The 138,600-nt window shown below is 39.6% G+C and overlaps 9 protein-coding genes across 19 annotated transcripts; 4 read left to right on the top strand and 5 right to left on the bottom strand.

Moving 5' to 3' along the window:
- Positions 1 to 1,124: 1,124 nt before the first annotated feature.
- Positions 1,125 to 7,009, top strand: LOC141784499 (uncharacterized). The gene is made up of 3 exons (XM_074662340.1): positions 1,125 to 1,128; positions 4,593 to 5,420; positions 6,412 to 7,009. Exons 1-3 carry the CDS (start codon positions 1,125 to 1,127, stop codon positions 6,447 to 6,449), a joined length of 870 nt encoding a protein of 289 aa, XP_074518441.1. The 3' UTR covers positions 6,450 to 7,009.
- Positions 7,010 to 7,044: 35 nt separating this feature from the next.
- elf2b (E74-like factor 2b (ets domain transcription factor)) lies at positions 7,045 to 31,557 on the top strand. Of its 5 annotated transcripts, none has more exons than XM_074697831.1 (10): positions 7,045 to 7,325; positions 19,952 to 20,107; positions 20,197 to 20,455; positions 26,631 to 26,744; positions 26,981 to 27,169; positions 27,593 to 27,679; positions 27,794 to 27,986; positions 28,082 to 28,459; positions 28,567 to 28,741; positions 29,901 to 31,557. In XM_074697831.1, the coding sequence occupies exons 2-10, from the start codon at positions 20,033 to 20,035 to the stop codon at positions 30,507 to 30,509; spliced, it is 2,079 nt and encodes a 692-aa protein (XP_074553932.1). In that variant the 5' UTR covers positions 7,045 to 7,325; positions 19,952 to 20,032; the 3' UTR covers positions 30,510 to 31,557. The 5 variants fall into 5 exon arrangements, with proteins under 5 accessions (XP_074553932.1, XP_074553913.1, XP_074553923.1 ...); XM_074697812.1 differs by having other exon boundaries at positions 27,791 to 27,986; XM_074697822.1 differs by lacking the exon at positions 7,045 to 7,325 and adding an exon at positions 10,120 to 10,380 and having other exon boundaries at positions 27,791 to 27,986.
- LOC141784965 (E3 SUMO-protein ligase ZBED1-like) lies at positions 13,289 to 16,048 on the top strand. The gene is made up of 3 exons (XM_074662984.1): positions 13,289 to 13,483; positions 13,603 to 13,861; positions 14,206 to 16,048. The coding sequence occupies exons 1-3, from the start codon at positions 13,299 to 13,301 to the stop codon at positions 15,607 to 15,609; spliced, it is 1,848 nt and encodes a 615-aa protein (XP_074519085.1). The 5' UTR covers positions 13,289 to 13,298; the 3' UTR covers positions 15,610 to 16,048.
- A 1,804-nt stretch (positions 31,558 to 33,361) lies between the features above and the next one.
- On the bottom strand, positions 33,362 to 66,280 carry LOC141810537 (nocturnin-like). Of its 2 annotated transcripts, XM_074698201.1 has the most exons (6): positions 66,188 to 66,280; positions 60,082 to 60,361; positions 39,709 to 39,851; positions 39,446 to 39,620; positions 34,827 to 35,158; positions 33,363 to 34,739 (listed from the first exon to the last, which is right to left on the bottom strand). In XM_074698201.1, the coding sequence occupies exons 3-6, from the start codon at positions 39,841 to 39,843 to the stop codon at positions 34,218 to 34,220; spliced, it is 1,164 nt and encodes a 387-aa protein (XP_074554302.1). In that variant the 5' UTR covers positions 39,844 to 39,851; positions 60,082 to 60,361; positions 66,188 to 66,280; the 3' UTR covers positions 33,363 to 34,217. The 2 variants fall into 2 exon arrangements, with proteins under 2 accessions (XP_074554293.1, XP_074554302.1); XM_074698192.1 differs by lacking the exons at positions 60,082 to 60,361; positions 66,188 to 66,280 and adding an exon at positions 43,357 to 43,541 and having other exon boundaries at positions 33,362 to 34,739.
- Positions 63,311 to 66,081, bottom strand: ccdc175 (coiled-coil domain containing 175). The gene has a single exon (XM_074698180.1). The coding sequence runs from the start codon at positions 65,744 to 65,746 to the stop codon at positions 63,530 to 63,532; it is 2,217 nt and encodes a 738-aa protein (XP_074554281.1). The 5' UTR covers positions 65,747 to 66,081; the 3' UTR covers positions 63,311 to 63,529.
- Positions 66,281 to 67,778: 1,498 nt separating the features above from the next.
- On the top strand, positions 67,779 to 93,693 carry LOC141802402 (uncharacterized). Of its 6 annotated transcripts, XM_074685977.1 has the most exons (9): positions 75,486 to 75,573; positions 76,479 to 77,604; positions 77,698 to 77,795; positions 78,214 to 78,545; positions 78,665 to 78,729; positions 81,072 to 81,229; positions 81,334 to 81,831; positions 86,603 to 88,086; positions 91,936 to 93,693. In XM_074685977.1, the coding sequence occupies exons 2-9, from the start codon at positions 76,517 to 76,519 to the stop codon at positions 92,614 to 92,616; spliced, it is 4,404 nt and encodes a 1,467-aa protein (XP_074542078.1). In that variant the 5' UTR covers positions 75,486 to 75,573; positions 76,479 to 76,516; the 3' UTR covers positions 92,617 to 93,693. The 6 variants fall into 6 exon arrangements, with proteins under 6 accessions (XP_074542063.1, XP_074542056.1, XP_074542086.1 ...); XM_074685962.1 differs by lacking the exons at positions 75,486 to 75,573; positions 76,479 to 77,604; positions 77,698 to 77,795 and adding exons at positions 67,779 to 67,988; positions 68,144 to 69,480; XM_074685969.1 differs by lacking the exon at positions 75,486 to 75,573 and having other exon boundaries at positions 75,884 to 77,604.
- Positions 93,694 to 93,712: 19 nt separating this feature from the next.
- Positions 93,713 to 113,830, bottom strand: LOC141802439 (equilibrative nucleobase transporter 1-like). The gene is made up of 13 exons (XM_074686006.1): positions 113,702 to 113,830; positions 112,255 to 112,556; positions 108,704 to 108,833; positions 106,797 to 106,843; positions 102,683 to 102,759; positions 102,483 to 102,575; positions 102,011 to 102,150; positions 101,771 to 101,913; positions 98,609 to 98,752; positions 98,347 to 98,454; positions 98,073 to 98,259; positions 96,477 to 96,600; positions 93,713 to 94,252 (listed from the first exon to the last, which is right to left on the bottom strand). Exons 2-13 carry the CDS (start codon positions 112,430 to 112,432, stop codon positions 94,103 to 94,105), a joined length of 1,521 nt encoding a protein of 506 aa, XP_074542107.1. The 5' UTR covers positions 112,433 to 112,556; positions 113,702 to 113,830; the 3' UTR covers positions 93,713 to 94,102.
- A 1,072-nt stretch (positions 113,831 to 114,902) lies between these two features.
- LOC141809078 (uncharacterized) lies at positions 114,903 to 118,171 on the bottom strand. Its single transcript, XM_074695903.1, has 4 exons — positions 117,872 to 118,171; positions 117,379 to 117,452; positions 116,289 to 116,373; positions 114,903 to 116,213 (listed from the first exon to the last, which is right to left on the bottom strand). Exons 1-4 carry the CDS (start codon positions 118,059 to 118,061, stop codon positions 115,459 to 115,461), a joined length of 1,104 nt encoding a protein of 367 aa, XP_074552004.1. The 5' UTR covers positions 118,062 to 118,171; the 3' UTR covers positions 114,903 to 115,458.
- A 3,714-nt stretch (positions 118,172 to 121,885) lies between these two features.
- LOC141784387 (equilibrative nucleobase transporter 1-like) lies at positions 121,886 to 134,524 on the bottom strand. Its single transcript, XM_074662217.1, has 13 exons — positions 134,335 to 134,524; positions 130,350 to 130,388; positions 130,073 to 130,208; positions 125,919 to 125,965; positions 125,728 to 125,804; positions 125,523 to 125,615; positions 125,300 to 125,439; positions 125,079 to 125,167; positions 124,774 to 124,917; positions 122,719 to 122,826; positions 122,385 to 122,571; positions 122,125 to 122,248; positions 121,886 to 122,020 (listed from the first exon to the last, which is right to left on the bottom strand). The coding sequence occupies exons 1-13, from the start codon at positions 134,522 to 134,524 to the stop codon at positions 121,886 to 121,888; spliced, it is 1,509 nt and encodes a 502-aa protein (XP_074518318.1).
- Between the last annotated feature and the right edge of the window lie 4,076 nt (positions 134,525 to 138,600).

The raw sequence follows: 138,600 nt of genomic DNA, 5'->3' as shown, positions 1-138,600 counted from the left end.
TAAGTTTCATGTTGTACCTGCAAGACTTGTCTGTTTTCTATAGGAGCAGCCTCCAAGGCAGGCACTAAAACATTTCTAGCCCACTACACCCCGGGGGGATTCAAGTGGAAGTCAGTTTTTCTTTTTAACAATCCTCTTTTGGTCAGATATTGAGGAAAATACTTCCAGCTCTCAGTCTATGAAGTCCTGCCTAAGTGCATATATTTTTGATGTGACCTTTGATTATTTTTATAGCTATTTTCAGGCTTTTCAAACCTGAGCAGGGCTGGGATTGAGCAGAAAATGGGTTGAAAGTGAAGAGTGACATGCAGGAAATAGGCCACAGGTTGGATTTGAACCTGGCTCAACCACTAAAGGGTTCCCCCCAAGGTGATGGTACCTATACCGCCACTCATTTTCAGTGGTTATCTCCAGGTCAGTTTTCAGATAAACCTCTTTGGACTATCTATGCAGCAGAAACCCCACTTAAAGCCTCCACATTACATTTATTGACAGGAACAAATCAACTCAGAGTTCTCTGTTGCTTTTGTCTTTCAGTCGCCTACCTTCTCACAGGTGTCCATAACTCTAAGTTTATATATTTAGTCTAAAAATACCTGCAAATGTTGTCACGTTGCATACAATCAAACAACCCTGCAGGCTCCACTGGTGACATGCAGTCAGTTTTAGTTGTTGGTCCTGCTCAACAAGTTAAAGAAAATGACTTGTTTCAGAAGAAAAACTAACCGACAGCTGAACCGTCCGTCCTCAAGGTTTATCCCGATTTAATTGTTAATCCACTGATTTGTTTTTGCCTCTGATTTGTAGTCTTAATTGTTACAAGTGCAGTCTTAAGCAGTCGATCAGACGGTTAAGACTAATCCTAGATTACAATGCTTGTTTTAGGATGCTCTTGTTGCTTGCCAGGATCAGGTGACAGACAGGTTAATGAGACAATGTTTGAGGTAATCCCAGGATTTCCAACAATGGGGAAAGTGCCATGAGGATAAAATCCTTGAGCATTGTGCAATAAGATCTTTTTTTCCATTAAAGAAAATCTAAAACACAGATCAAACTCAGTCCTATCAGAGATTTAAAGGACACACATGTTCTTTTTCAAGCGCTGCATTTCACATCACACCCACATGGGTAACATGGAGTAGAGAGGAGCTGGAGGAGCATGAACTAAGCACTTAGTCCTTTAGAGTTTTTCCTGAACTTGTGGTGACTCTAAACATCCAGTAATTGACCATCTCTCAAGGTAAGTATGAAAAAAACAGCTTTTTATATTAGGCTTTAAACATGGTTCAGTTATTAGCTATCCTGCTGGTATTTAATTTTGAATTTTATTAAAAAAAAAATGATGCAAATAAATAATAATAACTTAAACTGTCAAGAAGTTTTCATAAGGGATATGCGTATTTGGTCAACTTCAATGGACTGTGTTATAAACCTGTATAGTCTCTATGACATCATCAACGTATAAGTTTAATAACCACTAAATTGACAAGTTATGAAAATACTCACCTCCCTACAGTGAGCACTGATAAAGAAATTAGTTACTCATCACCCTTTTTTATCTAGGCTGTTAACTTGTTTATTTTAGCTGTAAAATTCTGCTATTTGAAGTTGGTGAGTCAGATGTGGTTTTTGGTGTTTCTACAAGCAGCCTCAAGTGGACTCTTAATGAACTGCATCATCTTCACAAAGGCTTCATGGTTTCAGACCAGTGTTACCCAACCCTGGTCCTGGGGCCCCCCTGCCCTGCATGTTTTAGATGTTGCCCGACTCCAACACACCTGATTCAAATGATCAGCTCGTTATCAAGCTCTGCTCCAGCCTGATAACGAGCCATTCATTTGAATCAGGTGTGCTGGAGTGGCAGGGGTCCTCCAGGACCAGGGTTTGGTAACACTGTTTAAGACCAAAGGTTTCTGCTTGGGTTTAGCGGTGCTGTAGATCCTGCAACTGGCAATAATGCAAACGTTTTTAACCCTAGAACACTATCACTAAAATCAGTAACACCATCCCTATGCTGGGTAATGTTTTCAACTGTGCTATGTCTAACAAAATCAAAAATAAGAGCATGAGAGGACTATATAAAAGTGCTCAAAAAATACTGAAAAATTAGAAATTTGAGAACAAAAATTTCTAAAAGAAGAAAAATAAAGAAAGAAATTGGAAACTTGGTCTTAAGTCCACCCATTCCAGGGGCATTTGAGACGTCCCTGGTGAAGGCACAGTCTCCTCGACACAAGATCTGCTGCAGGAGAGAGAAACAAAATATGGGATATTTTGGGCTTCAGGTGTGGCAGAGACAGCATCAGGCGTGGCAGGGGAAGTAGGATGGGCAGTAGACATAGAGGCAGGTCCTGGGATGGCAATTTCTCTGGTGGTCGGTCTACCAGAATCCTGATGTTGCTTCTTTTTTCTGTGACGACTTGAAGTGCCAGGCTCAAGGCCGTCACTTTCGCTCTCATCATCCTCACCCAGTTTTGAAATGTAGTCTATGTCACTGTCAAACATCTCTTCTGCTTCCACATGATCAACATCTTCATCACTGCTTTCCCTGAACAGAATCTCTTCTATTTCCCTTTCTAATAAGTACTTCACTGGTTTTCTTTTAGGCATGTTTTTTTTCTTCTGTAAGACTGCTGGAACTTCACCTGATAGCAATCTTGCTAGATAATGTAACTCTTAGCTGAAAAAGAATGTGCACAGTTGATTAGCTAGTTAGCTAGCTAGCTATATAATGTAGCTTAAAGCAAAAAAAAAAAAAAAAAAAAACTAGGCAGCTAACAATTGCTATGTTAAATGAACCTTAGCTATTTGTTACTAGCTAGGATGCCAGAGACACCAATCCTGTAACAGGATGAGGCAAAGAAGGGACAGTAAATATAGGCTAGCAGTCCTGAGTGTTGTCACCCTTGAAATGTGGCAGAATTGCCTGATTTTACACGCTAACACAATCACCGGGTGGAATCCACCCAAAACTTGCTTTACCCCCTGTCACTGTTGCCGGGTGAAAATCACCACAACATGCCCCTGTAGGAAAAAGCACATTTTGGATAAGAGAAACACCCATGCCTTCAAAGATGTCAAAGAAGATGCTAAAGCTACCCAGGGACCCATTACACTCAGAAAAACGCATCATAATGAAAATAACGTAAACATGTTTGCCCGGGTGAAAATCACCCGGTGATAAAGTTGCATGGTTAACTACCTTGATGCAAACAAGCGCAGGCTGTCAATCGTACCTGGTCTCCTGGTTCACTTTAGTTGAAGTTTTTTTTTTTTTTTTTTTTTTTTGAAATCTGGGACAAAATTGTTCATAGCTGTGTATGATTTTATGGAAGTAAACTGCTGCCACACCACAAAAAATTAAAACTTAAAAAAACAACACATTGGTTTCTCGTTATTACAATTCAGTCAATTGTCAAGTTACAAGAAGATTACCCATATTGCTAAACTCATGTTTGATGGGGAAACACTACAGAGAACTGGATGAAATTTCCTCACAGAGATGATTTGATTAAATTCTACTTCATGCTCTGTTTAAGACATGAGGAGAGTCTGTTGTTATTGAGCACTGTGGAAAGTAGAAAGAAATGCAACGGCTCCATAGACGGTAGACTCAGCCTGACTATCCAGAGGTGACTTTAAATATCATGGATAAACTGTAGGGACATGGGCAGCTCCAGTTTAACACCACCCAAAATGTATCACTAACTTGAGACTTATCATTTGATATATGATACTGATATGTTTGTCTTTCTCCTCTGATGTGGCATTATCGACTGCAGTGATGCATAAACAAAGCAGATTTTCTTTTTCACATTAGTCTTCGTAGAGGACTGGAGGCTGGTGTTGCTAGCTTTGCTAATGTTAACCTGTAGACTCTGTGATCCTGTATTAAACTAAATCAGCTCACTTTTGACTGTGGTCTGAATGTTTTCACCATGGGCTGTATGATACATGGACGTAGTCTCTGTGATGTCACCAATCTGTTGATAAACAGCAGTTTTTGCACTTCTGCATCAGCTTCATTTTTTACAGGTGGAAATTGTTGCTTGGTTTTACTCTTAGTCTTTTGAGCAGAGGTCAAATTTACTTTGGGACAACAAGAAATTTATCTGAGACATCTCCAGTTTTGAGAAGAGAGTGTGATATACGCTTTTCACAACAGTCCAAAACTCTGAAGTCATTTTATTTAATAACTAAAACACACAAAACTGGTCATTTTTCACATCTGAAAAGCTGCAAGTTTATTTTTTCAATTCTTTTTTAGTTAAACTAACTGATCTATTATACAACTTGTCTCAGGCTGATTTCAAGTCTTTCCAAAAGTCCCTAAACTTATCCTTTTAGGATTAAAGGTAAAACACAGAGAAAGGTCAGTCATTTTTCAACACTTAAAGTTGTTCCAAGGAAAATCATAATAGTACAAGTGAAGTCAATTTCATATGTTTTTTTTAAGGCACCATGAGGAGAAGGAACAAATATAACAAAAAATTTACTGCACATGAAGATCCAGAATGTGTGAACTTGTTTTCACAATCGCATTTCTAATCTCTCTGCATCAACTTCCTGTCCTCTCCCTTTCTGTTCTGTAGAGTCAGATCAGCCCTCAGCTGTGCAGGTTTTGGCCGGGTCCACAGCTGAGATTGCAGCAGCTTCTGTTGGTGATGAAAGTTTGGTCGAGGCTGTTCAGCTGATAGAGGCTCAAGAAGCGATCGCAGAGACAGCTGCTGTGAAGGAGGAGGACTTGGAGTCTGTCGAGGCTTCAGCTGAGGAGAAGGTTACAGAGCTTGTGGATGATGTTGAGGCTGAAGATCAGGCCGTGGTCTCTGAAGTAGCTCCAGAAGCTCCTGAAGATGTGGCTCCTGCTGAAGAATCAACACCACCTGAGGAGGAAACCACAACAGCTGATGCTGCTCCAGTGCAGGCAGTTTCTTTCACAGATATCTCTCCTGAAGATTCTGCCCCTGCTGAGGAGGCCACCACTGCTGATTCTGCTTCAGAGGCTGAGTCCTCCACAGAGGCCTCGCCTGAAGATGCTGCATCCACAGAGGAAGTTACTCCAGCTGTGGAGCTGACCGGGGATGAAGCATCAGCTGCTGCAGCTTCAGTGGAGGAGGCTGTGGCTGAAGCTCCGTCAGATGAGGCTGTGGAGGCACACGGTGAAGCTGCAGAGGTCGTGGTCACGGTTCAGCTGGCAGCAGCCTCCTCTGGCTCAGACCTGGAGGTCCTTCCAGCAGCCGAACCAGAATCTCCATGTGATGCTCCAGAGCATGAGGCCAAACACTGCCACTCCTGCCACTCTGCTCCGTCATTAGAAGAGGAGGTGGCGCCACCTGCTGCTTTTGGAGGGCAGCTGTCGAGTGACGGGGCTGAGGATATGATGAATGAGGCGAAGGAAGAAGCATCGCTGGAAGGACAGAGTAAGACATCCTGTTTTATATTCAAAACAAAGCTTTTAAATAACCAGAGCAACTAAAGCTTCTTAAATGTTATTAACGGCTGTCGGTTTGGAGTCCATGTGAAATATTAGTTCACAGTAAAAACAAGTTGAGTTATGTATAAAGTTTAGTTTACAGAACAAAAACTAATCAGTAACATTAGTAACTCAGAGGTTTTTCTTAGGGATCAGGCTTTAAAATCAAAAAAAACAAATTTATTTTTGGGCTTTGAAAGACATTTGGAGATTTTTTTAATTATCATCATTTTTTCATCATTTTCATTCATTGCTTTTGCTTTATTTCTGATTCTAAATATTTCCAAAACGTTGATCTCAGTTTTACTACTTTAACTTCTTTAACATTTTAAGTTTGTTGCGTACTTTTTGACTTTAACACATTTTTGCTCAATTCACAAAAACTGTATTTGGAATTAATATTTAAATTCAACAATACTCTGCACTTTACTTCATTTTCTATCATTTCCAAGGTTGTTTTGAGCATTTGGACTCATTCTTTGTCTGCCTTTTGGTCTTAAAAGTCTCATTTCTCGACATGCTACTAATGACATATTAACTTTTATTTTTATCTAAACTTGATGAACAACACTTTTCCCCCAACAGCTGAAGTTTATTTTTACATTTGCTCTTCATTTTCAACATCTGAACTGATTGCCAACACAGCTGTTCCAGATTTGGCTCTGCATATATCCTCTATTTATTTACCTTTATTATTTTATTATTATTATTATTATCATATTTATCTATATTATTTACCTGGGCCAACAGTGAAAATTTAATCACTTGGAAATGCTGCTCAGTTATAGACCCAGCTGACAGAGTAAAACAAGAGGCCCTGATCACAACACTCTATTCCCAACCCCGCAACTCAGACTTTTTTATTTTTTATAGATTGGTTTGTAGTAATACACTTACTCTTGTCTTATCCTAACTGATGTCCTGATTGTCTGTTGCAGCCTCAGAGAGTATGGTGATGGTGACCGCCCACTCATGACATGACAGAGTGCCTTCCACAACCTTTATCCATCAACCAAACCAGGACGACCAATGAGAACGTGGGAAGAACCAGCAGCAGATTTCACTGGCTGATGTGTCATTTGATCAAAATGTAATGAGAACTTTTCAATGTGTCTTTCGTGTTACTGCTCAGCATAGCACTTGTGATGTAATATCCATTATGCTTGTTGTCCACTAGATGATGCTGTTACCAAACTTGTTGTGACCAGGATGCTTCGTCTTATTTGAAATAGTTTGTTTCTGAAGTTTGACTATTGCTCATGCATTGTTGCTTATAGTTTTTCTCTAGTGAGATAGCATCTATATGTGTTCTTAAAGCTGCTAAAAGTCAGAATAATTTGCCACCCATATTATCTGACATGATAAATTAAGAGCTATGCATTTTGGTCATGTGTGTCACAGCACAAAATCACTTGCAGACATGACTGTCTTAAAAGTATGTGAATGTTTTTAAGACTATCATTAAAGGCACAAAGTGATGCATTTACAAAGTACAGGAGGAAACAGCACAGATGTTGTAAACGACCCCTGGTCTACAACAAATATCACAATTTAAGGAACTTACTTACTTTTTTCATTCACTGTCCTGTGTTTAAGAATGAGGATTAGACTCCCATCAGTCCAGAGGCAGCTTCGGTTCTCGCTATGAGTTTAGAAAACCAACGTTAGCGAGCGTTCCCGTTAGCAGCGGGACTCCTCCGCCTGACAGCAGCAGCAGCAGCAGCAGAGCGGAGGAGAGGTTACTGTGTGACACTTCAGCCAACTGTCATTAGCCCGCCTGCTAACGTCAAACTGCAGCCTGGAAACCAAATTGGTGACAAACAAGGAGCGAAAAGAAGAATTGAAACGAGAGGTGAGCTGACTCCCTATGAGCCAACATTAGGCACATGGTTTGTTCTGTTTCTTTCCTCAGAGCTTGTTTGCCTCGCAATGCTAACTTGGCTAGCTAACGAGCGCTAAGTTAATGTCAGTTTCTGTTCCTGTTCACTCGTCTTCTTATGAGAGATGAAGCCCTCTTAAATGCATCTGACAGCATAATGTTCCTCGGGGTGCTCGGCATACTTTTCCTATACACCCATGTATGTAAATGATACCAGAGCTGGCTGATAATTCATTGATAAGGTTAGCAGCACTGAAGAGCAAAGGTATCATTGCAACAGAGAATTCCCCCTCTGACTCTGTCTCTGTTAGCCTGACACAGTTTGTAGCATTGTAAACAGCAAACTGAGTGATGAAGGAGGTGGTTTGTATTGTTGTAACTCATTGAATCGAATGTTAGATCATAAAAGTTTATGAGCTAACTTCACATTTATAAATATCCCAATCAGAAACATAGTGGGATGACACTTCAACTTCATTGACTTTGCAAGTCGAGAAATTGTGTCCTTATAATGACTGTACCAGGGGCGTATTTAGGGGTTTGGGGGCCCAAGGCAGACCCAGTCAATGGGGCCCTCCATGTCCTTGTAACTCATCTTCCTCAGAGCTAGACTGGCCTTCCCTGGGTCTACTGTCTCTTTCTGAGAATCAAAGCATGAGACAGTGCTAATCTTGTGGTAACTTAACGCAACTTAATGCATTTCCTCAAGTTCTGTACTTAAGTTTGATTTTGGAAAAAAGTGAATACATGATATAGGTATATAGGTAAATATTGAAAAAAAATAATTCAGTAAAGAAATGTAAATATCAAGCACAACATAAAACTGGAAAAAAATCTACTGAAAGAATTTATATTTACAGTTACCATACTTTTTGGTACTATTATTTTAAAGTTAATGTATTTTTATTTGACCCCCTGTCCAGTGAGTTATGTATCCAAAAAAGAGATTTTGTACAATAATGTTTATCACCAACCCAAAAAGTTTGATTTTGAGAAAATGATCCTGTTTCCTGGGCTAGATTAAGTCCTTAAAATCCTAAAAGTCTTAAATGCTTATCTGAGATCTCAGAACAACATTGTTTTTATTTCCGACTTGGTTGAAAATAAGAAAAAATGGGAAAAAAAGTGTTTTTTACCACTTTCTTCCTGAATCAAATTTTCAGATGTGTTGTAACATGGAATAGCCCATTGAATAAGAAGGGAGGGGGATGACCCAAAACCATCATTAAAGATTAAGCCTTTTGATGTATTTTGAAGCATGTGAAGTAAGATTTAGAAAAAAGAAATGCTTTCAATTGAAGAGAACTTCAAAAATCAGTTTTTAAGAGATGCTTGGGGGCCCCTGGGAATCTTGGGGCCCCAGGCAACTGCCTGTGTTTGCCTAATTATAGCTACGCCCCTGGACTGTACAAATGTAAGGTATAAGCAGTTTAATTGTAATTTTTTCATAACCGCTGATTTTAAGATCTCTGTGAATCCTTTTTGGATTCACAAGGTTTATTTTTTCACTGCTAAATATCAAGATGCTGCTAACTATTTAAAATGAGAAATGTTTGAAAAATAAAAAAAAGCTCATGAAATTGCTCATAAAGTCTGAATGATACAGACATGATGTAAAGAAAGCTTTCTGTGTTTTAAGATTTGACATTTATTATGGTTATTTGGCTAATTTAACTAGAATGGTACACAGTAGCTTTATGTTGGACTCTAAAATTTACATTCAGTCAGCAAATAAAAAAGTCACTTAACATTTATTACTACTCTTTTGAATTTCAGCAAAAACAGGGATAAAAACACCAAATTATCTCTAACGCTGTAATGAGGCACAGAATCATTTCACTAACACTGATCAGCTGTTTGCTGCAGTGATGACTGTAATCTGCAGTTGTTGTGACTGTAAAAAGACTGAAGAGGAGTTAACAGAGGCCAGAGGACTGCAGCAGCTGCCTTCAGTGGGCGAGTTAATGAAGTGCCCATGCTTTGAGCTGGTAAATGATTGACCAGCCTGCCTTTGACCCACACGTGCATCTCGCTGTCTGAGTTAACACTTGAGTCGTTTTCTAAAAGTCTGCGCTGTTGTGACTGAATGTCCTGTGGCTTTCTACAGACGCAGAGATCAGCACCAGAGGGTTAGGTGAAGAAAATGATGGGCTTGGATCTGACTGTGTGAGGCTCTCAGTTTGTGCATGCTGTTCCTTGTTGGAGGCAGATAGTCACAGGCGCTCTTCTGCAAGACTAAATGAGACTTTCTGATATAATTTGTGGTTCAGTTTTGGATTCCAGGGCTGCCTCGATTTGATCACCATACACTTCAAATAGCTACATTCATCTCAGGTAGATTAGATTAGATGATAAAGGAGGTTTTTATGAAATGTAAAAAAAAAAATCTAACAAACAAAATCATTTGGTCTCCTTTTGAAAAAAACATGTCAAGTTAATCCTTGTGTGTGTATGTGTGTGTGTGTGTGTGTGTGTATTTATTGGTATAGGGCAGGACACAAGACAGGGCGTTGTATCTGTACCAACAGCCCCAGTAACTTGGAACAAAAGCCCTGTTGTTGAAAGATCATGTGACTCTGTGTGTAAGTGTGTGTGTGTGTGTGTGTGTGTGTGTGTGTGTGTGTGTGTGTGTGTGTGTGTGTGTGTGTGTGTGTGTGTGTCTCTGTTCCACCCTTGTCATGTGATCTGAGCTCAGGGCAGGGTCTGAGAAGTGCTGAGTCGCTGTGTGAGGTTCCTTCCACCCAGGGAACAGGCAGACAGTGATCATGCAGGCAGAGAGAGGAGATGGAGGGCCAGATGGATGGATGGATGGATGTCGAGCAGAGAAGAGGAGGAGGAGGAGGAGGAAGAGGAAGAGGAGAGTCAGAGACAGGCAGAGAGAGAGTAGGACAACAGAAATGTCCTGATGCTTTTTCTGACCATGACAAGAAAGCATCACACTCATCCAACCGTGTATCAGCTCGTCTCTTGAATGGATTCGAAACGGCAGCTGAGCTGAGATGAATGAAATCAACTTTTCTGGGATGAGGCAAGTTCACCATCTTTTCCCCTTTACTCTGATGTGCTCATCGGGATCTCGTGGTTATGAAGTTGGCCTGTCAGGGTGACTTGGCAGGAGCTTGTTAAGTCTACTGACTCACCACAAACTAGGACACCATTACTGCATGCTTGTATTCAGAAGTCAAAAGTGAACTAACCTTTGAGGCATTTAGAGTGAGGCATGTAGCTGTCGCTCTAAAATAGAATCAATTTATTGCACCATATGTGTTTTCAAATCTTAAAATGCCTTTATGACGTCCAGATAGTGTTGTAAAAGTACACTTAGAGAGGGTAACTCTCTTCAAGGTGAAAAAACTTTACACTGTTCCTTAGTTGACATGTAAAGCAGTTTTTTGGAGTTAAATTGTTTCTTGAAACTAGAACATTAAAGTCTTTTTGTATGTACTTCAGCTGGAGCAACAACGCAGCCACGTGTTTGAAGCTGACCAGCAGTTCCTGTTAAACTTGTTTGAGTCAATGCAACCTGCAAGCTCTGCTTGAAAGCTGACTGGTCTTTTGTGTGCATGTGATTAACCTGAATTGAAAGTCAGCCTGAAGCATCAGTGTTGACATCCAAGATCTGTATTTGTCTTCCTGAAGGGCTGTTCTCTCGCTGGCTTATCTTCAGACACATAAAAGAAGAAACAAAGAGAACTGTGTCGAAGGCTGAATGGACAAACACACCTTGGCAGTGAGAGGTTATAGCCCACGCTCGTTGATCTAATCTATGTATGCGTTTGTGGTCCAAGTTCCAGATCATTTTATTGACCAGCTGAAAAAAGACAGACACAACCAACAGTTCATTGATCCTCTCTGCCAGCCAGTCTGTTTCTGATTGTTTTTATGAACAGATTTTGACGGGTTGGATGGATGATGAAACGCCTCTGTGTCACAAGCTCCAACTCCATGAACTTGCATAATAACTGCTGTCAGTTTAACAGTGAAACAAGAGCACAAAGCTCAACACACGGACACAAGTTTGTTTGGTTTCTTTACCAGAGAGGCTGGTATTCAATTATTATTATTATTATTATTATTATTATTGCTACTATTGAGCTGGATCTACTTCTTAGCCTGGCTGGTAATAAAAAGTGGTTATTACCTCCATACGAATTCTTCATAGTTCAGGAGCAGCACATGGCATTTAAATCTCCTTCTTTGGATGCGTCATGTGGTCATTAAATCATTGCCTTGCATACATACTGCCAGTCTGTATTAACCACGCACAAGACGGGCTCACACAAGTATAAGATCCCAGTTCAAGAGGATAATTTCACTCATTAATACATGGATAATATACACAACAGATTTTTGCAAGATGATAAAAACAGGTGATTTTTACAAGGACTGTGCCCTGATTTTTATACAGTAGAAATACTAAAAAGGCCCACATATTTTGCTGTATTTATCAAATATTATAATTATCTACCAATGATAGTGTGTACTTTGTGCTCAGCTCTGAGCTTCCTTTAAATCTAATGCAAACAGCGCTTGGAGTATTGTAAACTGTGAAGACTGAGCATGCTCTGCAGAACAAGCCACGGTTTTTAGATTACTCTAAATGTTGTTTTTGTCTGTTCTTCAAGATAAAATCATCTCTGGTAGGGATGTGTATTTAAAACAAAAGAGCTAGACTATTTTGGGTGATGAAGCCAAACACTGACTGTTGAATTGCGGACAGCGCCGCACTTTCTGTTGCACGCCTCTCACATGGCTGAGCAGTAGTTGACGACTTGTGATGTGTTAGACTAACCTTGCAGAGTTTGCACTGTACCTTGTTTTCTTTCATTTTTTCAAAGGAGTCCCCGCGCTTTCCAATCCATACACCTCCTCTGACTGTTCTTGTTTTGGCCGTAAATCCACCAGCCTGCTCAGTCCTGGTCTGGCTCCGTTCATTATGTCAGTTTGTTGCTGGGGTCAAGTTAAATATGATCTGGTTCAGATGTGGTTTGTTTTTATTTTGAAAGTCACTTGGGCATTTTACTTGGTTTCCTTGCACAACTTCCTGTCCCACTTATCTGCTTTTGGTGAAATTGGTGTGTAACAGTTCCGGGATCATGCATGAAACTGCGATGAAAATCATTGCCCATCCCTACTTGAAAGTGGGTGCATTGTTATTTTACATATTTTGAACATGATTATCAAGTCTCAATGCTGGATGACCAGACTAACAAATGCAATTTTTTTTTTTGCTAAATATTCATGTTGTAGGAATTAGAGCCCGACCGATATGGGATTCTGGGGCCAATGCCGATACCGATACTGGGGGCAAATAAAACCCGATATCCGATATATCGGCCGATATCCGATATATCGGCCGATATCTGATATATTGGCCGATATATATATAATAAATTCATTGATATACACAGGATATATACTGTATATAATCACAAATCATTATAATACCTGTATGATTCAAGACAGAGACAGAACACTATTAAATGAAAACAAGGAACTTAAGTTATAAAACTATCAACATAAGAACTGTAGTGTCAACCAATGATAAATAAGAACAAGCTGTAAACACAATAATAAATAAATAAGTCAAACTTTAAACACAGTAAGTATAGAAAAAAAAGGAAAAATGTAAACACACAATAAGCAACTTACACGACGTTAAAATGCTATATAGTCTTACATTAGATATTGGTGGACGTGTGAATTAACAGTAGGGCTGCCACGATTAGTCGACTAGTCACGACGACGTCGACGATCAAAATCGTCGACGACTTATTTAATGATCGACGTCGTCGTTTTAAGATATTTTCAAACCTTATTTTCCCCTCAAAACTGCCGCTGTACTTTCGGCTATCTTGTCTGCCGTTCTATCCTTCACGCACATGCGCAGACGTGGTATCCGAGGTCACCCGTGATGTCACCGAAAGTGTTATGCCCAGCAGCATCATGGCAAGCCGGCAACGGAGCTCGAAAGTTTGGGAGCATTTTTCCAAAGTAAAGGAGAAAAGTGTGCAATGCAAAATCTGCAAAGCAGAAATGGCCTTCCATGGCAGCACGACGGCGATGCATGAGCATCTGAAAAGAAAGCACGTCGTGGCGGATTTATTTTCGGACGAAGAAGGACCATCTCGGTAAGCTAATTGGCTAGTTAGCTGCTAACATTAGCGTCAACAGTGAGCTACCTACTTTATAGCGATGTGTTTGAATAGAAAATGTGATGACGTTAATGTTTCATAACGCTACGTTACAGCGCCAAAAAAACGTGTTCCTCTTCAATGGACAACTTTGTGACAAAGCCAACAACATGCACACCTCGGCAAGCAAATGTCCTGACTGAAGCAATCCTGAACATGTTGGTGACAGACATGAGACCCCTGTCCATGGTTGGTGATTCAGGTTTCAAAGATATGATCAAGCAGTTCAATCCAGAATACCATGACAACTACCTACCAGGCCGATCACACTTCACCGCAATGATGGAAGAGAAATATGTTAAAACATTTGAGAAGGTCAGTTTTTTTTCTCTCTCTCTGTTTCTCTCAGCACAAAACAGCATTTTGTATTACAATTTAACACATTACATGATGAAATGATGAAGAATTTGCTGACTTAGCAATTAATTAATTAATCTTTGTTAAAGCATAAAACAAAAGTGATGTAATGCAATTTTTTTTACTGATATGTTGAATGTTTATTGTTACTGTATTTGATTTGATGTGACAACTGAATTGCTGAATTTTTAAATACATTTAAATCTTGATGCATAAACTGACAAATATTGTTAAAAAATAATATATGTACATAAAATTTTCCTCCTAATGCTAACTATTCCAAATCATCTCATATCTTTAAGGTAAAGCAGACCCTTCGAGGAGTCCAAAGTTTCCTCACCCTGACTGCTGATGTGTGGACCAGTCGTGCAACAGAGGCGTACCTTGGTGTGTCTTGTCATTTTATGGGTGAAGATTGGAAGATGAAGAGCTTCAACCTTGCCACCATGCCTCTTGAGGAAAGGCATACTGGTGCAAATATAATGACATGGATGGAAGAGGTGTTAGCAAAATTTGACATCTTGCCCACCACAATAAAGGCAGTAGTTCACGACAGTGGGTCAAATATGGTGGCAGCAATGCGACTCCTTGAAGAAAAACATGGATGGGCTTCTATCCGCTGTGCTGGACACACTCTCCAGCTCATAGTCAACACCGCTCTCAAAGAAACCACCATCAGCAGAGCACTAGGTGCTGCTAGGCAGCTAGTGGAGCACTTTAAGAGAAGTGAGCTGGCTAGCACAAAGCTAAAGATGAAACAGGAGCAAATGAATGTGAAGAAAAATGCTCTGATCCAAGATGTCAGTACAAGATGGAACAGTACATTTCACATGATTGAGAGACTCCTGGAACAGCGCTGGCCTCTCACTGCCACTCTTTCAGATCCTGAGGTAACTTCAAGGGGGAAGCATTACTTTGACTTGAAGCCAGAGCAGTGGGCTCTGCTTGAAGAACTGGAGCAAGGGTTGGCGCCTTTTGAGACAGCTACTGTTTACCTTAGTGGACAGCAGTACACAATCATTTCAGGTCTTCCACAGGTGATCAAGGGACTGTCTCGGTCTGTACACCAAAGACAGTTTGAGACAAGCTCAGGAAAGTCTTTCATTGCCACTGCGGAAAAAGGGATAACACAGAGATGGGAGAGTATTTTCGCTATCTCAGCGGAGAAAGAAAACCCAGTTATTCTCTCAGCTGCACTGGACCCCAGATACAGAAAGCTGAAGTTTCTGGCTCCCGCCGATGGCATCAGAGTGCAGGGTACTATCGAAGTGCTTGCTGTCAAAGAGGCAAATGCTGGGACACGTGAGTGTGCACAACAGCAGAGGGTCACTGGTTCAGGTAGAGTTGAAAAGACTGCTTTGGACTCCCTTCTTCAGTCTGACACAGACAGTCAGAGTGAAAATGATGAAGAAACCGACCAGGAGGACCAAAAAGTCCAAGTTGTGAGAAGTGAAGTTCAGCTGTACTTTGCAGAGGCCACACTCTCTAAAAAGGATGATCCTCTCAAATGGTGGAGTGAAAATGAGGGACGCTTCCCCACGCTATCAAAGCTAGCTAAATCTTTTCTGTGCATCCCTGCAACCTCCACCCCGTCAGAGCGCATCTTCTCCACAGCAGGGAACATCTGCTCTCAAAAGAGAGCAAGCCTTTCTCCAGAACATGTAGAAATGCGAACTTTCCTGGCTATGAACAAGAGCCTTGTGTAGACTGGGATTATGTAGAGTCAGAGTGTTGTAAAGTTAAAAACAGTTGTGAGCACTGCGCACAAAATGCACTTTTGCTGTACATGGATGAGAGCAAAACTTGTCTTTTTGGATAATTTATTTAGTTTTAGGTGCCTACCTCATTTGATTGTGTCGCACTTTCAGTACTTCAAATGTAGCTATGTCTAATGCCAGGGACAATGAAGCAAAGAAAAACCTATAAACGTTTTTTTTGTTTTGTTTTGTTTACTCTCACCCAGTGCCTTGTTTACCGTCTTTAACTCAGCTGTTTGCACATTTAAAGATTTGTTTGATGTCAGAGAAGAGGGAAATGTGTTTTCAGCTATTTCCTTTTGTTGATATTTTGTGTTCTTACTACTGCATAGTATTCATAGTGTACATACATAGTGCAAAGTTTTGGGTCCATTCTAGACCAGAGTTATGCCTTCATTTTATTTTGCACTATCACATTAAAAGAATGTCAGTACAAGCTGCAAAGTTCATTAAAAGTTGAATGAACTATCATCTTAATTGTCTTTATTTTTAGTACATACCTTAAACACTTGAAGCTGGAAACTAATGAGCTGTATGCTGGTACAATAAGCTGCAATTTATGTATGATCCGATTAGTCGACTAATCGCAAAAAATAATCGGTGACTAGTCGACTATCAAAATAATCGTTTGTGGCAGCCCTAATTAACAGTAGTATTTATCTCTGTTTATCTCTCAAAAAAGCAACTGACACGATGTTAAAACGTCATTCTATAGTCTTACATTAGATAATAGTGGACGGAGGGGGTGGGCACTCGGGCAGTGTGCAGCCCAACACACAGACACACAGGAACAGGAGCGACAGAATCTCCATGGAGCATTTGGCTACAGGCATAATCTTTGGTGACAGGCATAATCGGCCCGATTGATTAAGTGGCCTGACCGATTAATCGGCATGACCGATTAATCGGTCAGGCTCTAGTAGGAATCCCACAAGATGAGATGAAAATTGATCTTCATTAGATTTGCTCAATTGTTGAATTGATCACATAAGGATCTCCAAACTAGTTTGTGGCATGCTACAGGTGTGGGCCTCAAACACTGAGCTCTTAATATAGATCTGTCCCCAGTAGGCCTCCAGAGGACTGACAAATAAAAGGAACAGGGGTTTATTGAGTGGGGAGTCTTAAAGAGACAGCAGCTCAACAGATGCTGAAATAAGAGTTTGCTCAGGCAGCAGTGTGAGAAAACTGTGATTTTGTTTGAGCTGTAAAGCTACTATAGAGGTAGAAATACCAAAGGGACAGTATACAGCCTAAAATATGCACAATACCCTCTCTTTGACAGGCCTCAGTTCAGCTTTAATGCTGTAAACCTGCCCTTGCTTTGGAAACTGTATCATGTGGCCCCGGCAGTTTAGTTTGTGAACATGTAGAGGATTCGGTCTGACCTGGTAGCACTTTGGTCTCAGAGGCAAAGGGAAGACCAGCACAGTGCATTTAATTTATAATACAATACTTAGAGGGATCAAATTTCCTCACACACACACACACACACACACACACACACACACACACACACACACACACACACACACACACACACACACTGTTTAGAGGATGGTGTATGATCTGCAAAATTGAGGTTAAATGAACCATAATCTCGAGCTTAAGCAGCATTAACTTCTGTCTTACAGACTTAAACTCATGTCTGTTTCAAAGCTCAGTAAACTAGGAGTGATAGCACTGTTTTTATCAGCATCATGCGTGCGTGTGTCTTTCTGCCTCTTGTTTTCCTTTTGTCAAATACCTTTTGTCACCGTGCAGAGCAGAGCTGGAGCTGAGGTCTGTTGTTCTTGGCAGCTGCTACCATGGCTCCAGTCTGTCCCGCCTAGTTCTTCCACTGGACACTGTGCGCGTGTTTGTGATACTGACTCTGCTTCCTGTTGGTGCATTACTTCCTGTAATTGCAGAGGCACTTCCTGCCGACTGAAGCCTCAAAGAAAGAGATGAAAAGGATACAGAAATCTTTGCTGTTTATGAGGTTTAGACCTCTGATTTCTTTTCTTTTTTTTTGTGAGAGACTTTCTGCATAAACACAGAGGCATATTACTGTCACACCAGTAAAAAAAGGATCTGTATCATGTTACATTGTGACAAGTTTTGATAAGAACAAGATGCATCTGACATTAGAACAAGATAGTTTCATGTTACAGGATAAAGATGTGCAAATTATTTATTAAACTGGTTTCCTTTGCCAGTAGAGCTACTTGACTTTATCATTTGAGAGAAGGTGTTGCATTTCTCTCTTGCCATCTTTGGTTGAGAGATTGATACCACTCTTGTAATTGTGTGGTAAACATAAGAGTCAGAGATAGCTAACAGTTAGCTTACCCTTTCATAATGCATGAAATCAGTGATTCAGGGCTAGCTTAGCTCTCTCCGTTTTAATCCAAAAAGCTCTCTAAATATTGACAAGAAAGTAGAATCATCACAGAGAAAGGCTGAAACTGGAATCAACAGCCTGTCAAAACTTTACTTTTTATAAAACATTAGGGCTGGGGGTAAACGCTTATTTTTTTAAAATTAATCAGGCGATTATTTTATCGATTAGTCGACTAATCTAACGATTAATTGGACAATTAGTCTAACAATTATTTTTCTTTTGTTCAATTATTTCAAAACCATAATGTATCCCAAATAAATGCCAAAACGATCTCTCTCATAACAGAGCTAATTAAACAACACTGTTTTGCACAGAAAAATGCAAAATACAGAATCAAATTATAAAAAATAAAAAGGCCAGTCTGTTTACTCTTTCCAGTCCAATAGGGCTGCAACTAACAATTATTTTTAAAGTCGACTAATCTATCAATTGTTTTTTCGATTAATCAATTAATCACGGTTATTTTGTGTTTCAACCTAATTTGGCCTTTAAAATGTGCAGACCTTTATAATTCAACCTGTGTGTTGCATTTTCACTGCATTTATCCAGAGTTAGGTTCTCACTTCTGATTGGTCAGCCCTGTGTCATGTTTGTTGGTTTGTTTTTATTTATTTCATTCATGATGACATAAAAAATATCAGTAGTCTACTATACAAAAAAATAAATAAATAAATCTCAAAATGAATGAAGCAGGTAACAGGGAAATGAAGTTGTTGTACGCAGTGTTGGACAGACTGCTTATTACACTGGTTAACAACAAAAAAATTGTCTAATGTTCTAAAGCTGTTTTAAGATCATTTTGGGGTGAAGAATTCAAATATAACATTAGTTTAGGAGAATGATTTGGTGTATTGCTCATACATTGTGGGTCTCCTGCAAAAACTAGGAGTGCCAAAGTACGACCCCTAAGATTGGAGACTGTTCATTGATAGCAGCAAGCGATCGCCAAAATGTGTTCTACTACACAATGGTAACAATAATATAGCATAATAAAGCATTCTTAGATAAGAGTTAGTGGCATAACCCAGCCCTTAAGGTGGGCAAAAACATAGATTTTCAACCAATCTGTACACCTTCAAAGCTTGACCCGATAGAGTAAAACGGAGGTCATTTTCGGAATAAGCGCTGCTCAATCCCCCTAAATCAGTTAAAAAACTCTTGACAATTTTCAAACAAATTGTTTTTGTTACCCAGTGTTATTAGTGACTTTGTTCTTGTTTTCTAACGTTTATTTGCTTATTGGGGTTTGCTTTGCTCTCTGTATGATCCCCTCTGTCTCTCTCCCAGCTCTCCATGACAACGCGTTTAGTTTCGTTTCTCTACATGCGCTATTTTGCTCATGCGCACTCCGCCCCTCCTCCTCCCCCACTGAGTGTTACCGGTGCAGTGTGAGCTTGAGAGTGAGAGCTCCATCAGATAAACGTCCTCTCTTTTCAAAAGTTAGGGGAGTTTTGACACTAGTTTGTGACTCAGATCCTGAAAAACTGTCGGTAACAGAGAGTGAAGGAGACTCTCTAAATCACGTTATGAGACGCTAAACTCCGGGAGCTGTCAGTCTGTCCAAGTCGGAGATGCAGAGCCTCCGTCAGCGCACAGCGCTCTCTGAGAATGGAGATTTTTCCTCATCATTGTTCCTCTCGTAGAACTTAGTGATCTTTTCCCATAAAAGTATCCAATAACAGAGCACCTCATGCTGTGAACTGAAGTTACAAATGAGTATTACCCCATGGTATCTGATTTCCCCATGTGACGACAATAAAAACAATAATACGACGCGTCAACAATTAAAATTTGTGTCGATCAATTTTTATCGTTGACTAGTTGATTATGTCGATTAATATAAAACATGTTTTGCTGATCCATGAACCTAAGTTCAAAGTTTTAACACAATACATCTCCTCTTTCCAGGAGCCTCCATTGGTCGTTGGTGGAGCCTACCAGACAGACGGGCTGTTGCAAAACCTGGCTGACCCCTGAGGAGCATGAGTCATGACCTCAGTGGTGCTGGTTGATACTGGTGGGACAGTGGTGGAGTATGTCACGGCTGAAGAGGACCTCCAGCAGGTATTTTGGACTCAGACACAAACACAAAGGCAACCAGGGGTGGCAGACCAACTTTTGACTGTTCTCTTTTATCCCTGAACCTCCTGCAGGACGGAGAGTGTGAGGCAGACCTGGGCGTTGAAGGAGAGACAGAGGGGGAGTGTGAAGCTGAGGAGGCTGATGAAGAAGTAGTGCAGGAGAGAGGAGAGGAGGCAGAGGACTACCCTGCAGTCATCGTAGAAGAGGTGCCTGGAGCCAGCCTGGCAGGGGAGCAGGGTTACTCTGCGCAGGTGGTGGTGTATGGAGATGAAGCGTACCTGATGCAGGAAGTGGGCGATGAGCAAGAGATTGAAACAGAGGGAGACACAGGTAAGACAAACAATTTCCTGAATGAGCTGTTTTAGTGTGGCCTTTGGGATAGTGGAGAAGTGAACTATAATACTGGTTCTATTGTCAAAAGAAACCTCAGTTTTCTCTTGAATCTTTCATAATAATTCTGAACTCTCGAACATGCTAACACCAACCAGCAATCTGAAACCAGCATGATACTTAAATGAAATGAGCTGTAAGCAATTTCCCTCGTGTTTGAATGCTTTATGATGACTTCTGACCTTGTGTAGCTTTGCTCATATGAAATCTTTAGTTGGACATAGAAATACATGCTGAGTTTGAACACCAACAATCTTTCTTCCATGAAGCATTTTTAGACTCAGACACAACTGAAGGAGGTACTGAAGAATATCTGAAACTATTTATCACGACATCTCTTCTGTCTCGTGTGCGCTGAAGATTTTTCCTGAATAAGTGATTTATTTAGATACCTGCACATCCAGATCTCACTACTACTATCCAGAATATTGCCAGGGTCTGGATCGTACTTTTGCATCTGTCAGAAATTATGGTGACCTTGTCTTGTATTGTTTTGCAAAGCAATCCAACCATTTATGGTGGAGTTAAAGACATGTAAGGTGAAAACAGCCCTACCTTACAATGATAGAGAATCCAGACAGACAAACTCAAACATAAACTCCTTGGTGGAGGTAAATATAAGAGATAGACCGATATGGATTTTTTGGGGCTGATACCGATACTGATTATGAGTAGGCAAGGAGGCCGATAACCGATAATTGAAGCCGATATTCATTTGCAGTCAAAGTGAAAATATTGGCGTAAAAAAATTTGATCAATACAAATCCAACACTTAACTGCAATCAAATGCCTTCAAGCATTTGATTGTCCCAGTCCGATATTGCTATCGGATATTGGTCCGATATCAGCAAAAAAAAACAAGTATCAGTATCGTATCGGAATGCATCTAAAATCTCCGATATAAGCAGTTTCTGTTACCCAGTTTCTGTTAATAATGAATGGATCCGTTTTTCCTCATACCTACTGTTGCTGACTACTGTTCTTTGTTTGAATAATATCACTTAATCAAGCCTTTTCTAACATGACAGACATACTACAAAATAAGTAATAAAAGTATGCATGTTTAATGCTGATATCGTATTGGATTAATATCGGTATCGGCCAATACTCAATGCTGCAGTATCGGTATCGTATCAGAAGTGAAAATGTAATATCGGGACATCCTTGGAGCATATGTTATTAAACAGCTCCCAGGCTTAGTAGCATATATTATAAAGTTAAATGAAAACTTTAAAAAATAAATAAATACCCAAAGTTTTCTACAGTAAATTAAGTTTTCCAAAATTTCAATGTAACTGCAATAAAACTGGTCAGAATTGAGTTTGTGCTGCCTTTTACAGGTATGTAATGCAGTTGAATTAATTTTTTGTTTGGTTTTATTTGACTGGTTTTAAATGACCATCTAGGGATTCCATAGTGTAAACAGGGAGAAATTCTGTGCAGAGAAGCATCAGAGCCAAAACAACACAGTTTTGAATGGGTTTCATATCGGCCGTCAGATAAAAAAAGGTTGATACTGATATGCCCCAAAATGCCAAATATTGGCTCCGATAATCGGCCCGGCCAATAATCCCTAGTAAATATGTCTCATGGATTTCTTCTGGAATGCAAATGAGTAAGGAATATTAAAGACAAATAATTTGTTTTTTTTTAACCACATTCGCAAGTTTTTTTTTTTTTTTTTTTAGCAACTCAGTTTGTAATATTTTGAATGAAGACTTTAACATTCAGGCGTTCTGAACATCCCAGATGAAGTTAGCTCATATTAAGCCTAAAAAGACTATTATTTATACTAAAAGTAAAACAACACACTGACACTTCAGAGTAGCTGATCAGTGTGCCTCTCCTCTCTAGTTGATGTTTGTCTTTAAATAATCTGGATTAGTTCACCCTTGATCTTCACTAAAAACCCCAGCTGTGTTGACAGCAGTAGTGATAGATGAAGCTGATTTTGTTGGAACTAACGAGTAATGGTATCGGATCAGTTCATTTGGCGGTAAACTCAAGGTTACCGTTTTAGGCTGTATTTGATCCTTCTTAAAAATACTGGTATTGCATCAACTCCTGTTGATTGTTTTATTTGTCCTGTATCTGTTGCATCAGCACAGATCCCTTTTCTTGTGATTTTTAGAAAAAGATACCACACTAGTGGATTCTTTTTTTTTTACTGCTATAGTTGGTCGCTGACACAGTAGCCCGTTTGTGTTAATGTGAGAATGTACTTATGCCTGCAGTGTGCTTTTTTTCATTTCATAACACCTATTTTGTCTTTGATATCATTTGTGCTTCTCAAGCTAAATGTAAAAAAAAATGAAGTTTAAGCCTGGATTTAGAAATTGTGTGTTGTCACCTGCATCTTGATTTAAGATGAAGACATCCACCTGCAGTTTAACAATAAGCTAGTCGTGGTTTGAGTTTGACTTGTTGAACATTTTTCATTGCCTGCCATGGGATAGTAAGCAGTGTAGTGTTGTCATCTGTGAGAGGTACTGCGTTTGCGTTTATACTCTGCCACCTTGTGGATATTTGTTGGACAGGAACTACTTCATGTTGAAGAAAGGTGAACATGATTAATTCTTAGCAGAAAGGACTACTGTAATTCAGTGGAGTTTTCCTGACTCAAATAGCAGGGCAGTGTGTTTTTTATTAAAGTCGTATCAGTGTCATCAAGACAACACCTCAAAACTCAAATCTTAAGCTACTAGTGTAATGTGGAAGTATCTGCACACAGGAGCAGTTGTTGGATACATAATTTATTAACACATTTTTGTCCATTAAACCAGTTGGGATGTCACACTTTTCTAAACTTAATTCCCTTGCGTAGTTTGGCATTAAGTTTAGCCAGGGTCTGAAGAAAATTATCCTATCTATAGCTTAAGAAAAAGTGCTTAATGGCACTGAGTATCCACAAACATAAAAGCTTTATCCCCTCTGAAAAAATAAAGAATAAAAGATGTTTTGATATAACAAACAACTGCTTTTTGATAATTTTAATTGCCTCGTGCCTGTTTTGTTTGAGAGCAAAGCGGTAGTAATAAATAAGAAACAATGCAGACATTTCAAGAAAGCGTAAAAAGTCCTCAAATGTTGGTTAAAGGCTGTAGTTTCAGAGCATTTTTAGAAATTAGTGCTATACTGTACATCGAACTAGTCCACTGACCCTGAGCATTAGGTCATATTAAATGATTGGTCTAGAATAACACTCTTTAATGATGCCTCAGACCTGAGCTATTACATTTAGCTTTCACAAGAGAATCTTTTTCTGTTGTCCGTTGATTGTGACATGTACTATAATTTATTGATGAAAAGAGAATATTAAGCAGCACAAAAACTTGACATTAAAAACATTACTGCCACAAGGTTGTCCCAGAGAATAGCTTTGATAGAGGTGTATATACAGCTATTAAAAAACATTTGTGTAAAAACATTTAATCTGATCTGTTATGATCAGGTTATTTAAATAAATCAATTAGAAAAAATAGTGGAGTTGATACTCTATTTGACGTAGACACTACGCAAGTGAGGGAGGGCGAAGCAAGGATTTCCTGTGTCGGTGGCGGAGGGATAAATTTCTGCCGCCGTGAGAGAGCTCAGTGCGAGGAGATTTCCCATTAGCGGCGGAGTGATCTCAGCTAGTAGCTTCCTATACAACCCAGTGAGAAGTCAATGTGAATCTGCAGCAAGGGGAAAACATGGCGACTTCACAGCATGAGGGGCACGCAAATCAGCTCGATCTACTAATCAGAGCCGGTAAGAAAGCTTTATGTAGTTTTCGTCCAGATCATGGCGTGTAAACCGGGCTGTGTTTCCAACCCCGATCGCTGCGTCTGAGTCCGCTGACTGGTGTAGAGAAGTAATGGAGGGCAATCAGGAAGTGATCACCTTGGTAGCAACCTGCATGGCGTTGCTACGCGGCTTACTAAATCTTGTTTTGGGGGTGAAAAGTTTCGTAGGGCTTGCCAATCTGCACAAACAAGTGGTAATTTGCACCGGGTGTGTTTTGCATGTTGCAGTTCTTATTTCTTATCGCAGTGAAATGTAGAATAACGGTCTGCAGATCGGCTCTGCACAACCAGGAAGTGTGAAGATGTTGTCTTTCCTACGTCTTTGCCACGCTGTCTGAGTCGGAAGGACATGCGGATTTATTTTTACTGGAATAAATTTGGAACTAACTATAACACAAACATCCTTCCATTCAAATAGCGTATACACTCGTGTATTTTTAAATTGTGGTTAGATTTTGTTTGTTCCGATTGTGTAAATTTATGTATTGAGAATATTCACATGTCGTCCATGTTGAAAACTCCTATTATTATAAAAGTAAAAACGTTGCTTTTTGGTGGAGGAGACTTCTACAAATGTTGGGTTTTGTGAACATTTTCGGGGTCAAGTTTGTATGTTTTGTGGTTTCCGTTATCGTGTTGAGCAGCCTGTGATTGAAGCGTGGGATGGCCTGGCTCACCCGCTTCTTCCCTACTTATTTAAGTGAAGCTTCAGCCTTCGGCCAGTCCGCCCTGTGTGGACGCGTTTTATTTTGTTTCACAACAACGAAAGATGTTTTTTTTTGTTAATTTTGGACCAATTAAGTACTAAATGCCGTTTTACTTCCGTTTGGTGGCACATTTCAAAGTATTTTTGTTACATCTCGATGGCGGAAGCATTGTGTATAGGAGAGGGCGGGGTCTGCTTTTGATTGACGTGCCCGCTAGTCCAATGACGCGCCCGTCCAATCAGATTCAACCAGGGGCGGGCACTTAATCAGCCAATAGGCCAATAGAAGGCGAGGCGGGTGTTGAGTGACAAGAGGATTTGTGAGCGTCTTCGAAGAGAACTGGAGGGAAAGGATGAGCACTGTAAACACGGAAGTCATCAGAGGCAGCACTACTTTTTGTCGGACTTGCTGCTATTCTTGGCGCCGTTTCATTCTGGTTTAGGTCCAAAATAGACTACTTCCCACCTAAGTAATTGTCACGTTATAACGCACACTTGTTCCAAAAATAACCCATCTTCCACATTTTTCTGATTTCATGGAGATGAATCAAACACCCTGTATTTCATTCTTTAAAATGGTGAAATTATGTACATGTTGCTATGTAGGTCAAGCCAAGCAGTGGCTCAGCCCCAGCACCTTTCACTGGTCTTATTACAGCACAGCTGCCTGGTTTCAAGGGCAGCTCGGCTGGCTATAGGGTATCTGCTGTGATGTCCTGTTTGTTTGTGAGGGGGGCTCAATTAGTTGGCCAATCTAAAGATAGCCTGTGTCTCTCCCCTATGCAGTGCCTGTTGCTTCAGTGAGATAGCCAAACATGGACAGGGCAGAGTGTAACAGGAGCTAATGTCTCCCACCAGTGATTGACACCACCAGCTGGTGTGCTGGGTTCTTTCTCAGGGTCCCAAATGGGAATACGCACCTTTTCTTCACAACAGGCTTTAAGTCTGTTTTGAATTTAACCCTATTGTCTTTTTGATCCATGTCATGGCTTTTTTAAATTTGTGTTTCATATCACTATTAATGTGGCATCAATATGTCTGTAGGTAAACAAGATTTCTACAGGCAGATTTTAGTGGAAAGCTTGGATCAATGAAGGCATTATCACTGTATCACGCTCAGTTTTTTCATAATGCTGCTCTGTAGTATTCAGGGGCAGACATTAAACACAAGACGTTTCAACACAAAGTCTTCAGTGTGCTGAAAATCTTTAAATAAAACTGGGGTTAATTTTAATCTAAAATTAGAGGAACATGACTTACTGCAGTCTGAAAGTCACAGAAAGTTTTTCTGTCTGTCACAGTGAAAGTGCTGCAGGAGTTGCTTTTCTGTGATTTAGAACAAATTTATCTTCCCACTAGGGGGCGTGTTATATTTTTATTTCATGTGCATTGTATGCAGCACTGTTTTGGAAGTGTGATCAATGGGACAAACATTTAGCCATGGTTGTTTTTGTTTTTTTAATTAGTTTTCTATCTGGAAAATTACAAAGCTGTTGTAAGCTGTTTATAGTAATTACTTATCTTGTCACATGAGTGTGAGCATTGTGTTGTTGTGTGTGTATCTCAGGCCCTTTTATTCCCCTTAAACTTCTTAATCAATCATGTTTGCGTGTCTGTGTTTCAGTGGAGGCATCTGTCCATGGAACAAATGTCCATTGCTCTGACAAAACTTTTGAGGCCGCAGAGGCTCTGCTACGAATGGATTCACCTTCCAGTCACAGGGAAGACCGAAGCCCAGGTAACTCACTAAACTCAAGAAATCTCATAAAGCAATTTTCTTATCCTCTCACCACTGATTTAACACTGAGAATAAAAGTTTACCAAGTAGATCTTTTTTTGTGACATTTAATGTGATGTAGGGGACAAAACCATAATGCAGGTTTAAAATAGTTAACTTAGTTTAAACATTTCTTTTTAAAGCTTCACCGTACGGCTTGAAGCATCACCCATACTCTTTGTTTCTTTCTTTTCCAGAGGCTTTTATCCCACCATGCATAGCAACACCAGATTTTCTTCATGCTGCAATGCGTCCAGACATGATCACAGAGACAGAGGTGGAGATATCTACAGAGGACTGCTGTGAGGAGGAGGATGAGGACATTGGCGCCCTGCTTGAGGAGCCAGACCTCGAGCACGACCATGAACCTGTCAGGAAAAAAAAAGGTAATGAGGAAAATCTTTTGAAATGTAGGAGTTCAGATTATTCCTGTGAACTGAAGGAGGTGTAGCAGTAAAGACAAAAATACTGAAAACTTTCTTCATGCAGCTGTCGACTGTGTAGGGCTGAGAGTTCAACTTGAAAAATAGGAGAAAGTATGTTTTGAGCGTTTCTGAGTCCAAGTTTGAAATGTTAAACATCTGGCAGGTCTGTAATAAACCTTCCTGGCTTTTCAAGCCAGGCCACAAACCTCAGACCAAGAACTGTCAATTACAGTTATTGTGTCTGCCCACAAGCACCATCTAGTGGTAGACGGTTACATCCAAATTTAACATAATTTGATATTTCAGGCTAAAAATCTTCTTTATTCAGTGCCGCTGGTTGAATCTAACAAAAAAATGTCATTTTTCTGTTGTTTCATTTCATAGCTGGTCGGAAGCCTAAGACGCATCCGTCATCCATTTCTAACGGCTCTTCAGATCTTGGCATAAAGAAGAAACCAAGAGAAGGGAAAGGTACTTTACTCACAACTTCAACAGATGTTCATTCAACTCTTTGCCAATTTGATTCATAAACTGAGGAAAAAAGTAGTTTTAAGCCTTGCAAAAAATGTGCCTGATTCCCAGCAGGAAGCACAACCTACCTTTGGGAGTTTCTGTTGGATCTTCTCCAGGACAAAAACACCTGTCCCAGGTACATCAAATGGACCCAGAGAGAGAAGGGCATCTTTAAACTGGTAGATTCAAAGGCTGTGTCCAAGCTTTGGGGAAAACACAAGAACAAGCCTGACATGAACTACGAGACCATGGGCAGGGCTCTCAGGTGGGCACTCTTTGACTGCACAGAATGTTTCAGACTGTTCTCTAGTGGCTGTGTTAAAGACGCAGCAAAATAACTGTCGAATATTTTTCCCTCAGATACTACTACCAGCGTGGCATTCTAGCCAAGGTCGAGGGTCAACGGCTGGTTTACCAGTTTAAAGACATGCCAAAAAATATTGTCATCATTGATGATGACAAAGTGGACATGCCCAGCCCAGATGATCTGATCAGTTCAGAGACTGCTACCTATGAGCGAGTGATGCCATCGCCGGACATGCTGTCATCTCCCAAAAAACCAAACATCCTGCGAGGCGGAAGCAGAGCCAATGTGGTTCAAGCTCCGATTGTCCCGGGCGCAAAGGCTGCAGCAGGAGGGGGAGCGGCAGGAGTTCAGAGGATAGTGACTGTTTCAGCAGCACCCGATGGGAGTCAGCAGTCTCAAACTGCTATCATCTCCAGCCCCTCAGGGCCAAGGTGAGAAGGTTTTGTTAGTTTGGGAACAAAAAAATGACTTATTAGCTGTGCTGGTACACATATTTAACAGTACATACTGATGTTTGATTCTTGTATCTCATCAACAGGACGGTGCGCTTAGCTATGCAGGTGCCTGTGATGATGGCAACATCGCTCGGTCAGAAGGTTTCCACTCTCGCTGTTCAGCAGCCTGCTGGTACAACAGGAGCAGCCGGACATACGACCCTCCTCACAAACACTTCTGCTATCAGCGCTGCCAACAACACAAACCCCCAACAGAAGGTGTGTACTGCTGAAAGCACCTTCACTGACTATTTGATACACAAACAATAAGATAATAAGATATCTGCTCTGCTGTTAGCTAAAGCAGCTGGTTAGCTAACCCTAATCTTATGATGAGCTAGTGTTAATAAAGGAAAATGATACAAAAAAAAACTGATGTTAAACGTTAGCGGGGAACATAGACTGTAAAAAATGAGCGTCATCTTGCTGGGCTTGAAGTGAGGTCTCCACAAAAACTGCTTCCCCTGGTGGCTGGCTGCAATAGAGGTAAAAAAAAATCCATCTCCCCAGTCATTCCAGATGTGCTGTGGTCAAACTTTAAAAAATTAATACACCTCGTAGAAATGTTTCTCACGTCTGATTGTTGTGGTGATTTGAAGATATTATTTGGCTGCCTTGTGTTCAGGTCCTATTTTTTCTGAAAAGTTTTGTTTTCATTTGTCATAAGAGGTTAAAAATGAGTATTTATGTCACATTTAACAATGATTGACAACTGATGATTTTTTTTTTTTTTTTTTTTTAATTAAATATATATATATATTTTTGTCACCTGGCTCCACTCAGATTCTTTTTGAGACCCTCATAGCCTCTACTGCGCAGATGCTGGCTGCACAATGGCTGCTGATGGCGGCAGGATTGTTTTGGCTTCAAAACCATACAATGGTACATGGCGAAGCCGCACTTTCAACTTTATGTACAGTCAAAGGCGGGGGCTTAGATAAAAATCACAACAGTTGGCCCTAAAAGAAATTAGCATAGAGAGTTCAAATACGAACACCACAGGTCTATAAGATCAATTGTATGTGAAAGGAATAAAAGTGATTTAAGAGGTAGATCTTAGAAGACAAGTAATGCAAAACAGCAATGAAGTACCATTAAAGTATTGAAACATGATTGAAAAATAAAAAAAAATCAAATTATAAAAGAAAAGAATCAGATTAAAAGGTTTGATACAGTAAGAGTCATGAATTAAATGAAGGGAGGAGGAAATATCTGAAAAGGCAACTGGAAACAGATAAATAGGGCAGCAATGTTCCCATAAAAATGTTAATGTCTATACCAGAGAAATGAAAAGGGGAGAAAACATTGAGTGAATCCTGCAGAACCTGTCTGGACTGTCATGTTGCTTTAGTAACTCTTCCCGTTTTTGATTTTGTAGGTTGTGATTCAGACTATCCCCACCATGGTGCCAGCCACAGCAGAAAACGGAGACAAGATCACGGTTCAGTTGGCAAAGATCATCACAATCCCAGCTCACCAGTTAGCCCAGTGTCAGCTCCAGACCACCGCCGGCACAAACAAGTCCAGCGTCTCCCCGGCTGGCATCAGCCTTCTCGGGAGCCCCCTGACAGTCCGGGCCTTGGCGCCTGTCAACGTTACTCCGGGAACGCAGGTGATGAGACTCACTGTGCCGACGCAGACGCAACCACAGACTCTGGTGGTGTCGCAGCCAGGCAGCGGGGCAGGGGTGGTGACGGTATCAACAGCCAATCAGGCGGTGACAGCACAACCCCGAATCATCAGTGGCGTCTTTAGCGGATCTGAGTTAGTCATGGGAGCACAAGCAGCTGGTGGAGTCGCGCTGGAGAAACTGAAGGCTGCAGGAGTCCAGGTTCAAGCTGTGCAGGTGCCGGTGAAGATGGCAGTCCAGCAGAACCAGGCAAACCCCAAAACTGTCCCCAACACGAAACCAGAGGCCATGGACACTGAGGTGGTTATCAAACTGGAAGCTCCAGATGTGTCAAAGAGAGAGGAGCCCGAGTGTTGAGCACACTTTACCTCGAACCACTCGTCCCCTCTCTGTCAGAGAGCAGGGAGGACTAGTCTGTACATCCTGAGGTCATTTTTACTCTTTTATAGCCAGCAGCAGTCGATGAGACTCAAAAGACTCCTTAAGGCCCGTTTTTAGTCCTTAACCTGTCCTCATATCTTTCCTGATGCTGCCTAAAACTGAGCTTAACCGGTCACCCTCAGAACCACACTGAAACCTCTGCTTGAGTTGTGCATGGGTTCAAACTCTGCTGTGCAACTAAGAAATACACAGAGACTAAAAAAGGGACTTTTTGGGAAAGGGACCAACGTTGTTCACTACATAAAATGCCTTCTAAACGGATCGTTGTCACTGACTCAACCTCGGAAACACAAAGAAAGCTGAAACACTACAAAAAGACAAGTTCTTACAATTAACCAAATGTGAACTATGGAAAAAAAGACAGTGGGGCGTGTAATTAAGTTTTTGTAGAAACCATTTGTTTATAACTTTTCCTCCACTGATGTTAAAACCAGCAACCTTTTGTTTTTTACTGATATCACTGTGTAGATCAAACGTGGGAGGTGCTACATGCGTTCTGAGGAGTGAAAGATGGAAGGAAGGAGAAAGTGAAGCTGAAAGAGGTTCCAAACAAGGAACAATGTCATGTTTGTACATATATACATATATATAAATATCTACTATACAGTTGACGGAGCTAAAGTTAACAGAACAGCCTTAGATTTTCTTTTCTTTGTAACGTCTGAAAGGTAATGATTTTTCTGTTTTGATACTTTGTACCAAGCACAGTATTATTAAAACTAGTGGAACTAATATTTGTACTGTAATTAGTTCCTCTGTCAGGTTGTTGAACGCTCATGTAAATTCACTTTTGCTTCAAAAACGGCAACATGAAGACGAGCAGCCAGGAGGGAGGGTCTGATGGTGTCCCCAAAAACCTTGTCTGGAATTTCAAACTTATTTCACAAAGGGATCTCGACTTATCCTCAGTTTATTGCTCTTATCACAGCCCTGCTTCGTGTGGCTGCATGGATATGCAAAGAAACGTGACTGAGTTGATGCATGTCGTAAAAAAAAAAAAAAAAGAATGTATGTAAATTTACAGATTCAGATTGACAGGGGGATATTATAAGTTTTCAGAGCAGCATTGAAAATGCACGTTTATGCAAAATGTCTGTCAAAGATTTGAACCACTGTGGATCCCAGGTCACTTTACTGAAAGGGTCAATCTGCCAGCGTCGCTCTTTACCCAACGTGCCCCCACCCCTTTATTCATTTTTGAGAAATCTGAAAGGAGGGACGATGGAGCTAAGGACTTTGTGTTCAGACTGAACTGTTTGTATATTCAACATTTGAAGTATATTCTATTTTGCTGTACTCTTGTTTCAAAGTGTATTAGATTTTACTGAAATATAAAAAGACAAGTCAAAACTGTCAGTCTTTGTTTTTCTTCCTGCTGGATTGGAAGTTTCTGTATCGATTCTTCTTAAAAAGTAATTATTTTTTTAGGCTGCCATCAAGGTTAAAATAGTTTTGGATTTGTCATTATACTTTAGTTTTAGTTAGTTTAGAATTTTTTTCCCATTACAGTTTAGTTTTAGTTAGCTTTGAATTTTTTTTCCCATTACAGTTTAGTTTTAATTAGTTTTAGAGCGGGCATTCTAGTTTTTATTAAGTTTTAATTTTTGCAACAAGGCTTAGTTTTAGTTTAGTTTTAGTTTTTTCATACCTTATTAACCAGGTGCAGGATTCAAAAAGGTCAGAGTAAATATTTTGTAATACAGTTTATTTTCCAGTCCAAAATAGTGCTCACTGCTCAGTTAATGCTGATACTGAACCGTTGGCTGCTGCCTTAAACACAAGAAAATAATATAAACTTAATATAAAAACATAAACATAAGTTATATAAAATAATGTTAACATGAATTAAATAAAAGTAATAATAACATAAATTATATAAAACAATATAATATGAGCTTTAATAATTAGAAACTTGGACTCTGTAACAATAAAGTCAGACTCACATGAAATGAAACTATTACAGATGCTCTAATTCATTGCTCCACTGTTTTGTTGCAGCATAGCGCACAGCCAGTCAGTGCAGTAAACAAGCAGGTCCCAGTACGTCGCTGTGATGGTGCCGTACGGCGCTGACAACTGCCGAAAACTGTCGTAAAAATGGTTAAGAAAACGTGTTGGATTAATTTAAATTCTAAAGGCTATTAATATTGTCAAAAACTATAACTATAAGGACATTTTGTCTTTAATTTTAGTTAGTTTCAGTTAGTTTTGTGAACACAAGATACAGTTTTAGTTTACTTTTCGTTTTTGTTTTCTTTTCTAGTTTTTATTAGTTTGAGTAACTGCAACTGCAATGTATTTTAAATTTTAGTTTTCCTTCTTAGTTTCGTTTTAGTGAACTATTACAACCTTGGTTGCCATGCAGTCTGCCATGAGGATGCCATCCATGCAGACTGTTTCTGGCTTTCTTTGCACATTTTTAATCCCAGATCTTAGAGTTTAAAACATTCCAGTTGACTGGATTTAATGCAACGTTCATTGAAAAAAACTTGCTAATATAAGTTTACAATATCTCTTTTTTATGTCTTTCTATCAAAACCATGGTTTAAGGAGAAACTGGAAACATGTTATTATGTGTGTATAATGATTCAGAGACGGCAGCACTCAGCCAAAGAGCAGACTGTTAACCAACTCTACGACAAAAGTGGAGCTGTACTTCCAGGTCAAAGGTCAGCATGTTAGGTTAAATAGACCAGCTCATGAGAAACATTTATTCACTGTGTTTGTTTTTTTTCTTATCAGTAATGTGCAAATATTTGATAGAGTTGAGTAAATCTTTATTTTTCACTGGGGTAAACATTTGTCAGTAAAATGGAAAAATGGAGCAGCACATGTATACTTTAAAAACAGTTTGTGTCATGGTTCGGGCCTCATCACTTTTGTAAGGTTGAGGATGGTTTTTAATGTTTTAAACATGTTTTTAGTCAAGAGGGACTCAAAAACGCCCTCCTGAGCCCAGAGGCAGAAGAAAGGATGGATGGATGATACAACATTAGAAAGTTAGTTTACTTCTACAGTTTTAGTGACTGTACCTGGCAGGAAGAGGGAGGTTATGATGCATTCAACGATAGATTTGTACACTAATTCTAAACTCGGCACTGATAAAACATTAGAATGTAACAAGTGCTTCAACCGTCGATCTGGAAAAATAATCAGGCTTTAAAACCAAACCAGTGGACAGAACAGGATGTCAGTTTTTATTGCAGCAGTTTCCTGAATGGAAAGACACTCTTTGTATCATACAGAGTAATAATACATAAATTATTCATTGCTGTTAAAGCCACATACAAAATAACTTTCGTCTCTAATCAAACTGGACACACTCGACTCCCGTTCGACTGAAAACAGAACGATCTTCATCAGAAGATGAATCTGTCGTTTGTGAACCAGACCCTCCCAAAGCCAGACGAAAAACAAGAGCATCAGAATCAACTTTGTACGACACTTTAAAAGAAACAATCATGAAATATTAACCACACGTTTAGCAAAAACATTTTATTATTAGTCACTCTGAAATAAAATTGGCAGCTTTGAAATCTCTGAGTTCTGACTCAGCACCTTTCATGGAGTGAGGCCCAACAGAGTGATTCTGGTCCAGACACGGTCTTCGTACTTCTTCCATTTTCACTCCTTCTCCTTAAAACTCAAGTCACAAACCAGAGAGAGGTGGTCAGAAGGATAACTGAAAGATGGGAGCCTGTTTGGCCCAATCTGCTCCTCAGTGGGCATGTTCAAAACTGCGTCCACTCTGAGAGAGTCCTGACTGTACCAGATGTAGTCCAGAGTGGTGCAGCACTCCCCTGTAGACCTGATCTTCCACGTGGTGTACTCTGGCTCAGTCAAACCATCCAGGCTGAGTTTCTTGTAGGCTGAGTTCAAACCGAGGGGTGATGTAGCAAAACGTCTGTACACTTCCTCAGATGGGACGGCGTTGAAGTCACCACATATGAGCAGAGGAATGTCAGAGAAAGAGGAGTCCATGGGTCCTGCCGGGTGTTTCTGGACCAGGTTCTGGAGGTGGCGTAAGAGGTCGGAGCCCTGCGCACTGCGGAGCCACTCCCAGCCTGAACGTGCCTTCAGGTGTGTCACAGCCACGCAGAGGTACCTCCCTGTGCTCCGACAGCGAAGGATCGTCACCACAGCAACCTAAAACGAGACAGCGGGATGTTAGAGAGCTCTGTGAGTGGCTTTTTGAGCCCATGTGTGGACATGAATCACAGAGACTCTGCCCACCTGATTTGTCGGGATCCTCATGGCGGAGAGCCGTATGCTCACACTATCCAGGAACTCAAATCTGGACTGATCGAAGAACAGCGCGCAGCCGTCAGGCCCGTTGTTGCCCTCCACATCCAGGCACGGGGACCAGGGCTTGGGGCAGAAGTTGCTGCTGTAGCCCAGGCCGGACAGGACGGGCTGGAAGGTGTCGTAGTAGTGATCCACTTCTTGCAGACACATGATGTGAGGCCGGTGAGTGAGGATCTCCTCCAGGATGAGGTACTTTCTGCGGGACCAGCTGAGGGCCTCCATGGGACACTTCACGAAGCTGTCTAGCCCCTCTCCTAGAGCTGGATGACAGCAAAGACAGAGAGATCCGTTAAAACATGTTCATGTTTTCAATCACACTGACTGAACTGAACCCCATAAAGTGATTGTGAGGCTGTAACTTCTTAAAAACAGTCACTTTAGTTCCTGTGCCTGTCTGGGGTGACAGTAGCTTGAAGGCAGTTAGGAATCTGTAAACTCAACATGAACACACTATCCCTTCTTAATATCAATACAGTGCACACAGTTGGAAACACAGTGACATGACAAAACAATAAAAACCAACATTTGTTTTCAGTTTGAGTCTTTTTTTGCCACCTATGGAGGAGGTTTTGTGCTCATAACCTGTTTTGCCCCACTGCCAACAAATGTTGCTGAAGTGTATCACTGTCATTTTCTACTCACAATAAAAAATCTCAATGTTAGTAATACAACTTTTTCTACTTATATGCTGGTAGACAACTTAAAGATTTTGGTTTATAAAAAAAAGCTTTCAAGTGGTTCCTTTCACATGACATCATCTGCTTCCTGCTTAGTTGAAGACATGGTGGATACAAATTTTCCTGGAAAAAGCCAATTTTTATAAATTTCTTATGATTTTCCCCAAAATAAATTTAAAATAATTTAAACCTTTTAAGTCTCTAGAGTAACCCCCCACCAAAAAATTTGTACCTCGAATCAATATTTTTGTTCATGGGATTTCTGTAAGTAGCCACAAAAGTTGCTGGTGGACACATAGCTAGTCACTAACTAAAGCAGGGGTGGCAAACCTGTGGCTCGCCAGCCGCATGTGGCTCTTTGCCTTTCGGTGTGCGACTCTTCAATCCATTTATAAAAAAAAATATATATATATATATATATATATATATATATATATATATGGTTATGAGTAGTGGTGTGCCGATCAATCTAAACTATATATATATATGGATGCCAACGTTGGGATCAGTTGGGATTGATACTTAAGATTCAGTTTCTCTTCTCTAGTACAAATTTGAACACACAAACACAATAAACCTTGCTTTGAAAATTGGAAATGGATTGACTTTCATTTTATGTCATTTTGTTTATGTGTGAGAGAAAGTGTGACCATGTGTGTGACGTGGCTCTCCGTAGTACCACGGTCACTTTTGTGGCCCTTGGTCCCTGACTAGTTGGTGACCCCTGAACTAAAGGAAAACCCTGCCTGCAGCATTGCTCATAATTAACTTTTTAGGTGCAATTTTCTTGACACACAAGTACTTACAATAGCCATTGCCCTCACCTACCACCCCCTTTTTATTTATTATGACTATATTATTACTATGTTATAACTTCAATATTATTATTACTAATAATAATGAAGAAATAGAAAAAGAAATAGAAAAAATGAAAAAAAAATAGAAATAGTATTTCTATATAATTATTAGGTGACCTAGTGACAAACTGTAAAATGCTATTTCCTCAAAACAAAGTACAAAATGGAAAAAAAATTAAATACATAGTATGATTCAGAGGGACTCGACTGATAACACTATATGCCTTACAACTCTGGAAAAAATCTTGGCATAAATGGGTTGAGGTAACTTCAGATTTTCATTACTACAAAGGACTTTGTCAGAGGAGAAGAGACCTTTGCAGCATTTAGGAAGTTACAGTGACAAAGATAAACTTCCTTAAACAGAGACTTTGAGCAGAATCAGACTCATGTTAGACAGAGATCTGTTGAAACTGAGACTGCGGGATAGAGAGACAACACCAACAGCTGCTGCAGGCAGACGTGCTTACAGTGCCAATAATAATGTAAACGTGTGGCTGCTATTCATAGGAAGAGCCTATATTAGCTCTTACATTAATAGTGTTTGGTTAAAATAAATGTGTAGATTAAAACAGCTGGACTCAAACTGCTCTAAATTTAACCACAGCATTGTGAGACTGATATTCATAGACCAAGCAGCTGGAGTCTGGCAGGTCCACGGCAGCTGGTCGTCTACCACAGTCTGAGCCTATAGCAGCGTTACTTAGAGCTGGTTTAGACCTGATCCAGCTCTAACTAAAGGCTCTATGAAAGTGTTTATGAACAGCTATTAGCAGCCATCTTCATCTCTAACAAAAAAAGATATAATACTGGAGTTCCTGGAGAACAACAAATACAAAATGACAAACAAGAGATCCTTCTATACAGCCCCATAAGCAAGAAATCAGTTGATTAGTCAACTCAGAGTCACCAGGAGCTCTGCTCTCAGCAGCGTGATGTTTTACACAATCAGAGCACCTTGAGATATGAGTGAAGAGTGAAGTAAAAACCAATGTAAATTAACAGCTGTGATATTACTTTCTCCTCCTTCATTACTGAGAGACAGATCTAATAACTCCCTGACAGTTTCACAACTAACATTTGGTGTCTAGCAGAGGAGAAGAAGAGAATGAGACAAATATAAAACCATCAAATACTTTTACACTGGTAAAAAATCTTTAAGGCTCTGGTGTTATTTTTAAACCTATGAGATCAGAAAAGCACTCACATAAGATTCATTAATATGTTCATAAATCATACGATCAGACAGCCTCCTGCTGGCCTCTTTCCTGCCTCCTGCCACAGTCAGCTCATCTCTCGTCCTGAATACATACATTGGAATGTCGCTGGTGCAGGTATAGTAGGTATGAAGAGCTTGAGTCTCATCTTTGGACAGCAGATTAGCGCAAAGCAAAAAGAGGGCAGAGTGGACTTTCCACATAACTGTTTATTATACAAACTTGCCATAAAACTAGATGTTTCCCAGTCCGATATTGATATCGGATATCAGTCTGATATCAGCAAAAAAAAACAAAAACATTGTATCGGAATGCATCTAAAATCTCCGATACAAGCAGTTTCTATTACCCATTGGTTAATAACAAATGGGTCAGTTTTTCCTCAAACCTACTGTTGCTGACTACTGTTCTTTGTTTGAATAATATCACTTAAAATAATAATAATAATATCACTAATAATAATAATAATAAATATATAATATCATTAATAATAATATCAATAATATCACTCCCTGCAGCCATCAGAGTGTACAATTCTTTGCTTGGAAGAGAGCCCAAACAACATGGATTTCCCTTCGGGGATCAATAAAGTATATTTATCTTTTATTTATCTTTTAATCAAGCCTTTTCTAACATGACAGACATACAGAATAAGTAATAAAAGTATGCATGTTTAATGCTGATATTGTATCAGATTAATATCGGTATCGGCCAATACTCAATGCTGAAGTCTCTGAACAGGATATCTTGTATATAACACAAGCCAAAACAGAAAGGTGGAACCACCTAGCAGCACCACACAGAACCGCTAACTGGGTTGTGGATCTATCAGGCTCTACACTGCAGAAAAATGAAATTCTATCAAGTGTTTTTCCCTTATTTTTAGTGAAAAATGTTTTTTTAGACTTAGTATGAGCCTAATCCATCTGACCGGTCCAGAAAAGTATCTGATTTCAAGTTATTTAAAGACAAAAATGAGGTCTGAATGCTTGTAACAAGTAAAACCAAAATCTGCCAGTGAGGTAAGACAAATGTGCTAGTCAGGATTAGAATAATGTCTCAACAAAAGGACATTTTTACTTGTGTGAAATCAGACATTTTTCTGGCCTGGTCAGGTAAATGTGGATCACATTAAGTCTAAAAGACATTTTCACTGATAAAAAGAGAAAAAACACTTGATCACTTTTTTTTTTGCAGTGCAGCTGCCATGACTATAAATACCAGTCTCACAATGCTGTAGTTAAATATAGAACGGATGACACCAACTGCTCCTAAATGCTAATAGAGAGCTGTTGATGGGAACTCCCCAAAATACAAACAGCAGCACCCATACGTTAACCATTATTACTGGGCCTGTAACCGCACTACGTCTGCCTGCAGCACCTGTTGTTGTTGTTGTCTCTATCCCGCTCTCTGAGTCTCAGCAGATGTCTAACATGAGTCTGCTCAAAGTCTCGGTCTGTTAAAGGAAGTTTGTCCTTGTCACTGTAACTGACAGTGGATTAGGATGAGATCAGACAGAGTCCTGCCTGTCAGATGGGAGAGGATTGGATCTGATGTTGGGTCTTTGGTAAAGCATCTTTACAGACATTTGTTGCAGGTCAGAGCCACATGAATAAAGACTGATGGCTCAGCAGAACCTTTAGATCAGTTGTGGATTTAAGATGCTGAATAACGTTTGTTAGACTTGAGAAGAGAGAAATAACAGGAAGAGGAAGTGAATGCTGACATCTGAAACTCTGGTACATGTTGTGTCATCTGGAACATGGTGTTCCTGTGTTGATGAAAGCTTTTACCTTGGGCCAGTATGTTCCATTGCATCACTCTGATTGGGCAGCTGGAGGCGCTGTCTCCATCGCTGAGGTAAGTGAACTTCCTGTGGATTCGTGGAGGTCTGTCTCTGAGGGCCTCCTCACATTGTCGAAGCAGCTCCTCTGGATCGGGGGGGCATAAAGGGGACCCCGTCTGCTCCTGGGACGCAGAGACGACTCGTGTCACTGATTTGTTGCACATGGACTAAAGCTGTGTTAAGTTGATGAGAGAAAACACTAAGAGTCACCTGGCAGAAAACTGGATCCAGGTCGGCGTCTGCGCGTTGGCAGGGGCCCAGATGAGACGGAGGGAGAGGGAGAGAAGAGGTGTTGCTGAGCGTTTGAGTCAGGACGCTGTGCAGCCGGGTGGCCCCTCCACCCATTGGACACACTGATGGGGAGAAAGAGACAAAGAGGGCAGGCGCCAGTTAGAGCCTTCACATGAACAAAGAAAAATATTCAGGAGGTGGTTTTCTTTAAAGTCCAGGGGGTGCATCATTATGAAGTTGTGGTTTGGTTTAGTGGTCAGGATGTGAAGCCCATCCAAAGATGCAGGTCACTGATTTGACCCACAGACAACCTTTACATTAGGCCTGTCACGATAATCAATAAATCAATTAACCGAACGATAAATAAAAACGTCCTCTGTAAGTTTGCCAGCCTCGATTAACTGACACGTGCATGCATGTTTGTTTTCCTCCTCTCTTTCCACCAAAGAGGCTGAATGAGAAGATGGCTCACTACGTCTATCTTTCCTAACATCAGGATGCATAGGTTCTATAGTGGATTTAGCGGATTTATAGCAGAGTGAGCATCTGTCAAAAATGCGATCTTTGGGGTGAGGACGGGGCTGCTTGCGCCTACACAGAGAGCTGAAGCGAGCGTCCTGAGGGGTAAGGAGGAAACACACGCTAATATGAATGATGGCACCAAAGATACGGTTCTTAAGCCGCCTGCCACAGTCCCAGTGAGGGAATATTTTGTTTTTTATCAGAATGAACAAAGTGTGAGCTCATGAACACCAATGAGCTGATATGTCGCATTTGTTTGAAAATAGTGGCGACGAAGAAGAAGAAGAAGGGGAGGTGCAGCGGAGCCTTGTTCTTTGACAATCCGCTCTTACTGAGGCTTTTGGTCTGCAAAGTAAATAGAAATAAAAGCGCCAAATGGTGGGCGCTCAAAGACAGCTACATTGCCAAAGAAATGCAGCCCTTCAATACGGTTGAAAGCCAGAAATGTTCAAAATGTTTGACAGACAGTACAGATTGACTGGGAATAAGTACATGTTACAAATAATTCAGGAACTGTATAAACTCCCTTTTATTTAGGCTATAGTTTTTATTGTTGGTTTTTTTTTTTTTTTTGGAGTTTCATTTTTTCTTTAGAGACAGGGTCTGTGTTTTATTGTTTTTGATTAGTATTAATCATTTTCATTGACATGTATTTTTTTCTAAAAGAGAGTCTATTTCATTTTCATTGTATTTTTTTCTCTTTCTTGTTTGTTAAATTTATTATATTTTTTGTTTAATTTATTTTATTTATAAGATCCTGACCTTTTAATTACAATTAAATACAATTAAAGTTTCTTGTTTTTGATATGGTGTACTCACTTTATTATCCCATTTATCATAATTACATCATTGAAAAAATGGAAAAAAAAACAAAATAATATTGACAATAATATCGTTTATCGACAATAATATTTTGGAAAATTATCATAGAGCAGACAGGCCTACTTTACAACACTACATCACACGTCTCTCTTTACTTCACAAATTCAAAAATACAAATCAGAAAATAAACCTTTTTACTCATCAAAAAACTTCATTCCTACACAATGTCTGCTGTAAACTACAGAGTTAAAGCAGACTGCTGAACACTTTATTTCTGTCTGGGATTTTGCATTGGTAATCCTTATGAATCCAGCACACAAATGAGCATTTATTTGGAGTTGTATTTTTATCCAGCTAATTAATAAAAGTCTATTTTCACTCTTCTCTTAGCTCCATCTTTAGTCCTCATCCACTAATGACAGATTATCTGGCCCCTAGCTGGCCCTCAGCGTTCAGCAGGTATTTGAGAACAGTCTGTTTGCCATATGGGGCTTAACTTGTTGTGAAAAGTGGAAGTTCTAAGTTTGTTACCAGCAGCCAGCTGCGCCTGAGAATTATGATATCAGCAGTGACAAAGCAAAATGTTAAACTGGCAAAACAATAAGAGGATAGAGTCAGAGAGGAGCTGTGTAAGGAGATAAGTCTGTGGTTTATCACTGTAACTGACCCCTTCCACAGCACAGCCGCTCATTCAGATACACAAAGTATCGATCGTCTCAGTTTTTTAAAATAGCACATACAAACTCCTGTCCTGTTGGCTCAACCAGGAAATCTAACCCTGAAAGCAGCATTCAAGGCCGGAAACGTTCATTTTCAGAGTTCACAGAGGTCACACCAGGTCGATACTAGCAAAGCAGGGTCTCTGTGCACGTGCTCAAAGGCGCCATCTGTCTGAGCTTGAAGACTTCACGTGCTGGCTGTTGGTTCGAGGGAAACTTTGCTCTGCAGTGGGTCAAATCAAAGTGGGTCAAATTCATTGGTAGGGCAGCCAAGACGCACCGTGCTTGTTGAGTGACTGCAGGCTTGGACAACAACAACACAACCCTTGACACGTTTGACCTACATGTTAAAAACAGAAACAACTCTCCTTATCTTCTATTCAAGGGTTATCGTAAAGGTAATCCTCAAATATTTGTTGTTTTACAGCATTTGCTTTGGTTTGAAATGACTGAATCTCAGCTAATGTGCAGGGAGTCATCCTCAGATTGACCTGTGCTCAGTTTTGTGTATTTAGGCCAATATGAATATATTTCACTATGAATTCACATAAACAGATGAATTATTTTGTAAATACATAAATAAAAAAATAGGTCTTCAGTTAAAAGGAAGGAAGCACTGACTGAGAGAGGGCACTTAGGCTTATTTTACCCACTTCCACAAACTAAAAGGGAAATGTTTTGCTACGATTCAAAGCAAAAACCACAACCGAATATGTTGGGATGAAAATTTAAAAAACTTTTTATAACTTTTTTTTCTGACAAGAGGGCAAAGCAACTCTCTGTTCCCTTTTTCTGTTCTCCAAACGTGTTTTTAAAAAAGAGAGATTAGGATGCCTCATCTCAACTCAGAGGAATCAGAGACCGACCTCTGCTCCACCAAAGACTAGACTGCAAACAAACTGAAATCAAAGCAAGGGTTTATGTTTCATTTCAAGTACAAAATATGTTTTTAGACTTCATACGAGCCACATTAATCTGACAAGTGCAGAAAAATCTCTTATTTCAAGATATGAAAAGATAAATGTGAAGCCTGAATTGTATTTTTTTCTTAGATTCTTTTCACTCTTTAGTAGAAATCCAAGCATCATTTTTGTTTTTAGCACCTTGAAATAAGACATCTATCTTCACTTACCAGGTAAAAGTGGCCCACATTGAGTCTAACATTTCACTTTCTTTCATTAGAAATAAGATAAAACACTTTTCAGCTTCTGCAGCTTCTTCCAGGATCCTGCCGACCAAAACCATTTGACTAAAAAAGGAGAGATCAGATCCTGTTGGACTCCTGATGTTCAGTCTGTCCAGTTTTATGTGAGAGTGAGGGATAAAGAAGCTGCTGAGTGACCTTCCTGTCCGTATATGACGGAGCCTTGTTCATCAGAGTTTAACATAAACATAAACACAGCTGGATTCACACACACACATACACAGTCATGCTGGATATGGTGATGAAACCTCTTCGCTGCACGATCAACGTCACCGTCAGTTTCATCATTCAGAACAAGAAGAGACGACATCATCAAAACATGATCTCAGTCATAGTAAATAAAGAGATGAACTGTCTTACCCATGGTCTCCATCACCTTCTGCAGCTTTGTCCTCTCTGCACTTCACTAAATAACCTCTAACTCCTCTTATTAACACTTCACTCACACTAACACACACACACTGCACGTTACTGTTGCTGCTCTATGCTTCCTGTTCCCAAAAGGAGACAGTGAGAAATGTGTTAGTCTGTGTGCGAGCGCAGAAATCTGACCTCCCACTCCTCACCGCTGCCTATAAAACCTCAGGGAGAGACGGGGAGGGAGGGAGGGGAGGGGGAGATTAGGAAGTGTGGACGTCATCAGGCCATATGGAGTATTACAGGTCATGTGTGGAGGACGGGGAGAGGGACACAGCACACACAGCTCTTTCTCTCACAGACACACACAGACAGAGTGTGTGATGGAAACGTCTCTAATGAGGCTGATTGTATTGAATTATCCAGTCACACAAAGCACTCAGAGAGATAAATGAGGGGTTAGTCATTTTCAGTGATTCACAGCTTATTAGTTTCTAATTCTCTAACTGCTTCACAGCAACAGAGGCAGCATGAATAAACAATTGTGCTGCACGTGCCAGAGTGCGGCTGAACATTGTGAAATAATTACTTCCTGAGGTTGCGTGTCGCTGCAGCCTTTATGACACTTTGATCATAATTTATCGTCTATAGTTACATCAGTGAGCAGTGTTATTTTCCGTGTGGTAGGCTGTACTTTTACAACAAAACAACAGAGAGGAAACACTAGCAGGAAATAAATCTGCTGAGTGGGACAGTAAAACGACTATAAGAAGACACGATTATGAACCTGAGGTTTGAGAACTATTTAAAGATAAAGCATGTGATATTTCAGAGCTCTCAAACACTCTGATTAGATGGAAATAGGATAAAACTGAATGTACACTTTATTTCTCTACAGTGGAACATTAAAGACAAACTGAAGGCTGTGCATGCACCAGTTGGACAATGAAGCAGAAAGAGAAGTGGTTGTTGTGCACAAAAAAAAATGTTTTGATGAGTTTTTGAGGGTGAAACTTTACAAACTGAGCATCATATGAAGCAGATACTCAGGAGTTTCTTAAAGTGATACTCCGGGATGGATCCTATCACAAGGTTTAGGGCAGAAATTACCCATACAGCAGTGTTTTTGTGGAGCAGAAGCCCAGGGTGCTCACACCAAACATCCCGTCCCTACTTGACCAAAAACACAAATAATCGTGTTGTAAAACGGCGCTACCTCCGCTGCAGAGCCACAGCTGGCTACGAGGCGCTCACCGCTTAGTGTATCAGTCCGCACGCACGGCGTGCCAGATATAAACAAACGCAGGTAGTCTGCCAGGACGAAGAGACACGATGAGAACTAGAGCCTTTTTTAGCGTTTTTTTTTTTGTGTGTGAAAGTAATGCACTGAAAATTCTCTAAATACAGCGTGAATGCAGACTGATATCAGATTTTTCAGTGGGAGTCTGTTTATTTGTGTTTTTGGTCAAGTAAAATATGGCCCCGTCTGAGTGCAGAGGAAACCTGCAGAGGAGCAGGGAGGGGGTGTTTGGTGGGAGCGCTCTGGGCTTCTGCTGCACAAAAACACTGCTGTAGGGGTAATTTCTGCCCTAAACCTTGTGATAGGACCCAACTTGTTCCATCATGGAATATCACTTTGAAGGCCGCTGTTGCTTCTTTAACCTTACAGATACAAGGATGAACAGGGGTGTATTTATTCCTAAATCTGCCTGCTAGATTTCGCAAATAACTCCTTCTCTACACACTGTATAAAAAGTCAAACAGGGTTGTAGGAATTGAGGAAAAAATACACAAAACTCTGCAAAACATGATGGATTAGTGAATGTATGCTGTCGGGCAAAAACAAAATAACTCATAGCACATGCAAAGAATCAAGCTGTAGATGCTTTCACCTTAAAGAGAAAGTATTTACCAGAGATGGGTAACTTTTACATTTGAAACGATACAGTACCGATGCCAGGTACTTGGCAACTGGTACCGGAACTCAACAGTACTAATTTTCAGTACTTTTTGTGTTTATGTGGTGAAAAACATCATTTTGCTTAAAAATCAACTATGTTTATTTTTCAATATAACATACGTATTCTTCAATATATAACCATACAATGTTGTGTTCATGTCCAGCATTGAAAATCGCCTACTCTTCCACTCCCTCACAGTCAGAAGGACGCATTTAGGGACTTTAACATGGTACCTTTTAATGTTATTTGAATCGGTACCTGGTACTGTACCTAATTCGGTACCCATACCTTTATATACTTTCTTAGGTTTCATTTATTCTGTCCCTCTGGTGCCCCCGTAGCAGACAGCTCACTGAAATCCCTATTTTTCCTCACACTGGTGTATTAGAAAATTCTAATATCAGCCCATGTCTGAAACACTTTACCTATTAGCCATTGTTTCTTAAAGGCGCCCTGCTCCACAAACCCCCATCTCTCTGATTGGCAGGCCCTCTGGAGCCCTGTTGAGGGCAGAGCCATGGAGGCTCATGCCTCCAATGTGTAATAAACCAGTGAGGAGATTCTCATGGAGATCTCATGAAAGATTAGGGACAATCACTTGCTATTTATATATCAAAGTGTTTTAATCCGTTTACAGACAGATTCAAGGATTTCTATAAATTTGTAGTTTTTTTATTAATGTGCTTATGAAAGCATGATAATTTACTTAACTGAGGTGTTGAATTCGGCAGACATTTACTCTGAAAATAATCATTTCACAGTAAGACTCCGAACATCTTTCAGCGTGCTCATGTTGAGCTAAAAACCCAGACTCATCCAGCTAAATTAATAATTTTAAACATGCATCAGGAGGTGAGTAGTCATAGGTTAACAGTACAGAAAAAGGTTAAAAATGAACTTTTCAAACTACACCTTGTCTGTTACCAGCCCTTTTAAACTTGTAATAAGTAACTAGTCTAAGGAATCAAAACAATGAATATTGACACCAGCAGTGTGAAGGGACAGGCACAGGTAGAGTCCAGATCAAAGTCTCTAAGAGATCAACGCAAAGTATAAACAACTTTTTTCATCAAGCCAAAACTTATCAGGAACAGGCGTCCTTCTTTTAGCCTGCTGAGCTGTATTGTGTTATTGTCAAAGTGTAATCAAGCTGTGTCTGTGGGTCTTCATCAGCATTCTGCACAGACCTCTATGAAACATCCACCTGTTTGACTTTGTGAATAATGCAGGTCAGAGTCCGACCCTTATGCGCGCTACGTGAGCAGAATTATTCTGTTTTACAGGCAGCGACAAAGCTCTCTAATTCCTCCTAATCCAACTGACTGGAGTCAAGAAACAAATACTTTTATGTTCCCTGTGTTGCTTTGACGTCAGCACACTACCGGCTCTGCGACAAACAACTAACGGTGCCTCTGACATTGATGACTCATGTCTGAGGAAACTGGAGCATTGGCTTTACCATGTTACAGGTCACGACACATCATGAGAGGCACTGGTTTGGTGCTGAAATTCAGGATTTCCACATCATGGGTCTTTCCTTTCAGTAACAGAAGAAAAGTTAGCTTTCACAAGAGCTCAACGAAACAGGCAGGAAAACAAGGTGAATGAACGGTCATTGATAATGTATCTGTGTGTGTGTGTGTGTGTGTGTGTAACAAGCCGTTAAAGCAGAATGAATCATTTCCTCAAGACAACCACTTGTGGATTAAGAGCAGAATAATATCATGTAGAAGGTGGACTGGAACAAAAGAGAGAAAGGTTCTGAATATTCATGTGTATGTGTGCAGTGTGCGCTTGTATGTGGGTGTGTGAGTGCATAAGTGAGATTGAAAGAGCATGTCACAGCTTTTTTATTGGCATCCTGACATTTCCACATTGAAGGCCAGCTGCCTCCTTACATTACAATAAGTGGGTGCAATTGTTGCTGTGTGCGTCACCACAGCTGACGCTCTGTCCCTAAGACGGTTCTATTTGTGATCTGTAAGAACCACTACTATATATAAATACAACTTTTTCTCCCTAATTGAATCATCCAATGTTGTAAAGCTGGTACAGTATCTATCAGGCCTTTCTCCCACAAGTAGCTGTGTGTATTATTTGTATGTGTTTTAAGATCTTACATGGAAATACGAACCCTTCAGACCCTGCGTCCATTTGAATGGACATGACATATTGGTTGCTCTAAACCATTAAAAATAGGGATGCACGATATTGGATTTTTGCCGATATCCGATATGCCGATATATCAAAACCACATTTGGCCGATACCGATACCAATACCGATACCGATACCGATACCGATACCGATACCGATAATCACAAGTTTGTTTGTTTTTTTCATTGTAAAGAAAGCTAAGTCTATCCTGTACTGGAATTTATATGTTACTCTTATTGTGACGGTCTTATTTGTTTAAGAAACACACATAAAACAAGACAAAAAAACATTTGATTTTACCATAAATAAGAAATGTATTATTTTTTCAAACTCAAGACATTCAGTATTGAAATACAGAAAAATAGTTTCTTTAGACCACATGAACTTTAAATGTACAAAGCATTTTCAAACGTAACCAAGTTGCATTTGATTATTTTAGAGCTACTGTAACAACCTGGTGACAGACACAGAGCTCTGCAGTACAAATAAATGAAGTGCTACATTTTATTTAAGGAGCTTATTTTTCAGATGGAAAATGATAATAATCCTAACTGAATAGCACATTATCGGCTGTGTATATCGGCAGAAATTTTCATATCTGCTGATACGTGTTTTTAAGCTTTTATTAGCCAATAGCGATATTGTGCCGATAATTTCGTGCATCCCTACTCTAAACCATTAAAAACACTGACATCCAGTTTTTTAGGTCATACCTGATTTATTTCTATGTACTAAGTTTTCATGTCATATTACACTTTAGTCGTGGCGTCCTTTGTAATGGACATAAAAAAACCCACTAAAAACATGAGTTGTCAAAAAAAAAAAAAATCACTTTGTTTCTATGTTAGAGAGGACTTAAAATCAGTTGGACAAATTATTTTTTGCCCAGCAGAAAAAATGCAGGTCTTCATCTGGGCTTTAATCATGTACCAACTTTTCAAAGCATCATTGAGACTGGCTGCATCACAGCTGATAAACAAAGATGTTTTATGTGAGCTGCAGATGCAGAAAAAAGAAACGCCGCCTTCACGTCCTTATCGCCCGTTTGAAGGATCCCTCAGCTGAATCCCTCTGGGGCCAGCAGATAGTTTATCTTTGCAAATGCCATCAAATTTCCAGCCCCTGAGTCCAAGGACCTTTTTTGTAACATCAGTATTTTGGTCTAACTTTCTAAATATCTCACAAAATCAAAGCAAAGCTAACAATTAACTGCCTTATTTTGATCTACTCACGACCTCTTAATGTAAGTTTACTTCATAAACGGACGCTCATACTGCAGAGATAAGCAGGGGAGGTCTTCTGCACTATAGTTGAGAATGTTAGTGTTTTCTGATCTCTGAGAAATAAATATGAATAAGTAAAATTCAATCTGATTAAAAACTGAATGGTTAGCATGAGTATGAGGATATGACCAGTTATGCACACTCTTAAGTAGCGATGTAGTGAGTTGTACTGAATTGCCTTTTAACCCTTTGACCTTTGAGCCCTCAGGTGAAGCTGAGATCCCCACAGGCATGTTGTATTGGTACAGACGGTGACAGCTTAGTATGGATTGGAAGACAGAAAAATATGAATCTCTATTTACTCTTTACACATCAGAGCATGAGACAGTATTTGGTCTCAGAATAAATGAGAAATAAATGAGAAATAAATAAATGAATCAATAATTAAACACCTCTTCAACGGATGGAATAATAAGTTATAAGAAGAGGGCGTTTTGAAATAATGGCATCGGCTGATTCTTGTCTTCAGGGGGGTTTAACAAGTAAATAGGAGATATCACAGGTGGTAGCTTCTTTTTTTTTCTTGCCTCAATGACAGCCAATCCAAAATAAAACTGTTACTAGCCTGTGTTGTATGTAAATTCTGTCCTAATACCCATACCAGGTATCGGTATAAGGCGGATACCAGCCTTTTTTCAAGGTATCGGTACTCGTGAAGGCTGGAGAGACTAGCAGCAGATACTCTATGCTAAAAACTCTGACATCAAGCGAGTCCACCTCGCCACTGCTAATTTCTGCAGTTTAACACCACGGCAAATGTGCGCCAGGTCCTGTTCAGACAAAATGAATGAACGACGAAGAGTTAACAGTTAAACTTCTTTATTTTGCACTTTAGTTTACTTTGAAAAATACCTTAACTCTGACAGTTGTTAGTTGTATTGTGCACTTTTAATCCATATTCTTTAAATATTTATCAAAAAAGTTCTTAACTCAGAGAGTTGTTTGTGTTTTATTTGGACTTAATGGCATAGTGACTGTGCTTTCTTTGATCAAAATGATCTGTCACTGCTGATTGAAATTTTATGAATAAAAAGTACTCGTAGTATCAGTAGTACTCAAGAAGGAGTACTTGAACTGGTATCGGTCTGCATAAAAAGTGGTATCAAACATCCCTAATAAAATAATATAATATAATTTAGTTTTGCCTCCAACATAAAGTCTGAAATGTACAGTGTTTTTAAAGTAAAGATTTAACTTTTTAATCTAGATTTTAATCCAGAAAACAATTACTTTCATTACTTTTGTTTTATCTTAATTTTTACTTTTTTTTTTTCATTTTACTCTTCTTATGGTACTTATCTAATCTTTTCATATTGATTTCTCTTTCACTTCTCACTGATTTCTATAATTTTTTGCCTCACTGTTCTTTTGTAACAGAACTCCATGCTGCATGTTTGAACAAGTGAAATGAAAATTAAGATGAGTTGGGGCAGAGCACAAGTGTTTTTGAATTCTATGAACTCTATCATCTCAAAATTCCTCTTAAACAAATTACCAATTCAGGACAACCATGTCTCTTTCATTGTAACACACATAGAGTAATTGATGCCATTATTAAATAGCTATATTTTGTCAAATGCAAATAAACAACATCATAACATGTGAATCCGATATCACCCATTGTTGATCTCAGCTTTGGAAGACAAAACATCAGCAGACTACTCTTTAGGAAACAGCCTCCTGATGAACTACTCCTACATGACAACTCTAATGATGCAGTAGTTACTCAAAGTACACGCCGAGACCTGCTAACATATAAAAACACAGAGTATCACATTTTAACGTAGAAGACTTGAGGCTGAAAGTTTGTCTCCAAATAAGCTGAACCACAACCAAAAGAAAAACAGAGAACAAGTCTGCACAGCTCTGAGAGCCACACCAAAGATTTCCACACACCCAGCTGACTTCTGGTCTGCTCTGGTTCAGAGCTCTTCTTCTAATGTTGTGATCTCAGCAGGTGAAGCAGGAGCGTGATGTCTCAGGGAATCATCTCATTCATGCACAGTAAGCCTTTCAGCAGTAACCTCAGTGAGTGTTTGCCAACCCCCGACCCATCTGCGGTCGGTTGCATAACTCACTGTGTCTCTGTCACTGCAGATAAAGTCAAAGTAATCAGAAAGTGTTTTCAAAAGGGTTACAATGCCACGGTCTTATCAAGAGTTTATGCCTTTTAATGACATTCTTTCTCAGAATTGGACACTCCACCTTGAATGCCTTTGAGTCAGCTCGCTCCTGAGTCCACAGAAAGTCTCACCTTTAGTTTGTTTCTCTCAGCCTGTCTGGTCATGAATAACCAATGAGAACAGAACTGTCTGTCCCCAGCTGAGCTGAGCCTTAAAGTTTGAAGGTCTGGGTATGACACGGCAGTCTTCTCGGCGAGCCACAAGTTATCTAACAAGCACTGGCCAGTCTTTGGTAAAAATGTCAAATCAAAGGAGACTCATTTTGTCACTTTAAGCTCAGCACTGGCAAACATCAAACTCTGTGGTAGAGTTTCTTCCCATTCCTGTCAGGGCTGTGGTGAACTGAGGGAATGGATAGTTTAAGTCAAAGACTTGTCAAATGTAGCTTTGTGTCAAAAGAGCTGAATGCTCAGTAACAGATGGTGGGTAGGGCATGCACTGAGTTGGTTTTGTAGAGCCACGTTGTGTTTTTCAACCAGACCAGTCAGGTAATCTTTAGTTCCTGGTACAACCTTCCCAGGAACTAAAGGGCTGTGTACATGACAACGGTTTTAGGGTGAAACGCAAAAGTTTTGTTGCATTTCAGCCTTGCGTTTACACAGTTTCAGCTGACCTAAAACACAAACTTTTGAAAACGGCCTCCAGAGAGAGATTTTTCTGAAACGCTGCCGACACCGTAGCCATGTAAGCAGTAAGCTGGCGTTGTCAGTGGAAACGCTGATGTCACACTCCGTTTTGCATGAGTGCATACAACAGGACAACAGTACCGTTGTTACATTTGTTGTGAACTACCATGTTGTGCTGGTGCTGCTCAATCTGCTGAATCTGCTGACTCTCTTTGAACAAAATGAGCATCTGTTGCCTTGCATGCTTACTACAGCGTTTTTAGTCCCTCCGCGTTTCTGTGTAAACGCAGATTTTTTCACTGAGTTTCACTTCTTTTTAGCGTTTTCAGATGAAACGCTGTTGGGTAAATAGGGCCTAAATTGTTCCCATGGCCCATTGTTTTCTGCATTTCCAGACCTGGGTAATTTATGTAAATCACAGACCCACCAACAGTCCCGGTTTATAACCCATTCTCCTGCTGTACTCCTGATTTGTAATTCCTTCCAACTACCTCTTGATTTCTCACCTTTATACCAATTATAGACTCGTTCATAAGCACAGTGCAAGGTAAAATTCTACAATTTCATTTAGCAGATGCTTTTGTCCAAAGAGAAGCATGATACATGTCGTTAGACCCAGCAACCCAACTTGGCAGCAACAAGTAAGCAATTCTGATCACAGAACAAGGAGGTAAAAATGATGTCAGCTTTACAAAGTAGGGATGCACTGATCCAACTTTTCTAGTTCTGATACTGATACCTGGGCTTTGGGTATCGACTGATACTAATACCGATCCGATACCAGTAATAATAACCTGCTTCCCCACTGTGGGATAAGACTGGTAATGTTTTAGGTAAAGGGCAAAAAATGTGTATGGAGTTAGTTACTGAAGTTAATATTTATTTAAACTATAAAACATTTAAATGTTTAAAATTGTAATATTTTTTACCCTGTATAGTGGTAATTCAACAAAAAACAAAGAAAGTGCATCAGAGGTAAGATTCCAAATCAAGTATCCAAGAGTGCCGGTAAAAAAGAAATGGGAGAAAGATATTTGCCTGGATCAGCACCATAGATCGGCCCCTTCCCACCAATACTGATACAGCCTTGAGGGGTGCCGATCCACCGATAACTAATACCAGGATGGGTATCAGTGTATCCCTACTCCAAAGCACACTGTTGAGGCGGGGGGAATAAAATCAGACATGGTGACATAAAGAGAAAAACAAGACCAGCAGAAGGCAGATAAACAACTGAGGACATTCAGCAAAAATCTCACCTTAGAAGGTAAAAACTGGCAGGCATCATTACATGTAGCCCCACAGTTAGCCTGTTAGCCTGTTAGCATGGAGGAGAATCGGCCTGTGTTGGATCTGATCGTGGTGTGTTTCACTGCAGATGGATTTGCTCACTCTAAACGGAGACAAGCGCTATCAGCAAAGCCATCGCCAGTTGAAGCTGTGTCACACAGCCTGAAACAGCTTTGACCGGCTTGACATCACACTGCTCTGTGGTCTAATGCATGTGATCCTCAGAGATGTGTCTTGGATTTACAATGAGTCTATTGATACACAACTTTCAGTGGTACATCCTTCTCAAACGGTTTAAAATTATCATTAACTACTAATCCGTAGAGGTGTCTCAGTCCGACATTAATATCTGATATCGGTCCAATATCAGCAAAAAAAAACAAATATCAGTATCGTATCGGAATGCATCTACAATCTCAGATATAAGCACTCTGATATAATCAGTCCACTCCGCTCCTGCTGTTTTTATTTGATTTATTTAGGTTATCTTCTGGGTCTTCTAATTTATTCTTTATTTTATTCAATTACTAGTATTTTTTATGTTTAATGTTAAAATTTCTGTTACCCATTGGTTAGTAATAAATGGGTCAGTTTTTCCTCATACCTACTGTTGCTGACTACTGTTCTTTGTTTGAATAATATCACTTAATCAAGCCTTTTCTAACATGACAGACAAACTACAAAATAAGTAATAAAAGTAAGCATGTTTAATGCTGATATCGTATCGGATTAATATCGGTATCGGCCAATACTCAATGCTGCAGTATCGGTATCGTATCAGAAGTGAAAATGTAATATCAGGACATTTTCTGATTAGTAGGGACATCCCTACTAATCTGGTCCAGGATTTTTCGTCACATGTATCTAAAACCAAACTAGGATGCATTCCAAATGACTTCTTCTGATATGTACATTAGCTGAAGGTCTCCAGTTCACACGGTCACTCTTTGAACTGTAACACTGGGAGCTGACAGAGACACATTCACACTATGAGGCTCAAAGAAGACAATTATTTAGGATTTATTAAACCAAGTCCATCACAGAGTGTGTGTCATCTCATTGTGGATGGACAGAGTGTGAAATAAAAACACCAACCAGAAATGTTTAAAATGATCAGTGATGCAGGGAGGAGGATATAGCTGCACTTACATGAGGACAGTAGAACAGCAGACAAACTTATCTGACCAGCTCACACACATTCATGTGACAGTTTGTCTCAATCCTTATCCCACTGTGATGAACGGGGCTCATCTCATCATGTTAATTGAAGTGCGTGGAGACTTTTCTGCATTGAATAATGGTTAAAGGAGGGTCACAGGCACAGGCACAGACAGAGACAGATCCTCATCACCTTTCTGAATCATCTTCTTTGTTGTACTAAAAACTCAACATGCTGAAATGACATGAGAAGTCAGTATGAAAACACTGTTGTTACTAGACACAGCAGAGACCTTTGAAGTCAGTCATATATGAGGAGCTGGTGGTCGGTTACCACACGTGACCTTTGTTATGGGTGATACCTGGTGTAAACAGGGCAGTGCTCTCTGGCTTACTGAGAAACAACGTGTTGCTTATTTGCTTTTGATTCTGCATGTTTCTCTCTGGAGCAGCATGTCTGATGTGGATCACTGTCCCCTCATGAGCTGTGTGCAGTTTGCATGATCCCTCTGCTTCCTTTATCCCCTTAGAGAAGTCACAGGTAGAGGAAGAGGAAGACTGGACTATCAGGTAAACATCACAAAAACTCATGAGATGTAGTATAATTTAGCACATGTGAACAGTTTATCAACACAAGCACGCCCAGGTTCTGCTGTCTCTTTCTGTCAGCTCTGTGACTGTCCTGTTAGAACCTGTTACAACCCTTTATCTGTGCTGTGAAGGAGAAGTTGTACAGATAATGGAGGTATTTATGGGTGTTATGATCCTGTGCTGGTGTGTTTGAGCAGATTTGCTGAAAAAAGGGAAAGACAAGCTCCAAGTCAATCAACAACCAGTCCAGTGAGGACTACACAGCTTCAGTGCACAAGGCTTAACTTGAGCTCCCCTCTAGGTGACCCACAGTACATTTGGTCCCAGGTTTGTCCAGAGTACTTATCTGAGAAAAAAAGAAGAAAAGGAAGAAGAAGAAGAAAGGAAGAAGAAGAAGTAGAAAGGAAGAAGAAGAAAAAGAAGAAGAAGACCACAAAGAAGAAGATAAAGAAAAAAAAGAAGAGGAAGAAAAGAAGAAGAAGAAAAGGACAATGACAACAATGAAGAAGACGAGTAAGAAAAAGAAGAAGACAAGGAAGAAAAGTAGAAGAAGAAGACAAAGAAGAAGAAGACAAAGAAGAAGAAGACGGCAGAGAAGAAAAAGACGATGAAAAAGACCTCGAAAAAAGAAGAAGACAAAGAAGAAAAAGTAGAAGAAGAAGAAGAAGAAGAAGAAGAAGAAGAAGAAGAAGAAGAAGAAGAAGAAGAAGAAGAAACACTGGTGTGTGTTCACCACAGCTCAAAGGTTCAAAGACAAACGGAAAGTTCTGAGGAGTTTCACTTTGGTTTATGAGTGTCTGATGAGCATAATGGAGGCTAACCTCTGATCCAAACACACATAATGTCATATTTCTATAACCAAGCAACAAACTGCAGAACAGCTCTGTAAAAACAAAGTGATGGTAGAAATGGTACCATATGTTTTTTATGCTTAGTAGGTGAAGAAAACTAACCACTGCATGGTTCACACTTTGTATACTTCTGATATGACCTGTTTACACTAGGCATGAAAATTATTACCAGTACCTAAAACCACAAATCAGACAAAGAAAACGCATATTTACATTTGAAACAAGCTCATAATAACTTCCGGTCACACACACAGACTGTATTAAACATGGACGTAGTCTCCCCGATATCACCCGAATGCTTCTGAAACGGAAAATGAAGCACATTGGCTGTAGCGGCCATATTGGAAGTGATGGGGGCTTGGTGTACAGCTATAGGGCGCCTGTCAGTCACATGACCTGAACTCTGCCTAAATGGGCGAGCTTGCAATCTTAATATCCTCTGATCTGCCGAGTTAGTAAAAGTTCACCCTCTGTACAGTGTGTGCTGAAAGTAAGCTTAGTAATTCAGACAGGAGATGTTTTGGAACCAGGCTGTAAATATGTTAATTTCTGCTTTGAAAATGGCTTTTTTTGGCTTGGTGTGTATGTAACATCCTGTACTTCTGGAGACAGTCGAGAAACAGCAGATTTCAGCACTTCAGCATTGTCTCATATTCTTAGATCAGAAAATCTTTTTAAAACTACATATTAGCTATTGCATTCACACCGAAGAGGATTCAAATACAACTCAAAGTTTAACTCTTGGTAAATCCAAAGTGCGGTCAATCATGCCTGGACCAAACCCATAAAACTCCATCCTGCAAGCCTCAGTTTCTCTCTTCACTTCTGAAGCAGGCAGACAAAGGAGCCGTCCATATACCTGAACAAATCAAAGTTGTTCTTTTATACTGAATAGACTGATGCATTAAAGATAAAACCATCTTTATCCACACTCATGCAAACATCCATCAAGAACCTGTCCGATGTGAGGAACCTGAGCACAGCTGCAATTAAAACCTGTGAAACAGCCTTTGGAGTCCTGTGCTTAAATTTGCACCACATCATATGTTCCATGTACCACCGCCGCCCCCATTTACCGATTATCCTCGACTGGTTTTCTTTTCCAGGGTTGCTGTGGCTGCACTCCAAAAAATCAACATGGGTGTTTGTTCAACCAACATAGGTAAAACATGTAGCTTCTACAGGATTATTTCATGTTTAGTGGTTAAACATGGTTAAATCATGTTGCTTTAGCATTATATGTAAAATCGTTAAAACTACAACATCGCTTTACGTTAACTCAACATAATTGATTCAAGTAGGAATCCCATCTGCAACACCTCATGTTCATCAGAGAGCAGAGCCAGAGGATAGCCTGGATAATGTGGGCAGTGGCGTTTTCTCCCGGAGGCCAAGGGAAGCTATGCTTCCTCTCTTTTTTTAGACTGTAGCTGTGATTTAATGCAAATATTCCTTTTTAACAGTTTTGATACTTCTTCTGTGTTTTGTCACCGTCATCTCTTCCTTATTCCTCTCCTCTAGTTATTGAGCATTTTACAATGTGTAAAACAGCGCCTTCGTAAATGTTCTGTGGCGAATGCGTGGTGAAAATACGATACTGCACGCTGTTGTCCGCAAGGAAGCCAAGCAGAGTTGGCGTCCCTTGGTGAAAAAAAACAAGAATGATTAACCAATCAGATGAGGCCGCGGTCATGACACTGCTCATCTGTGATTGACCAAGACTGTGCCAAGGGAAGCCACCCTGTCTTTGGCCTCAAACCAATCAAATCACAGTATCGTCATCATCAAGCCACTGAATGAAATCAGTGAAGTTAGCACATTAGCAGTGTGCATGAAGCGGCCGGTTGTGTGTTTAAGTGGGCGGTTGAATTAATTAATACGATGTTTAAGCTAAGTCAAGAGGACAATGTACGTGTGTGAATGAGTGAGTGAGGGTGGGAGAGCTAAAGGGCGTGTGTCGGTGTTTAAAGTAAGTAAAACGAGCTCTCTCTGGGCACTCTAACAGGTCCGTTACATGAAATAGCGATACAAACTGCAACAAAGCCTTTTATGTACCCCACTCCCTAAAAAAAAATACAGATAACAGGCTTTGTCTCACTTGGCTTCCTCAAAAAAAATCTCCACGCCACGCCACTGAATGTGGGCATCATTTAGAAGAGTGCAAGTTCCTGATGAGCTAACAATCCACTTGCTGTCACCAGGTGTTGTCTGGACATAACTTTATAAACTTTTGTTTGTATAATTGGTACAAACTAATGAAGTAATTTTGTTGTGACAGCTCATTGAAACCATGAGTGAGGAGCAAAGTCAGCGCATATGAGACCCTACTGTGCAGTGAAACGGTACTTGACGGGCGTGGACTAGCTGTCTGTGCTCCCCAGTGTGGATCTACAGTCTGTACTTGACTGGCGCGGACCTGTGGTCTGTGCTCTACAGGCGCTGACTGGTGTTTGTGCTCGTTTGGTGCGGACCAGCTGTTTGTGCTTGTTAGGTGTGTGAACTGGCTGCTTGTGCTGGACTGCCATGGACCTGTGGTCTGTGCTAAACTAGCATGGACTGGGGGTCTGTGCTACATATGGCCCAGCCCATGTACCCAATGATCTTTACAGGTTGTTTTATGTTAATAAAACAAAGTGTGTTGACACGCTGTGCTTCGTTGACCAAGTTTAAACTGAAGTGTTTTAAGATTACACAGCTGGTCCATGCAGTGGTGCACAGACAGCCATGTTGCTTTTAACCAAAGCAAAGTACAACACAGATAAATATACAGCAAGGTCTTATATCCACTGTGTACCCTCCTCACTCACGGTTCAAATGTCTTACCTTAGTGGATATGTTGAAACAACTTGTCAAATCAAGTTGGACCCACACATTGCAAATAAGTCATACTAATGTCAAAACTTTATGTTCACACAACACGTTTACAGTTGGTTGGTTTAACAAATTGGGATCCTGCTAAATGAAAGCAATTTGATTAAATTGAAACAACACAGTCAAGATTAATTGACTTAACTTGGTTTGTTTAAATGGAATATAGGTACTAGGGCTGGGCGATTATGGAAAAATAAGAATCCCGATTATTTTAAGTGATATTGAAATCACAATTAATATACACATATACACGATTATTCATTTATTCAAAAACTTCAGTACTGATTTAAACACAACTTTAAAGAACCAGTAAGTGGCACATACAGTATTATTGATACACATAAGTCACACACACTCGCTGTGGCTGCACATGGAACACAGAAGAGGAACAAAGGAACTTGCATACATCCACACTGTGTGGCATATTAATTGTTTTTCTTCGATTATATTGTTTTTATGATTGTCAGATGGTAAAATTGAAATCACGATTAAAATCCGATTAATTGTCCAGCCCTAATAGGTACCATGATAAAATCATGTTCTTCCGATGACTTATTTTTTAAGCATGGAGCCAATCCCAGCTGTCATTGGATGAGAGGAGGGGTACGCCCTGGAAAGGTCACCAGTCTATTACAGGGCTAATATGTAGGGACAGACAACCATTCACACACACTCACATTTTAGAGCGACTAATCAACCTGATGCAAACCGCACACAGAGAGGCACCTCGAGGCGACAGCACTAACCACTGCTCCACCGTGCAGCTCCATTTTATCATTTTACATTTTGTAACATTGTTTAAAAAAACAATGTTCTTAGTCCAAGTAAAATTATATTGAACAATTGCATGATAAATACACATTGGTATACCAACAGTTTATTTCTCTATTTAAAAAGGTATGTCTTAGATAGTTTGGAAGACACTGATTTCGATAAATGGAAAGTGAAACTGGTATGCAGCCAAATCAACGCTGTGGAGTTGATCAGAGAATCTGAACCCGAACTCCATAAATCAACACTACCTCTCTTCTATATTCTCCTTTGTCTGAGTTTAGAAAGTATTCCTTCTGGTAACAGTAGACTCAAACCACACAACTATTTCAGATCCAGATCTCATTTTGGCCTCAGGTGAACAAATAATGTATCAGTGCAAAATTGGATCCTTATATCTCTGACATTTAAACTTCTTCATCCTGACATGAGCCTCAACAGCAGGTCCCTTCTTATCAACCCCAAGTAACAGTGCAGAGTTTCTTTACTGTATTTGTTTGCTCAGTGCTCCTGAGCAATGACTCTGACGTGCTGTAACAATGGAGGACCTCGTCCTGAACCTTCTCTGCTTTGTAATAACTCTGTTAAAACTAACAAAGCTGAGGATTAGTGTCACTGTCAGGAGTAAGGTCAGCATTCAGAAACCTAAATGTCATCAGCACCACGGCGTCAGACTGTGCCAGTCATGACAACACTCATGTCAGTGTTTCTTCTAAATATCAACCCTGACAAGCTCGTTATATCTGATCTGATTGTGCCACATAGATAGCGTTACATCAAGCAAAGAGGTTTTTAACTTTACTTCAGCATGTGTCCTTCAACCGCAGATAAAAAACTTTAATCAACAGCAGAACGAGCTTGACATCTCCATGTGCCACAGGTCGGGCGTATCAAAGCAGCAAACCAAGCAGAACCATGTTTCAAACGCTGCACAGTCACATGGTGTAAAGAGTTCATGACGCTGTGTAATGTTTGTCAGGAGACTTACCTTCTTCTCTGAAGCACACTGCTGGTTTCTGTTCCTCTCTTTACGTCCAGCTGCTGCTTCTCCGCCCGCTCTTTTCCTCCACCTCAGTGTGGCTCTTATGGACTGTGACACAGGCAGAGGGAATGTACATTTGTGTGCATGTGCACGCCTGTTTTTGTTCACAGGATAGAAGTTGACTGTCTGACCCTCTCACAGAAGGGCAAGGTCACAGCAGAGAAAAGCTGGTCCCCTCTGCCACCTGCTGGTCAGGGCAAGAGTCACACTCCAAACTTCAGGAGGCCTGAGGAGAAAGAAGTCAGTCATCAAAATGTGCTGCTCGTACTAACACACTGACAGAAACCTGTCTGAGAAACATAATGGATGTTAGAGTATAGTTCAAAATGTGTACAGTGATATTAATCAATTTCCAGATCGATATTTCTCTAGTTTAATTTTGCCTTCTGGTGTTTTTAGAGCACATTTTTACCCGTCTCATAAAATAACCTATGAATCAAGAAAAACACACTTTCTCTATTGTGAGATCACAGCAGGCTGGTGACGTCTTCATGTGAATCCATGTTTTTAGTACTATGGTTCTATTACACTTAATACTATAGGCCAATCACAAGAAAAGAGCTGATAACTATAATCTGCAGTGGAAGTAAAATAACTCTAATTTCGTGGTGCAGCGCAGGGGGCGCAAGCCTGGCGCACCCCGCGCAGTGTTAATTTTGTGCTGCGCATCGCCGTGCACTGCCAATTTGACAATTTGGTAGACCGTCTGCGCAGAGATGGAGGAGTTGACGGCGCCAGGGGGAGTTGACGTCGCACCAGGGGGAGGTGTCGGCAGATTCATGTTGACGCAGTGTCAATTTCGTGCCAAAAACAGTGCACTGAAAGCTCCCCAGCTCCAACCTGGTCTATCCTCGGCACAAAGTGGAGCACACCCTCCGCAGCTGTAATTTGGTGACAGGCGCACATGTGCGCACATGTCAACAAAGCCTCAGAGGCAGGTTTCCAGAGTGTCAGGCACATTTTAATGCAATAATCAATCTCAGCAATCACTATTTAATGTAACTGTCTGAACCAGCATATACATTTATATCTATATTAACTGTCCCGTCACATCTGATGTCGGATTAAAGCCGTTTGTCATAATGGAAAGTTAACCTGACGGCAGCTGGAAGTTTGATGCACATCTTACAATTAAACAATAAACAGCCTTAACATCTGATACTGAGTATAGATCTGGTTCTCTCATTTCATTTAATTCAAAGAAAAGAGGGAGAGAAAAGACGAAGAAAAAAGAGACAAAATAAATGTATTATATAAATTTCTCTGTTTTAGTCTTTATTTTTAACCTGATCTAAAAAGATGGAGTACATTATTGTAAGGAGGATGAGGTGGAGACACTGGGAGAGTATACAGTATATCACTAAAGGTTCTGCTATTTGGCGATGACAAACCAGGAGTGCAGGTGGATCAAAAGTATTCTGAATGGATAAGCCAGCTGTGTAACTGCCTCTTCATTTTTTACTCCGGATAAAGACAAAGGAACAGATTAAATCTGTCCCGGGAGCTGGCCGACAGGGTGACGCGCTTCGTGTCCTCCGATGTGCCCCGCTGTCCATTCTCCTGCTGTAGGGACAGCGGCTCTGACCGTCTCCGCTACCAGCACTGTTTCCGTGGTGCTGGGGATCACTCAGACCAATCAGACGCTGCGCCTCGGCCACAGCGCATTTAAGGGCGAGGAGAGGCTCATTTGATTGGTGAAAACAGCGCTCGGCTGTGTTAAACCCACTCACGGCTTTTCTCCTCCCTCTCTGCCATTTGTGCGGAGGGAGGCGTGGATGCGCACCTACGCGCTCCCCTGCGCTTCTCTTTGCCTTGACTGCGCCTCTCTTGCAAAGTGCGCCGGTCACGCCCTGTCCGCGTGGCAAAGGCCGGCGCAGAGCAGGTGCTCCTGCGCTTGCGCCTGGTCTACGAAATTAGAGCCCTGAGTATTATTTTTTTAATTTATCTAAAATGAAATAATCAAGGCCCTGTATTCTTGACAAATCTGTACATCCACCAACATGTGGTTGCCAGATTAATGGAGTAATTTATTGAATTTCTTTGACTGTCCAAAAAATGTAATCTAAAAGAATTTTCTTAAAAAAACAGCTGATGTGACATGTGACTGTTGATAACGCTGTTACACACAGAAAGATATTTTTAAAACACCATCCATGTCACAACATCTTTAAAACAGCAGTACTGGATACATGATTTTCCAGGGCTTTGGTTGATTTCACCAAATCAACTGTCAGAGAGTAAATAAAGAGATAAAGTAGATTCTTATTTAACTTGAAACATGAAATTGACCGTTTTCACTGCATTTTTTGTCAACAAATAAAACTGTGTGAGACACTTGAAACCATTGTTTTTACACATGTGATTTGGTATTTGACAAATTGATAAAGACTACAGATGCTATATGCAGCAAATACTTGGATATGAATTTAATATAGGTAAAGATATAATTTGTGACCTGTGTCATGACTTTGCTGCAGTCAAGTCTTTAACAGGTAACAGGAAAAAAACACTTCACCTTAAACCGGTCCTTTTCCTGTCTTACTCTTTCCTTTAAACTGAGTGTAGAGTCTAAACTGTCAGGGATGAGTTTAAGCCTTGATAAGCTCCTTGTCCCAGCTCTGTTTTCCTGTTCTTTCTATCAGGTTTTCTGTCTTTGTGCAGCGTTTTGGGCGTTGAGGACAGCTGAGAGCAAGGTATGGCAGGTAGTACCAGTGTTGACTACCTGCAGTTTGCATGTATGGACTCTGGATCTGGTGAACGCGACACTGTTTAATGGTTGATGGACGACGAAAGCTGGCATGAAGGGAGGTTGCTAAGGGACACCAGAGCTGTCAAGTCTCTCCAAGGTGTTGTTGGCCCATTTTCATAACACCGCTGAAGTACAAGGTCTCTAGGTTTGGAAGTTTTGGGGACTTGAGGTGCTTTGTCATAGCTGTCTCTTCAGTAGAGGCAGTAGCGAGCTGGGCTTCTTCACTGTGTGCTGGCCTTTTCTTAAAGCACAGGTTTGTGTAGTTTATAAAAGAAATTGAAAAAGCTAAAAAAAAAAAAAAATGCTAAAAATACAAAGGTTCATGAATTTACAAAAACTCAAAACGGCCATTTTTCATCCTTGAAAAATTAAAAATGAGGTGAGGTGAAACAAAACTGAGATAAAAGTTCATTTGATCCACATTTATTTGTTTAATACTTTTCATAGATTTTCCATTTCAATGTCTAAATCAATGAAAAAAACTGACCCTTTTTCTGAGCAGGCCAGTTATGCTAACTATTTAAATTTAACCATAGTGACATTCCCCCAAAAAATGTCCACATAAAACAAATTAATTTTTGTGTGTGTTTTTTTTAACTTTAGTATAAGATGTTTGACAATTAATATAAGGGTCAGTGTAACTTCTTAACTCCTCTGGTCTACAGTAGCTTTGTCACCCAGCCGTTTGCTAAAGGCTAACATTTGTTGGTGCAGAAGTGTGCCAACGCTGCCCAGCTGCTGTTTCCTGATTTTCAAATAGTCCAACTTGGCGCTCAGAAACGTTAACAGAACACCATCACTGCTCTGACAGTCCTGAGTTACCAATAAATCCTCTTTCCATGCTTCTTGTAAGCTCTCAAAAAAGGCTGTCCTCCTCTGCTGAAACTGCTGGACCTCCTGCCGGTACCTGTCTTTGTCCTTCCTGGCTCTGCTGTCACTTTCTGTCATCTGTCTGATACCCAGACGCAGCCTGCTGTTCTCCATGCTGACCTGCTCCAGTTTCGCTCCATTGTTGTAGATGTTCAGCTCCACAGCTCTTAGCTCTGAGGCCTGCTCGTTCAAAACGTTGATGTGACTCCTCCGCAGCTCGTCCAGCTCGGCCTCCTTCTCCTCTTTGGGCTGGAGCAGAGAGCTGGTTCTGTGCTTCAGCCCCTCGATCGACAGCTCCAGGTGGCTCTTTTTCCTTCTCAGATCTGAGGTTAAAGCTTTCAGCCTCTGGTGTCGGGAATGCTCGTCATCCCACTTTGCTTCCACCTTTCTCAGCATCTCCTCCTCCTCCTCCACCTCCTTCTGCTTCTCTTTGTTGCTCCTGATGATGCCCTCACTCTCTGTGATGTACTGCTCTATCTCCGTTTGGCGTTTGGTCTCTTCCTCATGGTTCTCTGCCGCACACTGCTTCATAAAGCTCATCAGGAGGTCTGCATCCACACACTTCGGCTGCCGCTGATGGAGCGTGGCCTCCTCCTCTTGAAGCTCTTTGTATCTTCTCCAGGTGCTGCTGATGTCATCCTCCATTTTTTGCACATGCTCCTTTTGCATCCTCTTTGACTCCACCAAGAGCTCTTCTAACCGCCTCTTCTCCTCCTCATACTGACTGATGTTCCTCCTCTCTGAATCAGCATCTTCACCAATCTCTTCCTGATTTCTCTCGAACATGCGTTTGTTGATTGTGTCTGCTTCCAGGAGCTCTGTGATCTGCTTGTGCAGCTCGTTGATCTCCTTGCTGTGTTTGACGATGAAGGCAATGCGCTCCTCTAGCTGCAGCTTGGACTGCTCCAGCTGCTGTGAGACATGGAAATACTCTTCCCTTACTTCGTTCTCCTCTTCCTGCTGGCGCTTGAACATCTTGTAGATTTGTGAGAGTGAATCTTGATGGAGCCATTGCGATGTTTGACCTGCCTCCATTTTTTCATCCACTGTGGCAATTTCCTCTCTGAGTAGTTGGATATGAGCTCTGAAAGTTTCCTTTAAGTCACTTAATTCCTTCTTCAGTGTTTCTTTCTGAAGCTGTAACTCTTGATGCTTTTGGGTCTCCTCCTTTAGCTGTTTTTCACACTGGCACCGAGACTCTGTCAGTCTTTGTATACTGCTCTCCAGTGTGTCCGAATCAGTAGTGAGCTGGTGCAAAAGTGCATCACTCTCCTGGTTCTGATTGTTTCCTTTCTCCAGCTCCTTTATGCATCTACTGATGGTTTGTTTCTGCAGCTTAATTTCCTCCTCAGCCTGGATCGTTTCCTTTGACAAGCTGTCTTTCTTCGCAGAGAAAGCCTCTCTTTCCAGCACCATGTTTTGCTGCAGCGTTATTTTCGCCTGTTTGACTCCAACTATGGACGACTTCAGCTCTTCTATCTCCTCCTTCGTCTGATCCAAATGATTCTGCAAGCCATACTTACAGGTGATTTGATCGTTCAAAGCCTGTACGATCTCTTTGTGTTCAGCTGTTGCCAGCTCTCGCTCTGGTAACAGCGCTTCGTTTTGGCTCAGCAAAGCTCCCTGTCTCTTCAATGTGCTCTCTTGAAGCTGGGAGACCGAGTTGAGGTCCTGGTTCAGCTGTTTCATCTCATCTGCATTGGATGCTCGGGCTGCTGCAACATCATCCATGATTTCTTGGCTCATTCTTTCCCTTGTGATGATAGTTTGGTGTCTGAGCTTGCTGTTTTCTATGGTTTTAACCTCCAAATGTTCGTGAGTGGCACGCCGGGCTGCCTCCAGTTCACTGATAGCTGCTGTTATCTCTTCCAGGTGGAGGCTGGCTCCAGCTGAAAACGGAACGTTGTCTTCCTTCAGCTGCTTGTCCAGCTCCTTTATGTGCTCCAGAGCCACCATGACGGCCGGGAAGTCGGGCACCAGACATGAAGCCATTATTTTTGGTGTGGGTCGTCTGCTCCAGGACGTGAACCAGTTTAAAGTTTTCTACCACAGCGAGTGGGGTCACCATGCCAACAGTTGGCCAAGGCATGCTACGGAAAGTCGGCGAGGCCACTATTTCAACGGCGAAGGTTATGCATAACATAATCGTTACTCATTGACGAAAACACTTGCTGTCACTGAGAATGTAATGTACCGAAAGAAGCTAATCCAAAGCTCAGTTTGTTTAAACCACCAGTGAACTAGCCTTTACATGTGAAGCAAGGGAGAACCGGATGTTTTCGCAAGGGGGACAACTTGTGTTAAAATTACAGTCACAAGAGCAAACGCCGTTAGCTCATCAACATTGTTTCTAGTTAATACCCGCTTTAAACCATTGCACACTCTATCAACAGGCTGGAAAGGGCCTCAATGTGAAAACTGAAATTCACTCACCTTTCATGTCAGCTACATGGGCATCTCTAGCCAAACTGTAGGAACCAGAGGAGGGTTACGACAGCTCTTGGTTGCCAGATTTGAGGTTTTCACGTATAACAGGCAAGAACAAATGTGGAAAACGAGTTTTCGTAAAGAGTCTTTTGACGTTGAACCTTTGGAATTTGGTGTGTTGATTGCTTTCTCAGTTTACGTTAACAATTTACATCTGTTATCCTTTGACAGTGTTTAATTGAGGGACCACTGCAGTTGATGAGTTTGCTGTCATCCATTGCTGTTTTTATCAAACAAATTTTACTCCACACTTTGTAGTATGTGAAGGCTTATTCATTAATTAATTTATTTATTTATTTGCTTTATCATTGATATTATAAACAAACTATTGGTACATTTTGACATTTCTGTCATTATTATTATTATTATTATTATTATTATTATTATCATTATTTTATTACTATTGTTATTATTGTTATTGTAATTTATTTATTTATTTATTTATTTATTTATTTATTTATCATTATTATCATTGTCAGGGAATTTCCAGTTGGAGCATTTTATCTAAGGTGTAATGAAAGGTTAAAATTATGTTTGCAACACGTTTTTTGAAAAAAAAAAAAAAAAATCAGAAGATTACCTTAAGCATTCATCAAGTCACTTACATGTAAGGTTAATAACAATAACCAAAAAAATAATATTTGGAGTAATTGTAAAAAAAAAAAAAAAAAAAAAAAAAAAAGATTTCAATGCAGGCCCAGTGTGCCAGAAAGAGCCTCAAGTGCCTTTATTTGCTTTTTTTTTAAAAAAATTATTATTAATATTAAAAACAAACTATTGGTACATTTTGACATTTCTGTTATTATTATTATCATTACTATTATAAATTAATTAATTAATTTATTTATTTATTTATTTATTTATTTATTTATTTATTTATTTATTTATTATTATTATTATTATTATTATTATTATTATTATTATTATTATTGTCAAGGAATTTCCATTTGGAGCATTTTATCTAAGGTGTAATGAAAAGTTTAAATTATGTTTGTAACACATTTTTGAATAATTTAGAAGATTACCTTAAGTATACATTAAGTCACTTACATGTAAGGTTTATAACAACAACAACCAAAATATAATATTTTGGAGTGACTGTAAAAAAAAAAAGATTTCGATACAGGCTCAGTGTGCCAGAAAGTGCCTCAAGGGTAAATTTAGGTCACTAGAAGATTCAATTTATTCAGCGTGTTTTTTTTTTTTTTCTTTCCTTTTTCCCCCCTGTTTTGTCATCGTGGTCAAAAAAAAAGTTTCTGATAGACTTTTAGACTGACAGCAGTCTTAGTCACAAGACCTGGCAACCTGTCGGCGATTCAAAGTCAACTTGATATGAAGCACGCGTTGAAGGGAGAAGAAGCGGCTGCAAAATAAAGAAAAAAATCCCAGAATGCTTCTTTTTCAACTTAGACCAATTCTAAGTCAAGGGAATGATACAATTTAACCAAGATATCTTCGTCATATCTGAATTGCTTTAACCGGAACCCTGAAATACTAACTGTGTTCCATAACGGACTATAAACAGTGTTACCCATTGTCGGCCAGGCTGTGTTATTGTTCCGTTTGCAGCCAGCAGCAGTATTATACAGTCCAAAGTCAGCAGCAGAGCAGCTCTTTTAGGTAAAACAGTCTAACAGTCAGTTAAGGTTTCGTGTCAACTCCTTTAGACGAAGTGCTGTTGTGTAGATGGAGGCTGAAGAGTCCGTGTGAGGAGGAGCACAAGGAGAAATCAAGCAAACATGACAAGGTAAACATAGCGTGCTCAGAAATGTGAAGAAGACAGACTGGCATATGGCACCGGTCGAAACAAGGATATTTTTTGCATCTGTTTCACTCTTATTACTGTTTTAAATGCGCGATACGGATAGGCCCGGATTCAGAAGTATGTCCTCCTGATATCAGATTGCTGCTTTGAGTACCAGACCCCTGCCGAGGACACAGACCTGACCACAAACAACACATCAAATCAGGCTGCGGAGAGAAGTCCAGAAAACTCCACCCAGCATGTTGGCTTGGTGGGACAACCGTAGGCATTGATCCCATGGAGAGCTTGGAGAACATTTTAAACATATCTTTTGATTTCTTCAAAGAGCTCGACACTTCTGACCCGTCTACAACAGCTGATCAGTCCACCATGAAAACGAAAAGGGAAGAGGATGATCACACAGAGCCAGCGAGGGGGGTTAAAAGACACAGAGAACTGAGTGACAGAGAAGTCGACCACCTCGAAGAAAGCAGACATGAAGCAAACACCAAACGGAATACGGTTTGGGCAATGGCAGTGCTGCATGACTGGTTGAATGAAAAGAACATGTCAACAGACTGTGACAGTTACAGTGCAGAAGAGCTCAACCAAGTGCTGAGGTCATTTTATGCATCAGTACAAAATAATAATGGGAAAACATACTCAATTGCTAGTTACATAGCTATAAGGGCTGGGTTAAATCGGTATTTCTCAGTATTTAGTATCATGACTAATCCAACATTCAAGTCAAGCAATGTGGTATTCCAGTCTGTCATTAAAAACCTTCGCAAAAACGGACAAGATGTCAGCCACCATCCTCCAATCTCAGCTGCAGATCTGCAGCTCATCAGGTCCTCTGAGTTGCTGTCTCCACATACAGCGAGTGGACTTGTCCGAAAAGTTTGGTTTGAAGTCCAGCTCTATCTGACATGGAGAAGCAGAGAAGGGATCCGAGAGCTGAAGAGAGACTCTTTCATTTTGAACCAGGACGAGAAAGGGAACGAGTACATTTCACTTTCTCATAGCACTGTCAACCACAAAGATGCAAAAGACTCATGCAAGGAGAACTACAGAGGATGCATCTATGCACAGCCTGGAAATCCCAACTGCCCTCTCGCCTGCTTTAAGAAGTATGTGGACCGTTGTCCCCCTGATGCCAAAGCTTTTTTTCTTCACCCACTCAAGTTAGACCAGCAGGTACTTAACAAACAACAGGTGTGGTACTCTCGTGAGCCCATGGGACACAATTTTCTGGGCAAACTGTTGCCTGAGATCAGTGAGACACTTGGGCTCTCCAGGAGATACACTAACCACAGCCTGAAGAGCACGGCTATTCAGCTCCTCTCTCAAGCTGGTTTGGAGAATCGTGAAATACTGACTGTGACCGGGCACAAATGTGAGAGCACTCTGAAGAACTATGGGATCCCAACCACCTCTGAAAGGGAGGAGTGCAGCAAGATCGAGTCCTGCAGTCCAGACAACAGCAGCAAAGCTGGTGAGTGCATTTGAAACATGCAGGTGTTATGTAACAGAAGGTCATGAAGGCAAAACATTTTTTCCATCAAATCTGAATTTCCAACATTCTCCAAAATCAGTCATCATCCAGATTCCTTAACAGCAACATCAGCATCACCAATGTCTTAGTCATCAGCTGCATAGTTGCATCAAATGCAGAGGCAGTTCAAAAAGTTGCTGAGTCCAAACCTTGCAAAATGTTGAGTGAGACTATATAAACACAGTCAGTCTCCAAACAAAAAAACATTATCAACTTTAACTTTGTTATAGGTTTTGACAGCACACTGAATTTATAACTATGTCTTCAAAGGTTTGTCCTTAGATTTCCTCTGTTCACAGTTGATTTGACAAAGTAACACTGTAGTTGGTGTCATTCACAGAGATCTTTACTAATACAAACTGCACCTTGCCATTCTGAGTGGTAATAGTTGGTCAAATACTCTTGTGTGGTTGCAGCTAACACGTACTGCCTGAAGAGTGGAATTATGCCTCAGTGTTTTTTTTTTTTTTTTTTTTTTTGAGGAACCAAGCTTTTTCATGCTTCTCCTTGCATATCCATGTCTTACTAATGCCTCTCAGACCTGTTTAATGTTTCACAGTAGTCCATGGATCTTTGTTGATTTAATACTGTGAAAGTTTGCTCACTACAAAACTCAAAACTTTTCTTTCTTTCTTTCTTTCTTTCTTTCTTTCTTTCTTTCTTTCTTTCTTTCTTTCTTTCTTTCTTTCTTTCCTTTGTCTTCTGTCCATATTCACTGTATCAAAAACAATTGAGTCATGCTATAGTTATTGTCATTGCACCAACAGATAATACGCTATTCACTCACATACATGCTCACATTTTCAATATATAGTAATCATTTTCTAAACTCATCAAATAAATGAGGCCTGACTGTATTTTCTGACAGTGCGTCTCTTTACAGTGTCATTAGTGTAGTTGACTTTTTGTTCACTAGGTGTCACTCTAGGTTAACAGTCTGGTATGTCCAATTTTTAACAGAATCAAGTATTTTACAAAGCTGCGTGCTGTAGAAACTTTAACCATAAGCTGAGGTGTGATGGTGACTGCGTATGTGTTATTGGTAGAAATGGTTTTCTCTGGATTGGAAGGCAGAGGTTTGATCCCAGGCCCCACCATTTACATGCTAAAGTGTTCCTCCGTGTTGAAGCCTTTAAGGGTGAGACCAGGCTTTAGATCCCACAATGGGTTCTTCCCTTTTGAGATTGTATTCCATATCAACATACCTACTTGTTGTGTATTTTCGCTTCCATATAACCTTATTAAGACGTGTCCCAAAAGTATGGTTACACATGCAATTCTCATACTTTTAGGTGTCATATTTTTTAAAACGATGTTGTAGTTACATAATTTGAAAATAGGACCTTCAACTCAACTTACTATTTATGTGAATTAAATTCAGGTTTTCCTTCTAAAAATGTGATGCTAAATTATCAAAGTTCAAGAAGAAAAGATACTGTTTTTTTTCCATCTCTGGTGGTCACACTATAACCAACACCCCAGAATAGAATGGACAAAAGTGCAATAACCACTCTTGTTGAGTGCTGCAAGACACCATGTTCTAAACATGCAATGATTATTTTTATTTGTTTATTTATGCACTTTACTTAATTTCATCCACTCCTTAGTTTTTGACACATTATCTCTGTATTACTCATGTTAAATTGTGTTGTGTTATTAGACTGTACATTTTTCTTACTTGTTTCATTTGTGACACTTTTTTTTTTTCAAAGATACCCTTATTTTATATGTTCTTCATTGTATTGTTTGCACTATCCACTCTATTCACTTTTCTGCTGTAATCTCCCCTATGTGGGACAAATAAAGGATTATCTGATCTTATCCTTGAAGTGTAGGGGCAGAACTTTTAGGTACATCATCAGAAATGAGCAACAGAAAACAAAGATATGTAGATAACACAGTGGGGTAATTTTAGAGTTATAAAGTTTTGTACAATAGTTCTTCTTTGAATATAAAAACAGCAAGAAAAAGAGTGACAACCATTTTGGTGGTAGAAGAAAAGCCAGAGTAAGGTTGTGCCTTCTGTTATTTGAGGGATTTATATTTGGAGTTGTTCAGAGTGTTCACTTTGTAAATTAAAGTGGTTTTGGCTGTTGAATTGACCTTTAAAATAGTCATAAAAGGAATGAAATATATAGAAAGTCATCAATATGCTCTGCATACTATAGGATAGACCTGTCATAATATTGAAGTCATTTTCGCTACAAAAAAAGAAGAGTGAAAATGCTGGACTAGGCCTCAAGAAATAAACTGACTCTATCTCAGAAAGATGCACTGTTTTTGCTGCAAATGGTGGAGCTGAGAAAAAAAGTTAAAGGTAAATAAAAACAGTCAGACTCACTTCATCTCATATCTGCTCTGCTCAGACCAACCATCTGCCTGTTTCATGATTTGGAGGCAAAGATGGTCGATACTTTCAGATCTGTCAGGTGTTCTTCTAATGTTAGTAACCGCGGTTTGTATATCAGGCCAGACAACGAGACCAACAAGTAGGTTGTTGTTTTTTTTTTTCCTTTTATTGAATCATTGACAACTTCAAGAGTCGTAACACAAATACAAATACAATAACAAACGAGACAGGAAAGTTAATAAAATGAGAAGGAAAGAAAAATACAAAAAAAGGAGAAAAAAAATCTTGTGCGAGAATGCGTTTTATGTAAACAAGTTAAATTCTTTGCAAATGTTGAAAGTTTTTAAAGCCTTAGTGTTTGTGGATTTGGAGATTGTCCTCATATATTGTTTAAGTTCCCTTTTCAATACAAAGAGTTTCGGTTTTCTGTTCAAGAATTTACATTTGTGTATGTGGAACTTGGTTAACAACAAGAGCATATTTATAAGGAAGAAAGCATTATTATATTTATGGTTATAATAATGAAAACCAAAAATAGCCTTTTTATAATACAGGTGAAAATCGGAGAAAACAAAATCAGTAATAAACTTGTGGAAGTCCTTCCAGAATCTATAAGTGGAGTCACAGAACCAAAATAAGTGAGCACATATTTCAGGTTGGTTTTGGCAGAAAGAACAGTTAACATGTCACTCTTAAATTTTGACATGTATTGTTTTTCAGGGTAGAATCTATGTATCAATTTAATGAGACCTCTTTTACTTTTTTTGTTAAAAATATTTTTTGTGGTAACGTCCAGACTTTTCTCCATTCAATATCTGACCAAAAGTAGATTCCGCTTTCCGCCACATGTCATTTTGCCGCACGCACATTCGGTGTTTATGTCCCTCGGCCCGCCCCGTATGTAACGGGATACAACAGTCTCACAGCCGGAACGTCGTTTGTGGCGGGAAGAAACAAACATCCTCGATTAGAAATGAAAAAACACAAAATAATTTTGAATGGCTCCTTTCTCTTCAAAGTTTTGCCGGATGGCTCGCTTGACAAGACCAAAGTTATTTGCACTTATTGTCGACGTGAAATGAGTTACCACCGCACCAACTCCAGCCTCATATACCACTTACAGGCCAAACACAAAACTGAAGCACAGAGCTTATTGCCTCATCTCAAAAAGAAGACCAGGGGAAACCAGGGCACACCATCGTGGAGGATCAGCAGTTTTGAAGGTAACTTCTGGGTGAACTCCTGGGTATCCAGCCTTCTACGAAGTTGATTCGTACCTAACCAAGTGGGTCTCTGTCAGAGCTTCTGAACACCTTCCCTGCTCAGGGACAGGCTGTGTCCGGGAAAAGAGAGACGTTTTGGGAGAATCCTGCTCAAAAACGACCACTGTGCTTTGTGTGGAGAGGGACCAGTGTTGCGGTTCAATATGTGACCGTGTTAACTGGCGTCTTTCTGAAATTTGTATCTGTGGCTGTCACGAATACAACAGCTGTCAAAAAAACGGAAAGATGATATGTGTCCCAAAAATGCTAGACTTGAAATCGAGCCTTGTTTTATGATAATATCTCAGGTTTTACACAGTGGTGCACAGTGCTGAATGCTGCAAGTTTTTTTCTGTAAATATGATAGAAATATTTACTGTTAGTGTCTCATACAGTTTACATTTGATAATTCTAATAAGAACTTACTTATAATAAGACTGAAAAGCCTTAATTAGATTAAATTTCATCTAATACCTAATAGTCCAGTCCTTAAGAACTACATGTAAATGTCTGGCGCACCGCCATGCCAAAATAAAAGCCACCATGCCTCCAGAACTATGATCTTTTTTTCCAAATGTTTCAAAGGTGAATTATACTGTACATGCAACCAAAACTTGTGGAAGGATAATATCATGGTCCAAACCAATGAAGACAGAGCTCAGATAGGTCTTTAAAATTCTCACAATATTTCTTTACAACAAATACAGTAAGCTTTATGCCTTGTCACTAACAGCTGAAGGTTGTCCGTCTCTCAAGTTTGAACAGACCACTGCAGAATAACTGCTGCATGAGGGTTGGAGTGAACGTTATCATTAACAGCTTAACCCGCATTTTAACCAGTGCTCTATCACTCTCCTGTTTAACTTTCTTCCACTCTGACCTCCTTTTTCTGTTTGACAGTGCAGCTCCAGTATCCACCATTACTACAAAATAAATCCACCAAACCCTTTCTCACTGCTAAATTTTTGCTGCAGGTGTAGTGTCATCAAAGGAACTTTTTGTAAATGGATTGGTCACCAACAGAAACTGAGAAATAGCCTTTACAAATAAATTTTGGTCCTAATAATCAGATTTTAAATCATCGATGAGGCAAATGTATAAACATGAGACTATTTCAAGATCACTTATATAGCATATCATATATTGCACAAACATTATATATATTCTATTGACCTTGAACTTAATTTATATGTTGTATTGTTCCTGTATCTTCCCCACTGATTGGATTTGTAAAACCATCAAAAGTAGCCAAAATTCTAATTTTCTGGAACTGAGATGTTACCTTTTTAATAAAATACACAAAAAATACTGCCGTATCATTTTGCTTTTATATTTTTGTACCATATTTGATTCATTGGGAGTATTTGGAAACTGTTTTTAGAAAAGCTTTTAGTAAATATACATTCCCTCAATGAAAAAAACAAAAAACAAACTTGCTTTATAAAATGAGCAATAACTTAGCTGTGATTCTTACAGGAACCTCTTGAAAATTAGCAATGATTGAGGTCTTTGAAACTCATGTACCAAATATGATACATTCAGCAATAGAGGGTTTACTGTATTTAAAATGCTTTATGAAATGAAATAAAATGAAAAATACTGTATTTAATTTTTTTAATTTATTGATATAAATTATTATTATATACTATATATATATATATATATATATATATATATATATATATATATATATATATATATATATATATATATATATATATATATATATATATATATATATGCACGGTGGTGTTTAATGCTTCATTAATCAGACAAAGTGAGCACATTCAGTCTGTGCTAATTATTATTGATATATTAATATTATATTATTGATATAATAATATATATAATATTATTGATATAATATTAATATTCTTAATATTTGTTAATTTATCTGGCTACCTCTTTGCATATCAAAAAATGACATGTCAAAATGTACCTCATGTTGTGTATTGCTCATTTGTAACGTATCTATGATTTGTAAAAAGTTTTAAAAAATAGGAGAAATGATAACGCCAGTCCAGTAGTTGGCGCTATCGCAATCCTGCTGCTTACAACCAACCATAACAAACCAAAGAGTAAGGATCCAAAGGGGAATTTTCTTCCCCCGACCATCCTAAACTCTCGAAACCGTGAGGCTGTAGATAGAGCGGGCAGTCTGCAGGAAGCATAACAGAATCATGGATCTTATCAGTAAACCTAAGGGCAAATCCATCGTGTGGATGTATTTTGGCCTAAAGGCGGACGAAAAGGGACAGCCGCTGAATTCTCGCGAGGCCGTTTGCCGTTTATGCCGAAAAGTAGTCCTTTCAAAGGGAGGAAATACCACAAATTTAAGAAGTCATCTGAGACGTCGACATCGTGCAGATTTTTTTGAGCCCACACCTTCTACGAATTCTGGATCTTTGTTTGGCTTTCCAGGTGATTTACTATCATATTTGGGGCTTTACAGTTGGTTACTATAGAGCTGTTCATCCAAAGTGTGCATTAAATTTGAGCACTACTGCACTGCTATGCATGTAATTTCACTTCCCCCTTGGTCTACACAAATAATTGTGCACGTTTCTTGAGTTTGCACGATGTAGACAGGTGCATTTAATCAGGGGAGGGATTTAAAAAAAGATAACTAGTCCCTGGTGTTGTGATTGGATAGTTGTACACTCACTATAATGGTATATCACTCGTTAGTGCACTCACCACGTGGTGTCGTATAGGTTGAATAATAGAATATCGACTTCATTAGCACAGACTGAATGTGCTCACTTTGTCTGATTAATGAAGCATTAAACACCACCGTGCATTTTGGCTGAAAGCTAACACTGGAGATGTCAAGTCCCAAAAAATTGCTGTTTGTTTGGGTGACATCAGGTTACAGAGGAAAACTGTTTTTCATCCTCAACAGGTGTTAGTGTAATTTTTTTACTCTACATAATACGTTTATTTTAATTTTGATTATTATTATTTCAAGCAACGCAAACCCTCTCAAAACATACGCATGCGCAGATGTAACAAACTCCCAGTGGTTGATTTTTTTCCATTAAGGAGCAGACAGGAGCATTTGGGAATATTTACATGTAATTTTATTCGTTTTAGGAATATTTTCATTGTCTTGCCTGTTTTATATGTCGGAAAGAACGTCAGACATGCGATTGGTGCGACGATCAGACAGGTATAGCCTCCATCTTTAGCGTTTTGAAGTATCGTCTCCTGGCCCTCCCAGCTGATCATGTCCGTGGTATAATCAGCATACAGCACCGTAACCTGACCGCTGGTACGGTATCACTCCGCTTTGTTCCAATGACGGAATCCTTCGATTTCTTTCACAGTAAATACAGAGCTACACTGAGAATAGCCCGTGGAGCTAATGGCTGACAGTATGAATGCAGATCTGAGGGGAGCTCAGGATAATTTTGACTTTGTGGACACGGAAATAACAGAAGGGCTCATTCTGAAAGAAGAGGAAGAGTCAGAAGAGGAGGTGGAGGTGAATTCCAGTGACACTTCCAGGCATGCAGTTGTTTCAGACTTGGAGCTGGATGAACTTGAAATCAGCAGATCTGAAATAAGTAAGCTGACAAGAAAGCAAACAACATGGGCAGTGAGCATATTTCTCAGCTGGCTGGAGTCCCAGAGGCTCCAGGTGGATCTGAACACAGTGGAGAAGAGCGAGCTGAATGGGATGCTGAGGCAGTTTTATGGATCAGTACGGACCAGCAAAGGAGAGATGTATGGGATTGCTAGTTATGTTGCACTGCGAGCTGGACTGAACCGTTACTTCAAAGAGCCTCCTGCCTGCCGCCCCATGTGTATTATGAGAGATGCTGAGTTTACCACAGCCAACAAGGTCTTCCTGGGAGTCCTTAAGAGAATAAGGCAGTCTGGTCGAGACAGAGCACAACACCATCCTTCACTGACGCCTGATGATATCCGCATCCTCAGACACTCACATGTGATGGACAGCCGCAGCCCTAAGGGTCTTCTGAACAAAGTCTGGTTTGACATACAAATCTATTTTGGTCGCCGAGGGAAACAGGCCAACAGGAATCTGAAGCCAGATTCATTTATTGTCAGACAAGATGCAAAAGGACTCAGATACTGCACTTTATCCTTCGGTGATAAGTCAAAGTTTTATAACAAGAAGGACCGCTGCTACATGTATGAAAAGCCAGGCAATGAATTCTGTCCTGTTACTTCTCTTTTAAAGTACCTGAGCAAGCTTCCACCCAACGCAGCTGCCCTTTACTTACAGCCCAAAAAGGAGATCACAGATGAAGTGTGGTACAACAACAACCCCCTCGGAGTCAATTATCTGGGCTCAATGCTTTCTCGTTTGTGCAAAGAAGCATGCACATCAGTCATATACACAAATCACTGCATTAGAAACACGCCCCTGCACCACCTGTGTAATGCAGGACTCGAGGGGAGAATGATTATTCCTGTCATCGTACACAGGTAGGATGAACTGATTCACTTGATGCCGTTTTAATTCAAATACATCCTGTTACACCTGTTGTAAGTAAGGATGCATAACTTTTTTTTCACCAGGGTTGTAAGCACCCATCAAAGTCAGCCGACACCGTCACTCGGGAGCTGTAAGAAGTGGAGAAAGATTTTGCCAAAGAGCGATTCAGCTGCTTCAGCAGGTCTACCACTGGACAATTGGGCACACCTGACAGAAGCTCAGTGAAGCGCACCCACTCTGCCAAACAGCTGCAGTGTCCCTTTTGTGACACAATGTGACACAAAAAAAAGAAAAAAGCATTTCTATGGAGAGCAAACAAAATAAAATTAATTTAAAACACCAATAGCTTCTGTCTTTGCCATGAAATTTCAAATGTTCAATACTTTTTAAATAAAACAAAACCCAGTGAAGTGGAATCAAATCTTCCAAAAACCTCTGCCATGTTTTATTCAGTCCTCTCCGTCCTGCCATCCTGTAAAAAAAAACACACACATAAATCTGCATGTCAGAACAAATAGTTTCTTCATTTAATTTTTTGCAGCAATATCCCACTTTAGTTCTATATTTAACAAAACTTTTCTCAACTTCTGCCTCCCCAGGTTTGGACTCAAACCATGACGAGTTCCTTGATGACTTTCCGTTTCTACAAACTGCCTCAAACCAGAGCTACGTCCCAGATGCTGCGCTGCCTCCTGGAGATCCCTGGCTCCATGGCGGCCCTTCCCGGGCAGTGCTGTCCCTGCCTTCATGTCTCAGCCTGTGCAGAGATGCTGGGAGTGGGATATCTGCTCCCTGCTCCTCTGGAGAAGAACAAGGGGAAGAGTTGAAGGTGTACGCCAGGTGTCAGCTTCAGCAGGGGGTCATGTTCGGACCATATGTGGGAGAAATGTGCAGAGGACAAATGCCCAGCAACCTCAAATACGCCTGGGCGGTAAGACTTTACTACGCTGCTCTTAAGTACATCTACTGGATTTGAATCAATGTGACTTTGGTCGATTACCAACAGGAATAACATATAAAATTTGTCATACACTTTGCTTCTATTTTCAGATAAGAGATGATGCTTCTTTCATCTACGTGGATGCTTCTGATGAGAGCAAGGCTAACTGGATGAGGTGGGCTCTTCTTTATGCTTCTTTTAATGTTCCTCTTTCACATGTGTGGCTGCATTTCCATTACACCTATTCACAAACAAAAGCAATATTTTTTAAGTTTTGATAAAGAACAATTTCACTTTGCCGGTGTTTCCATTACGACTAGAATTGCAAAGAACTTGAGTAAAGTAAAACGTGACATCTGTCCGGATGCTGCACTCGTGATGATTCTGATTCATGAACAGTAGTGTTTTTGTTCACTGGTCAAACTGTCGGCTGTGATCATGCCGACTTCAAAACAGGCAAAAACAAAACACTGGATGAAAATCATCATCTCCAGCTCACATACTCTCACTCACACACGCACACAGACCTCCACCCCTCCCTCCTGCTGCTCTCTGACTCTGACCCGCTCATAGCTGTCATGATGCCTTCATACTGACGGGGTACGTTGTAGTGCTACACGATTAGCGCAATCACAATGTCAGCACATGCAATTTCGTAATCGCAAAAGAGGTGGGATTGTGCAATTATTTAAAAAAAATAGAGCGTGTGTGTGTGTGTGTGTGTGTGTGTGTGTGTGTGTGTGTGTGTGTGAGAGAAACTGAGTAAGAGAGCGAGCGTGAGATGACTAATCAGTCACTGTTTCAACTGGTCGTGTGACTACCTGCCCCCCTGGTGCGGCAGTTTAATCAGACAAGATGGAGCACAAAGAAGTAAGTGAGGCGCTCAAGGCGAAAAAGAAACTCTACCTCTGTTATTTGGTGTTATTTTGGTTACCTGGTCAAATCATGCAAAGCAAAAGTGGCATAAATGTGCTATTTTGAATACAAACAAAACAGTACTGTTGTGCTGTACATTGTTGTTTGTATACAGTAAGTTTGGATATTTTGAGAATTATACACAATAGTCCTCAGTAATCCATCTCTGCTTTTTTTCTTGATTTTTCTCCATGATAACCAAGCAAGTCTGTAGACTCATGACACAACTTTTTTTAATAAATCGCAAGCACAATCGCAATCGCAATATTTTCCACCTCATCGCCATTCGCACCTTTTCCCCAAATCATGCACTTCTAGTACGTTGTTATGACAACATGATTCAGGCCCCGTTTACATTACGCCGAAAACGGTCAATTCCGCAAACATTACGTTGCATTTTGGCCTTCCGTTTAGCTGAGACCACGTTGCGCGTGAAAACGCAATCTTTTGAAAACGCTCCCCAGAGTGGAAAGATCTGAATCCGCTCCTCCATCCAGCCTCGTGTAAACACAGAGCAGAGCGTTTCAGGGTGAAACGCCGACGTCACCGCATGCGCACTCGCAGTTTCAGGTGAAGACTCCGCGCGCAGCCACATTTCCAGTTGAGCCATTCCGGTCCAGTAGGTGGCGGTAATGCACATCATGGTTGGATTGCTGACCATCTCACACAACAAAACGGCAGAAAAAGAAAGAACAGAAGAAGTGACTTGTCCTCCTGGAGTCTTATGAACGTGGATCGTTATCACGCTGTCCCCATGTAAACGCGGGTGGCTTTTGGAAACTCAAAGGAAGAATCTTTGCGGGAGTCTCCGTGTAAACGGGGGCCATACTTTTGCGAAAAGAGTGTTTCCATTGCACTTTTGCAAGAAACTTCAATATCGTAACTTCAATATTGAAACTTCTGAAAAACCACCTCATGAGAGTAGGGATGGGTACCAAATGAGGTACTTTTTTAAGTACTGACCAAATTCTGTCAAAAGTACCGGGTACCTATTCATATAAAGTCTAAAGGGACCGTGTTTAGGTACCTAAACATGTCCTTGTGTTGTGACTGTGAGGGAGTGGAAGGATAGGCAATTTTCCATGCTGGACATGAACACAGCATTGCAAGGTTATATATTGAAGAATTGATTTGGTGTATTGAAAAAAAAAAAAAATCTATATATATATATATATATATATATATATATATATATATATATATATATATATATATATAAATATATATATATATATTTAATAAATTGATATGTTTTTACAACATCAGCACAAAAAAGTACCTAAAATTGGTACCGTTGAGTACCGGTACTGATTGCCAGGTACAGGGCATGGGTATTGTATCGTTTCAAATGTGAAAGGTACTCATCCCTTCATGAAAGCGTACAAACGTATTGGAATTTTAGGGGTTTTTCAAAAAATGTGGTGTTTCCATTACCATTTCTTTATTACGATTTACGTTTCACGCAATTCTAGGTGTAGTGAAAACGCAGAGTGTTTTCCTCTGCAAAAGCACCTTGCATGCTTGTATGTGTTTCTGCAATCATCAGTTTGTCAGTTAGGCACTTTTTTCCGCTCACATTGACATACATCTGTTTTTTCTCAGGTATGTGACATACACAAGTAGTGAGGAGGAGCACAACCTGGTCATCTTCCAGTTTTACCGACACATCTATTACAAGGTTTCCCAGCCCATCCCAGAAGGAGCTGAGCTGAAGGTCTGGATTGGCAAGGATTATGCAACCTTGTTGGGTCTTGGGATGGGTAAGTTCACTCCCTCACTCATGAAATTACATTTAATCAGCTTGTGGATCAGATTTGAATTAAGTGCCATCATTCTAAATACTTCTCCTGATTGGGTTATTCAGGTGAAAATGTAAAATGTGAATATGGGAACAAGGAGACAGTTCTGCGCCTCCTGCAAGACATCCAGCTGGTCACCCTCCCAGAGCCCAGTAGCTCCTCTCTTTGGTCAGACCACAGCCAATCACAGAGCCCCATGCCGGTCATCAGCGATGTGACATCTGTGACAAACACAGATCCAGCTTGTGATTCAGACATGGCCTCTGGATCTGCCTTACCCTCCTTTTCCCCAAGCTTCCAGTCTGGAGAAAAGTATGAATTTCTGCCTGGAACTGAGAAACTGCTGAGTAACTCCAATGTTTCACATCATAGTCCGTGGTACTTTTTTGGATTTGAGCCGGACCCCGCCGGTAGGCCCTTGGACCGGACCACTGCAGTGTGTAAACTGTGTGGTGATCATGTAACCTGTGGTGGAGGAGTGCAAGATCTCCAAAACCACCTGCTCACTAAACACCACATCAAGTCACGTGACGTTACCAAGGACCGGAGCCTTCAGACCACAGGTAACAGTCACTGCTACTACATAACATGTACTGTATATATAGATTATTTTTACAAGAGAAGAGAAGTTAAAGGTAATCGCCCAAAGAATTCAATAACATAGCAACCTCACAGCAACATGAATCAATGAATAAAGCAGCAAGACAGGTTGTAAACTAACAAGAATTATATGTTTACTTACATAAGTTAAACCATCATATTTAAGTATGGCTACACTTTTAATTGTCCTCATTCCTCTTTTGTAAGTCTTTGAATAGTTTTTTTTTTTTGTAATTTCTGACTTCTTGCTTTCTGGTTTATGTATTCTATTGTGGCCTTAGTTCCAAAAAGTTGGAATATTTTGTAAAAATATTTGAAGAAAAAAAAGGTAAGTGTGGATTAAAAAGTATTCAGACTTTATATTTGTTTAAAAAATGTGCAAGGACAACAAATGATACTGGTCCCAGGAAAAAATGCTTATTCTAGATGAGATGCCAACATTATTTTTCAAGTAAGTGTGAACAGGTAACATGGGAGAGTAAACATTTTTTTTTTTCTGAGAAGCAGAGCTCCTCCAAAATACATACTGGGTGACTTTAATATTTAGGTGCACAGGCAGCACTTTATTGTAAGCGGTCTAAGTTACAAGGTGTCGGCTGTTGTTGTGACACCTCATATTGTTTTCCATAGCGTCAGCGACAGTTTGGGTACAAATAAAGCACATAGCTATGGCATTTCTAAAAGTTGACACTTATAAATACATACTCAGTCCATTCCTTGGTAAAGCTGAGCTTTTTTGGATCAACTTTACTCTTAAATCTCTTTAAGAGTGACATTTTCAGAGCTTTAAACATATTCAAAAGGTCTTTCTTTAGTCTGTGTTCTCTACAGCCTACCACACTGTACCTGACAGTGATGGACAATTCGACAGCCTCATGAAATCTACAGTCTTCAATCATCCCCTGGTGTTTTGCTGCAGTATGAATAACAAGACTGTTAACAACAAATGACATAAAAATGGAATTTAAGTTATTTTATAACAGAATAATATATTACTGAGGGTAAAATATTGTTTTTATTTATTTCATGATAGCACCTAGCTCCTACTGTAAGTGCAAAAAATGTGGTCCTGAGTGAAATGCAGTTGACAACCCTTACCTAAAAGCAAACTGCTGTTCAAACTTTTCATCTGGTGAAAACATTAGGCTCATCATGAAACAAAAGCAAAGGAAAATCCTAACTTTTGATCAGCTGTGCCCCTATATCAGGCTGGAAAAGTTGAGTCTTTCACTTGAAAAAATGATAGCGATGATAAACGTGCCCCTGCCCGGACCATTGAAGTAAAATGTAGGATTATACATGAGTAAACAAAAACCATTCAGTGTCAAATGTTTGAAATTTTGTCTGCTTTAACATTTACATCTTTTGGAGGAGTGTATCGATCGTTCGCCTGATAGGGATCAGTAACCTGAAACCATAGTCGTGTCGTCACGACGAGCGTCACGTCAGCTGCCGCAAACTCTGCTCATTTACGGCATAACGCAGGGCGCTAGTGTTTCAAAAGCAAGAAGTGAGGTATTTGGAAAATGTCGGCAGTGTGGAAATATTTCGAACTGGAAAATAGAGACAGCCCCAGGGCTATATGCAGTATATGCGGTACACTTGTCCCGCGGGGCGGCCAAAACCGATGCTCGTTCAACACTACCAATTTGATACGACACTTAAAATGCTATCATGCAACGGAACACGACGAGTTCGCCAGAGAGAGCGTGGAAAGGGCTGCTGCACGGTTGACCCAAACTCTGGACCTTAAAAGAGAGGATGAGTCTCCCCCAGTGTGCACGAAAGCGAAAAATAATTCCGAGGCGGTGGTTGAGTCGGTCACTTTAGACAGCCAGCGCGTTGCCGTGGAGGAGAAATCCCTCTTTTACCGTCTTCTGGAGCTTTTGGAAATACTGTTCTTGCTCCCCCCACAGCAGCGCATCGAGGAGCTGTGCAGCATCATTTGTGACGATATAAGAGGTGCTTTAAAACATGATGGCAGCGCTGTTCGTTTTACACCAGACGCTGTGCAGCTTTGTTAGCTAAGGAGGCTCAAGTAAGATAGACACTCAGTACCTGCATGTACTCAGCATCACAGAGAACGAGGTTAGGCGGCAACAAGCTGAGCAGGACATCCGTGATATGAACGTTTTAAGTATCTGAAAACAACCAAAGTTTGGTTATACCAACATTTCTAGTTGGTGTAACAAGTTGTGTCACAAGTAGGGTTGCAAAATAGGAAAAATGACCCAAATTTCAACCAAACTTCAAGTCAAAACATTGCAGGTCACTGCAAGGCTATGTTTTGTTTCAGTGGTGTGCTACACTTGACCCTAAATCTTACTTGACAATATGCTTACAGCTGAAGTGCCATGTGGGTTATTTTAGTGACTAAATATTTATAAGAATAATAATGAAAAAAACATTATCTACATTGCACTTTCCAACACAGGGTTACAGAATACTATACTTAATAAATAAGGTGACCTTGAGTGTCATGAACGGCACCCACAAATAAAGTGTAGTATTGTTATTATTATTATTATTATTATTATTATTATTATTATTACTATACAAAATAAAATGGACAGTAAAAGAAGTGAGAGGGGACTGGAATAAAACCATAAACCATCAGTAGAGAATGAAACAATATATAAAAGGTAAAAATCTATGACCAAATAAATTAAAGTGAAACACCAGAAAAATTACAACCACTAAAGATAAAAGATTTAACAGGGTGTCCGCGGGGTCTTAAAAAGTATTAAAAGTTGATAAATCAACTGTGGGAAAATTGAAGCCCTTTAAAAGTATTATAAAGTCTTAATCATAGTGTTACGAGGTATTAAATTTTATTGGTATTTAAGCTTTGACTCCAAAAGTATTCATGAATATTTATTTTCTTCCTTGTGACTGTTACAAACTTATCTGACATGCCAGACAAACAATTCCATATATCTGCCAAGGGAATAGTCCATGTGGTTTGAAAATGTTTTCAGGGTCAAAAATAACCACGCCTGGTGATTGGACGATCATTTTGCTCGTCACACTCATCACAGACCAGCGTGAGGATCTGGAAAAAGCTTTAGCGTCTCAAACATTTCACGCTAGATCACAAGAGTTTCTCAAGCCTCCTGAGAAAATGTCTCGGACTTTTGATGACCTGGGATTTTGGATTCTTACGATTTAGAGAAAGCTTCCCCTGATCTCAGTTGTTTTGGAACAAATTTTCTTTGTTCAAATCACCTTTTTACTGGATGCAACGCGATGAGATAAGTTACTTATTAATACAGTTACGTAGCACTGCTGTTTGAGACGTGACAACAAGCAAAGTTGTCATTTTGTGAGGCGCGGGCTAAATGTAGCGTTAGCAGCCTAACATATCCATAGGCTAATGTGATGACAAACTCAGTTTGTCCAGTAGTTTTGTAGCTGTCTGTATGTATTTTATGCAAGTTGGCCATAAATAACTGTTACTAGTTGTGGTAATGGGAATGTCAATTAACCTGCCTTTAGTTTCATTTATTCTTTCAAGCTTTATTCCTTCTCAGCTTATCTAATTTATGTCAAAATGAAAACTACAATCATCAAAGATCGGTCCCTTACAGCAGCTCAAAGTCACAGTAAGGTCTTAAGACTTTTTGAAAGGTTTTTAAAAAAGTCTTAAAAAGGTTTTGAATTTAACCTCAGGATTTCAGCATAAACCCTGTTTGAGGCCCCGTTTACACGACAACGTTTTATCTGAAAACACTGTAAAAACGCAGTGAAATAAATCTGCGTTTACACGGAAACGCTGATGGACTGAAAACGCTGTAGTAAGCATGCTAGGCCAGTAGGTGGTGCTATAACTGTCTTGTTCAGAAGCCGCCTTTGGGAGATCTCTACCGAAGTAGAGTTGAGCCGATCATCTGGTGTATTGGGGAATACTAAGTTAAAAAATGGAGCAAAAGATGCACATTTTGTGCAAAGACAGTCAGCAGATTCAGCAGATTGAGCAGCACAAGCACAACACCGTAGTTCACGAGGATCGTAACAACGGTACTGTTGTCCTGTTGTATGCGCAAGCGCGAGGCAGAGTGTGATGTCAGCGTTTCAGAAAAATCCCACTCTGGAGGCCGTTTTCAAAAGTTTGCGTTTTAGGTTGGCTGAAACGGTGTTTCCGCGTAAACGCGAGGCTGAAACGCAACAAAACTTTTGCGTTTCACCCTAAAACCGTTGTCGTGTAAATGGCCCCTAAGACCCTTGTCTTGAGATCACATTTGTAATGATTTTTTGCTCTATAAGGATCGATAGATTGAAGACCTTGCCTGTGATACTGCCTAAGAAAGAAAAGAAAACATTTTGTAGAAGCATGTTGAAAGAGAAAAATGTGTTTTAAAAGAGGACAGGGCGTCTGCTGTTCTGATCTCCTCAGGCAGGTTGTTCCAGAGGGTGGGAGCAGAAAAGGTCAGAGAAGACCCTGGTTAACTTCGGTCTCCAGCTTTGATTTTATTACCGGTTCATGCCAAAACCTAGCAATATTCCCAGGTGGCATCTGTGGTGTGAGTAATGTCAAGTCAAGAAATCAAATACCGGGCAAAACAAAATCTAGATGATCTGAAAAGTTTCATTGGACCCAGTTTGAAGCAACCAATTATTGTTTCCCACCTTGTTATGCAAACAACATTTGGTGACTGCTCAAACAGCTCTGTTGAAGAATTCTTCAAGCTTTTAAGATTATTTTCTGATTAAAGATTCTCTGCTTTTTGTCCACAGTAAGTCAGCAACGCTCTCAGCTCCCGGGGGCTCACAGTGGTCAGGTCAGCGCTCTCCCCCTGGTTTTGTCCGTTCATGTGACAAATGCCATCACCAACTTCGTCATCTCGGATCTCCAGCCCCCTGCTGTGGTGGAAGGGGAAGGCTTTAAACAGCTGATCCATACCCTGCTGCCTTACTACAGAGAGATACCCTCATCGTCTCACCTTGAGACCCTCCTGAAGGGACACCACACCAGAGGCAAGATGAGCCTGGCTCAGCTGCTGAGAAAGAAAGCTGGAAGGGAGGAAGTGGAGGAGACAGACTACATGGCTCCCATCGACTTTGAGCCCAGGAGGCGTGGGAGACCTGCCAACCGTGAGAAGGAGGTTCTGCATTTTATCACTTTGAGTGCGGATGTTTGGTTCCACAACTGGCACGGCAACACTGAGAGGTACCTCACCCTCTGGGCACATTTTATAGACGGTGAGTTCAACTTTCGAAACCTGGCTCTGGCAACACAGAGAGTGTCAGATAACTGGGACAAAGACCCCAGCCCTCGCGCCGTGGAGGCTCAAGTCAAAATGATGGCACAGGAGTGGGGAATCTCCAAGCCTAACCTGCTCCTGGTCGGAGGGGAGGGGAGGAACAAGATGGAGCCGAAAAAAGGAGGTAAAGGTGGAGAGGCCTCTGGCGGCGCCCCTCATCCTAACTCTACAACATTTCTTGAGAGGGACGACTCCGTGTCATCAGAGGAACAAAGCAGCTCAGAGCACGGAGCGCCCATCGAAGGACTCCCGTCTGTGCCATGTTTCTTTAGCGCTGTACAAAGCTGCATCGAGGAAGTGATGTCACACAGCGTTATCTCAAAGACTCTAAAACAGTTCCAAGGTATTCTGTCAACTTTCTTCCTGCCACAAACACAAAACAGAGGCATTAACCAGCAGCATGTTAACAGCCTGATGCAGAACCTGACAAAGGAGGAACATGCAGAGCTGAAGTTGTGGGCTCACAGCCGGCTAACGTGGAATAAGCTTTATCCTGCTCTGAGCATACTCCTCAAACACAAAAGTCTCCTCTCTGATACCATCAAGGAGATTAAAGAAGACTTTAAAGAAGACACAGCCTCAGAATCCAGCACATCTGGCAGCTGCCATGCAAACTCCACCTCCAGCACATCCTCTCAAAGCTTCACGTTGCTGCGAGCTGAATGGAAAGTTCTGGAAGAGTTGTGTCTGGTTCTCAAACCTCTGGATGTAGCGTGTAGAACTCTGGCGAAGGAGCCCTTCCCCCGGCTGTCGCTCATCAAACCCATCCTCACAGGCCTGCTCTCCCGCCACCTCGTGCCGCGGCCAGGGGATTCGTCATCCATCCTGAAAGAGGTGAAGAGGATGATGAGGAGGAACCTGATGAGCTGTTACGACAGCCCGGCCGTCAACAGGGTGCTGTGCGTCGCATGTTCCCTCGATCCCCAGTTCCATGGGCTGGGATTCATGGAGGAAAAGGTGAGTCACATGGTCAAAGTTCAGAGATGTGTCCTAAACCTTCTCTCATCAGTTACTGATCATGTCTACAAGGTCAGACAGGTCCTGAAAATGAACAAAGCTAACAAGGTGAAAATGTTAATGACAAAAATGTTCAGCTTCTTGCCCGTTCATGACTTCTATCAAAGACATGTTAAAAAGTGACTCCATACTAAGGGGAACATTGCAGATATACAAAAAAGTGGAAAAAAGAAGCTTTTTTGCTTCATACTCTGTTTTATTACAAATGAAATACACCTAGAATGTGTAATGTGTAAAATTCATTAGTTGTCAAGCTCAAGCTCCAATGAATTCTTAAATATTTAAGTAATAAAAAAATTGGGGGCATAATTTTGTCAACTGTGTTTGGACAAAAGTTGTGACTATTTTTTCAACATGAATCCATATTATAGTAAATTTAGAGTTATTCAACGTTTCTATGTCAGACTACGCTCCCTAGAAATGTCCCTCATCATTTATATCACAGTTAAGACAGAATTTAAAATAATTATGGCACAAAAATCACATGAAACACAGTTCACAAGTAGAGATGGGTACCCTTCACATTTGAAACGATATGATACCAATGCTCAGTACCTGGTACTCAACAGTACCAGTTTTCGGTACTTTTTTGTGTTTATGTAGTATTAAATATACATTTGTTTGATAATAAAATCTCATTTTTTTTCAATTTACCATATTTACTTTTCACTATATAAACTTGCAATGCTGTGTTCCTGTCTAGAATTGATAATCACCTACTCTTCCACTCCCTCACAGTCACAAGGATGTGTTTAGGTACCTAAACATGGTACCTTTTGATTTTTCATGAATCGGTACCCAATACTTTTGGCTGAATTTGGTCGATACCTATAAAAGTACCTAATTCGATACCCATCCCTAATGACAACACATGGTAACATGGTTGACAGCACAAACCTGTCTCTACAACATTAAAGTAACACAGTTGAAATTTTCTTCATTTGTGTCTCTCTTATTGTAGACCTTGAACATTGCACCTGATCTCAATCACTTCATATTTCTTCACAATTTCTTCATCTATATAAACTATTCAGATAAACACCTTTAAAAAACACCTTTTCTGTGTTTTAATGACTATTTTTGACAGATAATACTAAAAGTTTTATTCACACACATGTATTTAAACTAGGGCTGTGACTTTAACGCATTAATTAGATTAATTCATTACACTGCACATTAACGCGTTATAAAAATCAACGCAAGATTAACTCATTAGCTACCGGCCATTTTCAGAGCATCTTGAATGATCCTCTAAGACCCAAATAATCTTGTTTTCTATGACTATGTAAACACCAAAGTTACTTAAGAAGAGTGGACTCTCTTCTTTTATGTCTCTCTTCCTGTTTTTGGTCCAAAAAACAGACAAATCAAACTTTTTTGATCGCGTTCACCTCAGGCGCTCCATCCTTTGCTCCTCTCCATGATCTCTGTCGACTTTCCTCACGATGGCGCCGCTCTTTCTCTCTGAGCTACAGCAACACATCCTCAGTTGGAGCGTGAGCTGCCTGAACTTTTCTGACTCACAACGTCTCTCTGTGTCTCTGTCATCTCACATTTCTCCTCATATCCATGCTGAGCTCTGGTCTAAAGAGCACACTGCTGTCACCCACAGTAGTTTACGAGCAGGATTTTGATTGACAAGCTCCACCAGACTCCGCCTCCCACCGCTGAAAAATATAATTTACTTCTATAGACGCAATAAACAGTAATCCAATGTCAAAGGCAGGGAGCACGGACATTTTAATTAATATTGTCCAGTTGAAAAAAAAAAAAAAGGATTTACAAATCTTCTCTTTTTCGTGTATTCATTGGAATACATTCATTCACTCATTAGTCATGCACTATGATTTTGTAATGCCTTAGAATTCAAATTCTTTATGTGGGGACCTTAAGCAGATATAAGATTAAAATGTGATTAATTAGATCAATTAATTACAAATACTGTAAATAATTTGATTATTTTTTTATTTCCTGACAGCACTATTTACCACATAATGGCTGATGAATGTACTTGAAAGTAGTGTCCCCCAAAAAATATCTTCTGAACAAAATAAACAGGATTTTGTTGTTTAAACTTATGTATGAGAATATTCTATGATTTAGTCTTCTAACAAAATCTGTTTGAATTGAAAAGTGTTGCTTCTGATGATGAATATTGATGTGATTGAAATGCGATTAATTATGATTAATTAATTACAAATGGCATAATTTATTCGATTATTTTTTTTTAATCAAGTCCCACCGCTAATTTTTATTAGTGCTGTCAGGCGATGAAAAAAAAAAAATCTAATTAATTACAGGATTTGTAATTAATTAATCTAATAAATCGCATTTTAGCTCATATCTGCTTAAGGTCCCAAAACAAAGAATTTGAATTCCAGGACATTAAAATTACATTAAAAGACATTTAAAAATAAGGTGGAAATATATACAGCACATTTTTAGGTACCCTGAGGCATAAGGAACAAATAAAAAAAGTGCTTTGGTTCTGTCTGTACAAAATCTACACAGTCCTGCACCTAAGATAAGCTGATTTGATTTTTAGGACGATTTTTGCTTCTGTTCACATTTTTACTCGATGTAGACTCATTTTTCACTGCAATATGAACTTCTATACTTCTATGAGGTCAGGAGAACCAGGGCTAAAGGCTAAAAACTGTGAGGAACTATGTACAAAACACTTTTTTTCAAGTCTTGGATCAAAGAAAAGTGAAGTATTCTCAGTTTAACATGCTCTGAAACCACAAACTGTTGCTCATTGGTGCAGAGCAGCCCCAAGCTGAAACATGACACCAGGAAGATGGAAGGAAATTTTCAAAGTATTCTTTAGATTCAAATACAAAACATTTATCGATCATTCAGGGCTTGTTTGATGCAGTAGAGAGTGTAAAATTACCTGTTTATTACAGAGTTGAGCTAGAGCAAACGGTTGATTTCCTGTAGATTTTCAAAAAGGACGTGAGTAAAAGAGATGTGGACAGCAGTTCCCTTAACGATGCTATCTCTTCCCCCGGGTTCAAAGCATGACTTCAGGTGTGATACATTCAGGGACCGTCAGAAATTTGAAAATCTGACGAGAACACCACTTTTTCCATGTAGGACAAACGGTTTGTAAATGCCAGACATTTGAAAATAAGTGCGTCTTTGAACGCCCCGCGGGTTTGGGATCCAGATTAATCTGCGTTCATTTTTATAACGCGTTCATTTGCGGTGTGATTAATTAATCTAATTAACGTGTTAAAATGACAGCCCTAATTTTAATGTTAGTTTTGAAGAGCAAACTTGGCATTTGAGAAATTGGACAGCACAAAAACCGCAAATTCCAACACATGATTTGCATTTTTTAGCTAAATAATATATTATGGAACATGTGAAATATCACCCAAATGACCCACTGAAAAATTGGTCACTCCTTGAAACTGATATTTAGTGAAAGTATATCCCATGGACATGAAATGTACCCCCAATTATAGAGTCACTCTAATTGCGATAACAAATTGGCTAAAACTACCGCTATTAAAATCCTGTTTGACTCAGAGGCACACCACAGCCTCAAACTTCAAATTTAATTCATTTAATGCTTCATAGCGATTGGTTTCTTAAGGTGAAGCGTTAAAATGTAGAAACACACTCCTGTTTATGTTCATGTGCAGATGTCATTTAATATGCGTATTGAAACTCTTGATCCCTGCCTTTTGTATCTGCTCTGTAAAACCATTTTTTTGCAACTGCAATGAATAGGGTACTCTTGCCCTCAATCTTAATATTTTTCTGTTGGTTAATTTCAAGGAGCAGAAAGCCACTTTTGATTGGCTGAAGAAAGAGGCCGTCAGGATTGTGAAGGAGGACGGCAGGAAAAGCAAACGTAAGAAGCAGGACCAAGGCAAGAGAAGCCCCTCGCCTGAGTCACCAGGGTCCGACAGCGAGATCCTGCGGAGGAGCAAACGCCTGAAAGAATGCCGCCCAATCAACTTCAGAGAGTCGGAAAATGAGGAAGAAGAAAGTGATGAAGAGGAGCCTGATGAGAGTGAAGAAGCACAACCAGGGGATCAGAGTGGTGGGCTCTCTGGGATGGAGTTCCTCCTGGGTGATCTGTTCTGCTCTGCTCCAAAGGTCCAGCAGAGCTCAGTGGAGGAGTCTGTGGACATGGAGATGTCTGTTTTCAAAGCCGACAAGGGGGTGACCCTGGGCGTGGAGCCCCTGCAGTGGTGGAGGATGAAGGCCGTGCAGTTTCCTCTGTTGGCCACAGTTGCGCGGGCCTACCTCGCAGCCCCAGCAGTGGCAGGTAGCGCCGCGCAGGAGTTTGTGCAGGGAGACGCACAATCCATCTACAGGAAGAGAGCCAACATTCCTCCTGAGAACCTTGACTCAATCTTGTTTCTGCATCACAACCACATGCCGACGACTGAGGGCGGGCAAGCCACGGCTAAGAGCGACGACAGGAACAGTGGGATGGAAAAGGTCCCGTAAACACAAACGACAGTCAGTCATTCTGCATAAGCTCTGGAGTTTTATACTTTTTATCCAAAAAAAAAGCAGGATCATTGCTGCTACAGATCCACACTCATCCCTCCTCCTGGAAGGGTCTACTCACACCAGACAGACAGACAGATACAGAGACTCTGATTAAACCCTGATTACGTCTGTAACTGTACAGAGCTGGACACACGCATTTCAGTAGTTCTGTTGTTATCTACAGAAATCATCCTCCTAAATACGTTCACCTGCTGCTGCAGTCAGAGTCAGAGTGGGTTTAAACTAACAAGTACTTTGTTGTTTCATTGTTTAACTGCTGATATGAAGATCACAGGGCAAAAGATCGAGCAGAAAAGCAGATCGAGGGAATAGTTTGACACCAAAGGTTGTGAGATGAAGAGAAGAAAAACAAGGAGAAAAAAACTGATGTAGTCGTAAAAGAAGTCAAGAAGATTTCAAATTCAAAACTTAACTTTTAGAAATTGTCTAAAAATCCCCAGTTCTTTCTGTATGATGTAACACTACCACTGTTTATATTACAGTAGGGTAAATATATTATTTTAGTGATCCTGAGAATTCATCTGTGTGCTGGCTTTATCAATCGTTAATCAATGTTAGACTGTGACCATCCTAATCTTCTTAAATTTAATTTTTTTTCCTTTTAAGAAAAACATTAAGTTTTAAATTGTTACTAAAAATATAAGTTTCTTCCCTGTGGAGAGCTGCGTGTAGTCCGGACTGCTTCACACCTGATTTACTGCCAGCTCTCCTGCATCTTCTCTCTTCCTTGTGGCTCAGTGCCTTAACTCTGACATACTGAGACAAATGTAAGCAGCTTTGTGGACAGTCCTCCAGGATCCCTTAGCATTGTGTGTGAAACTACGACTGTGCCTTCCTTCATGCTTTACCTGTTAGTCTTATGGCACAACGTCTTTATCGTCTGTGACTGTGTTGTTCTTCATACACATCTTTCTCTAAACGTCTACTGTAACAAATATAGACCTATTACATACTTTTTTAAAATAAAAGATATTAACACACTGAGTCACTCCTGTGTATGAACTCAGCACACACTGAAACAGTTTGGTCACTGCATTGTTTATAGGTCATACAATGATACATGTGCAGTCATTTATGAATATTTCATCTTGCATGTGCGTACGTAAAACTGAGCAACTCAACAAAATAAAATACATTAAATGTTTCAGTCACACTTTTAGCAAAAATATTGACTTCTATTATGCAGTATAAAATAATTAAAAACATGAATTCTTTTCACATAAAAAAAACATCTGGACTTTGATCAGGGCAACAAGATAAAAATATAAGACCAGTGTAATAAATGTAAAAAACATTTCTTTTTTCTCAAAGCTAAGGAGAAGAAGATGAGGAAGCAGAAATGTATGATCTTTAGTATAGATAAGTCTTTTGAAAACCTGCAAAGCAAGGCCTCTGGACGACTTCTTGACTGTTCATGCTTCTACAACTTGGCCTCGGCCATTACTGTGCCCTTGTCAATCTTGGTCTGGGTTTGGTCGCCTCGTTTGCGAGCTGCTCTCCTGCAGTGGAAGAAGACGTAGGCAGGATGGCTGAACACCAGCAGAGTGAGGAGGATGAGCGCGATGTCCACCTGGAACAAATCACAACAGGTATTCAATCATCAGCAGGTTGGTCATTCTTCAAATGCGATACCTTTTGTGTCCCCAGCCTAAATCTAGCTGTATTTTCTGAAAATGATAGAATTTAAAAATAAATATGTTTTATTTTTGTGAAATTTCACTAACTATCTGTTAAGAACACAAGGATGTAACTCATAAAACATGAACATTTTTTTAAAATACCATTTAAAAAATTAAAAATGTGCTATTTTGCCATGTCCCCAGTGTCCTTTCCACTATTTCATTCAAGAAAATTATGTTGTGAAATTTTTTCCAAAATATTTCTGGATAATTTTATTCAGCTATAAGGGGTTTTATATATATATATATATATATATATATATATATATATATATATATATATATATATATATATATATATATATATATATATATATATATATATATATATATATATATACATATATATATATATATATATATATACATATATATATATATATATATATATATATATATGATAATTTCATCAGCAAAAAATATATTTTTGTCTAAAATTGCAGTTTAATATTTGTCCCTGGATTTAGTATCACTGTGTTATCCTAAGTTACTGTACCTTTAAGAAGGCTCCACCCACATCAGCATGATGCAGTCTTTTGAAGTGATGTTATTCAAGAGGAGGGAAATTCAACAGTGGTAAGATTACTCACTTTTCTTTTGTTAATTTTGTTAATTTTTTCAATCATGAAATGTCCACCGTTTTATCCCAGTTTAATGAAGAAAATTATCAAATATCATAATTATAAAAGTTTCCTGGGTGAAAATGTTGATTTCTTGTCAGCTATCCAAAATCCTGTTGGCTTAAATGCTAATGAAGCTAGGCTAAAATCTATTTTTGTTGTAAAATGTCCACCATGTTATTGTCCACCGTGTTATCCTTATTTGGTTAACACAGTGGACACAACACAGTGGACACATTCAATGTGACATACATTTTTAAAACTTTAAAAAATATAATAAATTTATCAGATTGAAATGGACCTCTATGCTTTTCATAAAGCTTAGAGTCATGTTTTTAAGAAGAAACATCAAAACAAACAAAAAAAATATTTTTTTATTTTACCATTTCTATGACCCAAAAGGCACCGCATTTAAATAATGACAAAGGTATGAGATGACTTCACACTTATCTGCCATCAGGGGGCTGTTAGTGAGAGCTGGCTCCACTCTCAGCCAACCCGTGAAGGCTCCACTCCTTCACTGTCAGAAGGAAGTGACCTCAGGATATAAAGTAAAAATTCCAAGATAAAAGTTGCCTTCAAGGCTTCGTTGGGTGGACACTTCCAATTTTTCTGCATTTTGTTTACCTTTGTTAACCTGATTCCTCGATAATGTTACATTAAGAAAACATTTTCAATAACACAACATGTATTGGTGAGCACCTTTGTTTGGTGTATCGAAATCATTTCCTCATTTCCAATCTTAGCTTAGCAGATGGATAACATTCTCCCCAGGAAAACTCTGATTCAGGTTTTTCCGCTTTAAGTTTTCTAAAGAACTGAATAAATCAAGAAAGGTACATTACTCTCCAATGCTAGATTTCTATTCAATATATTCAACAAGTTATACATCTCCTAATATATCAAAAGCAATATGGGAAAAAAATAGTGCTAGCTTGATACTAAGGTATATGGGAAATTGCATTTATATGCTAGCGGTTAGCATATATTGATACAACTCAAGTTTCAAACCAGAGTTTCAACTTTCATCACAGAAACATATCACAGTTAGTCTCTGTAAACAATACTCAAAACTCTAAATGCCCAAATACTAACAGAAAAATGTTTTCCAATGGGAAAATCAAATAAAACTTTCATGCAGCCCATGGCTCAAATTATTGCTATTACCACTCCAAGACACTAGATGGCCTACTTCAGTCGGTACGGTACAAAACATTAAATGATGTCAGGTGATGTTTGATTGTTTACTTATTTTTGTGTAATTATGTCCAGAGAGATCCAGATCCATTGATCAATTTCAAATTTATTTAGTTGTAAACTCATTGTTAGCTCAATAAAACGCTGTTTTTTTTTTTGTTTGTCTTTTTAAATTTATATCTTTTTGTCACTTCCTTCTGACAGTGGAGGGGGTCCCAGAGAGTTAGCTCCTCATGTGAGAACTGAACCTTTCATGAGAGCACACACACTTTGTGTTGAATGGAAATTGAACACTTACATAAAAGGGGTCTCCACCAAGAGCTCCTTTGATGAGGGCGAAGCAGGGGTACTGCAGCAGAGAGACAATGGCTGACAAGGCCATCACCATGCCGTACAGCTTTCCAAAGTGGGGCGCTGGGAAACTAAGAAAGAGGGGAAAAAAGTGTTAATCTAACTCTTTTTTTACGTAACTCAAACACATTTCTCTCAAAACAGAAGTAAACTCACTTTGTATCTGCACATTACATATACTCATTATTAGGTCCACCTTGCTGTTACCAGGTTGGACCTCTAGAGCTGCCTTAGTTTTTGGTGGCATAGATTCAACAAGGTACTGGAAACATTCCTCAGAGAGTTTGGTTCATATTGACATGATAGCATCACACAATTGCTGCAGATTTGAATATGAACATCCATGATGAGAATCTCCTGTTCCACCGCATCCCAAAGGTGCTCTATTGGATTGAGATCTGGGGACTGTGGAGGACATTAGAGTACAGGGAACTCATTATCATGTTGAAGAAACCAGTCTGAGATGATTCCAGCTTTATGACATGGAGCATTATCCTGCTGGAAGTAGCCATCAGAAGATGGGTACACTGTGGTCGTAAAGGGATGGACATGGTCAGCAACAATACTCAGGTAGGCTGTGGACTTTAAACCATGCTCAGTTGGTACTAAGGAGCCCAAAGTGAGCCAAGAAAGTATCCCCCACACCATTACACCACCAACAGCAGCCTGAACTGTTGATACAAGGCAGGATGGATCCATGCTTTCATGTTGCTGACGCCAAATTCTGACCCTACCATCTGAATGTGGAGCAGAAATCCAGACTCATCAGACCAGACAACGTTTTTCCAATCTTCTATTGTCCAGTTTTGGTGTTGCTGTGTGAATTGTAGCCTCAGTTTCCTGTTCTTAGCTGACAGGAGGGTCACCCGGTGTGGTCTTCTGCTGCTGTAGCCCATCTGCCTCAAGGTTGGACGCGTTGTGTGTTCAGAGATGATGTTCTGCAGACCTCAGTTGTAACCAGTGGTTATTTGAGTTACTGTTGCCTTTCTATCAGCTCCAACCAGTCTGTCCATTCTCCTCTGACCTCTGGCATCAACAAGGCATTTAGTCCCACAGAACTGCTGCTCACTGGATATTTTCTCTTTTTGGACCATTCTCTGTAAACCCTAGAGATGGTTGTGGGTTAAAAATCCCAGTAGATCAGCAGTTTCTGAAATACTCAGACCAACAACCATGTCCCTTTAAATCCCTTTTTCTTCTCCATACTGATGCTCAGTTTGAACTTCTGCAGGTCATATTCACCATGTGACACAATTGGGTATTTGGGCTAAAGAGCAATTAAAGAGGTCTACCTCATAAAGTTGCGGGAGAGTGTGTTTTCAAAAGTACATCTTGACTTCACTCATCAGAATATTTTTGACAAAATCCTTCATTCTCTTCCCACACTCATGTAGAAATTCTGTATTACACAGCATGAACATAGTTTAGTCCCAAACTGTAGAGCTGTTGTTGGAGTAAATATTTGTAATGGTGTAAATGATTCACAAAAACTCTTTTTTCTTTAAACCATGTTTGTGTTTGTGTTTGTGTGACAGCTACTCACGCGATGCTAACGAAGGCTGCAGTCCCTCCGTAAAGAAAGGAGCGGTTGAGGACTTGCAGAACAAAGGTGAGGTACTGGAGGGGGAGGGAAGGGATGGAGGCACACACAGAGAACAGCAGGCACTGCAGGCAGGTCAGGAACAGAGATAAAACAGAGGAGCGCAGGTCGGCCTCCTGCTCGGTGACGCCTAAAGAAGGTCAAACAATCGCACCAATGTTTAAATTAAAATCGTTTTATTTTGCTCTGGTACTTTTACGACTTGTGATTTCTTCACCTGGAGCCAGAGGCTTCCCCTTGTGTCTGTCCATGATGAGTCCGTTCCAGGGAGCACACAGCACTCCACACACCTGGGTCATGGCAAAAGCATTGGTGTACTGACTCACTGAGGGGGACATGGAACGACACAGATAAAACCAACATGTTGAAGGGTTTGTTTGTGACAGTGAGGGATGACAGTAAAAGTGTGAGTGAGCTTTATGTGTACATGGTACAGTTGGTATGTAGGTCAGTCAGTCAATGACTTTATAGGAAGTTACCCAGTTCAGGGTCATTGTTGGATAGCCGGGTGAGTCTGGGGTTGAGCGTGCCGATAAAGAGGTAATGCCTCAGCTGCATCACAGACAGCCACAGCAGGTGTAAAACGAAGAACCAGGACAGCACACAGCTCCTGAAACTCTCCACTAAACAGGAAGGAAATGAGATATGAAGTAAAAGACAACACTAACAAAAATTTCACTTTTTAGATTGGCAAAACTCAGGAAAACCCATGTAAATCAAACTCAAACCACTGAGAACTGTTCTCAATGAAACAGGAATGATCAATATTTCACTGAGGGATGAGTTCTTAGAGATGTGTATGAGGAGGATAGCATCAAGATACATCTGGGAGATCAGTTCACTTTTTACTTTCTAACTCAGAGTGTATTTACCGTCGCCCCCTCTGCTCTGCTTGAGTTAAGACAAGAAGCCTCACAGCTGCTGAACTTTTATCTGTTTAGCTCTCGTATACATGTTGTAATACGCTGAGTATTGTGAGAAATAACACATTGTGACCTCTCAGTGCTCGCTTCAGGAATTTAAAGTATTCATTTGTTTCATTTATTTGTTTATTTGAACAGTTTAAAGAAAAAATAAAACAGAACAGAGATAAATAAGATGTACGATGTGTTTAAACAAACAAACAAAAAATTAAAGAGACAACTCCAATAACATAGATCTTTATACCTTGTTCAAAAGGGTGTAGGATTAAGTCAGAAACTTTTCTAGTCCTACCCCTTAGTTTTTGCACATTTATAGTCTAATCTGTCAAAGCATGTGTAGGAAAATCAAACAAAAGAAAAGAAAGTGCACCACAATAAAACAAAAACACAAACAACATATTTTTTATTAGTTCACTCACTCATCTCACTCTTGTATCTACTTAGAAAAAGATTTATATAAATCTGTTTGAACTGTTAAAGTGATCTGGATGTTTTCATTTTTTCACTGCATTTGTTCCACAAAATGACTCCTTTAACTGGTATACAGTGTGTTTTTGGTGGTCGTACCAACTGGCCGTTTTTTGAAAAAGCAAAATCCTCTGAGACCGTGTTTATTATCTCTTTTTTGAGACAACTTTTGGATGCCTGGTGGTAGTTTATTCTGATTTGCTTTGTGCATTATTAGAAGTGTTTTGAGGTTGACCAAGTCCATGAAGTTTAGTGCTTTCACTTAGATGAAGAGGGGGTTTGATGGTTCTCTATTGGTGCTGTTATTTACTGTTCTTAGTGCTTTCTTTTGGAGTTTAAATATTGTTTCTGAGTTTGTTTTATATGTGTTCCCCCACACGTCCACGCAGTAGGTGATGTACAGGAGAATGAAGGAACAGTACAAGGTGTATAGTGAGGATTGGTTTATGAGATGTTTCACTTTGTGTAAGATCACAATTGATTTAGCTATTTTGGCTCTGATATACTGTATGTGTGACTCCCAGGATAAATTGGAGTCAATTATGACTCCAAGGAATTTTATTTCATTTACTCTTTCTATTTCTATATTCTCTAAAACGTGAGTCTTTTTTAACGTAATGAGCCCGATTTCTGAAGTAAGCTCTCCAACTAGATGGAATGAATGAATGAATGAATGCTTTATTTCCAACATGTGAAAATAACACAAAAAGAAAAAAGAAAAGAAAATCAACAGGGGGAAAAAAACAAATGAAAGCATAAAAATAAATAATAGAGAAGAAACAGAAAGAGAAACAGAAAGAGAAAAAACACTAAAAAGAGAAAAAACCGAATTGAGAAAAAAAGAGAAAAAATACAAAAAGAGAAAAAAAAACTAAAAATAGAAAAAAACAATAAAGAGGAAATAAAGAGAAAAAAACAAAATAAGAAAAAAAAATGAAAAAATACAAAAAAGAGAAAAAAAAATAAAGAGGAAAAAAGGTTAAAAAAAACAAAAATAAGAAAAAAATGAAAAAATACAAAAAAGAGAAAAAAAACAATAAAGAGGAAAAAGGGTTAAAAAAATAAAATAAATAAGAAAAAAGAGAAAAAATACAAAAAGAGAAAAAAACACTAAAGAGAAAAAAACAACAACAAAAAAGATTGATTCAGAGCTGTATTGAAGATACTCTCCATGCTTTTGACTGATGCTCTAGAAAACAAATGTTTTTTGTCACCCTGACAGAGAAAAAAGTGAGATATTACAACTGTGTGCTCAATAACAGCGTAGTCCCACCATGACTCAGCTCTAATATGAAGGTCAGTTTATTTAAATCATATAAGTGAACCATATTTCTCAATTAAGTGTTGCATTCCACATTTCAGTTAAATTACAGTTGAGGTCAAAATTACTAACATTAAATTAAACTGACCTCTTCGTTTCTGACTCCCCTTCAAAGTTCCCCAAATTGACCTTTTCATTTTGGGTGGCCTTTAACTTAGCCCAATTGTTCCCCTTTTATGTAAAGGTGCCATTTAGAGTACCCAAAATTCACCTCTTCATTTTTGGCTTCCTATAAAAATACCCAATTGTTCACCTCTTCATCTTTTTTTTAAAAAAGTAGCCCAAATCTTCCTCTTATTATTTCTCCACAGCTTTATCTCTGACCTGTTTGCTCTGTTCCTTGGTTTTTATGACGACTGCTTATGTTCACCATTGTTCACTAACAAACCTCTAAGGCCTTCACTGATCAGCTGTGTTTGTACAGATTGAAGTACACACAGGTGGACTCTACTTAAAAACAAGGTGACCTGTGAAGGTGGTGGTTGGTTGCTCTGGTTTTTATTTTAGGGGGTGACAGAGGCTGAATACATGTGCCCGCCATACTTTTTAGATTTTTGTTTTTTTTGTAAAAAAAAATCTTTGACACCATGTGTTATTCTCCTTCTCCACTTCACAGTTATGCTCTACGTTGTGTTAGTCTATCACCGTAAAAAATCCCAACAAAAAATATCTTAGTTTGTGCTTGTAATGTGACAAAATGTGAAAAGTTTAAGGGCTTTAAAGGCTTCTGAATATTAACTGACTGTCACAGCTGCTTGACACAGTGCAACCCTGTAACACCAAAAAGGAGATACAAATGCTGCACTTTGATTGGTCGCTTTGTGTTTTCTTTACGGGCTTATAGAAAGGCAGTTTTGAGACTTATTTAGAAAGCTATTTCTGAGCAAACAAATGAAAGAAATGGCGACAACGAATGAATGAATGAGTACCTTTTTTCTCCGTCTCTGTCCCGTCCTCAGCTGCTGTGGGCCCGGCGTCCTTCCCACTGGGCTCCTGTGAACCCCCCATGCCATCCTCACCTGTCTTCTCCAGCTGCTCCACGTTGTAGGTGTTCCCCTTTTCACATTCCCATCTGTATGTCAAAAGAATCAAACGTCACTGTGTGATCTGAAACCATCATCAAGCCTAAGCAAACTTAGTAGCTTCTGAGCAGAGAAGTTGTTTCTCACCCGTAGGTGTAGTGCTGAGGCAGAGTGTAGGGGATGTGGGTTCGAGGCAGCAGCACGAAAGTCCTGAGCAGGTGAATGATGCTGCAGAAGGACAGGACGAGGAAGGAAGTGCGGAGGGAGACATCATGTTCGTACAAAACCTGGAAGAAGAGGGGGATCACTTTGTGTTTACGCCAGCTAAATAAATTTAACAATCAGACATGAACAGCAGCAGAACAAGTCAAACTTTATCTGATAGTAGAAATATGTCTCTTCATTTGCATGTTTGTTCCAATTTTGTGGTTCATGCAGCAGTCGGTCTCAGTCTGTGTCAGTCTGGTAAGTAATAAACCACAGAGTGTGACCTGCAGTGCAGTGACTGCCCCAGAGGAGCTGTTATTGTTTTATGACACTACCCAGCTAGTAAATCATTCCAGACATTTCCAGAGTTTGAAATTAAAATGTCTTCACTGACACTGATTGACTCTTTTACCTTGAAGAGGAGGAACACGGCTGAGGAAGAGTCGAAGGCCCCGTTGTAGAGGGTGATGATGGTGGAGCGGTGATCAGGGAACAGGTTCCCGACCTTTCACACAGGCAGAAGAATAACTGACTGAAAGTTTATGATTTAAACTCAGACTGGGAATATAGAATGTTTTGTATCAGATGTTTTTACATCAATAAACAGTTTACCTGCATGTTAGTAAGAAGGAAGAGAACTCCTCCAACAGCAAGGCAGGACAGCGCAGGATAAAGCAGGATAGCCATAGCTGTGAAAGAAGAAGAGTTTACCATCCTTCTCTCATTATAAGAAATCATTCTTTGGATCTATTCCACTAACATATATTATTTAGGGAAGTAAAAAAAAAATACGTTCACAACAATTAATCAATATTTTATAGTTTTTCTCCATTGGTTTGGCTAATTTCTTGAAACAGAAATTATTTTCTCAAAACTCTAAGATCATTCGGCAAAACAGACTTACAGTCCAGCACAATGCCATAGGTCACTTGCGAAAGTGCACATCTCTCCCAGAACTCTTCACTCACGCTTCAAACCTACATTTCTTTTCCATACAAAACGTCAGTGCCACCATAAATGCAAAGATCCTTCTCAATTGCTTTGGCTCATTTCTTGAAACAGATCAGATGTTCTCAACACTCTTGGTGCTTTTGCCAAAATAACCTGGATCAATCAGCACAACACCATGGATCACCAGCAAAAAGCTCATATCTCTCCCAAGATGGTCAGTGCCCCCAAATGACTCGTCCCTTTAGTTCTGTGTGAGCACTGCGAGTCAAAATGTTTAGATGTTTTGTTTCTATGGCAGAGGACCAGTGAACTATCCCTCATGTCCACCTCTCAGTCTGAGCCCAGTCCTTCATTGACAGTGGTTACTCTACCTACTCATTTGTTGTCTAGCTAACAGAATACAATTAAATATAAAACTGGATTGAAGAAAAGGGAAAAAAAAAAAGATTTTGTGGTAAGAGCAGCCTCCAAGGTTTGACATCACACATTGCTCTCATGCTACGAAGGAAATTGTAACCTTCATTATTCACCCACAAAGAGTCACTTCCCTAAATCAGAGAACAAAGAAAATGTATAAATCCCAATACTGTAATATAAACACACAAACAAAAAAAGGAAAACCAAAAGTAGCCTACAGTGCTGCCAATAAAGCTGGAGTTTCACAACTAACACTTCTTCACTGGTTGCTGTCTTCACCCTCCCTCTGCTGACCATCGTCCTCCCTTATCTGACCAATCACCTGCTGCTGTCTGTCTGTCCACAGATTCTAATGCACATCACAGCGTGTTTTCACAATCACAAACAGAACCTGTCATCCTGAGAAATGTTCCCAGAGATTTTTATCTGGTATTCATGTTATCATGTTGCTGACTAATTTTGACAGTTGGACAGACTATTGTGCATGAAGGGGCTCAAGTAATGAAATGATGCTGATATGTTTTGGAGAAACTGACCATTGGACTGAGAATCAACAATCAGTTTAGAGCAGTGAGATGTTGTCACTTGAAAATTGTGCTAATCTTGGCTAACTGTGCTAACTATAGGCTACCTGTACTTTGTCTTTAGCAAAACTAAACAAAAGCTTTTGCAATTTGGTGAAATTAATGAGAAATTCAATTATCTTGTGAACAGTTGCAAAGTAGTTTGGAGGTTTGTCTATGTTATTTAGAGAATGTAATTTCTGTTTCAAGACATGAGCCAAACCAATGGAGAAAAACTGTAACAACCACACGTTTCAGGCCCGTCTTTAAGTTGATGCTTGAAAACAAACTGGTGGGGACTCATCCTACTCTTTGGGCCGTGATGACAAAAATTTAAGAGCTACAAAAACTTTTGCCAAATCAAAAGAGATAGTAGTCACAGATTATAACTATTTCAATATTTGTTTCTCTGGCTGTTTGCTCTAAATGAATGCCAATAAGTGTCTGTGTCAGCAGGAATCAGGGGGTTAAATCCTGTTAGATCCTGTTTGTGTCTCATTTGTGTCTCCTTGGCTAAAATGGTTGTTTGTTAAGACAAAAACAAAAAGTTGTATGTTTTATCTGTCATCATATATGAGGAATCAGCATGCTTTGGTCTCACACTGAGCCTTTTCTGAGGTCTCACATATTTTCTTCTCACTCCAAGATCTCAGCTAAATGAAAAAAAAAAAAAAGATTGAAGTTTTGGGTCAAAATATGAAGTTAGTCTCACAGTCAAATCTCTTTAAGGAGGGGGTATTTGCAGTTTTTAGTCTTTAAACTGTCTCTCAGTACTCCTGGAGAGGCTTCACAGGTGATTCAGCTCAAAAAAGTTCCTTTTTTTAAAGGCAGGAGAGGGGCCTCACACCAACTTTGGCCCATAGCCATAATTTAACTTCACACACACAGATCCCTCTCTCTGCTGTGTGCTCTGAGCTGCAACAGCCACTCATCTGAACATCTGATTTTCAGATGGTTAATTGGGCAAACATTTGGTGAGGTTGCCTTCGCTTCCTCTTGAGAAAAAGTGTGTAAAATACTTTCAAACCTTCAGCACAACCCCTTTTGTGTTCATTTATCTCCTGACATGTGGTTAGCTTTGGAGCACATTAGCAATGCTGCCCCGTCACCAGGAGACCCCTGGTTTAAACCCATCCATCCATCCATTTTCTGTACCGCTTATCCTGTTTTAGGGTCGCGGGTGGCTGGAGCCTATCCCAGCAATCATTGGGCGAGAGGCAGGGTACACCCTGGACTGGTCGCCAGTCAATCGCAGGGCTGACACATAGACAGACAACCATACACACTCACACCTAGGGACAATTTGGTGTGACCAATTAACCTGGTGAGCATGTTTTTGGACTGTGGGAGGAAGCCGGAGTACCCGGAGAGAACCCACGCATGCACGGGGAGAACATGCAAACTCCACACAGATAGACCCACCGGCCGAGGTGGGGAATTGACCTTCTTGCTGTGAGGCTGCAGCGCTAACCGTTGCACCACCGTTCAGCCCCCTGGTTTAAACCCTGGTCTGGAAACTCCAAAAGACAAACCAGAGACAAGGATGAGGAAGAAGATAGTCAATGTGGCAAACTCCAGGAGAGACCCAGAGTGAGGCAGAGACAAGCTGATCATAAAGCTGCTCTGTCTCTGTGTGTTGTAAAGGTGCCTGAAGTGCAGTAAAGAGTCAGTGGTATGATAGAAATGGGACGCCTGTAGGGCTCTAATTTCATGGTGCAGCGCAGGGCGGGCAAGCCTGGTGCACCCCACGCAGTGTTAATTTCGTGACCCCCATGCGCTGCCAATTTGACAATTTGGTAGACCGTCTGCGAAGAGATGAGTGTGGTGGCGCACCAGGGGGAGGTGTCAGCATTTTCGTGTTGGCGCAGTGACAATTTCGTGCCAAAAACAGTGCAGAAAGTGCGCTGAAAGCTCGCCAGCTCCAACCTGGTCTATTCTCGGCGCAAAGTGGAGTGCACCCTCCGCAGCTGTAATTTGGTGACAGGCGCACATGTGCGCACATGTCAACAAAGCCTCAGAGGCAGGTTTCCAGAGTGTCAGGCACATTTTAATGCAATAAACAATCACAGCAATCACTATTTAATGTAACTGTCTGAACCAGCATATACATACAGAGGGAGAGAAAAGACGAAGAAAAAATCGGGTCTTTCCAGCACACTTTCTGCTGTGTTGGGGATCAGTCAGACCAATCAGACGCTGCGCCTCGGTTGCAGCGCATTTAAAGGCGAGGAGAGGCGCTCATTTGATTGGTGAAAACAGCGCTCGGCTGTGTTAAACCCACTCACGGCTTTTCTCCTCCCTCTCTGCCATTTGCGCAAGGGAGGCGTGGATGTGCTCCTATGCGCTCCTATGTGCTCCTATGTGCTCCTCTGCGCCTCTCTGCGCCTTGACTGTGCCTATCTTGGCACTGCAGGAAACTTGCAAAGTGCGCCGGTCACGCCCTGTCCGCGCAGCGAAAGCCGGCGCAGGGCAGGTGCGCCTGCGCTTGCGCCTGGTCTAGGTAATTTAGAGCCTGTAATGTCTTAACAAAGATTAATGGCTATGGGATAGCTTCTGCTTAAGGTTTAATGGCACTTTAAACTTCAAAGGTTAGAAATGATTGTTTGATGTACACTGACAGAATTCATTTATTAAATATTGAAATAATTTAGAATATCTCAAAACTTTACATTTAAAAGCATGATGACAAATCAAACTTCAGGAAAAAGTAAAGGATGTTTGGAGTAGGAGGAGGACATGTTCACCTTTCCTCTCCTTAAAGCCATCTCTACCATTAATGTGAGATCATTACATACCTGCACTGGAAGACGCCACCAGGACGGTTCCAGTCGTGTACAAAGATCTGGACATAAAGAGAGACTGAATTCAGAGCAGCACTGACCAACACAAACACATGCATGAAAACTGTCATTTATTGCTACTAGAATAGTTTGCAAGTTTACTACAAAAGCCTTGTCTTGTTTGTTTTTTTGTTTAGTTTTGTTTTTTTGTGAAATAGTTCTGACAGACAATTCATGTAGACAAGGTGATGTTAACTAGGAAAGGAAGAAATATCTAACGCAAGCCGAATAATAATAATTAAATAAAAATAAATATAATAATAAAATAAATTAATAATAAAATGAAAAATAATAAATAAGACATAATAAATAATAATAAAATAATAAATAATAATAAAATGAAAAATAATTAATAATAATAAAATAATAATAAAATACAATCTAAGCAAGTGTTTGTGGCATATTTCTAGCAAAAAATGTCTTTTTAGACTTCACATGAATACTTAACTTTGGATAATATGATACAGGTTATCAGGTCAAAGAGCCCATCATTAATGTGGTGACAAAGATGTAAACAACACCTCTTATCAAATAAATAAAATATCTTAAACATCTACACTGCAGAAACTGATATCTAAGAAAGTGTTTAAATTTTTTGATATTAAAAAAGGTGCTTAATATGAGTTACATTCATCTAACAAATCCAGAGAATGTCTTGTTTCAAGACATTAAGAAAAATAAATGATGCATTGCTGTAAAGAGTAAAGAAAAAATCTGCTAAAGAAATTAACAAGAGAAATGAAGGGTAAGTGTAATGAGATGTTATTCTTACTTTAAAAAATGTTACAAATAAACTTTATTTGATTTTAATTTTTTGTGCAGATTTTTTGACTGGTAATTTATTTGATCAAGAGGTTTTTTTTAAAGCACATTTTCACCGAGCTCTTCAACCTGACAACCTGTATCATGTTATCTAAAGATAGGCATTCACGTGTCCTGTGTGGAATAAATAAGTAACCCGAAATGTCAATGTATAACATTAAAGTCTAAAAAGATCTACATTCCTTACTGTCTCAGGACAGAGCAGCTCTCAAACTTACTGACTTATCTGTTTCTAACATTATAACACACATAGCTGTGTAAAAAACCTGCAGGCACGTGTTTGGGGTTCACAGAGGACAAGTCTGGGGTCATGGGGTTCGTAACCGCCCGTCATTGTGAGTTGTCAGTTTTTGTGGGTCTGATCAACAAAAACACAGTGTTTTTCTACAATCTGAGGTCAAATGAAGTGAGCTTTGCTTGACTGTAATCTCTCAGTGCGGGTTAGACACTCCCTGCTGTTATCTCTGCAGCCCCAACTGGTACCCCTTCACCCAAACTGTAAACTGTAGAAACTGAACTTGAACACAAGTTTAACCTTAAATGTGTTTTCATGATACTGATGGTGTTACCGCTGTAAAATCTGAAATCTAAGTAAGTGTTTGTGTCATGTTTCTAGTAAAAACATCTTATAAGTCTTAATGTGAGCCTCATTCATCTGACAAGTCCAGAATAATGTCCTATTGTAAGATATTCGGACATGAATGACGACTGAAATGCTTAATAAAAATCTGCCAATCAGAAAAGGAAATTTTTGTCTAGTTTCTTGAGAAAAAAAACTTTTATTTCCAGAAAATAATTCAAGTGTATTTTCTTTTACTACATTGGCAGTTAATTTTTGCTCATTACACACAATACAAAGCTTATTTTTGGCTTTTATACTCTTGATCTGATTTTATTAGGTGGATTTGGCTCATATGACGTCTAATAAGATGTTTTTACGACAAATAAGACTGAAATTCTTGCTAAGCTTTAAATATGCAGTGTATGTTCTGGCTCTGGTGTGTAGTGGAGGTGGAGTCTGGAAGCTTAAATGAACTCACATTCCCAGCAGCCTGGTCACCAAAGTGCCAAAGCGATCAAACAGGTAGCCAACGATTATATTGATGAAGTTGTTAAGAAACGAGGCGATGGTGAAGATCAGTGAAAACTGCTCATCCTGTCTGCTACAGTCTATAGAAAGGAACACAGACACACACAGCATCATGGGAAATTATTACACATATTACGGTCAGTGCTGAAAGTCTGTTATGTATTACTATTGAAGTCAAATGTATAGCTGTGTTTAAAATAATAGTGCTAGTAAAGCTAAATATCTTTAATATAGCTTTTATTCACTGCAAAAAAAAAACGGACTTGCACAGTCAATTTGTTTATTGATATTTTATGTCTATTTATATTAAAGCTATTTATGTAAACACTTAACTTTGCACTTTATTTCTTATCTGGTTGCTGCTAGTGAGAAATGCTGCCAAATGAAATTTTGTTGTATCATGTACAATGACAATAAAGCTTCTATCTATCTATCTATCTATCTATCTATCTATCTATATATATATCTATCTATATATATATATATCTATCTATCTATCTATATATATATATATATATATATATATATATATATATATATATATATATATATATATATATATATATATATATATATATAATTGTTATTAATCATGTAGTGAAAAGGGAAAGAAAAGGGAATATTAGGCTGACCAAGAGGCAACATCTGGTTAGTAAAAATTAAGCCTATGCTAAAAGTCGTTGTTTATGAGAATCTGCTTGAGGCTGGCTGCAGAAAGACCGGGAGTCACGTACACACCCAGCCATAAAAACAAACTTTTACAGTATTAAAAACATATTTACAGCCTGGTTCAAAAAACAGCTTGGGTCTAAAACGCTGATTTCACTATCGGCACACACTGTACGCTGAGTGATTTTTTTTCTATTGTTGAGGATTCATTCAAAGTTGCCCACAAATTTATTACGCAGTCAGATCAAGAAGACCAGGAGTGAACCTCACTCTAGGAAAGACACGTCACTATCTCTGTGGTTTAAAAGGTATTAGGACTGTTTGATTTTAAATGCAAGATTGAGGTCCGATGATTGGGTTGGTCACTCTATATCTTCAATGTTGTTTGTCTGGAACCAAGATGCTGCTAGCTTACTGCTGTGTTTGGGGTCGTTGTCCTGTTAAAACACTCTTAAAGAACATTTCCTCTTCAACTTTAAAGTGATACTCCGGGATGGAACAAGTTGGGTCCTATCACAAGGTTTAGGGCAGAAATTACCCCTACAGCAGTGTTTTTGTGCAGCAGAAGCCCAGAGCGCTCACACCAAACACCCCCTCCCTGCTCCTCTGCTGGTTTCCTCTGCACTCAGACGGGGCCATATTTTACTTGACCAAAAACACAAATAAACGGACTCCCACCGAAAAAATGGGATATTGGTCTGCATTCACGCTTTATTTAGAGAATTTTCAGCGCGTTACTTTCACACAAAAACACCGCTAAATAAGGCTCTAGTTCTCATCGTGTTATAAAACGGTGCTACCTCCCCTGCAGAGCCACAGCTGGCTACGAGGCGCTCACGCTTAGTGTATCAGTCCGCGCGCACAGCGTGCCAGATATAAACAAACGCAGGTAGTCTGTGCCAGGACGAAGAGACACGATGAGAACTAGAGCCTTATTTAGTGGTGTTTTTTTGTGAAAGTAATGTGCTGAAAAATCTCTAAATAAAGCGTGAATGCAGACAGATATCAGATTTTTTCGTTGGGAGTCTGTTTATTTGTGTTTTTGGTCAAGTAAAATATGGCCCCGTCTGAGTGCAGAGGAAACCGGCAGAGGAGCAGGGAGGGGGTGTTTGGTGCAAGCGCCCTGGGGCTTCTGCTGCACAAAAACACTGCTGTAGGGGTAATTTCTGCCCTAAACCTTGTGATAGGACCCAACTTGTTCCATCCTGGAGTATCACTTTAAGGAACATGACCTCTTTAAGTATTTTGACGTATTCAAATTGATTCATGATCCCTAGTATGAGATAGACAGGCCCAAACCATAGTACAGAAACATCCCCATACCATGATGCTTGCACCGCCATGCTTCACTGTCTTCACAGTGTACTGTGGCTGAATTCAGTATTTGGAGGTCATCTGACAAACTCTCCGCCACCACCAGACGCACGTTGTTTTTGTGACTATGGGACTTTGAGGGGGCTTCCTGACGATAGCTTGGCATCACATCAGTGTTTATTAACTGTTACAGCACTCACTTTAACTGCTAACTTTAGACCTTCCTTCATCTCCCTGCAGCTGATCACTGGCTGAGTCTTTGCCATTTTGACAATTCTTTGTTTCATTCGATAGGTAGTTTTCTGCTTTCATCCACATCCTTCTGGTTTTAGTTGCCACCTTCAACCATTTGAAACTATGTTCTGCCCTCATTTATAGTTTTCCAGTCTCCAATTAACTTTGAATCAAAGTATGCTGTTCTGCTGAACAGTGTCAGACATAAACCATTTTACTCTCATTTTACTCTCATTTACCATAATGTCACCAGAGTAAACAACATTTGCTGCCTTCCTTCTTGAATCAAGCTTACCTGTTTCATATCTGTTTTTTACAGAATGAACAACCTCAATAACCGAACTCCACAACTGACAGGTCTGTTAGTTTTCTATTGCCCTACTACACCTGTTATATAATCATTTTCCATTTAGAAATATAATCTCTACCCAAAGCCGTTTGTTGATCTGAAAAGTGATGTTGGACAGTTCTTATTTTGGGCGCAACCGTATAAACTTGGCTCTAACTGAATGACAGTTTTGCTCTTTGCTGAGTGATTCTGTGGGAATATATCTGCAAACACTCAGAGGTTATGCCAGTGGGTGATTTGTCAATTTTTAACAGAGGCGATGGCCAAATGAGAGATAAAGATGTCAGTTTAAGGATCAATGAACCGGGCAGTCTGGAATAATTTTATCACCAAAACAACTCCTGTGGTCTCTGAGCTAAAACAGGGTGTAAACTGAACTTTTGGTACGTTTCTCTTTGAGGAGTCAGCAGCAACTTCAGGTTTTTATACATTTAGCCCTTTATTAAGCTGAGAGAATACATCACTTCTGCCTGATTTTTAATGTCTGCTCTTCAGCAAACATTTCCCTGAACATCTTTTAGGTCTTGTCACAGCTCCATAGCCTTAAATTAGTCTTTTATGGCACGTCAAGAATAATAACGGCTTCCAAGAAGTAAAAAAAACAAAAGACAGTTATAAGGCCGAGAGATTTCCTTTCACTTTAAATTTGATTAAACAAAGTAAAATGTTCATAATTCTTTACTTGTCAGAAAAGTGAGCAATCTAGTCTTTTTGTACAACTCATTAATACTTCAAAATAGTTGAAAGAGAAACAAGTTGGACATCATGCTCAGTTAGCAGTGCAACAAGGCGGGTAGCAGACCCCTCATATCATGGTCAGGGGGTTGTGGGAATCATTTCAAGGCCAAAAACAAACTCTTTTCCTGGAGCTCAAAGTGCAGATACTTTTAATGACAGTATCTGTGCCTCTGATCACATCTGAACCTGACTCCTACCTGTGCTGTTGGAGCCTGGGATGCTGACACACAGGTCACTGAAGTAACCATCTGCTTTCAGCACAAACACCAGAGAGGCAAACCCGAAGACCAGACCGGCAAAGCAGAGACACTCCAGCATCCCTGTGACCAGGGTCAGCCTGTAGCGCAGCCTGGACCCCGCTCCACACCCCTGCATGCTGCACGTCTCCTGCTACACTTCCAGGGTGACTGTCCTCAAGGAAAGAGGCTGAAGAATCTCTCGCTTTTCCTTTACGTCCTCTTAATGCAGGGCAGACGGGGAGATTTCTGGATTAAAGTTTCTAAGATGCAGAAGAGGAACAAAACAGGTGTCAGGCCTAAGAGAACAATGTGACGGAGCATGTAGCATCAACGCATTAACATGAGATGATCCAGGATCTGACGGCTTTAGTGAAGCTGTTAAGTGGACTCACACATATGGGGGTCACAGCGGCTCTTAATGTGTGGCCAGAAGAGAATTGAGATAAGATTGTGTCCTTAATGTACGTTTTTTTTTTAACAACAGCTCATTTTTGAAGCAGATGGCCTCAAACAGAACGTGATGGAGCAACTGTGTCCTCTGCTGCTATGCTGGAGATCACAGTGTTCACTGTGGGGGCCCACACTGCAGCTGCAGAATGTGACTCTCATGTATTTGACATTATCTGTGCACCCCAGCAGCTCGGCATGTACTGATCATTTCAAGATGTTTCTCTTGATTTTAAGGTAGTAAAACATGAAAAAAGCCACCATTGATCAGTCATCTTTTCTAAACCCAACAGGCAGAGATGCTCAAATAAGACAAAAACACACAGCTGATTAGGGACAAGTTACATTCCTACAGGTTATTAGATGCCTATGTCTAACTTCTGCATTGACATAATTTTAACTTTAGTTTAACTTTGTCAAATGCACCATGGTAACATTATGCTTCCTCATACTTTTTAGACTAGATGTGATGACACACACCAGCTCTTTAACTACACATGCGCAGTAATGTGATTAAAACAGTCAAACCTGGAATACCACAGGTAAAATAACATTTGCTTTATGAAGAGTAGTGGTAAAAAAATATTCCAGCAGAAGTATAAAGCTGTGGTGAAAAGTTAGAGCATAATAATAAATAAAAGCTAAAACGTCTTTTTCTGTCTTTCTCATGAGCGCGCGCTCAGGGCAGAGGTTATCGCCAGGCTGTGCTCACCGTAATCCAGATTAGATCTCTTAATCTACGCGCACTGACACATGCCAACTGTTGACACAAAACTGTCACAAATTATAGTTCTGTAAAGGTTTTTCGTCTTGAAAGAAATTTAAAAAAGAAAGAAAGAAACGCTTGCTAATGGATAGTTTCCGTAATCATTTTATAGAGCTCGTGTTTTTACCTTGATTGGGAAGTTGGAAAAAAAATTGCATAAAACTTTCTAAATTCACATTTCTTGTAATTTACCTTGAGAATTCCAGGCGATCCAAACATCCATTACAGGTGTTTTGGGGCTGATGCAGTTTACACTGATGCGTCTCGCTCCCAGTCGAGCCCCAGTTTGTTTGAGGACTGTGCAGAGCTGCGCGTGGGCCGTCTGACTCGGAGCCAGCTGCACGCGCAACAGGTGGACTGGGCGGGAAAACACATCAACATATAGGTCCCAGTAACAACCGGAGGAGGACTACATGAAGAATCATGAGCTACTCTGATAGAGTTACTATAATTATAAGAATGAAACCAACACAGCTCCTCATGCCGTTAAAAAGATAAGATAATGACGGTGTGAGTTTCTCCATGTGACCAATGTTAAATACACAGAATATCTTACCTATACAATAGCTAAAAAAAAAAAAGAAAAAAAGAAAAAAAAAGAAAGAAACAAAACATAACAAAACACTGGCTGCAGAAATACTTTGATTATATGAGGAGCCACAGTCAAAAAAGCTGAACTTTTGAGATGAAAGGTCAAATGAAAAAAGAAATATAATAATATGAGACGAAGTCAAAATAATGAGATAAAGAAAGCAAAAACCAGGAGATACTAATCATAAGATGCAATTATGTCTTTGTACACCTGGGAGCTCAAATTTCATCTAAATATCTAATTCTGACCTATATCTCATAATATGTCATTAGTATTTCAAAATCTCAAAATTTTTTTTGCAAGTTTTACTTTTTATTTCATATCTTTGGCTGAGATTCTTTTAATTTCAATTTTGCACCTCATAATTCTGACCTTGGATCTTATATTTCAATCTAGCATATCATTGTCCAGCTGAGTTACTCATAATTATGACCTATGCCACAATTTTTCTTAGATATACCACAATTTTGACTTCTTATCTCATAGTTGATATTTATATCTCAAAATTCTGATATATATCAGAACTAATCCAGCAACTGAATTATCTCATTATTTTGACTTTTTTATCTCTTAATTTTGACCCAGTTTCTCACTATCTAACTAATCTCTTTATTTGTGTTAGCTTTTTGTAGTTAACATTTCTCATCTCATAAATCAACCTAGTTTCTTATAATTTTGTCTAAATATTTCACAATTTCCACCGAGCATCTCATAAATGACTATTTTTCTTGGAGCAATTACCCCATTTTTCATTTCTGAAAATAGACTCCCAAGACATTCTGAAAGGAGACAAAGAACTAATTTAATCAGAATATTCACAGAGCCTCAGTCATTTTTGTCAGGCAAATACACATTTTAAGCAACATTTTAGCAGTATGTGCTCACAGCAGGAATCATTGAGAAAGACATCTGATGATTTATTTTGTGACTCACCCAAACAAAGTTGAATAAAGATTTAAAGAAACATTCTTTTAGAACAGAATTCATCACAATCGTAATCACGTTTTCATCAAACAAACCTGCATCAGAACCAGATCAGTTTGTTTAAAAAGCATGGTGTCAGTAAAAATCTCCACTCACTGAATGTAAAGTAGGAAATGCTGTTTACTTCAGGTTCTAACTTTGAAGAATTGTTTTGCCCCCTTGTGGTTTATTAAAAAACTGCAACTTTCAATACATGTGGAACCTGTTAATACTTTTCATCAGTATTCAAAAATAATTCTGCACTTCCACAAGGATGTTATACTTTTCTTGTTAAAAAAAAAATACTCAACTCTTCTTTGTGTGCTATGAAGTGTGACGATCACACACTCCCACACACAGTCATCAGTCCTGTGAACACAGAAACGCACAGCGTTCACATGCTGTGAATCCTCATGTGTGAACTGAGGAGGGCTCGACGGGGAAAGCTGCAGCCACAGACCTGACAGGTAAACTGCTTGACACCAACATGCAGCATCTCGTGGCGGTTTAGGTGACTCCGCCTGATAAAAGACTTCCCACAGTGACGACACACGTGACTCCTCTCTCTTGTGTGTGAAAGCCTGTGGCCTTTCATCGTGCTCAGGTAAGGAAAAACCTTGCCACAGAAGTCACAGGTAAAACGCTGAGGTGTCCGGTACTGAATGGGCTTTATCCTACCAAACTGGTGACAGGATGTTAATCTGTCTGCAGCGTGCTGCCTACTGGAGGAGGATTCTGACATATTTAGCGTTTCCTGCTTGTGGTGGTTTTCTGTTGGTTGTACGGTGCTGAAGCACGAGGGTGTCTCGGTGTCAGGCAGGGTGCTGTCTAAAGGAAATTCTCCACAGTCTGTGTAACTCTGACCCAGAATTCCTTGCTGGAGCTCAAAGCTCAGATTTAAATCTTCATCTTGGGTCTGTATGTCCGGACTCTCGACTTCCCTCTTAATACGAAATTCCAGCTCGGGGAACTGAGTTCCACGGGGTGATAAACTTAACCGGCACTGCATCTCAACAGATGGGTCGTAGTCAGTGTGTGGATCTTTGCTCTCCTCTGAAAGTTCACTGCAGAACTGTGACCTCTGTCCTGCTGGATGTGGACAAAACTCTTCGGGCTGAGGGCATGTGGCTGAATGTGCGGGAGGAGCCACTGAAAAGAAAAATATGAGGACGCCATCAGAGTCATTTACATGATAACCACCCATGTGATAAAAGGTAAGCTTACCTCTCAGGGTTGGTTGAACTTCAGGAGGAGCTTCACATGTGACAGAAGTCCGTTCTATCTTGCAGTCTACCAAACCAGAGGCTCGCTGTGTCACAAAAGAAAACAGTATGTTCTTCAATAACTCAACTTATCCCGTAATAAATAATTCACATACTGTTACACTTTGTGGAGAAAGCATCAGCTGCTCCTTGTGTCTGATATTTACACTTAGTTGTAGTTTTGTTGGGCTCATACAAGGCATTAAAAGGGTTAATAATAATAATAATAATAATAATAATAATAATAATAATAATAATAATAATAAAATGCAGTTATACATTTTTTTTTAATATTTTGCCCTCAATTCATAAGACCTTATCAAAATTGTCATCAAGATTAAATTCTTATTCTATGAGGTGATGCAGGCCTGTTGACTTCAGCACACAGGAAAGGCTTTAAGATTAGTAATGAACCTCAGTGCTCCATGTTTAACTGTACCCAGAGGCACCCAGAATACACATGCATGCACAAAAGTGGTCTTAATCATTTAGGGATATGAGAGTAGCAGCAGTGAGTCTCTTTTTTTCTCAGCAAAGAAAAAAAACAGGCGTGAAATGTGGGAACATATTCATTACAGCACTAGAACAGCCACATCTATTGTAGCTTTTCTTATTAAAGTGTTTTACATGGTGATTGCTGCTGCTGAGTTGTGCAAAAGAACAAACAAAAAAATATATTCAAATGCCCTAAGTCTTCTTCATCTTCTTTAGTGTCATTTGTTCTTGCCTTGTTATAATTTCTCAGCCTTTTCTTTCTTTTGTTTATTTGTTATTCTTTCAGGTTTTTGTCATGTTTTGTCTGTCAAAGCACGTTTTGGTTAGTCATTTTTGGGGTGTTTAAGTGGAGATGACAGGACAACAGGGGGAGCAGGAAACAGGGTGAGAGTGGGGAGTTACACAAGGGAAAGGAGCCAAATGGGTTTGAAACCAGGCCCAGCTCTTGTACTCCCATGTCAGTGTCCTTGAGCAAAATATCTAACCCCAAATTTTCCATTTAACATTCACTGAGTATGACAGTAAAAAGTCTGAACTGCCTCAATGGAAAGCCTCACCTCCTCCTGCTCCTCTGTGACTCCTTCATCCTTCCTCTGTTCTGCGTCCAGCTGTGTTCCTGCATCGACGTTTCCTGCAATACCATGATAAGCGCTTTTTAGAAGAAATGCAACATTTTCAACAAGTCTGGCACAATGACCCACTCCTCCAAAAAAAAAAAAAAAAAAAAAAACAAGGGACAACATGTGACTATGAGGACTTTCATTAGAGAACTGGGTTAGAGCCCGTGTTGAATTACATTTCAATTACTGTTTAGCATGGAGCAAATAAAGAAAGAATAAGACCACATTAAAAAAAAGATTAGGACTCAGATTAAGATGTGCACACACAAGTAATGCATGGTAAGGGCTGTAGTTTCCCAAGAGAGTGCTGAGGGGACAATTTACGACGTTACTGTGTTGATATCCTCTTGCAAAAAAATAAAAAACTCTCAGTGAGAGACAGAAAGGCTGTTTATTGAAACAGACTGTTTATGGTTAAACACCAACTCACCGTGCTGTGTGATGTCTGTGGAGGATCCGTGCAGCCTCGGCTGGCTGTTGTCCGGTTTTTCCCCGCTCAGCTGCACTCGGAGGACGGCGCAGTACTCAAGCATCAACTGGTTGATCTCCGTTACAGCGGAAACCACAAGTTTCTCCATGATGGAAGACAACTGCGACTGAAAGGCGCTCATCTCCTCCATTTCTGTCTCAAAAACCAAATTCCGAGTTTAAAGCACGCAGTGATTAGGAAAGGAGCCGAAAGATCTGTAGGATGAAGACATAAAGCACTTCTTCTTCGTTTGTATTTCAGCGCAGCTTCTTCTTCTGTAAGGTTCTGGAGGGTCATTATCCGTTAGTACAGCTGCATACTGCCACCTACTGTACCGAAGTCATCACAGTTGACCTGCAAGGTTAAAGCTTCAGAATAAATATAAAAGAAGAATTAAAAACATAATGAAAAGAAAAAAGAAAAAAAAAAAAAAGAAAAAGTAAATACATTAAGAAAAAAATACAAACAATGGAATATAATTAAAAAATAAATAAAGACCGGCCTAAATAAAAGTACAAACTAAAAACTAGATCAATTCATTGAAAATATTAGAAATAAATCAAGAATTTAAAAAAACTACAAATACAAATAAACATAAATAAAAAACAAATCAAAATGAATGCAGACCAAACTAATATTAATAACAACAACAACAACAACAACAACAACAATAATAATAATAATAATAATAATAATAATAATTATTATTATTATTATTAAAACAAAATACAGAAATATTTTTAACTATAATTGAAAAACATGCTTAAAAACAACAACAAATAATTCAACACAACACAACACAAAACAATACTATACAATACAATGGAATGCAACACAATACAATGCAATACATCATACAGGCTAGAAAAACAAATAAATAGTTACTAGAAAGTAAAAATAATAAAGACAAAAATATATTAAAAATATGATTTAAAAATTAAATTTATTTATTAATACACAAGTGAAATATCAACAATAAAGTCAACTCAATTAAAAAAAGTGGATTAAATTTTGTTTTAAATATATTTCTATCATATAATAGAAATTATATATTCTATAAAGAAATTAATGAATAACTTATTGAATAAACAAATCAATAAACAATATTTAAAAGCATCAGAGAAAAAAAAAGAGAGAAATACTGAAAAAATGAATGAAAGAGACTCAAACAAAGAAACATAAATAGACAAATAACTACATGCAGAATGAAAAAAATTATAAAATCATGCTTTATACTTTGTCGTTCAGATCAACTAAGACAGACTCATAGTTTAAATTATATACGGTTGCAAGAAACAGTTTGTAAACACTTTGGAATTATCTGTAACAAAAACACACAAAAACAGACAGTGTACTTAAACCAATATGCCACAAACAATGATGTTTTTATGTTTTAAGTGAACACACCATGTAAACGTTCACAGCACAGGGTGGAAAAAGTAAGCAGACTTTTGGATTTAAGAATTGGGCAGCCCTCCTTGGGCAGCAACACCCTCAGCTGGAATGTCCATGTAAATTGTCATTTATCCATGTCATGGTTATTCTGAAGACTTGAAAAACAAGGCAACTGGACTGTGCAGAGCTGGGGAGTCTACACAGTCCACTGCACAATGGTCAACATAGGAATTTTGCACTATTTCTCTTTGCAAACAGGCTTCAGTTTAGCAATATTCTTGCAATGTTTGGTGTGAATCGCTTGAGGTCATGCCACAGCATCCCAATCGGGCTGAGGTCAGGACTCTGACTGCACCGCTCCAGAAGGTGTATTTTCCTCTGTTGAAGTCATCCTGATGTTGATTTACTTTTGGGCTTTGGGTCATTATCCTGTTGCATCGTCTATCTTCTGTTAAGCTTCTGTTAGTTCTCCCCCAAAATGTCTCGGTAAACTTGGGGATTCATTTTCGAGTGATCTGTCCAGGCTCCGAGGCAGCAAACCAGCCTGAAACCATGATCCTCCATTCACCATACTTCAAGGCTTGGATGAGGTTTTAATGTTGATGTGATGGGCCCTTTTTTTTCTCCAAACATAACTCATCACATTATTTGTATCTAATGCTGAGTAGAAGAGACACAACAGTAAATCCATTGGGCAGTTATTTGGTTTGATTAATGGCATTTTGAAATAAATGGCCCCAGCTGTTGTCTGTGTGCATAAAGCCAAGTAAGAGCAGGCTGTTGAGCAATGTTAGTACTTGACTGTTATGGGAGATCTAGAGATCTGTCACTACTGTGGATATCTGAAATAAATGAAAGTCTGAGTCATATTTACCAGTTGAACTCTCAGTCCATTTATTTCTTCAACCAAAGGCTCCAAAAGTGTCTGATACACATTTTCCATGACCAAACATCCCCACATAACTCCTACAGCACCATGCTGGCTCAGCACTCAAAGACCGTTTGACCTCCTGGGTGGAGCACCTGACCACACAAAGAAGGTTTCTTGGCTATGTATGAATGACCGCTGATTACCCCCTACGACCTCAAATACCAACACATGCACCATGTAAACAAACTCATTCATATGTGCGCCTGCGAGGAATGCAAGGGGCTCAGTTGCCCCAAAAACAAATCACTTACAAACTAATTTTAACTGCAAGTGTTAAAAGTTAAAAAGTAAGCAAAAAGAAATGTGTGCTTAGTTTGTTTCTCTGGTGAAGTTTTGACTCAGTTCACCTTTGAACAAGAAAATGATCTGGACTACTGTCAGTGTTCATTAATCAAATAAGGTCCACTAATTGAACCATTTCCAAGAGCAAATGACACCCCGTCTATTAACATCTATTAACCGCTCCATCCATTCATCACAACATCCATCCATCCATCTATTCATTCTTCCATCCATCCATCCATTCATCACAACATCCATCCATCCATCTATTCATTCTTCCATCCATCCATCCATCCATCCATCCATCCATCCATCCATTCATCACAATGTCCATCCATCCATCTATTTATCCATCCATCCATCCATCCATCTATTTATCCATCCATCTATTTATCCATCCATCCATCCATCCATCCATCCATCCATTCATCCATCCATCCTTCTATCAACCATTCATCTACCCCCACCCATCCATCTATCAATCCATCCATCCATCTTTGATCCAACCATTCATCCATCCATCCATCCATCTATCCATCCATCCATCATTACTGTATCTTGTCATCCTTCCATCCATCACTCCCCACCCACCCATCCATCCATCCATCCATCCAACCAGCTACCCCCACCCATCCATCCATCAATCCATCCATCAATCCATTGATTCATTCATTCATCCATCGATCGATCGGTCCATCCATCCACCCATTCATCCATCCTTCCATCCATCCCTTATTACTGTATCTATCGATCAGTCGATCGATCGATCGATCGAGTGATCCATCCATCCATCCATCCATCCATCCATCCATCCATCCATCCATCCATACCCACCCACCCATCCATCTATCCATCCATCCATCCATCCATCCATCCATCCATCCATCCATCCATCCATCCATCCATCCATCCATCCATCATTACTGTATCTAATATCCATCCATCCATCCATCCATCCATCATTACTGTATCTATCCATCCATCCATCCATCCATCCATACATACATACATACATACATACATACATACATACATACATACATACATACATACATACATACATACATACATACATACATCCAAGTGCAGTAAATCATTAAAGAGCTTAGATCTTTTTAATTTACACAGTTTTAATGGAGACTTGCTTTTCCTCTTTTTCTTTTGTTACTCAGATTGTGATAAATAGAATAGAATAGAATAGAATAGAATAGAATAGAAAATACCTAATCTATCTCCGAGGGGAAATTTAGGAAATGAGTTATGAATAAAAATCTTTGAACTGTTTGAGGCACATATACAGACATACATGCAAATATGAGCAAGTCACATTACTAAGAAAATAAAAACAGTTTGAATTTTCAGCCACACTACAAAACACTTGTTGCTTTAACAGTCTTTTGGGTCTTCTCTGGTCTTTGTTTGGCCAGCTTCCTGCAGTACAGTTTGACATGGATTGGGTGTATAAAGGCAAAAAGAGACAGAAAAGTAACACCTATATTTACCTGAAAAAAAAAAAGATACAGAGAATTAATCCCAACTAACTGCTTTTAAAGCCAAGTCCTGAGGCGAAGCCAAAGTTCATTTCATACAACATCTGAACACTTACATAAAGTGGATTGCCGTGGAGCTGGTGCTGGACGAGGTGCAAGATAGGGACCTGGAAAAGCAGTCCAACAGCTGATAATGACATAGCAATCCCTGACATCTTCCCAAAATGAGACATTGGGAACCTGGAGGGATGGACAGGTGATTGAAGGGGGGATGTAAGAAGAGATGAAAACGAAATGAGGGGAGAGAACTTGTGTCGACAGAATTTGCTGGTTTAAGCCTGAATTTGATGGGATTAGGACAGGAATATAAACGTACGCCATACTGATGAAGGCTTGATGGCTTCCATAAAAGAAGGAGCTGTTGATGACCTGCAGGATGAAGGTGAAGTACTGCAGATGGAGGACAGGACAGGTGAAGCACACACAGAGGAGGAAACACTGCAGGGCAGTGAGGAAGAGGGAGAGGCAGGAGGAATGCAAATCTGCCTCCCGTCGGGTTTCTCCTAAAAAACAGAAGATGATGGTTAACCACTATCAAAACTGACCTTCATTTCATTTTATTGTATCTGAGTTAGTGTTCAAGATCTGTGTCATGATTTTAATGTTTCTTAAACGAAAAGATCACAGTGGGATAAAAGAATAAAACCAACCCAAAGCGAGGGGCTTTTTCCTGTTTCTGTCCATGATGAGCCCATTCACGGGCGCGAAGAGGACACTGCACAGCTGGGTGAGGGCGAACGCATTGGTGTAGTGGCTCACTGGAGAAGAGGGATTTTAAGAGAGGTAGTCAGAAGAGGTGATTTAGATAACAAAGCCCCACATTTGTTCTATTTGTAGACATTTCATTATCAGCAGATGCCAACAAAATGGACATGACAACTTTTTCTTTTTTGGCCAGTTTACAACCTTAAAAACAAATATGTACACACTAGGCTCCCTTCTGCCGCTTCATGTTTTGAGAACTTGTTTAAAGTTGAACCCAAAAAAGCAGGGAAATGATAACATCTTATATTTGGGCAAGGGTTTCATCCCCACTGCCAATTATTTTTCTTAGTTTAGAAATCATGCTCAATAAACTCGGTGTAACAAGGACACCTCAAACTGCTGCTGTCTTTCTCCACTGCTCCATGAAAAGTGTGCTGACACACTGAATGTGTGTTCAGGGTGTACCAGCTGTCTTTTGGGACCTGCCACATCCAGGACATTACCTGTTTGAACTGCCGCCCCGGGGCAGGAGAAACCAGGACAACCAACAAAATGGGATAAAAAAAATGTAATAAAACCCAAAATAGAACAGTTTGTAACATTTCTGGAAAAAGGTTATTACACTTTGAGTTGTTCTTACATTTTGGCTCAAACCAGCCTTAATTACAAATTTTTTGAAGCACGTTAGCCAAGCCAGTGTACACTACACTAATTTTTTACTTTATTATGAAAACTATAACACTCTTTTTAAGATGTTAGTTTAGTTTTCAGAGACTGGGTTGAAAACAGGCAAAAAATAAGTGGTTTTGGATTCTCAGCCAACTTTTTTTATTTTTTTAATCTAAAATAATAATAATAATAATAATTGAAGTGGTTGATTGTCAAAACAAAAAGGAAGAGAAACTAAAAGGATAAATTTGGGGAATTACTTTAACAAACAGCCATGATGCACCTCTCCAGTTGGGTTGTATGCAAGTAAAAAAAAAAAAAAGGCTCCACTCAGAAATCCAATTTGCCTTTTTTACTGAGAACAAACTTTTTACAAAAATTTCATCACGTTTCACCGACCTGGTAAAAACCTGTATCTCCTTCCAGGTGCATAACCCCTATGACCCACCCCCTACCAATATAGGTTTCCTGGGAGGTCACTGCCTGGCACCGTGCTCATTGCCCCCTGGTGTTTACAATGAATCTAATGAAATAGCTCCATCAATAATAATAATAATAATAATAATAATAATAATAATAATAACAACAATAATAATAATAATAATAATAATAATAATAATAATAATAATAATTATTATTATTATTATTATTATTATTATAAACATTATTATTATTATTATTATTATTATTATTATTATTATTATTATTATTATTATTATTATTATAAATATTATTATTATTATTATTATTATTATTATTATTATTATTATTATTATTATAAATATTATTTTTGTTGTTGTTGTTATACACTAGATGGCAAAGCCACTGCAGCTTAAGCATGGTGCAAATTTTTAACACTGACCACATGAGTTGCCCTGCTACAATCAACAGTGAGTCCCACACAGAAAGAACAATTCCTTCTGTTTATTCAACTGATTCTGAGGAGGGGTACTGTCCCCTTTAAGGCTCTTTGGTCCTCCTTGCAAACCCTTTAGAACCTGTGCATGATTTACAGCTAAAGCTAATCCCTGTTTTTTTTCTCAATGGTGTTTTAGAAAACCATCATTCTGGCATCTGTCTGGAACTCTTTGCTTTATCTGACGTCTCTGCCCCACAAACCCCCTCCCTTCTGATTGGCCAGTTTTTAGAGGCTTATGATACATGACCTTAGAGATCTCATGAAGATCTTGCGCTATTTTTGGAACAGATTGTTTTGATCAGTTTACAGATTCAGGTTTGAAAATCAGCACGTTTAGTTTGATCATTCAGCATTACTACTTAATATGTGTTTAGTAAATAAGGGAAAGCGGAAAACCCCTCTTTGACCTTACCAACAGTTTGGTCATTATTGGCCAGCCTAGAGAGCATGGAGTTGACGTTGGATAAGAAGATGAACTGACAAAAGAGGATTATGACCACCCACACCAGGTGCCACAGGAAGAGCCAGGATATGACACAGCTCCGGAAAGTAGCCACTGTATGAATTCAATAAAAAGAGAAACAAACAAAGACTTTAGAAATGAGACCGCCAGTTTCTAAATAATAGCTCTTCAGGTCTGTGTGATAGAGTGAGAAATCTATCAGGAGCTTTAGATCTAGTTAGTTCGTAGTGGGTCAGAAAAAGGTGAGTTACCACCTTCTTCTGTATCTTTTCTATCTTCCTTCTGGTCAGTTACATTCTTCTTCATGTTATTGTCCTCTTCTCTTCCTCTGGAGCATCTTACCCTGAGACAGATTAGCAAGTGAGGTGAGGAGCATTTAACTGCTCCAGGGACAAGAAAACACGCAAATGTAACAATTTATCTCTGACTTATCAAAGCTGATGTCACACTTATCGAGTAGGCAATTAGTTCTTACCCGTATGTGTAAGTGTCAGGCAGAGGGTAGGGAATATGTCCTCTGGGCATGAGGAGGACGGTGCGTAAAAGAGGGATGATGGTACACGAGGTGAGGAAGAAAAAAGACCAATACAGAGACACTCCTCTTTCATGCAGCACCTGTTTATAAAAAAACAGAAGAAGAAAGCGTTCATTTTCATTCAGGAACTTTTAGAGCTATAAGGTTTATTTTAAGTGTTTACCTTCACGATGAGAAATACTACGGCAGAGGAGTCAAAGGCTCCATTGTAGACGGTAATGATGGTGGAGCGGTAGAAATGAAACAGGTTCCCCACCTTAACAGAAAATCATTTCTAATAATCCTTCATAAAATGCAATTTTCTTTATGCTTGCTAACTTTTTTAATGTACTCACACATGCTGTGTGTATAGTGGTGGATAAAAATACCTGAACATTTGTGGTGTGGAGGATCATACCAGAAATCATGATACATGTCATGGCGGGGTAGAGGAACAGAGCTGTCTCTGTGGGACACAAAGAGAGCGGGTAAGAGGAGAGACAGAGAGGACACCCATCACAGTCTACTCATGTTTTTCATGCTTTGGTGTCTTTTGTGTCAAACTGACAGAGCCACACACCTTCACTCAGCAGCGTGATAAGCAATGTTCCAGTGGTGTACAACAATCTACAGGAAGACAAAACAAACAAACTGTTTGATTCACATTTTTACCTTCATGAATGAAAATCAAATCTTTACTCAAGTTTTACTTTGAAATGACAAACAGTTAGCCAACTTTTTAGCTTTGAGATGCTGTAAGGGCTATCTGTGTTTTTTTTCCCTAGGTTAAAGACTTAGGTTGTGTCCAAAATCATTCACCCATTCCCCACTCACTACTCACTATATAGTGAATGAGATGTAGTGGACTATATAGTCCACTCAACCAGCTGAATTAAAACAACATTTCGGACACTACACTCAAAAAAAGGAACATTGGTGTTTGTTCAATCAGCATAAATAAAACACGTAGCTTCTACTAGATTATTTCATGTTCAGTGGTTAAACATGATTAAAACATGTCGTTTCAGCATGATGTGCAAAATTGTTAAAACAACAAGATCACTTTATGTTAACTCAACCTAATTGGTTTAAGTAGGAATCCCATCTGCAACACCTCTCCAGAGCAGGAGGTGGCAGTAATGTGCAATAGGCCCTATTCATCAGAGAGTAGAGCCAGAGGATAACCTGCACTGTAAAAAGGGAATCTTCAATCGGTTGAAGTGATGTAATTTTTTTAATCAATCCAACTCAATATTTAAGTTAAGGTTTCCAATGTATTTTTGTGGATCATATCAACTCAAAATTCTGTATTGCTACAACTAATAAAAAGAAGTAGTTGGACCAACTTAAATTATTTAACATGGGTTTAGTTGTGATCTCAGGAAATTTGAGTAAAATCTACCATGTGTATTTGAGTTACAACAACAAATGTTATTAATTTGAAATAACTAAAAGATAACATGTATTAAGATTAAATAAATTATCTAGATCTAGATAAAGATATTGCGTGCAACTGCTAAAATTAATAAAATTGGGTTAATTGAACAAAACACTTTTTTCAGTGAACTAATAAAAAGAAGTAGTTGGACCAACTTAAATCAATTGCTTCAATCGGTAACACCTAAATTAATTAAGTTCTTTGAAATGAAATTAACAAGTTCAATTAACACAACGTAATAAGTCAAATAAATTAAATATTTTTATTCTTCTCAAATCAATATTTTGCATTAATCCAACTTAAAATGTTAAGTTGTTTCAATTCAATAATCTGCAAAACCCAAAAGGAAAAACCATGGGTGAGGAGAGAACACTGTGGATATGAGACTCTGATGCACATTAAGATACCACATGGGGACAGTGTGTCTGTGATCCATTGCATGGACCAGCTGCCTGTCTGTGGTCAACTGCGCTGGTTGTCTGACTGTCTGGCTGTCTGTGCTCCACAGCATAGGCTGCTTGTCCTGGCTGCTTGGCCATCTGTTCTCCACGACAGTGAGGGCTCCAATTAAAATACTCTCTCAGTAATGGTAATTTGACTATAACTGAAGACAAAACCCAGTTTGTCCTTTCTGATCATAATTTTAGCCCATCAACACATCTCATTTATTGACATATAAAATATTAAACATGCTTAAAGGTGCACAGTCCATGCCACAGGGCACAGATAGCAAGTCCATGCCATGTAGAACACAGAAAGCCAGTGCCCTTGGCCGGATAACATCGTAATGTACAGCTGGGTCTAATATCCACTGCACTCCCTCCTCACTCACGGTTTGGAATGAGTCAAATCAATAATTCAATACAATTTAGTTTGATGAACATGGGTTTAGTTGTGATCTCTTAAGAAATTTGAGTAAAATCTACCATGTGTATTTGAGTTACAACAACAAATGTTATTAATTTGAAATAACTTAAAGATAACATGTACATTAAGAGTAAATAAATTATCTAGATCTAGATAAAGATATTGCGTGCAACTGCTAAAATTAATAAAATTGGGTTAATTCAACAAAACATTTTTTTTCAGTTTACTGACTCACTCGCCAGTTGCTGACAGTGACTTTATTATTCTCACGTCGCTCACAGACGGCTGGGGATTTACAGTTGTAATTTTTCTCAAACGCTGTAAAACTGAATTTATTTCAGTGATAACTAATATTATACTTAGCTTATTTTCCACAACAGCCAAATATAATAGAAACATTTATTATGTGTATTTTTTTTTTTACAAAAAAAAACAAATAAAACATTTTAATTGAGCTGTATTTGAGAATAAAAAAGTCCAGTGAATGCATCACCTACGATTACCGGTTAAGCAGCTAACGTCCATGTTGTTTGTTTTTCTGCTCAAAGTTGTAAGAGGCTCGTCCGAAAGTTAAACAGAGAGCTCAGTGTTATTCTATGACAGTTTTTAATGATGTTTCATGTTATCAGTAATCATTAATCATGTAATCAGCCATTTCTTCTGTTTGAACCGCAATGCATGATGGGATATAGTGCTCCCATCGCTAATATACTACATTTCAAAATGCATTGTGGGATACATTGAGTAGACTATGTATTTTATCCTATTTTATTTTACCTTTATTTAACCAGATAAAACCCATTGAAATCAGGATCTCATTTACAGGGGTAACCTGGCCAAGAGGTCAGCAGCCCACGTCACAATTATACAAGTTCATGTTAAAAGTTGAAGGCAATATATAGCAAATCACAACAATAAATAAGGCAGGGCTCTAACTAAATAAGTTGAAGGAAACAGTAACAATTTAAATATAAATAACAAAGGATTCAAAAACTTCACAGTGAAAGTGCTGTAGTTTGAAGAACAACAGATTAAAAACACAAGCATTGCTCATAGGATTCTCGCTGCCTTGTGAGTAAAATAGAACGAAAAGTTGTAAATGACAACAGTTTATATAGTGGATGACCACGCTCACTTAGGTTTCGGACAGCACTACAAAATGGCGTTTTCACTACATAGTGAATAGGGAGTGATGTCGGACACAGCCTTAAGCTGCATTTCCACCAAGCAGTCCGGGTCGGTTCAGTACGGTTTGGCACGGTTTGGTACAGTTAAGCCTGATCTCGTTTGTGTTTCCACAGCAAACTGTGCCCTCTCGTGGTAGGTGGCGTGTAAGCGGGATGCCAAAAGCCGCAGCTGTAAGCGTGAAGCTGTAGCAGCACAACACTATTTACTATTGAATCAAACAAAGAAGAAAAACGCGACACAGTAAACAAAGAGCAAAGATGGAAGACATGCAGAATTTCATCTTCTCTGTGATTGGCATGTAGCTCTTTAATACAAAGAACAATCAAGCTTTGTTTCAGAGAAGTCTGTGTGCCGCCAGGGGTAAGTAACGATTCTTTTGACCAATCATTGGTCTGCAGTGATCCTTCCAAGAGCAGATCTGTTCAGTCTGGCACCCATACGGAAGGGTCCCAAAAACTGGGATGGCTCGTCTTGGCATAAGTCTGTGAAAACGCCACAAAATGTGCGCCACACCGAGACGAACCGAACTGGTCTGCTTGGTGGAAACATGGCTTTAGTTTCCCATAAGCAAAGCAACTTTTCCCAGGATGCAAAGCGACATGGTAATGTGTTTATTCATAGTCATTTAACTTTATTCTCTAAAATACTTATGACAAAAATCAAACTTAGTTTTTAGTTTTAGTGTAGTGTCTAGAAGATAAGCAGACTATCTGTTTAGTGTTCCTCACAGCCAGGCGCACGGCATAAAAGCATTTAATCCTCTTCTGCAGCTGAAAACATATTAACTCAGGCTTCCATATCTCATGTATTAGAGGGTAAAGCCTTTAGCTAGAAATTAGCCTGTTAACCCACAGTGACCAAATCCATCATATCGTGTTGCTTGACACATTATCAACACAATTTCCAGATTTGCTGATTTTAACAGTTGACTGATGCCAAAAGTTCTGACATTTAAAAGATTTACTCAAAACCTTGGTTTCTCTGACTTGGGATTCTGATCTCTCTGATCTACTTGCTTTGAGGGGCCAATGTGGTAAGTTCTACAGCCAGACCACTGGAACATATGCATGCATTTCTCTATCATATGTTTATGTTGTCAGTTTGAAGAATGATGGTGGTGTGCTGGTGGAGACTGGCTCTGCAGTCTTAGAGGCGACTGGCATACAGCTAAGCTACTTTGTGAGCTTGTTTGTGATCTGACCTGTTGAGAGGACATAAAAACAGACTTTATCTGTACTCACATTGAGATTAGCCTTGTTGCTGTTGTTCCAAAGCGATCAAATACATATCCAACAGGGAAGCGTATGACTGTGTTGCTGATTAGAGCGACACACATGACGAGAGAAAACTGCTCATCCTGACCGGTGCAATCCCTGGCTGAGGAAGACAGATGCATGAGATACATGAGTTAGTGGAAATGTGTGTATTGGTTGAGTTTTGTCTCCTCCATGTCTTCTGTGTATCAGACGGAACCAGATTTACAACACTAACATAAAACCAAAATGATATATCACATACTGTATGTCCTGCTGTGATTTCCACTCTGCATGACGGTACCTGGCCCAAAACAAGAAAAATGAGTTCAGAGATGTTGAAAACATTTTTTGTAGCCCTTCCTTCACAAGTGAGAAATAGTCAACAAGTTTCCTGGTACATGTGAGACTAGATGCAGCTGTGTAATCGAAGTGCTTTTATTGGAATAAAGGGGGACATCAAATGCTGGAACCACTTCATCTCTCTTCACCTCTTTGGTGGATGAAAGGGATAGTTCGGGTTTTTTGACATGAACCTGTATGGCATCCTCATCTATAGTTATGTACATCAGCGCTGTCTTACCCCTGTCAGCGTCCTGTGACCCAAGATCTGGTGCGGTTTTGGTCCAGACGAAAGTAGTCCAGCAACATGCCGACAGAGGTGGAGTGCTACTGCTGCCATGAATGGAACCTCATCATGCCACAGATGCAAGACCTTTCAATTGATGAGGAGGTCAGCGTTGCAGCTTCTGTCTGCATCACAAACAATAATGACTTCTCTGCACTACTGAATGAGGGTGTCTTACAGACCTTTTTCCACGTACCTAGGTACGTGAAAAAAGCAGTAGCACTCCTCCTCTGTCTGCATGACTTCATACTTCTGACAAGTGCACTACCATTAGTCTGTCACTCTCTCTTTCCCGGCTCCAGCTGTGGCTCCAGGAGCAACATGACTGTGCCTTGTCTCTCTCCACCCGTTCTAACTCCATCTGATGAATATCATCATCAGTATATTCGGGTTTATAAAGATATCTCTTTGGCTCTGTGCTAAATGTAATGTCATCTTCATCAGGGTCGTAGTCAGACACGTTATTGTTAACTTTTTTAAGTTAACGATAACATGACCAGATCTCGGGTCACAGGATGCTGACAGGGGTAAGACAGCGCTGATGTACATAACTATAGATGAGGATGCCATACAGGTTCATGTCAGAAAACCCAAACTATCCCTTTAATCGCAAAGAAACACCTGAAACTGCATGATCCATTTCAGGGAACTTTGAGATTAAGCAATAAAAAAAAGACAGTTTAAAAAAGGTTCTGAAATGAATCATGTTCTAAATTATTTTCATTTTCTGTTAAGGTCAGAAACAAAACCAAAGAATGTCTTGAAACGTCTCACTAAACTACATTTGAACACACACACACACACACACACACACACACACAAACATTTATATATATATATATATATATATATATATATATATATATATATATATATATATATATATATATATATATGTATTAGTGGTGGGACTTGATTAAAAAATTAATCAAATTAATTATGCCATTTGTAATTAATTAATCGTAATTAATCACATTTTAATTACATCAATATTCAATATCAGAAGCAACACTTTTCAATTCAAACAGATTTTGGTAGAAGACTAAATCATTGAATATTCTCATACGCAAGGTTAAACAACAAAATCCTGTTTATTTTGTTCAGAAGATGTTTTTTCGAGGACACTACTTTCAAGTACATTCATCAGCCGTAATGTGGTATATTGTGCTGTCAGGAGATTAAAAAATAATCTTATTAATTACAGGATTTGTAATTAATTGATTTAATTAATCACATTTTAATATTATATCTGTTTAAGGTCCCCACATACAGAATTTGAATTCTCAGGCATTACAAAATCATAGTGCATGACTAATGAGTGAATGAATGTATAAGAATGAATACACGAATAAGAGAAGATTTGTAAATCCTTTTTTTTTTCAACTGGACAATATTAATTAAAATGTCCGTGTTCCCTGCCATTGACATTCGATTACTGTTTACTGCGTCTATAGAAGTAAATTGTATTTTTCAGCGGTGGGAGGCGGAGTCTGGTGGAGCTTGTCAATCAAAATCCTGCTCGTAAACTACTGTGGGTGACAGCGGTGTGCTCTTTAGACGAGAGCTCAGCATGGATATGAGGAGAAATGTGAGATGACAGAGACACAGAGAGACGCTGCGAGTCAGAAAAGTTCAGGCAGCTCACGCTTGCTGTAGCTCAGAGAGAAAGAGCGGCATCATCGTGAGAAAAGACGACAGAGATCTCTGTCGTCTTTTCTCACGATGTGGAACGTTGGGAGAACTAAACATCCAACCAACACAAAACACAAACAACACAGAACGTAACGCAAACTTTCCATGGGAACGTATGGGCAACCGAAAATCAAACCCAAAGACACCCTTCCGGGAACATCAGAGCTTTTGTTCCTACAACATTCTGGGAACGAAAAATTGTTGGTAGGGGATCATGGAGAGGAGCAAAGGATGGCGTGCACGAGATGAACGCGATCAAAAAAGTTTGATTTGAGACATACAGGAAGAGAGTCCACTCTTCTTAGGTAACTTTGGTGTTTACATGGTCAGAGAAAACAAGATTATTTGGGTCTTAAAAGATCGTTCAAGATGCGCTGAAAATGGCCGGTAGCTAATGAGTTAATCTTGCATTGATTTTTATGACGCCTTAATGTGCGGTGTAATTAATTAATCTCATTAACGCGTTAAAGTCCCAGCCCTAATATATATATATATATATATATATATATATATATATATATATATATATATATATATATATATACACACACACACACACACACACACACACACACACACACACACACACAACATACATACATACAAAAATGGGGCAGTAAAGGTAGGTACAGGCTCATAAATAATCAAAATGCAGGGTTAGAAAAAGTCTTAAAATCATCAAGAAAAACACTCCTGATGAAATCCATATCCCGATACTGCCATAAAAAAAAATCCTGGCACATTTCCTCCCATCACCCCCTAATTTGTCTTGGTCAGAAGCAGAGCTCGCCGATGTTTACACAGCAGGTGACACTGCAGAAAACTGACCACTGATTATCTGGAATCAAGAGACAAATGAGGGACAGGTGACGTTAGATTTCATGAGTCTGAATCAATGGCACAAGTAACTGGATGTTTGACAACACTTCTAGACTGAGGGCGCGGTCACACAGGCCATCCTAACTGTGCTGTGCGATTGCCCCCCGCAGCGCTATTCCCCAGCCGGAGAGTACAGCCAGCGCTCACACTACTTTAGAGGGTATTTCACACGCGCATGGCCCACTTACGTCATCGTGAGCGTCTATCGGAATGAAGCGTGATCTCATCAGAGTCAGCACAATGAGACACAGAGAGCACTGTTACAACTTTTGGGACTTTTTGATTTGTAGTAAGTCGTTTTGGCCCGACACAGCCCTCTAACACCCCTGCTACTGTTTAAAATGATTGTGGAGAGATACGCTCGCGGTGATCATACGTCACTGATCACACGCGCTGTCCGCGTGCTTGTGCTCGTGCATGAAGTAAACTGTGCCCAAGCCCAAGAAGCGTGCCAAAGAGAAGTGAATTGTGCTCAAGCACAGCACAGTTGCGGTCACACTGGCCTTTCTAAACGTGCTTTAGGGCTGAAGCCTGCTTAAGCACTGCACGGTTTGCCAGTGTGACCGCGTCCTGAGTATTACAGAAATCAAATCAAATAAAGTATTTACATTCGACTCTCACTATTATCAAATATGCCAATATGTTTCACTAATGCTTGGTCATTTTTACAAAACACATTATGACCCTTTTTGAAAGAGTTTGGACCTCACCGTCATGTGTTCTTTAATATATGGATGTATTCTTCATGATGTCACCCATTGGCTCCTAATACAGAGTTCTGAAGCCCACCGTTGAAGCATGGTGCTATTAGTGTTTCCACAGCTGGCCTCAAGCTGATCTGCAGTTTATTGTACTTTTGCATAGATTTGGAAAACACACATCTAATCCTCTTAAACGAAAGATTTAGCCTTATGTTTGTTATTGATGTCATTGTGGGGTAGTAGATTACAATCAACTTGTTATTCCAGGCGTAAAGCAATGGAGTATACAAATACACATTTCTGTGTGCATATCTCTCCACATCCAACATATCAGCCCTCATTTACTTTACCTGTTTGCACCACATAGTCATTACCGCTGGTTGAGTTGACACAGTATGCAGCAAAGTATCCATCAGCTTTAAGGACAAATACCAGAGAAGCCCAGCCGTAGGCCACCCCTGAGAAAAACAAGCTCTCCACAAGTCCTGACAGCAGGGTCAAAAAGTAGTGCGGTTTGGGTCTTCCTCGGAATACAAACATGGTGTCAAATGCCTCCGCTCAAGCAGCCAAGTGAGGTTGAGAGAGTATCATTGCCTGCAAGCCCGACAGCACAGGAACCCAAAGGCTATAGGACAAGAGCAAACAGATGTTACACATTTAAACATGACTGGCGCCAGACCACACCCACTGACTGGTATTCACTCCGTAAAAATTGTCTTTTACAACACAGGTGAAACCAGTTCATAATTATACCAGAATGCAGAAAAACTCGGTCTTTGTCCTGATCTTTATCTCTCTCTCTGTCTCTCACAGACCCAGACACACAGACACACACACACACACACACACACACACACACACACACACACACACACACACACACACACACACACACACACACACACACACACACACAAAGACACACATTACAGAGTGCTGTATTCTTATTACTTCCCTGTCTCCTAATCTTTAAAGACTTACCTTTCCACTGCTAGTCACCAAAAGACATGGTCTATCCCATTTTTTTGGCAAACCCTTTGCTTCCTCATATACTGTCCAAGTGGGTGGGACTCTTAGATAGTTATACAGCTTTATGGCCAGGGTTATTCGAGGCCGCTAAGTTATGATAATGACTTATGAACTGTCATGGGCAACAAAACAGATCAGACAACATGTGACGCAGCTACAGAGACAGCAGAATCAATTTTTCGTTCAGGCGTGGTGACCTCAACACCTGTTACATAAAGCTTCCTGTCCTGCTGCTCCAGTGAGCTGAGGCTGGAATGAAATGCACTGTAAAAAGGGAATCTTCAATCATTTGGAGTGATGTAATTCTTTTGAATCAATCCAGCTCAATATTTTTTAAGTTAAGGTTTACAATGTATTTTTGTGCATCATATCAACTTGAAATTCTGTGTCGCTACAACTAAAAAAAGAAGTAGTAGGACTAACTTAAATTAATGGCTTCAATTGCTCACACCTTAATAAATTAAGTTCTTTGAAATGAAGTTAATGAGTTAATTTAACACAACTTAATAGGTCAAATGAACTAAATATTTTATTTCTTCTTTTCAAATCAACATTTTACATCAATCCAACTGAAATTTTTTGGTTGTTCCAACTCAATAATCTGCAAAACCCAAATAGAAAAAACCATGGATGAGTAGGGAATGCTGTGGATATGAGACCCTGCTGCACATTAAACTACCTAGTGGGGCCAGTGTGTCAGTGCTGCATGGCATGGACCAGCTGGCTGTCTGAGGTCCTCTGCACTAGCTGGCTGTGTTCCACGGCATAGGCTGCTTGTCCTGGCTACGCCCCACGACAGAGAGGGCTCTAATTAAAATACTATCTCAGTAATGGTAATTTGAATATAACTGAAGACAAAACCCAGTTTGTCATTTCTGATCATAATTTTAGCCCACCAACAAATCTCATTTATTAACATATAAAACATTAAACACACTTAAAGGTACACAGTCCATGCCACAGGGCACAGACAGCAGGTCCATGCCATGTGGAGCACAGAAAGCCTGTGCTCTTGGCAGGTTAACAGCTTAATGTAGGGTCTAATATCCACTGCATTCCCTCCTCACTCGCGGTTTGAAATAAGTCAATACAATAGGCTGTAAAGTAAACTTTACAAGTAGACATAAAGTAAACTCAACTCAAGACTATTAGTTATATTTACTAACCTTTTTAGTGCAATTGTTTTCTAGATTCTTTTGATTAAGCTCAACTTGTCACATTTTTACAGTGTAAGTATAAAAACACTTTGTCAGATTTTACTTTGAGGTTTTACAAATTGAGTTGAAACAACTGAAAACCTTGACTTCGATTGATGAAAATGTTGATTTGAAAACAATTACATTTTTATGTTCATTTGACTTAATCAATTGTGTTAATTGAACTTATTAACTTCATTTCAAATAATTTATTTAGGTGTGACCAATTGAAACATGATTTAAGTAGGACCAACTGTTTTCTTTCTTCAGTGTGCTGAAGTATTATTTAGCCATAAGAACACATTGCAGGACCATTCCCATTTAAATTTTGCCATAGTTCATATGAAAATTCACACTGCCGCTTTGAGGAAGTACAAAAATAAATGCTCAATAAAGCACAACCACAGCAAAAATAATGATAACATTAATGATTTTAATAAAAGTAACAACACTAACTAGCTAACTTTGACAGTAAGCAGTGCCGCTAGCCACCTGTAGGAGTCAGTACTGACAGTTTGTGGCTGGTTTCTGTATTGATTCATGGATAGATTTTGATTTTGGTGCTTCCAACCCACACCCCTTCATAACGATGAAGGTAATAATTTTATAATTATGATATTGATATTATGATGAGCATTTGAAATTAAAAGTTTTAATGTTTGAAAAATATTTACAACAAGAAATTATTACACAGAGTGCTCGAGATGACTTAAAGAACTGACGTTGAAAATTTTCACCATGTTTTTGTGACATCTTGGAGCTAAATGTGGAGACATGTTGCTGTGATTCTTAGTGCATGCAGCATTACAAATAGCGTGTCATAAATATTAGCCTTTGACATGCAATTATTGACTTGTTATGGGTCTCGTTTACATGTTTAAAAATGGTTCACAGCTTCACTGCTGTGCGTTCAGTGAAGCTGAGAGCTGAGCGATGAGTCATTCAGTTATGATTTTTGAAATAAAAGTCTTTCTGTCATATTTTCAGTGCACCCAGTGGATCTTTATGTACTACAGAAACAAGGTCCCTGTTGCAAGAGAACCATGTTGTAGTAGTGACATGTTTCATCCTCAAAAAACTGACTTGCAAAACCAACCACGTAGAAACACTGTACAATTTTTTTAATACACAAACACCTACACTAACCATCCATAACCTCACAGTCACCTGCTTGATACTGTTTATTTAAGGGGCTACACAGCCTAACACAACAATCTGTGACACACTGTGTACTCTGACACCTCTGTATCAGACCAAGCATTAATTTTTCAGCAGTCAGAGCTCAAGTAGCTCTTCTATTGGATTGGACCATACAGGCCGGGCTTTAATCCTCACACACATCAGGGTGCCTTGGGCACTCGTGCCCCTAACACAGGGCTGACTGGTTTTCTTTCCTTTGACCTCTCATACCAAAGTACAATTTATTACACTGAAAAAAGAAAACACTTGGACCAACTTAAATTATTGCTTCAATTGGTAACATCTAAATGAATTAAGTTATTTGAAATGAAGTTAATAAGTTAAATCAACACAATTGATTAAGTCAAATGAACTTAAGAATTTGATTATTCTCAAATCAACATTTTGCATCAGACCAACTTAAGGTTTTAAGTTGTTCCAACTCAATAATTTGCAAAACCTCAAAGTAAAATCTGACGAGGTGTTTTTATGCTTACACTCTAAAAATGTGACAAGTTGAGCTGACTTAAAAGAATCTAGGAAAACAATTGCACTAAAAAAGTAAGTAAATCTGACCAATAGTCTTAAGTTGAGTTTGCTTTATGCCTACTTGTAAAGTTTACTTTACGGCCTATTGAATTGACTCATTTCAAACCGTGAGTGAGGAGGGAATGCAGTGGATATTAGACCCCGCTGTACATGAAGATGATAACCTGCCAAGAGCACAGGCTTTCTGTGCTCCACATGGCATGGACCTGCTGTCTGTGCCCTGTGGCATGGACTGTGTACCTTTAATAATAAATGAGATGTGATGATGGGCTAAAATTATGATCAGAAATGACAAACTGGGTTTTGTCTTCAGTTATATTCAAATTACCTTTAGGCCAGGCAGCCAAGACAAGCAGCCTATGCCATGGAGCACAGCCAGGCAGTCTATGCTGTTGAGCGCAGGCAGACAGCCAGCCAGCCAGCCAGCACAGTGGCCCATAGACAGCTAGCTGGTCTATGCCATGGAGCACAGACACACTGTCCCTGCGTGTATCTTATTGTGCAGCAGGGTCTCATATCCACAGCATTCCCTCTTCACCCATGGTTTTTTCTTTTAGGTTTTGCAGATTATTTAGTTGAAACAACTGAAAACTTTAAGTTGGACTGATGCAAAATGTTGATTTGAGAAGAATTAAAATATTTAGTTTATTTGACCTGTTAATT

The sequence above is a fragment of the Halichoeres trimaculatus genome, unplaced genomic scaffold (genome assembly GCF_033239565.1).
Source record: "Halichoeres trimaculatus isolate MK-OKI-2021-1 unplaced genomic scaffold, fHalTri1.1 fHalTri1_scaffold_2, whole genome shotgun sequence".
NCBI classification, from domain to species: Eukaryota; Metazoa; Chordata; class Actinopteri; order Labriformes; family Labridae; genus Halichoeres; species Halichoeres trimaculatus.
This window is presented reverse-complemented; position numbering and strand designations above follow the sequence as displayed.

What these genes read in the sequence shown, in the direction of transcription:
- LOC141784965 (XM_074662984.1), top strand. Translation starts at nt 13,299, where the DNA reads ATGGCAAGCCGGCAACGGAGCTCGAAAGTTTGGGAGCATTTTTCCAAA. An exon ending in GACGAAGAAGGACCATCTCG is followed by an intron (nt 13,484 to 13,602) that starts GTAAGCTAATTG and finishes GCTACGTTACAG; the next exon opens with CGCCAAAAAAACGTGTTCCT. An exon ending in ATGTTAAAACATTTGAGAAG is followed by an intron (nt 13,862 to 14,205) that starts GTCAGTTTTTTT and finishes CATATCTTTAAG; the next exon opens with GTAAAGCAGACCCTTCGAGG.
- LOC141809078 (XM_074695903.1), bottom strand. Translation starts at nt 118,061, where the DNA reads ATGGAGGAGATGAGCGCCTTTCAGTCGCAGTTGTCTTCCATCATGGAG. An exon ending in CACAGACATCACACAGCACG is followed by an intron (nt 117,453 to 117,871) that starts GTGAGTTGGTGT and finishes ATGGTATTGCAG; the next exon opens with GAAACGTCGATGCAGGAACA. An exon ending in AGTTCAACCAACCCTGAGAG is followed by an intron (nt 116,214 to 116,288) that starts GTAAGCTTACCT and finishes TTTTCTTTTCAG; the next exon opens with TGGCTCCTCCCGCACATTCA.
- LOC141802439 (XM_074686006.1), bottom strand. Translation starts at nt 112,432, where the DNA reads ATGCAGGGGTGTGGAGCGGGGTCCAGGCTGCGCTACAGGCTGACCCTG. An exon ending in GTGACCAGGCTGCTGGGAAT is followed by an intron (nt 106,844 to 108,703) that starts GTGAGTTCATTT and finishes CTTTATGTCCAG; the next exon opens with ATCTTTGTACACGACTGGAA. An exon ending in GCAGCCTTCGTTAGCATCGC is followed by an intron (nt 96,601 to 98,072) that starts GTGAGTAGCTGT and finishes CCTCTTTCTTAG; the next exon opens with TTTCCCAGCGCCCCACTTTG.
- LOC141784499 (XM_074662340.1), top strand. An exon ending in AGCATCGCTGGAAGGACAGA is followed by an intron (nt 5,421 to 6,411) that starts GTAAGACATCCT and finishes TGTCTGTTGCAG; the next exon opens with CCTCAGAGAGTATGGTGATG.
- ccdc175 (XM_074698180.1), bottom strand. Translation starts at nt 65,746, where the DNA reads ATGGCTTCATGTCTGGTGCCCGACTTCCCGGCCGTCATGGTGGCTCTG.
- LOC141810537 (XM_074698192.1), bottom strand. An exon ending in ATGGAACATACTGGCCCAAG is followed by an intron (nt 35,159 to 39,445) that starts GTAAAAGCTTTC and finishes GCTGTCATCCAG; the next exon opens with CTCTAGGAGAGGGGCTAGAC. An exon ending in TGAGGATCCCGACAAATCAG is followed by an intron (nt 34,740 to 34,826) that starts GTGGGCAGAGTC and finishes GTCTCGTTTTAG; the next exon opens with GTTGCTGTGGTGACGATCCT.
- elf2b (XM_074697812.1), top strand. Translation starts at nt 20,033, where the DNA reads ATGACCTCAGTGGTGCTGGTTGATACTGGTGGGACAGTGGTGGAGTAT. An exon ending in TCCAGCCCCTCAGGGCCAAG is followed by an intron (nt 28,460 to 28,566) that starts GTGAGAAGGTTT and finishes TCTCATCAACAG; the next exon opens with GACGGTGCGCTTAGCTATGC. An exon ending in ACACAAACCCCCAACAGAAG is followed by an intron (nt 28,742 to 29,900) that starts GTGTGTACTGCT and finishes TTGATTTTGTAG; the next exon opens with GTTGTGATTCAGACTATCCC.
- LOC141802402 (XM_074685962.1), top strand. Translation starts at nt 68,283, where the DNA reads ATGGAGAGCTTGGAGAACATTTTAAACATATCTTTTGATTTCTTCAAA. An exon ending in ACCTCAAATACGCCTGGGCG is followed by an intron (nt 78,546 to 78,664) that starts GTAAGACTTTAC and finishes TTCTATTTTCAG; the next exon opens with ATAAGAGATGATGCTTCTTT. An exon ending in CTTGTTGGGTCTTGGGATGG is followed by an intron (nt 81,230 to 81,333) that starts GTAAGTTCACTC and finishes TGGGTTATTCAG; the next exon opens with GTGAAAATGTAAAATGTGAA.
- LOC141784387 (XM_074662217.1), bottom strand. Translation starts at nt 134,524, where the DNA reads ATGTTTGTATTCCGAGGAAGACCCAAACCGCACTACTTTTTGACCCTG. An exon ending in GCAACAAGGCTAATCTCAAT is followed by an intron (nt 125,966 to 130,072) that starts GTGAGTACAGAT and finishes GTCTTCCTGTAG; the next exon opens with ATTGTTGTACACCACTGGAA. An exon ending in TAGAAAAGATACAGAAGAAG is followed by an intron (nt 124,918 to 125,078) that starts GTGGTAACTCAC and finishes GAATTCATACAG; the next exon opens with TGGCTACTTTCCGGAGCTGT.